This window comes from Strix uralensis, chromosome Z, assembly GCF_047716275.1.
Source record: "Strix uralensis isolate ZFMK-TIS-50842 chromosome Z, bStrUra1, whole genome shotgun sequence".
In the NCBI taxonomy this organism is placed as follows: Eukaryota; Metazoa; Chordata; class Aves; order Strigiformes; family Strigidae; genus Strix; species Strix uralensis.
Window position 1 is genome coordinate 11,359,810 of NC_134012.1, and position 124,123 is coordinate 11,483,932.

Consider the following 124,123-nt stretch of genomic DNA (forward strand, 5'->3'; position numbering starts at 1 on the left):
ACTTTCTGGACCTATTTCTGTAACCAGTTTGCCACTGCTCTTCTCAAATGGATGCAGTCAGATGTCCATGCAGCCCCAGCAATACCGCATTCACAGTTAGGTTTATCTTCTTGCTCCTATCTGATACTCCCATGCTTGCATATAAGGAACAGTTCACGGTAAGAGACCTCTTTTTGTGACTGTCCTGGCCACAGTTTTATTTATCACTAGTTATTTGCCTTCCACAAATTTTAGATCATTGTAATGCTACACTTACCTCTGGTTCACTGGGGAAAACATTCAATACATCAGGTATAATCCTGATTCTTGCATGATTATCCCAGAAACTTCCATGAAGGGAGGATCCAGAAACTTATAGAGATCTGCTTCTTTCTGAAATAGCCATGTCCTTAAGAGAGAACTGCTGTTTTTCAAAGCTGGTCTTAAACTAATAGATTTTTTAGTGATAAAGATCTTAGAAAAGATCCTTAAATTTGTGACCTCCAGTCTGGATGAATGTAATGCACTCATCCTTGGGCTTCAGGAGAATATTGTTTAGAAATATAAACTGAGACAAAATAGCCTGATTAGAGTTTTAATCCAGAGAAATCTTTCCTTCTCCATCAATACATTTTAGTTAATACATTTACTGGAACTGCTAATAGGGATCACATTAAGTCTTCCAGACCAATTAAAATTTGAAATTCTGGAAGATCTCTTTTCTAACCATGTCCTATCACAGCAGATTGTGATACCCTATAAGAGAGTCTAGATATTATTGTTATACATCTTTCTCAAGTGTGGGATGTAAAAGGCTGCATAAGTCATTATGAAATACTAGAAATTACTTAAATCCCTTAATATTTGACCTGGAATTTCTATTTCCCACTTGAGCTCTGGGGGCAGGCATGAGGACTTATATGGAGAGGAATGAGCCAAAATAGGAGGGAGTTATAATTTTTTTAAAACACAGGAAATGCTGTTAAGACTTCATAATCTTGGCAAGGACCATGACTCAGGAAGCCACTTCCCTGAGGATGTGACAAGTGCCAGTGCTGCTCGCTTTGGGGCAGTCCTCTCCAGCCACTCAGATTTTTGCTTCAGAGATCCTGGGCTTGTTTTTGTTCTTATTGAGAGCTTTAATCTCAGGTTGTCCACCAGTTTATGTTTTTGCAGCTTTCAGGAAAGCCACGTGTATTCTGTGAAACTGTTAATTGCTGGCTAGTTAATATTGATGTGTTTACTACATGCCAGCTGTTATAAATGTGAGAAAGAACAACTTTTTGCTAAACTACCTGTGTATAGGGATAGATTATACTTCATAAATTATCTATGGGAGTAAATTCCTTGAGGACTATAATTTTTAAATATTATATGGTATTTCCATAGGAGTGTGTTGCCCATTTCAAGTCTTTCTTTAAAAGCCATAATGCAGCTACCCCAAAAAGCCAGCCTAACTCCAGTGTATGTCCTAACCTTTGAAGAGAGCAGCATGACCTTAAAGGATTGAAATTATGCCTGCCTGCCATTAAACAGAACTTCATAAAAAAGCTGGTTTGATAAGGGCAAGCTACAAGAAAGAGTGCATTTCTATAAGCACAAAAGCAGCACAATACATAAAAAGAAATTTCAAAAACAGTCAAGCAGTTGAAGCAGAAGAGGGAGACCCTTTCAGTTAGCAACTCTGCCTCTCTGGTAAGTGCTACAGATTTATCTACATCCCAGTGTTTACTGCCTACCTTCACTGTAAGTGTAGTTGGTCATAAATTTTCCCCTTCACTTAACAACAGCACTAATTTGCAGAACACGGGTCTGTATTTGGATTACTCCCTCCAAATCACTCAGAATCAGTTACCCTCTGAAACACAGACTCTCCCCTCCCTCTCTACAGACTACATGTTATTTCTTCCAGATTACTAATATAAAAGGAAAAAAACATACTCTCATACTGTTGTAATAGAAACATCCAGTCACATTATTATTTTCTTAATATTTAAAATCTTTTTATATTTTCTGTCTTAAAGAATCGTTTATTGAGGTATGTACTTGTATTCCCCTGCAATATATTGACTTCGTGATGTAGTATACATTAAGTATTGGGAAAGATATATCCATTGCTTCCCCTTAAATAGCTTGCAAATAGCTAGTGAAGGATTCTGCTCTGTTCAGATTTTCATCCTCAGTACATCACCAACATACCATCTAGGAACTGATAAAGGAATGGAGCTAACTGCCCAACATCTGAGCGTCCTTTTTCCATTCTTGACTCGGAACACATTAGTTAGCCAAACTGTGACTTGCCTGATATACTATCATGATTGTTTAGATTAACTCCTATGTTCAGGCTCCCTGCCTATAACATTCCGTATATTCATTCATTTATTTAGATAATTTCCAGTCTTGTCTTTTCTGAGTCACTAACATCATTGCAGGCATCGCATCATTGAGTGGGGAGAAAGCCCTCAGGTTACAAAGACCATCTACTTCACCCCAGAAAAATCCATTTAGATTTTGCTAAAACACACACTGCCAGAAGTCACCATTTCCCTTTTCTGGCTCATTTGGTTCAGGAAATTTTTGACAGTCTGCCAGATGATACTGGAGCAGAAACACAGTAAAAGGGCATAACAGAGAGAGAAATGAGACTGGGCTACAAGGACCATCTCTCTTGGCCCAAGCACATGTTCCAAGCAGCCAGCCTCCCCCTTAAGGGACAGCCATCAGCTGGGAACAGCAGATCTGGTTGGTTTTGTAGAGTTCAAGGACTCTTTAAAAGCTCTTGAATTTTTATAAAGTGCCAGGAGGTCTTTGCTGAAAGCTTGTGGCTCAAGCCACATTGAGGAAATGTGGCAGTGGTCCTGGTGTATTTCACAGAATTTGTTTCCAGCCTCTTAAATAAAAAAGAAATTACAAACAAAATGAATATGATTTAGATTTGTCAAGTCTACTGGTTGAATGTAGTGCAACGTCTGACTTAAGGTAGTCATGAAGTTGTATCCTTTGAGATAGATCTTATGGAGAGGGGAGATGGTCAGTGCGTGGCTCCAGAGCAGGTGGTGTGTGCAGTGCTGGTGTGCCATGAGCAGTGTGCAGCGTTGCAGCGCGTGGTGTGCAGTGTGCGGTGCATGGTATGTGGTGTGCAGTGAGCATTCCTGGCAGTGGAGTGAAGTCTCAGGGAGCAGGTGGGGCTGGTGGGGCACCCTTCATCTGTCTCTACTCTCCTCCCTTGGAGCTGTGTGATACAGGTGCGATGGTGCCATATGAAGATTTTGATGCATGACCTGTAGGACCAAAATATGGGTGTTAAACCTATTCAGATGATTTAGGTCTTGTTGACCACTTTTATCAGCAGTTTAAATTGTATTCCCAGATATAATCTTTCTGTCAGCTTAAGCCCCATTCAGTGTACAGGATGGATATATAGGCAGGGGTTTAAAGATCTCAGTGCTCTGAATGTTGACGTTTCTATTTCTCGGTCAACTTTGCAAGCAAAGCAAACAGCACAGAAATGCAGAATAGGTGTGATGACAGTTTTCCTAGTAAATACAGGCTGCACCTTGCTTATGACTCCTTTGTATTAAGGACTGTGCAGACACAAAGATTGATGCAGACTCTGCTTATGAGGAACTGTTAAATATGACAATCTCAGAAGAAGGAGGATGTGTGAGCATGATTAAAAGCAAGAGAGGAGAAAGGGACTGAAGTAACACTAAAAAGCACAATGTTTTACTCATATCCATGCTGCTCTACCTTCAAATCTTTCCCTATGATTCACATAGCATGATGACCTTTAAATGCTTCTTGCTTATTCTGAGTTGGGCAGTAATAAACTAAAATACCTGTGTTTAATGTGTTCTTCTGTCTCTGCTAACAACATCACAAGAGCCCTTTATCTGGCATATACCACCAACCTTCCCAAAAACTGGCTGTGTGGCTACTGGAGACCTCCAGCTAGACATTACCCCCTGAGTCTCCTTTCATTTGTTTCAACTGCTGTATCTTCCTTTTTGTTAAGGTTATAAACCCTTTGGAGAAGGAGTTGTCTTTCCTTTTATGTCTGCATGTTGCCTCAGTATACTAGAAACTTGAAGAGACTGTATTAATGCAAATGAGATGGCTTATTTATTTGAATGTGTGTGTTCAGAAAATATTCATCATTGAGCTGTAATGTACTTGACACACCTTTAATCGTACATGAACAGGAGGGAGGCAAAATAAAAGTTAACTAAAGCAATAACACTTTATCTTCATCCCCCACCACTTGATTATTATCACAGTTTTAAAGGTCAGCCACAAATAGTGCCACCCCGTTTTAATTTTAACTTAAGAACCCACTTTCAAGAATATTAACTTCATCAATAGACTGTCACACAGCTGGGTGTTGCAAAATGTTTGGAAGTTACACAAGTCATGGCACATCAGAAAGTGGGAGAAGGCACAGATGTTGAAAGAACTGTAATAAAACCTGGTCTGCAACCTCATCATTCTGAATCATCTGAAAACTCTAAAGTAAACAAACCTTATATCCCACTCCTACTGCTTCCCATGCAGCCATTGCAGGTAGCTTTGTTGTTGTTACTTTTTTTGTTCTTGTTTTATGTGACTGAACTAGATCTTGATCCATATATTTGCTACACTTTCTTCTTTAATCTAAGGCAGCAGTTTGAGTGCAAGAAGCAGTAGGGAGGGAGAAAGTAAAGGTTTTTGTGAATTGGTGGGAAAGTGGACTTTCAAAGTAATCGTTACTGACACAATGAATATAAGGAAGATGTAAAACAAGAGCTGTCATGTGATGGTGAATAGGAGGGTAAAGAAAAGATTCATGACGGGTGGGGAAAATGAGTTCATCTGTTCTTTGAATGCTGAAGGATGATGCCATAATTTTAGGAAAGGCCAGAAGGAGGGTAATTTATCAAAGATGAATGCAGGTGATGATCTGGCTGGAATTGTTAAATAAGAAGAGCAGATAGGAAGGACAACAGTCTAGAAAGTACTGGGAATGTAAACATGGCAAAAGGTAGATATACAGAGCAAGACAGAAAGAAGTGTTAAAACTTGCAGTCAGACTGTGAACCAGAGTGGCAGAAAATATAGTGCTGGTGTAATCAATGATTGAAGAAGAGCATGGGAGTTGGTGAGGGATTGAAAGGAGCCAGTTTGGGCCAAGTTTAAGCTGATGATCAGATATCTGAAGAAAAGAAGAAAGAAATGCTGTATTTGATCAAAGGAGACTGGTGGGTAACAGAATATTTTAAAAGAATCGCGGGTTTGTTTCAGGTTAAATATAGTAGTTGAAGCATAGTAGGCAGATGATATCATGCAAAGAAAGGTCATAGAATGAGAGTAGTCAGGGACGAAGGACCATTCCCCAGAGGGGAAAGGGGGGGATACGTAAAAGAAATCTTAAAGTGGTGCTAGGGAGGGGAAAGAGACAAAAGAGAAGACAGCACCACAGAAAAGAGGGTCAGCAAGAGCTTCAGATGTGGAGCATATTCAGCAACATCAGAATGAACAGACAGATACAGGTAGAGGACAAAGTGTGCATCTTGAAGTGGTTGTTGCAGACCTTGGTCAGAGACAGGAAGGGAGCACATGTTCAGCAAGGTGGCAGCCAGTGGCTGGGCAGGGCAAAACACTGAACAAGCAGTTTCTAGAGCTAGCCTTCTGCTGACATCCTACACTTTACGCTTCTCAATTTTTAAGCACTAAGTACTGCACACAGGTGTTGTGCTCATACTTTTAAAGTGCCTTTATAAATGCATTTCCAGATGTATTTACTACCTGTAGTCTCCATGTTCTTGTTCCTGCTGGCAGAACCACAGACTGGAACCGCCTGGTCCAGAGACCTCAGGGTCTGACAGGTCCTCCATTGCCCAACATGGTTGTGTAGCAGTGTCTACCATTTTTGCCACTGACTTACTCTAAAAGTCACTCAAAGACAGAGGTTGTGTTTCGCTGCCTTCTTGACCATATTTTGAAACATGTTGGGATGCTCACTCAATCAGATCATTTAATTAGCTGTTCACAATTTGACAATTTGAATAAGAAATATTATTTGAGAAAGAAATATTGAAACATTCTTTTAATTTAGTTTGGTGGGAAGTGTCCTTATTCTTTTAACCTCAGTAATATATTTTCAGTGGTATGAAATAATTTTGGTTACCATATTTATACAGTAAGGAGTGTTTCTACAGAAGACATCCAACATATGACAGGGTCATCACATTGTCTATTTGCAAGGTTTTGCTCCACAGGTTTTCTCATGAGCTGTTAGTTGCAAACAGGGTTAATTTATTTTTAAACTCTTTCTGTTGTCTCGCAGTACCCTTTATTTCCTTATTGCCTCTGTCCTCAGCTAGTGCTCTGCCTCATGTTCCCCCCAATTTTGCCCTGCTGCAAAAGGGACCATCAAGTGAATCAGATGAACAACTTTGTGAACAGATTGCTGATGCAAAGCACAGTACATATAAAACACAAGATGACACGTTTGTCCATGGCTATAATCAGTGAATGAACAGCTAAAGCTGGCACTGAAGATATCCAGCCATACCATGAAGGGGACAAAGATAAAATTCAAACCAAGAAGTGTTTCTGAAATGCTCAGAAAACCCTGACACTGGGAGGCTTCAATTTTAACACTTCAGAAAACGCTTTATTAAAGCATTTTATTAAAGATTCCTCAGCTATGTGCACGTGGCTCTGCTTTCTGAGTAGTCCTCTGTTCAGAGCAATAATTCAGAATACGAGACACAGAAAATGCAGAGCTAAACAGTGGATCTGCTGAAATCAACAGCAAAACACCTGTTCAATTATGGAGAAGAGGAGCTGCATTTCCAGACAAATTTATTGCTGACGTCAGCAGTGGCATAAGAGAAAAAAATAATATATCTTGGAAACTGCTTTCCATTAATTTGTTATTCTGTGAATGGGAGCACTTGTATATCTTTATCCAAAAAGAAAAGAGGTGGTGACCTAGAAAGTAATTAGCAGGAAAAAGTAGGATATAGCAGAGTTTTCTTTACTCTTCATTGCTTCCTTCCTGCAATTTCTGCTTCTGTTCACTCAACAAATAAGTTGCAGAACAATGTGTATTTCAGATAAAAATTAAGCTGAAGAAGAAATTACAGGATAGTATCAATGCAAATGTGCCTTGCAGTGGAATAAGATTGGAGAAATAGGAAAGAAGTCAGAAAAAACAAGTATTTTGAAACCTGAATTTTGCCAAGAGATATTATTCTCTATAATAAGAAATATTAACATATAAATATTTTGTAAAGAAATAAAGTAATTTACTAATACTTACTTCTAAAATTTATTTTTAATATTTATAATGCTTCTGTGGAAACACAGGATCCACAGTATCAAAAGAATATATGAGATAGAGATCAAGCCTACATCTGAGTATTCAGATGACTTATGGCAGATTTCCTACTGCAAAACAAATTGCAAAATCACTTCCTCTGCTGTATAAAAACCATTACTATATGTCAGTTATCAGAATAATGATCAGGAAGAAAATTTCTAATTGGCTGAATTAGTTGCATTTGTTTGACCAAACTTTCATTGTTAATATTTATCTGAATTCAAGATATGTATTTCACAGACTAGAAGACTATGAAGTTGTTACTTTGATTCTCTTATACAGTAATCTCCAATTCATTTCAAAACATGAGTATTTTAAAATAAAGGAAGTGCCTAACATTGTGGAAGCTTTCATGCAACATTAAAATCACACCATGCTCTCAAATAAGCATTGATTTTTCTGCTACCAAGTTATTGTGTCTTACTGTGAGGGAGAGAAATATCTGTATTCTGTAGAAGGCACTGGAAGCATACAAATGGATTTGGAAAACCACTGGACATTCACTCCCACTCTGCTCCTTGGTATGCATGTGTTTAGTTGCCTGGAGGCTTTACATTGTCACCCACAACCTTTGTCTCCCAGTGCCTTCCAAAGCAAATTTTAAACAGTGAAATTCCTAAAGCAGAGTTTGGAAACCTCGGCTTCAGAAAGACAAGAGTTAAGTCAAGTGTCTGTTTCTGAATGTCTCGATCTTATTATGGTTCCACTGTGGTTTAGGAATACTTTTGTCCATGGCTGTTACTCTGTTGTGAGACAGTGTACGTTTGACCCCGGCTGAAGTTGATTAGAATTACTTGCACTTCTCACACATGAGGAAGAAAGTATGTTTCCTTTCTAATTTTTTTATATCTTGAGTTCTTTAACCTGTGCAAAAGAAACATGGAGTCAAATTCTCATTGGGTAAGAAATGGTGCATTCCCATAGCATTGTTTTCTATCTGCTGGATTAGCCAGAGATAGCTACATGAGCTGCCTGTGTCCTGATTCTAGAATTCAGCAACATTTCATTCAGTGCAATCAGCTTCTTTCAACTGTCTGCCCTGAAGGTCACTGCAAATTCCTTAAAAATAAGGCTTACCATTACTATCCAAGGTAAAATATTTATAGCAAGAAATACCTTGACTAAAGGCATTTCATCTTAGTTCAAACACCAGCTTATGAATTTACATTGAGGCTTCAGAGTTTTTTACATCCACCTCCTGTTATCCACCTTTTTAATATCAGGTGCTTACATTCTGAAAAATATTCTATTGATACAAACTTGCACTAGGACCCACAAAGGTACAAATAGCGTATTCTTTAACTGTCACCAGTGATCTTTATTATTTAATCCTACAGGAATACTGTGTTTTTACAGCTTATCTCTTTGCCAAACCAAATTAATGAAAAGATTACCCTAAACTCAGAATACCTGGAAGAAATTTCATTTCCTCAGCATTTCATTTCTAGTAAAATTGACTTGGTTGTACCATTCTGCAGCTGTGATTTGTGAAGTAAATGGCAAGGCTAAATGTGCTGAAAATCTGACATGTTCCCTGAGCAACAAAGGGACTGAAGGCAAATGTTACAGTCTTACTGACAACACCAGTAGTGCTTGTTTAAGCATTTGCCTCATAAACAGTAAAACGCAACATTAAAAAAAAAATCAAGCAGGCCTCTACTTTTTCTTTCTCCTTTGATTAGCTTTCTTCTGCTATTTCTCTTTATTCTCCTTTTAATTAAAAGCTCATCTGCAGTAGCTGCTTATGAAGCTTGATATTTTCTTCAGTTACACTTCCTTCCAGACACCCTTGCCCTTGAAGGTTTTCTCCTTGATAAGAGGGAGATTTTTATTATTACTTACCTTGCAATATCACCTCCAGCTCTCAGTAATTGAAAAAATGAACAAACCACAGGGAAGTTTCTGTCCTGAAGACCATACAGTCTGTCCTGTAACACCTCAGAAGAGGTACATTATTGTGAGAGGAGGGTGTTGGTTTGTTTTGTTTGCAGGGTTTTGTGTGGTTTTTTGTATTTTATCCAGTTCACTGGTGAACTCAGGCTATGAGACCTGCGAGACCTGAAGTCCCATGGCAAAAGGGATCTGACATACCGCTCTCCTGGCTTCAGAAAGTCTGGGAGGTACCTCAAATACCCAGAGCCTTTGTCTCCTGGTCTAACTCCAGGGTTTTCTTTTCAGATTAAATACTCTCTGGTTTCTCATTTTCCTCACTTTATATTTTCTACTTACTTGCATTGCTTCCACAAATAAAATCTTTTCACTTTAAGCACTATTTCTTCTTCCATATTTTGATAAGGAAGTGTTCTCCACTTCCAAATAAAATCGTTACCTGTAATCAGTCCCAAAGTTCCTGCTCTCCGGATCCCCACAGTGAAAGTACCAGGTACCACTCAGCCAAATCTTCTTGCAACTCCTTTGGTTCAAAATTAGATTTCCTCTCCTTCTTTTTATCTCTCATCTGTTGTCTTTCCTGCAATCCTTAATGGCAGCTAAATCAAGAGAAGCTATAACTGTAACTCAGATCCAGCACAAAAAAACCCTATCTTCCCATTTCTCTCCCATTCTGCCATTCTCTGCTTGCAGAGGCCAGGTGAAATCCTCAGGTTTCACGGTGATACTCTGGAGTAGTTCAATCAACACCAGTGAATTTACAGTGTTGTGTAATAAAATCGTAGTAAAGTGAGAGACTGATCAGTGTCAAGCATCCTCTGTTGGATTTTATCCTGCTTCCATTTCCCATTAGTTCTGTCAATATTCTGTCTTCAGTATCCTTATAGATTTTATCCAGCTGGGAGTCATGCAAGAGAACATGGAGGAAAGCCTGCTCTCTCATAAAGAGATGTAAGCCTGGCAAAATCTGGGGAGTTTTCCAAAGATAACTGACAGCAGGGTTTTGACCATTATTTGGAATGACAGAAGTAGACCTAGTCATTACAAAGTAGTTGTAGTGGCTAAAACTCAGACTGTCAACACTTCATAAAGAAAGTATAACTAATTTTTCCCGTGTGAGTTTTTAAAATTCGTAATCAAGAAAAAGCAGTGGCAGCCAAGCGTCCATTGGTGGCAACTGCTTACCTGCCTATTTGCACCCATGGGAATAATTAGAATAAGCTGGAAAGTTAATGTCAAGAGTGGGGAGAGATGTACAGAATTTCAGTTGGAAATCCTAAGGAAAAAAAATATGCTTATTACCATGAGATAGATCTCTAATTCCCTAGAGGCTTCATAACCACAATGTCCATTTGAAGTAGCTGAAGTACAAAAGAAATAAAGGCTTATGTTTTAAAGTGCAAGAATATAAGGTGAAGGATAAAATATATAATCCTTGAGATGTGCGGAGTCTCCAGGCTGAAAAGCTGCATTAAAAAAGTAACAACTGCTTGGGGTTGTAGCCATGGTCCTACAGAGGAGCTGATGTGGGGACACCCAGCGCCAGGCAGCGTGGCTCACCCCATGCAGCACTTTGCACTGTAGGCAGTCTCAACAGATCACAGCTGGCAGGAAAGTGGGTTTTTATTCTTTTTATATTTTTTTAAGAAAAAAAGTGAGGGCTTCTTTCCTTTTATAGTCACCGGGACGATGTTTGAGCAGAAGGTTTTGAAGGATGGCGTTAAAAAAGATAGGAGGAAGCAGAAAGCAAATTGTTGGCTTCTCCCATTCTGTAATGTCCTTCCATAGCATCTTTCTTATATTTCTCTACCAATGGAGAAGTAGTTACAGCACTAATGCAAAGAGTAATTGGAGTGGTAAGGAGAGCATAAACCTGACTAAATTAGATATTATCCCAAAAATGTTAAACCCTAGAATACCAGACATCCCACAAGTATTAAAGGGCTAAATCTCCACAGCAAATCACTACCAAATGTGCTGTGTGCACATCGGAATAGCAAGTGGCAAAGGAAGGAAGGGTTCCCAACACTCTCAGTTGCAGAACTCAAGAGGAAATTCAGAAGGAAAGAGAAGAAAGGTGGCTAGAAAGGTACCAGCTGCCATGTACCTCTGAGCAGGTACTGCAAGACCCTGTTGGTCCATCAGTTATTTGATTCAATATTTATTAGTGCCCAGAGGTACCAAAAGGCTATTCTGGTTTTGATATAGATGATAGTCCCTCCACCTCCAAAGGTGTGGCTGGTATGATGTTCAGGATGGCATACCGGCAACCCAGCAAGCATGGCACTAACTCTGGTGTGTGAGAGGAATTGTCTAATACCAGTAACAGGTAACATGTTCCATCAGCTTATACAACCTATAGACACAGTTTAGCTCCTGACTGGTGATGTTTATGTGCATGGCCTGACAGTCAACTGCAGCTCTCCTCTCTTCAAAATGGAGCCCTGGACTGTTATTCAGCAATTATGAACTAGAAATCCCAGAAATTATGAGAAAGGAAGGAGGACCAAACTGGAGGAATTCAGGTAGTCACCCAAGTGACAAGATGAAGTAAACAGGAGTCCTCTGTGAATCTCTAAATGTAGCATTTTTTTTCTTGTGTGCTTAGTGATCAAATATGATCTCGGTTTGAAGTGATCTTTATTTAAAGATACATGTATTAATTTAGACTAATCAGTGGAAAACCTACTGGCAATTACAGAATTTGTAAATAACATGACAGCAAAAGAAACAAACAAGTTTGGGGTTTTTTTTCATAGAATCTTAAAAGTTAGATAAAGATAATAGCTGTGTGCATTATCTTTTCCACTAACAGTGAAGATGGGATTGTTCCTTACTGAGGCATTGAAGGCCAACAGTAAAAGACTGGTTTATGTTGGGCTTCCAGTACATCCTGATGGAGACTACTTAATAATACTGCATGTTCACAAGGGCGGGGGTCTTTCTAATATTAGTCCAACTTCTAGTTCTGATTGCCACCATCAATCCCTGTTTACATGTGTGTAACGTGCAAAATTATTCTCACTATTCCCACTGACTACTTTTCACAGGTTTTCATTTGTAATGATTGCCTAAACAAACCATACATATTTAACTCTATTAATCTTGCCTGAAAAATCTTCACCACCTTTGCCTTCATTTCTTTGCTTCTCTGGTTAGCCCTAATGTTTTCAACTATTTGAAAGCATACAGTAATATTTTACAACACATTTCTGACTGTGAGAGTCCTAGTAGTATAAAATATCTGTACTGCCTCTGTTTTTGCATTGATTTCTACAGATTGAGAGATATTTGTCTCAATATATTTCTTTATGTGTGCCATGCAAAAGTGAAGGCTATAGTCCAGCTGAGGCCTTGCCAGAAGGGAAGGATTGTTTTACATGCCTGACATAGTCCTGGTTTTATATATCCCACCATGCGGTTTGTTTTTTCACAACATCATGACACTGTTAATTTGTGTTTCGTTTGTGACCTGCTAAAAGATGCAGATCCTTATCTGTGGTACTGCTGCCTGTGCCATTTCCCCCCCTCTCATAGCACTGCAGTTCATTTCTTCAGTCAGTGGGTAAAGACTTCCACTTATCCTCATTGAATAGCAGCCTATTTATTTCAGTCCATTTATCTCTATTCATTGAGATCTTTTTGAATGCTAGCCCTGACATCTAAAATATTTGCAATCCTTCCCAGCTTAGACTTATATGAAAATACAGCAGGCATCCTCCTCCTTTATCAACCAAGTCTTTACTCAATAGTAGCCAACATAAGACTGATGCCCATACAACCGCACTTGATACGTGTGGCCAATCTGATGGTAAATTGGTGATTGTTGTTCCCTAAGGATGGTTTTCTCAAGACCTGTGTTCTGGCTTTCAGCAGTTTCCCCTGGACAATATTGCACTACCCTGCCTATAAGCATACCATGGAGAGAGTGCAAAGACACACTAAAGTCAAGATATATCACATCTCCATTTTCTTCCTTTATCACAAAGCCACTTATAATGTCATTGAAGGAAATTAGACTGGTTTTACATGATCTGTTCTTAATGAATACATGGTGGCAGTTACTTACCACTTTGTGAACTTCTTGGCATTTTCTTAGAGCATGTACCTCAGCAAAATGCAGATAGTGCAATTTGACTGTTATCTCAGTGGTAGTGAGTCAGGGGAGGACTTCCATCATTCTTCTGTTTTCCTGCATTTATCTCCTCTATCAATATCATCACTCGTATCATAAAGGCCCTTTATTGCATCCCTACTGTTTGAAGAGGACCAGACAAAGTGGTGTGGCTGAAAATTGTAGTGTGACTCCTCACCTCTCTTAGCTGAACGTGCTCACCTTCATGAGGACATCGCTATTCTGTGTGGAGAGACCTTCGTGTGTCACTGCTTCAGAAAAATTGCAGCCCACATTCTGATTCTTTACATTAATAGTTTCACTGACAACTTTATTTCACTTCATGTATGTTGGGACTGAACCAGCTATGCAAACTCTTTTCTGGTGGCCCAGGGATACAGATGGGAATGAGGGAACATAAGGAGATAGGACAGAGTAATAAAATGTTTAGGCACATGATGAATGTTATGGCAAAACATGTGGGTAATGTCATGCGCCATTAACAGAGATATCACAAATGCCTGTGGAGTGCACATGAGAAAATAAAAATGGCCAGATCTGTATGTGAAATGCAGAAGTGCAGTGACTGCACACAGCCATAACTCACACTCACATACCTCTTTCCCTATTCAGAAAGAGTTGGCCCCAAATATCTGGCCTTTATCTTTCTGAAGAGAAGAGAAATTACTCCATCTGAATTTCTGTGGTCTTGTGTTTTAACTGTAATGGCACACCAACCAAAGTGGGTCTGGAGACGCTCATCTGCCTTCTTCATTAAACAGAGTTCTGATCCCAACAGTGTAAATGCCAACATGTCAATGGCAGATTATAGTCATGCTACAACTAGTCAGTGAAAGGCCATGGGCACAATTTGCAAGGTTGTGACCTTCTCAGGCAGACCCCGTGTCTTATTCTACTGAGCACAGCACCAGAGCCACTGTGAGTACCCGCACACCAACAAGAATAAACCAGCATTGCCTCCTCCCCACTGTCATTCCCCTAACACTTACTCTTGAAAGGGTCAACATAGTGCTGAGGGATATGGTGTAGTTGGGAACTGTCAGTGCTAGGTTAACGGTTGGACTAGATGATCTTCAAGGTCTTTTCCAACCTAGACGATTCTGTGATTCTGTGAAAGAGGTCATTTAAATGTGATCCTACTCCCTTAAATGAACTCTGTCTCTTTTTTTTTGTCATACTACAGTGTTTTCAACTTCTTCCCATCATTAAGCCATTTGCATGAAATACTGAACTGATTAATGTGGCATTTTCCACTAAACTGTTTCAGGAAATGCTACACCTTACCAGTGGGATGCTTTTGAATAATGTAATCTCCTTAGTATAATTAAAACTAAGTTCTGAAGTTAGTACCTTTTTTCCCTAGAGACACTCATCAAAATGTCAAGTGTTCCTTCTAGTGGAACTGCAATCCCGTAGTACAAACAAATATATTTATCTACCATTCCTTGCAAGCAGGAGACCTTTGCCTCTATTCTTTGTCACTTCATTTTTTAACATGAGTAAATAATGTATGAAATAATAAACAGTCTCTGTGTACAGAATGGCGGAGTATTTAAAAAAGCTTGAAGGAAAGACATGAGGTACCATAGTAAAAATAGTAAGAAGACCTTGTTTTGTTTTACTGATGATACCTTTCAAGTGTGACTCTTAAAATGAAGTTTAAATGTTTATTTACAAATAGAACAAATGATATGGAACAAAGCACTTGCTTCCTCTAGACTTCTCAGGGCACTTATTTTGCCTTAGAGAAAAACAGGGCTGGGGTGCCACCATCTGGAGAGCTGCAGCAATATTGTTTGGAGATTTCAAGTTGCTGGGACTCCACAGATTTACAGAAGAATTTTGGGCAAAACTGCAGTTAAAAGGGTGGAAAATTAGTTCAAATTATGTTTGAGAAATTCCACAGGTAGAAAGATACTTTTTAAAATTTGATCATGTGTATTGTTACACTCACCCCCAAAAATCCTGACTGTGTATGATATGCATAGCAGGTCAATCTATTCACTTGCTTTCCTCTCTTGCATTACTGAGATGCTCTGAAAGCGAGGACTGCCCTGTTGCTGTAACCCACAGCTCAGATCCACATGACTATAATAACCTGTCCTGAAATGAGAAATTACCAGCCACAATGTAAGTTCACAACCACACTACTTTGCACAGTCTGCCAGATTTTACAGAAACTATTTGAGATTGTACTTTTTTTATTTGCTTCTCTTAATTTAGATGAAAACCCAACCAGAAGTTTTATTATGCATTTAGGAAAATGAATAAATTCCACCTAAAAACCAGTTGTATATGTAGGACTGGCTTCTCTCCAGCATTTTATTATTATTTAGGAATGCTCTTTTTATTAAAGTTGGATGTACAGTACACTGTTAGATAAAGATAGGACAGTTAAATATCTCTTAATTAACTTCCTCCTCCTAAACTGTCATATATAAGTCATTGAAGTTATTATAGGAGACAGCGTATGCTTGTGCAATAAGCACAGCAAGATCAAAGCTTAATATTCTCCTATCTAACTTAGGTCATCTGGGAGGTAGACATCTAGTCTAATCTACTGAGGTAAGCTCCCTCCATGATCCCTGCGGGCAGGGAGACACTGCTTGGATCCTTCCCCCTGTAACAATTTCCTAAACCTGGAGCAACAAACTACTTTCCGGAAAAGCTCATCTCTCCCTACCAACGTAGAGACAGCCTGAACATCTATCTCACAGTAAATACCTCAGCTTGTAGGTGGCCACATGCTTGGAAGTTGTACCTCACCCTGTTTCTAACATCATAAAAGGACTCACATAAGCCTAGTGGAAGTAATGTCTGGCCTATACATTGTTTAACAGAAACTAGATGAATGAGAGCTATCAGATATATCTTTGGAGGAAAACACTTCTCCAACCAAATCCATAAACATGTTGCCTTTATCCCCAGTGGTGGCATTTACTTACGTATGTATTAGCCACAACTACTCTGCACTTTCTACAGCTAATCTTCCTGTTTATCACTTCACTTGAAATGCTCCTGTTATAAGATCACTAGATACTGGTGGAATGGATATCTGACAACACTGATTAGCTTAAAGCGTAACATAACTTCATTAATGTCTTGTAAGGACACTTGATGTTTAACAGTCCCATTTCCTAATGTACAAACATGTCAAACATAGCACATCAATGCCATACAAGGTTAATTGCTCTTACTAATCCACTGATGAAAACCTATTGCTTTTATATAAAATAGAAAACCACAATAAACTTCTTTCATTTATTGGACCATTATATCAAGTGTGCATAGTCTTCAATCTGTTAAGAATATTTTAAGCTGAGTCTTCTTAAACCCTAAATGCTTTTACTTTGTATATGTCCCTATCTATTAAGGCTAAAAGCCACAGCATTCAGCAGTTGCATATGCACAGGCAGACAGGCAGCAATGCAGCCACCCAGTCATCCCAAGGCTGTTTTTGGGAGACCACGCCATCAACATGCACAAGCTTTCTGTCTCCCAGGAAAGCCAAAACTGTCAACGATCAGTTTGCTGGGGCTTCTTTATACTTTCTCTATCTAGAAAATAAATTTCTATGTTTTTATTTGTTAGATAATCTCGAGGGTCTCAGTCACCATATCGTGAACCATTATGGTGTCCAAGTGCGTATAGATGGGACGGTTCTGAGGGGACAGTACATGGATACACCTGAATTCAGGACTACCAAGAAACATCCCCAAAAGTGGAACATGGTCATATGCAGTGATGAGCGGTTACAAGACCCACCAGTGTGCTTCTGTCTGGACCAGCCTGCGCCCTCCTAAAGTGCTCCTGGGCAGGTTCAAGAGTCCCTGCAGACACCCGGCTGAGCCCCTTGACTGTTCCTGGACACCTGCACGTGAGCCAGCCCAGGAAGACAGCCCTAGCTTGGGCATCACTGTCCCACACCTCCTCCCACCCAGAATGTAGGGGCTGCCTGGGCTGGTGTGGTCCTTCAGGAACAGCCATGCCAACCTGCCACCATGGGCAGATCATGAGACAACAGCCCATGTGGGGCAGTCCACTGAAATACAGACAAATGCAGAAGTAGAGGCTCTTAATAGTAACTCCTTTCATTACCCAGCTTCATCAGATGAGTAATTTAATCATTTGATAGTATTTTCTTTAGCTGTAGAATAAGGATTACAGTATGTCATACTTACACAGTTCATGTGGAGAGACGAGATGATTACATAGTGGGCATTTGTAAAGGTATGGTATGGAAAGGAGGAATCTGAATTCTAGGGTAGGGAACTAGCTACCAAGTGCAACATTTTCCTCTTTTTGTCTTTCAGTAGTTTGACAATAGTTGCTGGGAATACTACTCTGTAGCTGGAAGGTTGAAAATCCTTTGTCCCCCTTTAATATAAAATGAGTCTTAAGTTTAGAAAAGCACAAAATAACAATGTCACTGTCACTCCAAATTCATAAGGATGTCATTGAATGTGGTGATTTAATTGTGATAGAAAATAGCCATTTGCAGTGGGTAGGAACAGAAATATTAATCATCTGCAATAGTTGCAGTGCTTTCTCCAGCAGAAGAAACCTGCCTGTTTGTCTACCATACTAATCTGAATGAATCTCAACCTTGGGTCTGTGGTGGAGTTTGTAACAGCTGATCCTGCCTATTTTTTTACTGGACTGCATGGAAGTTATTAGACTTCTCACCAGGTCACACATACAGGCTCACAGTATGTGAAAAAAAAATTGCTAAAATTGCAAAACATAATACCAAAAATCAAGACAGAGGAAAGACATACCAAAATAAATTGATCATAATTAATTTAATAAATGGACAGTGTATAAAGTCCTCTGGGATGCTCTTAGAGCTATTGCTAGTATATATTTATAATCACTTAAGTTACAATATAAAAAAGGAGTAATATAGAAACAGAAGTTATAAGGTAAAAATGCTGAAGGTAAAAGTTATTGCTGTAGGTGCTGTGGCCAGTACACCTTTAGTTTTCATGTTGTAATCAACAAGCATGATACAATAATATTCCTCAGAAAGGACACAGAGGAAGAGCGAGTCTTGACCTTTTCCTTTTGAGGGAAACTAAAAAAGAATTAGAAATATTTTTATTAGGAGCACTGAAATATATTTCCTCTAGAATCAGGTGAGTGCCTATTCAGCATCATGAAGAATTAATTTTTCATATTTAAAGTGATGCTTAGCTTTCACCTGTTGGGTTTTGGTTTTCTTCCTTACTGGTATTATTAACTTCTAAGCTTTTAATCTCCTGAGGTTAATTAATGGCCAATTTGCACAGCCTGCTGGAATGAGCCATGCCGGGGAGCAGCAGAAGTGATGGCAGTGCTCCTGCAGCTGGGAAAAAGGAATGTCATTACGGACATAATCCCACCCATGGCTAGACCAAGGAGCTGGATTATCACAAAATATGTACTGGCCAGTTAGCGAGCCACTTTTTATAGATCTTTCTTCACCACTTTGGCACTTCAGCAGCTGATGTATGGTTTGGAGAGTGAGTATTTATAGCTCATCCAGTTTTGAAACCTCTCTAATGCAGCCATAGATGCTCTCATCTAAGGAAATACTGAATGCTTTTTAGCTATCACATTACTCTCTTCACTGCAGTGAATGTCTGTGTTAAACTACGCTCTTTTAAGTTGGATAGAGGGAAACAGACTTTTACCTCAAAAAGTTCACACATATAATATGAAATAGCACTGTACTTTTTTCAGCATTTTTCCCCCCTGGTTTCCTATCCTGACTGCTTTGAAAAAATGCTTCCTTTCACATAGTAGCAATGTCTGCCATGTTGTTTCCTCCACCCCAGAACATCCCCCTTGGCTTAGAGCTGAGCATAGATGAAGAAATCGGTATCCCCTGTCCAGAGGACACTAACTTGGACTGATTGAATCCCTCTCCCCATCACAGCACCTGCAGGTTTCTTGATCTGTCTAGACCTCCTCATGCTCTTCTTCCTGTCCTCAGCTGCTCTCGCTCACTCTGAGTCACCCACACAATTAGACTTTCACCTGTGCTTAATCATTGCTCAAAGTCCTTTAATTTGAACTGGCTGCCTTTTGAACTGCCAGGCATAGATTTACCTGGGCACAGCCAATACCAGGCAACCAGGCTCCTGCACTGGGCTCAGGCAGGGCTGCTTGTCTGCCTCTGTTTAAGACAGCATTTGCTTTTACATGCATGCGACAGTCTCCCTGTAATGCCTTGACCTCCCTAGGGAAGCCTGCAGTCTTCCCATGGTATTAGGTTCTGCCTAAGGCTGGTGGTATGGCTTTGGTTTGTCCCAGAATAATTTTTAGTGTGAAGTTCCATATGGTATAAATCAGTCCTTAGATACTGTGGGTGTGAACACCATGAAAAAATGATGAAATTAGCATTGAATTTGACCCATTATTTTTTGCACATGACCTGTTGGAGACTCAAATCTTAAATCTATTCTTTCATTAATGTAAACATCTGCAGCATGAAAAAGTTCTGGTTTGTTATAGCATTGCCCATGACTGTTTAGACTATTGACATGATACAAGGAAATGATCACCTACTTTGCAACTTATTTACTTATAGCAACTTATAAGGATTTCTGAATATTGCTTAATAATCCTGCTTGCCCTGACTGTTCTGTGGAAGCTTACCAAGGGCTACTGTCTTCATCAAAACAAAGCAGTTTTCTGTAGAAACTTACCAAGAATTAATATGTTTGGCAAAAATAAGAAACTTGTCCTTGGAAAGCAGATGGGTTCTAACAAGTTTAGTCTTTGTAATGGATAGATAGCCATATATGGATGGTAGAAACTGATATACTGGTGCTTTTAGGTAAGATAGAGGTGGTAAACCAGCAGGAACCTCTCTTGTTATTCAATAAATTGGCTAAGAGAATCTGCGCATGCTCCGAGGAAAAGTACAAGGTGAAGACTGTGAGCCTTCCTCCAAAAGATCCCTGAAGACGTCCACCAGGAGGCAATGCGCAGGTGCAAAGAGAACATAAACTGCTGACACCAGCCTTTCGAACTAACCCAGCCTTACTTATGCATATGGATATTTGTGCTATGTAATCCAATGAATATGTATATCCACACTATAAGTTTCTGGTAAAATGTGCTGTTGGTGTGCAAGTTTTGTGGAGAAATCCCCTTGCACCCTGGCACCAGAGTAAACATACCTGCTTTATAACTCTCTCTGAGTTGTAGAGTCCGTTTCCGCAAATCAGACATTTTAAAATATTTTAAAATTTATTTTGGAAAAAAACCTCTGAATTTGAGAAATGAACCTCTGAAAACTAAATTAATTTTGCACAAATGTATTCACATAAAAAATGTCTTTAGCTTTAACCAAGTTAGTTTAATAAGAACATGTATGATTAGGTCATGTATCAAGAAAAGAAAGCTGAATTACTTAATTGGCCTCTAAAGTTCAACAAATTGTAAGTATGATTCTGAAATACTTAAGTTCCCGCTGTGTTGCTTTTTTGAGATACAGCTAAAGAAATGCTTTCAACTGTCTATAAATCTAGTCTTCCAAATGTTGAATTTAGCTGTGAAAAATGGCTTTTCCTAAAAGGAACATGGAAGACTTCCTGAAAGTTGAAATGAGCACCTCTCTCAGCTCCAAGTATAGAATACCACAAGCAAGCACATATTTGCTTGAGTTCTTAACGACAGCCATCTCATTCCTAATATAAAGCCAAAGCGAGAGAGGTCTAACACATGTTTTGACACCTGGTCTGTATGAAGTGACTCAAATGGCTTTGAAATGCACCCGTTTCCACTCACGGGAGTTTTCACTGGTTCATCATGGCTGTGGACCAGCATAACCAAAAAAAAAATCTTAGCCTTATAAAGTCCATTTTGATTGCAAGTACCATCCTCTAAGAGGAAACAACTTGAAGTGCCTTTTGAACCAAGTCTTTTTTTCTACTTATGAAAAGATTGTCAGATCTTGAGTTTAATTTGTATCATTCAATCTTTTTATGGCCCTGTAACTCATTGGCTTAGAATATATTAACTGGGGAAAAAAATTGCTGAAAGGGCTTATACAACTAGTTCTTAGAAAATTTATTTAAAGAAACACAAGAGAAAAACTGTTTAACTTACCAAGCTAGGACTTGCAGAATTGGTTTGAGTCGGAAAGTAACACAGGATCAAAAAATCTTGGTATATTGTCTTTTTAACTATAAATAGGGGTTACCCTAATAAAGACTAACAATTTTCAGAAGAAAATACTAGAATTGAAAACTGAGGTGAATTCTGACATAGGGACTATTTTTAGCCTGGACCAGATAATGCCATCTTCCTTCTCATGAAGCGGAGCCTACATGGTGAGTGATACTACAGACCTGGTACCAGTATGGTGGTTTGCTCCTGCTTGCCTGATGCCAGCCCTCCTTTGGAGTGTGTCTCCAGGCACTCACACAGACACACAGAGCTAGAGACTGCCTGCCTGTCAGCATCCCTAGCACTGTGTGCATCATCAAAACCTCTTCTGTGCTGCACAATTTCTCTGATGTTGGTGAGAAATCCTGTCACGAGGAGAGACAACTCAGGACCTCATGAATCCATCTTGAAACCATCAATAAAGATGTCAGGGCTTCTGTGAGGGAAGACCACATATGCTTGGGACAAGCTGTATTTCCACTACCCGGTGGCAAAGTGCATGATTTCTGAGCCTATGTGGCACGAGCATTTTTCCTCTGGATGGGTCTGCTCAAGCCTGCATATGCTTCTCTCTCCCCTTCCCTCTCTTCCCACAGCCCGTCCTTTTCCCTAGCTGACTTTCAAAACTTGTGCAGTCTCACAAATCCACAGGCAGTTTCACTTCTTCCCCATATACCTCATGTCACCTATGTGCTTTCCTACTGTACATCCTGCCTCTGTGGTCCTTTTCTGTAGGGTGGTGTCATGGTTTGAACTCAGAGGGCAACTGAGCCACTCGCTCCCCCCATCCCCTCCACAGTGCTGAGAATGGGAGAACAAGCAAAGACACCATTCACTCCCCCCTTCCCCCCCAGCGCTGAGAAGGAGGAAAGCAAAAGACCCAGGAACTTGAGATAAGGACAGGGAGGGATGACCTTACCTTTTAAGGCAAGTCAAAAACCAGACTGTCCAGGGGAAGAGAAAAAGGACATAAATTAAATACACACACTAAGGACAACAGCACTTAACAGACAGAGCAGGACCATGAGAAGAATTACCAGATTTTGGAAACACCTTCCCATACCCCTCCCTTTTTCCTGGGCTCAGCTTTGCTCCTGATATCTCTACCTCCTCATGCCAGTGGCGCAGGGACAAGGAATGGGGGGTGCATCCAGTCCTGCCACTTCTTCCAGCTTGGGGAGGGAGAACTTCTGGCATTCCTCCCCTGTTCCAGCGCAGTCCCCCTCTCACAGGAAACAGTCCTCCACAAACTCTCCGACATGAGTCACTCCCACAGGCATGTGGGTCACCCCCACATGTTGCAATCTCCCAGTGCTGACCTACAACAGTGGGGCCTTCTTCCATGGGGTCCCAGCCTTCTTCGGGCACAGTCACCTAGCACAGGTGGGGTCCCCCACAGGCCGCAAATCAGCATCTGCTCCACCATAGACCCCATGGGTGGCAGGGGGTGGGAGGGCGACCCTGCCATCTCACCATGGGATACAGGGGAGTCTCTGCTCCAGTGAACCTCTGCCGCTTCTCCTCCTTTCTTCCACTGACCTTGGTGCTCACACAGATGTTCTCACAACTTCTCACAAATCCCACCACTCCTTCCAGGTTCCCCTTCTTAAATACTTAAATACAGAGGCACAGCTAATTGGCAGCAAAGGCGGGTCTAACTTGGAGCTGGGGAGCTTCGAGAAACTTCTCACAGGAGGCCACTGCTGTAGCCCCCTCCCCTGCTACCAAAAAACCCCTGCTACTCACTCAAACCAGAACAGATGGCAAGACTGATGGTGAGGATAATGGTAACGCTAAGGCCTCAGTAAGGTCTTGAGGGGCAAAAGGTCACAGATGATTCTGACAAGACCAATTTATTATTCTTTCAGGAACATTACAAAACTGACCATTTTTGGCCTACAGCAAGAGACAAGCAATAAAGAAACTTTAAGGCAACATGCACATTACAAGCCATCACGGAGAAGTAATAGCAACAGGATAAGGCCAGAAGAGGCCAATGCCATCCCCTTAGGAATCTAGGAAATAAATGTTTTCTATATTAACAGACCCCACCACCTTTCTCTGAGGAGTCCAAGATATAAAATGAAAAGTTTTCAGGGCTAGGAGAGGCTGCATATTGTCTACTACAGCAGAAGTCAGTAGCATGAACTTAGGTGAGTAGTGTCAAATTAACTTTAATAGGTCAGATAAAATCAAACAGAGGTTCCTCACCTTTACCTGGAACCAAATAAGTCAAATAAAGGGCTCTTAGCCCTTGTTTAAATCCAAAAAAAATCAAACAGAACAGGTTTCCAGCCTTTTTCAGTTTGCAGATCCCTCTACAAGTTTCCCATAGCTCTGTATACCACTGTAAGATGCCTGGCAGTAGCACTGCTTCACTTAGTTATCTATCAAAGACAAACAGAAGTTACCTGGGGACCATGGACCCTCATCATTGACAGATATCTCTCCTGTCCAAGTCCAGAGAAATAAAACAGAAGAGTCTCTAGTCCCAGATATTCCTTCAACTTTTTCTAACAGATGTAGCTGGCACAAAATTTCCCTTTTCCAGAGTGCTAGACCAGGCTGGAGCCAGGCTTTATGGCCTGATGTGATGCTGGGCATGGTTGGTACCTTGGTGGCAGCACCCTGGTGGTGTGCTGTCAGCCAGTTCCCTCTGCCCTGGAAGCCAGAGATGCCCGGACCCCATCAGAAAAAGGCCTGTGGACAGGGAGGACTGATTCAATTCTTCATCTTAGAGTATCCTCATGCTTTTTCAGTGTCTTCTTGCCCTGGTCAGCCATTGCTTCTAGCCACAACCCCTAAGATTTTACATCATGGAACCTGATCAAGTGGCTAACCCCCAAGTGTGCTTCTGCACAAAACCCCTCAAAACGCAAACTAACATGCCAGTCTCCCAAAACTGAAGGAGCCCCCCCCATACACCAGGCAAGGCAATGGAATTTCCCTCCTATGAGAAGACTGTTCCACACAATACTAAGGTTTTGAGACCTCAAGGGTGGTCAGTATAAGGGTATATGGGAGGGAGGAGGAGGCTAGAAAGCCAGCCCCCTTTTACAGCCAGGCTTCCTCATTAAGGGAGTCAGCTGGCTGATGATGAATGAGCTAAAATTGCAAACATATCAACCAGTTGGTAATTATGGACTAAAGCAGGCATCTGTCACAAAGATGTGTCAGTTAAAGATATTGACTAAAACTGTGACCTCTTCTGAGTGCAGCTCTGCAAGCCAGACATAGCAACATGAGCATTTCCCCAGAACCAAGAGGGCTATTTCACAGTCGAGCATTTAAGCAGGTCTTGTCACAGCCTCTGAGTACTCAGTCATGGACCTCTGGGTCAAAAATGGAAAAGCATCCAGTATTTATTCTCCTGTTTAGAAGGAGACAATTCACAGATAATTTTTTTTTCCCCAACAGCATTAGAGTGTGGACTTAAAGCACTAGGGTTTCTCTTCAAAGCAAAGAATCACAGAATCACAGAATTGTCTAAGTTGGAAAAGACCTTGAAGATCATCTAGTCCAACCATTAACCTAACATTGACAGTTCTGAACTACACCATGTCCCTAAAGCGCTATGTCAACCCTCCTCTTAAACACCTCCAGGGATGGGGACACCACCACCTCCCTGGGCAGCCCATTCCAACACCTAACAACCCATTCTGGAAAGAAATGCTTCCTAATATCCAGTCTAAACCTTCCCTGGCGCAACCTGAGGCCATTACCTCTTGTCCTATTGCTTGTTACTTGGTTAAAGAGACTCATCCCCAGCTCTCTGCAACCTCCTTTCAGGTAGTTGTAGGGGGCGATGAGGTCTCCCCTCAGCCTCCTCTTCTCCAGACTAAACAACCCCAGTTCCCTCAGCCGCTCCTCGTAAGACATGTGCTCCAGACCCTTCACCAGCTTTGTTGCATTCAGATGACACGATACATGCTATTTAAAAGTTTAAATCAAAATAGGATGGTACATTTTATTTTAAAGTGTATGACTTCGAGATATCTTAGTCTAGTAGGTGATTTTATTTGACTTTTTGTCCCATACAGAATGAATATATTTTGGAAATGTCTGCAGTTCCCACAAAATACAGACATTCCAGGGTCAGGCTCTCTGGTCCCAGAGCTGTTGTGGTCTTTGCTCACCATGAGATGGGAGTAGAGAGTCCCTGACACAGCATCAGTCTGAGAAGCTTATGTACTGAAGGCTTAAATGCAAGCAACATTTCTAAATCCGTTTCTAATCTCTCTCTGATGAATATGAGCAATAAAAATTCTAGCTCACCCAGTCCAGGCTTACAGATATTTTCTTCATGCTGAACAAGGAACATGACTTAAGAATGAGCCTGTTCCTATGTACTTTATTTAAGCAATTTCCCATTAAACCAGTTCAGTTGACAAGTGCAAAGTCTAACACTAAGTGACACTCAAATCAAAAATTTTGTTGTAATCACCAGCTCTTTTGAATGAATACATTGTCGGTGTTTTTCTACTGGAATGACCTTTCCTTGTTATTTTTAAATCTTTGCTTAAAACAAAAGACAAATTAATCCAGGATTTTCAGTCAGCAGCAGCCACCACTACAGGTCCCATCAAAACACCTGAAAAAGCAACAGAGAGCAGCAACAGAGATGATTGTTGTATTAACAGCTCAGTCAAATTACTAATGTTTACTTGTGAGAAGGAATACAAGCCTAGTAATAGAGTCAGTTATTTCTTGGAAGTAGGATTGTCCAAAACCCATTAGCCTGAATGTATCACTGAAAACAGAAACTGTTGCAGGAGTGATGGTCTCCTTCACAAACTAATTTTACAGAAGACACTATCAGCTTGAACTAACCAAGCTACCTATACCTGGACCCAAGATGAGAAGAAAGTCTTAGGTTCTAGGCTTTGCTGGTTTTAGATCCTTCAGATCAGTCATTTCCAATATCTCTCAAGCGATGGAGCACTGTCAACGTTCAACATTTCTCAGGGTGCTTCAAGATATTGACAGGAGTCTGCTGAACTTGCAAACTGAACTTCAGTTGTAGACCATTTTCTGTGACTTTCTTTTCTGTCACCCTGTAGCTGCCACTCTGAGCTCTTGGTATCCTTTATAAAAGTGGCAGAGAGGAGAGCACTGTTGGTTTTCTGTCAAGCTAGCCAAGATTACATCTGTCTCTGTAAGTGTTCACAAATGAACAAAGCATGAGGCTAAACAATAAAAAGACATTCTCACAGATGTATGAAAGGATAACATATGCTGGCTGAGATTGAAGACTTGATAAGCTGATATATTGTTTTCTGAAAAACTTCTTACTCTCATTAACTCACCCACATCTGGGATGTATCTCAGTGACAGTAGCAGAACAATTAATTTATTTTAAAAAATGATTTTTTTTTATTTAAAAAAATGGATATGGATCTATATTTGCCCCAGTGAGTGGACAAGGAAATGATGGGCACTTTTAAAAGCAGTGAAGAGGAAACTGGGCTTTTCCTGTTAGTCACACATCTGTTTTAAGCAATCCCATGATGTTTCCAGGTGTTTGGCTGAGCTTTTTGCTTGGCCATACAGATGCCTAACATATGTCAAGTGACCTGATTACACTTCTTTAAGGAATCCTGCCTGCAGAGCCTCGGCCACAGCTCTTCATTCCCTGCTGCTGCTGCTACGTGGGATTACAGACAGCTCTTTATTATCCATGACTCACGTCATGATGGGATAATTGTACAAATGCAGCCAGTGTATTGTGCAGCGCATGTGGATCCAGCTCAACACTCCTTTGTTCCATGCTCACTGCCAGGGCTGTTGTCCCATCTCTTGGGTGATCAGCTTTGCATACAAATACCTTGCTTTTTGCCACAAACTCTGCAGCTGAATTGCTAAATATGAGTGCTGAAATCCCAGTTCCTTAGAAGTCAATGGGAGTTTTGTTACTGCTTTCAATGGGGTCAGGTGCTTGTGCACTGCTGGATCTTGTTCCCTGTCACGTCTCGCTCAGACAAGGAAGACAAGTGACTTAGATTCGTAAATCCCCAGTGGAGTGAACGACGGTGAGACAAGTCTCAAAGTCCATGCACAGGCATTTATTAATTTCCCACAATGTACTAACTGGAGACACAATAATTGGCTAAATATATAATGAGTTATGGCAAGAGATATAGTATGCCTTGCATTACTTAATGGTAGTGAGGGAAAAGGGGATAAAGAAAAGAGGAGAGAGAGAGAGAGAAAGAATAGAACCAGTCCTGGTTCCTGCATTGGTCCTATCTGAGTTCATCAGGGATACATCCGTCATCTTCTTTCTTTCTATATATCACTCCTCATCCCTCAATTTACATACACTTTCCTTGGGCCCCTTAGGTCGACCCATATACCTACATATCCCATGTATGGGTAGGGGTAAGGTGCTTCATGGGATGATGTAATTAGCATGATCTGGTTACTCTTTATTAGCATATTCAGGGGTGTCAACTTTAATATGCATTTTGTGAATAATGAAGCAAAGGTCATTCACTAGACAGATGGCCCTTGAAACTTTAAAAGATGCACCAGAGCAGAACCATCCTGCCTTCAGCTGCATCCTGTGCTATCCAGGCAACATTATCAGCTTCAAACTCCACACTATCCAGCCCGTGACTATAGTTTTGTTACTTGCGAGTGTTTGAGACATTTCTCGGTTCGGAGGGCCTCCGCTCCCCCTCATCCCTTATCTCTCTCAGGCTGTTTTTTTCTCACAGGCTTGTTTTTCTCGGGCCCTGTTTCAGGGATTTACAAGTCATCTCTCACATTCCCTATCAGGCAATAGTAGATTTGTAAATGTTGCTGTTTGTCAGCTGTCATTTTCTGGAAGTATCAGTCTTGGTATTGGTGTAACTGTTATTAACACCTTAAGCATCATTTCTCCATTCCAGAGTCCTGCAGGTTGGTCACCAAGACTTCAGAGCATTTGAGAGAACAGGAATGGATTTTTACTAGCAGCAGAGCACTTGAGGGTCTTGGGAGGGAAAATGTGGCCAGAGGGAATGGGAACAGCCTTGATTTATTAGTGGATAATGTGTTTAGTCCACTGCCTGGTGGCCTTTAACAGAGTTCCTGGAGTCACAGACGGTCCCTGGAGTAAGTTATTTTTTAAAAAGGCACCATATATTTTCAGTAAAACTACAAAGCATTGCTGCAAGGCCTCTGGGTCCCTCTTTTCTAGTGTCAGTAGTGATGCTGTCCAATAAAGGTGGGCAAGTAGAGCACTTAAGAGAAATTTTAGGACCCTTTCTAACAAATTATTATATGCCCATATTAAAGATGATGCTACTTTCAAATCAAGCATATGCTTTACACACATAAAGCTGGAGCACCCCACTGTGGCTATCGGCCCATCCCCAGGGAGATGCCCAATGCCCAGAGAGGGGGCTGCCTCATTGACCCCCATCCTGCCTAGCTCCTTGGATCAGGGTGGGACAGCCCCCTGCTGGTCATGGGAAAGTCCCCCCCAGGGAGCCGCTGTACCCTGCAAGTGCCCTGCCACAGGCAGAGCACAAGAAAAAACCCCCTTCTGATAACCCACTGGCCATCACTGACCCATGCCCAGCACCTCCAGCCCAGCTTTCTAGCAGCTGAGGTATGATGAGGGCCACATGCAGCTCAGTGAGGCCAAGCAAATTACACTGAAAGGAGAGGAGGATCCACTGCTCCGGAATGGCTGATGTGCTATACAGAACGTCACATTCCCAGCACTGCTGCTCAATCCTGAAGGGCGACTAGACCCTCAATAGATCAAAGCAGCAAACAGGCATGGGGAAAATGCTGCTCAGGAAAGAGCAAAAAGTCACAGGACCCACCTTGTCCTCCACATACACTTGCTCAGCCCCTTCTCAAAGGAGATTTCACAGCACCCAGAGATGGCCCATGTTGGTCTTTCACTGCCATGACTGATGATCTGCAATGAGTTATCTAGTGCTAGGTGGTATTTACAGATGAATTAAAAAACTATGGGTTAATTAAACCACCTTGCTCACCTCTTTCTCCTCCCATAACTTGGATAACAAGGAAACAGAAAACAATTAGGCTTGGTCCTTTATTATTGCTTATCTTGAGCAGAGCCTTTTGCAAAGGACTCAGAAGGACATCCACACATCTTTCAGATGTATGACTATTGAACAATATTGTCCAATTTAGCTTCACAGGTTTTCAGCCTTGTTTAAATGGTGGTAGCACTCTGACAAAGCTTCTGTGAATGTTATAAAATATGGATTTGTTAGATGGGGAAATAAAATATTTAGCATTCCTTTCTCTTTGCTGACAAATCACAGTAAGAAGGAAAAAGTAAGCATTATATTCTCAAAACTCAGACAGAACTAAACCTCCGTGAGAAAGTATCAGAAAACTTCAAAAAGATTCCACTTGCGGCATTAAAAAATCTGACAACCTACAGTGAGTTGTAGTGCACATTTTATTTTTATGTTTCTGAAGAATACCTTTTGTTTAAGGTTTTATCGATGTACTAGACCCTTCTCAAAGGCATGGACAACCTCTGAAGGAGTGTTACGCAGCACACCAGAAAGGCTAGTGTCTGATATCAGTACAGAGGCATAAAAGGAAACTCAGTCACTGCCTCCTCAAGCCTTACATCTTACAGTATGACAATTTACCACTCGCAAAACAAGAGAGAGCCTCATTATGGCTTTTCACACAGAGTCAGCACTGGGGAGTGACGTAGGGGAACAGCCTTCTCGCTCAGCTGCTGATGTCAGTTCAAGGAAGGCAGATGTCATCCACCCTACAGCTGCTGAACTCGTGGTGACAGTAGTGATACAGTATGGCCCTGCTCTTGCACCTTTCTTCATTAGAAAGTAGACAGTAATGCTAATAGACAATGCAGTCCTGCTGTTCCATACAGCTGTTCTGGACCCTTGTAAGAAGGCATAACCCAACAGGCAGAGCTTTCCTCCCCAGACTCCCTGACCCAAAACCCAAGTTAATTAGGGAAAAGACTTCAGCTGACTACAGTGCATGCTGAATCACAGGCAGGTATGCTCAGACACAAGGATTTCAACTCTTCTGGGTAGGCCTGAACCTGGGAAAGATAAGCTGGACATCAGCCTTTCTTAATGACAAGTTCTCTCCCAGTAGATGTACAGAACAACCTCAGAGCCTTACACTGTTACTGCCAACAGAAGGAATACAGCAATGAATGGGGAAGGAATGAGTTAAATCTTTTGTCCACATAGGACTAAAAAGCCAAGTGGTAAACTCTTAGCTTAATCCTCTCTCTACCACAAAACCAGTCTGTCAGTCACAGTTTTGGAGTCCTTTTCCTTTTATGATAAAACAGCAGGGTTTTTTTGGCATTTGCCAAAAAAATATTTCTGCCCTCTATCCCCTCTTTGGAAATTAAGTCTTTATTTACAGCAAAAAAGACTCTGACTGCCTGTGGTAATAAATGGGGTTTCCTGCATCATTAATGTCTCCTTCTAACAGATTACCTCAACTATCAGGCCAGGAGAGGCAACAGTAGTACTCACATCGATTAAGCATCACAGATTTCATCTTCATTCCCTTATACTTATGATTTTGGAATTTTTCCATATTAATCCCAAATCTGTACATGTTTTACTTTGAACTTTGTCAGAAGAAAAGACAGCACATCAGAAAAAGAGAATAAAAGACATAAGCGAATAATCAGCTTCATCAAAAAATAAAAAAAGATAACTGAGGCAAGCTGGAAATAAAACTGTGTGCGGGACCACGTTATTTGAAAAGTCCTAAGAGAGCAAAAACTGTTAATTTGGCAGTAAATCTCAGTGAATCTGAATAGTAAATAAGCTTTAGATAACACTAATTACAAAGATGCTTCAAATGCTACTGCTGCAGCTGCCAAAACACCTCCTATAGCTCTATTCTGTGACATTTTTATCAAGCATTTGAAATGTGTAGCGTCATTTCAACAGGCTGACTTTAATGTTCGTGTGGCTATATTTAAACAGATTTTGTCAAACTTCATTCCTATAGAAAGTCAAGAATACTACAGACTTCTTGAGTGAAAAAATGGAATGTATAACAAAAATCATAATCACAGCAGAAAATAAAGATCTTTTTATTAAAAGATACTTGGTCAACAAAGATCCACTGAGATACATAGGCATATTTTTGAAATTCTTGGTCTGAAGAATATCTGCCAAGTTAAAATATTCTACTTGAATGCATGTGAAACAGAAAAGTCATTGCAAAAGTCCATCTGGGCAACTGGGGGCAATTCCAGCCATGGGATAAGCAGGTTCACAGTGCAATGGGCAAAGAACCAACTGAAGGCAGGGCTCAAAGGGTTGTAAGGAATGGGGCTATATCTGGCTGGTGACCAGTCACCAGTTGTGTTCCTCAGGGCTCAATCCTAGGGCCAGTCCTGTTCAATATATTTATCAATGATCTGGATGCAGGAGCTGAATGCATCATGAGCAAGTTTGCTGATGATACCAAACTGGAAGGTGCTGTTGACTCTCTTGAGGGACAAGAGGCCTTGCAGAGGGATCTAGATAGATTGCAGCATTGGGCAGTCATCAGTGGGATGACATTTAACAAGTCCAAATGTCCGACGCTGCACCCAAGATGGAGTAATGGCAGGCACAGGTATAAACTGGGAGAGGAGCTGCTGGAGAGCAGCCCTGCAGAAAGGGATCTGGGGGTGCTGGTGTGACACTAAGCTCAACATGAGTCAGCAGTGTGCCCTGGCAGCCAAGAGAGCAAACGGCATCTTGGGGTGCATCCAACACAGCGTAACCAGCCGGTCAAAAGAGGGGATTATCCTGCTGTATTCAGTGTTGGTGCAGCCTCACCTTGAGTGCTGTGGGCAGTGCTGGGCCCCAGGATTTAAGAAGGATGTGAAGGTCCTTGAATGTTGCCAGAGGAGGGCAACAACTCTGGTGAAAGGGCTGGAAGGCACGTCCTGTGAGGAGTGGCTGAGGACTCTGGGTTTGTCTAGTTTGGAGAGAAGGAGGCTGAAGGGTGACCTTGTTGCTCTCTACAGCTTGCTGAGGAGGGGAAGGGGAGAGGGAGGTGCTGAGCTCTTCTCCTGGGTATCCACTGATAAGAAGCATGGAAATAGTTCAAAGCTGTGCCAGGAGAGGCTTAGACTGAACACTAGGAAGCATTTCTTTAGCAAGATGGTGGCCAAACTCTGGAACAGCTTCCTAGAGAGGTGGTCAATGTCCCACGCCTGTCAGTGTTTAAGAGGCATTTGGACAATGCCCTTAATAACATGCTTTAACTTTTAGATAGCCCTAAAGTTGTCAGTCAGTTGGACTAGATGATCATGGTAGGTCCCTTCCAACTGAATTATTCTATTCTATTCTATTCTATTCTATTCTATTCTATTCTATTCTATTCTATTCTATTCTATTCTATTCTATTCTATTCTATTCTATTCTATTCTATTCTATTCTATTCTATTCTATTCTATTCTATTCTATTCTACTCTACTCTACTCTACTCTACTCTACTCTACTCTACTCTACTCTCCATCCATTCAGAGGTTAAATCACCTCTTTATGCAGGTGCTTAACAGCAAAGTATGTATACGAATCTGTATGTAGAATATAATGTCCTCTTAGAATACTAACATCTATAGTTTCTTGAGTATTCTTTTTCTTGCCATGTCCCGAATGGTTCAGAAATCACATGTATCAAGAAAAATGAAAGTGAATTCCAATTTATTCCTGTCTCAACAGTATTTCAGCAGCTACGGGAAGGTTCCACTTCCTTTGTGCATCAGGTTGGAAGGTTTTAGATTGGACCTGTTGGATCGAGTCGAGAAGCAGGTCACAGAGATGATCAGAGGGATGGAACACCTCTCTTATGAACACAGGCTGAGAGAGTTGGGGTTGTTCAGCCTGGAGAAGAGAAGGCTCTGGGGAGACATTAGAGCAGTCTTCCAGTACTTAAAGGGGGCTACAAGAAAGATGGGGAGGGACTCTTTATCAGGGAGTGTAGGGATAAGATGAGAAGTAATGGTTTTAAATGGAAATAGGGTAGATTCAGATCAGATATAAGGAATAAATTCTTTCCTGTGAGGGTGGTGAGACACTGGAATGCTTGCCCAGAGAAGCTGTGGTTGCCCCCTCCCTGGAAGTGTTCAAGACCAGGTTGGACGGGGCTTTGAGCAACCTGGTCTAGTGGAAGGTGTTTCTGCCCATGGCAGGGGGGTTAGAACTAGATGATCTTTAAGGTCCCTTCCAATCCAAACCATTCTATGGTTCTGTGATTAATAAAATAGCATTTCCAAACTTGAAAGTGACACAGTAGCATTTTTCCAAAAATTAATTAATTATCAAAAGTTATGCATTACTGACTCTAATCTGTCATTGTAGTTTCTTTCACTAAGCAGTTACTTGCATCAAAACGCATTGGAATAACTCAGTGGTCTCTACCATTTACTTCATGGAGTCCTGCCACGGTCTAAAGAGCACTCTCACTCTAAAAGGCTCCAGAATAATGGCAGCATGTCCACAAGAGTCTCTCTTTCTCAAGGCACTAATCCCTGCATGTTTCAAATTATGGACTGACATTGTGTAACTCCTAATTAGCTCTGACAAGGGTAACTGTTCGCATTTTTTTCATATCCTACAAAAAGATTAGGTTTTGACTAATATTAGATCTGTTATAACATAGGAAAACCAATTCAACCACAGTGACATTTTTATTAGACTGATACTTGGTTTGGTTATTTTTTCACTTGCTATGAAATTGCTGTGCCCACTGAGTTGTTATCTACAGAGCTTTAGAAAAGAAGTGATGGGGCAGCTTTCAAAGTGTTCTTCCTCTGCTTTTATAGGCTCCTTGTTCATTTTTCCTTGTTTACTCTAAACAAAGACAGTAATAAAATAAAGCTTCTCAAAAAATTCTTTATTATACTTAAACAAAATATAATTTCTGGAATGTAAATTCATGGTATATTAGTTATTTAGCCACAAGTTTTATTAATTATTATGAGACAGCTAACCAGGGGCAGAAAGCAGAAAATGGAACTTTCCAGGCTTCACTTTGAAGATTTTTTTCCTAATATTGTACAAAACAAATTAGCTTCATTCTAACAGAAACAGAAATAGACTCTTGACTATAGCAATCCCATTGTGCTGTGCTTTCAGGGAAGCTTGTCAGCAGCTGCCTGATCAACTCTGATCTTGCTTCCCACTGTAAACATCAAAGATGCTTTTTGTGGCTTACCATAAAAATAAGTGTCAGACTCCAGCATGGGCTCTTTTTGGTTGTTGTATTCTGGGGGACAACAAACTGCAGAAATGCTGTCTGCAGAAATGCTAGAAGAGATCCAAACAGTTTCTGTTCATCCTGTTCTAACAACTCTTCTTTGCCCCTCTGTTTCTCTTACCAAAGTTGTATCATTTAGCCTTTTACACAGGCAAATTTATCTCAAAACCTGTATACTGTGTGCCTTGAGTGCCAAACTTAAAAAAATTAATATTAAACATGTCAGCATCAGTCTGCCTTTCTTTTTACATGCACTAGACCAGATCTTCAACAAATCCCAACAATGCAATGGCTCTATGGATTCTGTGTCAAATTCTGTACTTAGTTACCTTGGTAATGTTCACAATGTTAATTCATCAACATTAGAGAGTAAGATTTACTCTGATAAGAACAGAATACTTTCCACAACAAAACACCATTTTTAGAATTTCTGAAAGCCTCACAGTTTCCTTGAGTGATTTTACTCCTACACTTGATTTAGGCAATAGTCCCAATCCCTACTGTTGACATTCGATCCAGCCCTCAGAGAAGTCAATTAGAAGTCTATTTTAGCTGCAGTAGTACCATATCTCTGTTGAAAGTTCTACCTGCAGATAATTGTCTAGGATGTGTCCTGCTCTCTCTCTAGTCACCATGAAGACATCAAGGCCCATTACTTATATGAACAATTAGAACAATACATAACTAAATATCATTAGATTGTTCTCAAAGTAATAAGAAAGCTGTCAGCATCACAGAACATCAAAAGTTTTTTAAAAAGATTCATGGTATGTGTACTTCACAGACCTGCCTCAAACATGATAAAGGCCAGTAAAAAGGAAGTTAAGGAGGGATTACTGCTTCTAAAAAAAAATTTAATGTGCACTTACATGTAATCAATTTATTATTGTGATATAATTGTCACTTGTATTAAAGATTCACATTCTGTTTTCAACAAATGAAATATTATATACTATGCATTTTTGTGCTAAATTGTTGAGAAAGTAGTGACTAGCACTTGGCTAATATTTGGTGAGTTGTGACAGTGACGTGCAAATATGAGTGCATTTTACATACACAACGAGTTTGTCAAGTTCATCTGTATTCTTATAAAGCATTTAAAAAGTAAAACCCATAAGTAAATGGCATAGATTTTAGGTACTAGTGAGCATAAAGATCTTTAAGATAGACAGAATTGTTTTGCTGATTAAGGATACCAATTAAACTCGGACACCAGAGTGAAAAGAGTAGGCATACTTTACTAGTGATAACCAAGTAATGTAACAGCGTAATACAGAGAACATGCAGTAAGAATAAGCAGAATAGTGCACTTAAAGCAACAAACAGAGTAATGCATCAAATCATTACTACACGAGAGAGAGAGAGAATAGTAATTAAGAGAAATACATCACCACTTGCATATATTATCATCATCACCCAGATCCGCAGGCGCTGGGCAGCCCCGGTTACAGCGAGGATTTGGAGAGCCTGTCCCGGCAAGTGGGAAATCCTACGCCGTGCGTCCACCCATAGGTGAGGCTTCCAAAGTCGCTGTGAACGGGCCCAGCCTTATATACCAGAGATCGACAAGCCAGAATAGCTGGCATCTTTATTTTGGGTGGAAAGTTTCTGGTTTCATTCTCCTGTTGGATTCCACCCAAAGCCTGGCCAGGGCTCGGGGGGGAGACCAAGGGAGTTTCTAACAAGGCCAAATACTTAGGTTCTCAGCCTTGAAGAAGGCTGCGAAAGGAAAGTCGGATACATTCTCTCCTCTCTTCTGATTATATTTTGTCTTTCACTAGCGAGTTTACATATTTTACTAACGACTACATGCTAAGTTAGCAGCTTCAGCTTGGGGCCTGTTGTTCAGGCTGCAGTATTTCAATACTTTAGCACTTTTTACACCAGCATAAGTGGGTTGTTATAACTTAGTACAATACCTAGTAGCACAATGGTTATCAGTTATAAAATATACAGGATTCATCTATAGGTCAACTCAGGCTTGGGCCTGTTGTCCAAGCCTTAGCACTTCAAGAATTCACACATAAAATGGACAGACTAGTCAGTGCTGGTTTTGGTGTCAATACACCTTTTTGGTACAGCGAGCACTTTAAATAATGTGATCCAGATAATCATGATGTCGCAAAAATATAGATGCTCTGAGGGATCCAATGGGTAAGTGTCTCCATGAAAAAGCTTGCACTGAGACCAATCTTGCACTACAGTGAAGGAGCAGTTTAAACATACTCCCTCTGTCCCAGAGAGGATGGCTGTGAGCCAGGGTCACTGCTAAACCCCAGAGTGATGGGATGCTCTCCAGTGTGCCTGCCAGAAACACCGCTGCTGTAACCACCTAGTCCAGAAGGCTCCCCACTCAGCATGCTGTCCTGAGCTGGAAAACTTATGATAAGCTTCTGAGGTAAGCAGTAAAAATGGGTGGCTAGCACAGGATTCTAGGTGTCACTGTTGGGCCAAGTCCCTCAAAGACTGATATGGCAATGACTAATTTCCAGGCACCAAAAATAATGCCTTCTATATGCTTCTAGGGAATTAAACTAAACAAAGACTGTACAGCCCATCAACAGGCAAAATAAGGCAAAATGCAAGGGGAAGAAAGGAATCTTCTTCTGTACACTTCATGGTATTTTTTCTTATGTTTTTTAATAGTTTTTGATGTTTGGAGCTCCAAAGTACTGCCAAAACTAGTACAATTACACTGTATGAAGCTACTGCAGTTACATTCATTATTCCTGATTATCAAAAATAACAACTTTAATCTCAAAACATGTACTGAGTGTTGAGGAAAAATCTAGGGCACAAGAATATTCAGAATAAGTTTAAGATACGAGGGAATGACAGTTTCTTCTTCATCTATGAAAGAAGATTTCTTTTCATGTATCCAAGATGATACCATACTGTTCAGCTTTAAAATTCAACATGTTTTTTCTTCTCAAAAAGTATAAAACTCTCAAATCCTTCCCTAAAATATTAACTAGCAAGTGGACTGTGTTAAGGTTCCCTGAATCATCTCTTGGAAGAAGCCATGTCTTCCTAAACCACACTGCTTCCAAATATATTTGCCAAGTGAAAGGGGAAGTGGCGCCCAGACTCAGTAGAGGCATTTCATCAAAATTTATTAGTGGTAGATGTTATCACTTTGGTCAAGCCAGTATATTGCAGTTTAAACATTTCAAACTTTTAAAATATTGAACATAGATAATTTTGAAGAGGCTGAATTTTTATTTATTTCCTTAAACTACTTAAAAATACATTCTATAAACTTTTCTTCTACATCTCTCACCTATTTAGGCTTCTTATATTAAAAGCATCACTATATCACCTCTCTACTAAACAAAATTTCCTGCTATAGATTGTATGAACAAGGACCCTAATTCTGCTGTACTTCTTACGAATTATTTTTCTTCCTCTTCTTGCCTGTTAATGACACCAAAATGGTATGCAACACAGACATAAATTGTCTTCAATGACTGCAATTACAGATTTTACAGTATTCAGAAGTCAAATCTAACAATTTTCAGTGTAAAAAGATGATGTTTAAGGAATGCTGATTATGAATATATTACTGTTTTAAACTGGGTATGTGGAGAACTGAACCAATTTATCCATCTTTCCTTATGTATGGAAATCACTGTTGATTTTAAACATGAAACTATTGGTATGGTTTGAGTTTAACTTTATACTGGAGTAAATAGTTGCTATTCAGCTTGACAAAATTCATCTTGTTTTTATATTAAGGGATATGTTTTCTTTTTTAAAATTCAGATAGTTTTTTGCTTTAATAGTGCTTAGACTTTGCCTTGCAAGTACTATCAAATTCTTTAAAAGACAGAATTAGCACACTTCAAGGATTAAGCTTGAATTTAAATATTTAGCACTTCTCATAAAAGTGACCCAGTTTCAAAAATACTATCAGTAAAATTCCACATATGGCCACAAAGCTGCAATCACTTTCTATGCATGATTACTTATATGATGAGCATTTTCAGATCCAATTTCAGAGAATCCATGAGAAAAGCTAGAAACATGTTTCTCCACATACAGCTTTTAGGAACCAATTTAGAGATTTTGAGAAATATGCAATCATACAGGAAACCTGTCTTTAAAAAGCTTATGAATTCTGAATGATCCTGGGGATTAGACATCTCTATGTGACTGTAATCTCCATTATCAGTGTGGTTTGTGATCCTTTCAATGACTTAAATTTCAGAGGACAGTGATACGTGGCTCATGTATCACTGTCATCACCATGTATCACTAGCTTGGTTAGCTGCTAACCAGGAAGACTCCCATTCCAAAAAAAGCATCTTTGATGATAGCCTGGCCGAAGCTAATAAAAACAATTTTCACTTTGAGTAGCTAGGTTTGAGATTGAAAAATTCTTGAATGACAGGAAACAGAAATCATTGCTCTACTCTTTAAAAATGAAGACACTGAAGAACATTACAAAACTGGAATTTTAAGGAAGTATGTATTATATTTACAATGGATTTTGACAAGCATTACTGCCAGGGTCTGGGAAATGAATGGAGGTGCATCACAAGACAGGACAGGATGCCATTCAGAGGAACCTTGACAAGCTCAAGAAGTGGGTCTATGTGAACCTCAGGAGGTTCAACAAGGCCAAGTGCAAGGTCCTGTACCTGTGCTGGGCCAACAGGCAACAATCAATACAGGCTGGGGGATGAAGGGATTGAGAGAAGCTCTGTGGAGAAGGACTTGGGGGTACTGGTGGATGAAAAACTGGACATGAGCCAGCAATGTGCATTCACAGCCCAGAAAGTCAACTGTATCCTGGGCTACACCAAAAGAAGTGTGGCCAGCAGGTCAAGGGAGGTGATTCTGTCCCTCTATTCTGCTCTGGTGAGACCCCACCAGGAGTACTGCATCCAGCTCTGCAGTACTCAGCACAGGAAAGGAGTGGGCCTGTTGGAGCAGGTCCAGAGGAGGGCCACGAAAACGATCAGCGGGATGGAACACCTCTGCTATGAAGAAAGACTACGAGAGTTGGGGTTGTTCAGCCTTGAGAAGAACAGGCTCCAGGGAGATCTTATAGCAGCCTTCCAGTACTTAAAGGGGGCTACAGGAAAGGCAGAGAGAGGCATTTTACCAGGGCCTGTAGTGACAGGACAGGGGGTAATGGTTTTGAACTGAAAGAGGGTAGATTTAGAGTAGATATAAGGAAGGAATTCTTTACTGTGAGTGTGGTGAGACAGTTTGCCCAGAGAAAATAGTGGTGCCCCCTCCCTGGAAGTGTTCAAGGCCAGGTTGGATGGGGCTTTAAGCAACCTGGTCTAGTTGAAGATATTCTTGCTCATGGCAGGCAGGGTTGGACTAGATGACCTTTAATGGTCCCTTCCAACCCAACCATCTATGATTCTATGAAGACAGGGGAATAGACAGTGCTACAGCCCCCCCAGAGCAAGCTTCAATATGCACAGGTCCAGCAAATGGGGACCCAAAGCCACCAGTCTGGTAAGTGATGGAAAGGGGAGATCAGCTGCAGGCGTGGAAATCTCTGATCTGGCCTACAACTTGTATGAGCAGTATGCACAACAGTCACCCCAGCAGGGTTCTTGGAAGAATCATGTTTGAGGATTTAGCAAATCACTGTGTTTCCTTAATTAATGCAAAATTGCCTGGACAGACCAATAACAAGGTGGTATGTTATTGAAAGGACAGGTTGCTGGATCTCAGTCACAATTTTTCAGAGAGGGAGAAGGCTCTAAATGTGCATGAAATAATGACAGACTACAAGGAGAGTAAAATGAGTGAAGAGTTGCTCCTGGTGGGAAGGAAAGGATTGGGGTGACTTCTTGACAGGGCATTTCAGGACACTTTAGGACAAGAGTGAGTCTGCCACACTTCACACTGCAGAGGGGCTTGTAAGCTGAAAGAAGTGGAGTTAAGACCTGAGAAGTAATATATACTGAATCTCTGATCATTTACGTTCATCTGTTAGGAGCATATCATTAACCTCTAAGTTTTCCAGTTTTATTACTGGTATCCCATAGATAATTTGTTCTCTTATCCAATACCAGTGGCTTTATAAGGGTTGATAAATGTTTGTACTGTACTTCGGATATACTTACGATCCTATGAAAATACTAAGTACTAGTACAAATATAAAAGCAGGGGAGCAACATGTGTTATTTTAAAATTATTTTTCCTTTAAATAGGTAAGTCCAAGAAATTAGTTTATAAGGAAAATGTTATATATGATAGCAGTCACAATGAAAAGAAGATCAAAAAGTTGAGAGCCCTGAAGTTATTAATTTACTTTTGAGACTGTTTCAACAGAAAGCGTAAAGAAAGATGTGAGAAGAGAGATAGAGTTCCTTTAAGACTGTTTTAGAATATTTCCTAGAAAAGGATACAGACCATTTTAGGAGTAAATCAGGTACATATAAAGATAGAGTAGTGGCAAAGATAATACCATTCTGATAATTCCCTTCCTTGGGGAAAAAAAATAAAACTTGTGATTCTTTATTCTTCAGATGACAATAGCTCCTTCTGTTATTATTTCTGCAGTGCTCTTACATACTTCTGTGCAATCTTCTCAGTGATTTTTCCAAATCTGTTTCTGAGCCAGTTGTGCAGGTAAGTTCCTGTCCTCTTCGTGCCTCCTGTTGTGTTGGTAACTAAGCTATGAGGTAAAGGAGAGGCTTGTAGAACAAAACTAGAGAGCTTCTTTCAAGGGAGGAGTCACGTTTTCTTTTTTTCTATTTGGTTGAAATCTACATTTTCTACAGGAAAGTGCCATCATTTGGAAATGCATTCCTGCTGATGCACCTTAGTAGCAGTGAGAGAAATGAAAGCCACAAAGTTCAGATGAGGATCAAGCTGTAGGTTTATATCTACAAAGAGACTGAGAAAGAATGTCAGAAAATGCAATTTGTCTGACAGAAATACATTTTTCAGAGAAAACTTTGAAATGTTGACAGAATTGCAATTAAAAGGAAGGATCCTGTCTTACCTAAATGATATAATGTGGCTGGCAATGCTCAGTACAAACTGCTGAGCTTTGAAAGTGCCAGCTCTTGATAAGGAAGAGATGCAAATTATGAAAAAGCTCTCAGGTATCACAGCCTTGAACCGACAGAGCTACTACGTTTATCAACTGGGACTAGTGAGATTCCTTAGTAAAACACAAGACTGTGATATGTGAGTATTTCTCTCAGCAAATAGTGCTGCAGTGTATTATTTCAGTTACTGACTGTGCAACAACAGTAGGTTATATCATCACTAGGACAATCACAGTCTTTAACATACAACTTTACATATAATAAGAATTCCACACCGAAAGGCGTATCAACTGGTAGATGAAATTCTGTGGTTGCTCAGTCCTTGGGACAAACCCACATACCACAAGGAATATGTGAAAATCTGGCCTTCTGCATGTACAAGTATTTTTCTTCTTACTTGGTGTATTTAGATTCCTGGGACTTTTCATCAGGATTTCTCATGCCTCAGGTTTCCTGGGATACAAGAAACAAATTTGGACCACAGAAACTAATTTAATAATTACTTCATTTTTCCAAATGCCAGTTTAGATTAGAAATTCAAGTTTCTTCTAGCAGAAATAGGACAGTAGAGATAACTAGCATTAATGGTCTTGTGTTATCTAGCTCCATGGAGGTCTTGTTGAATGGTGATGTTCTAGCTGGGGACCATAACTCTTCACAGTCCTGATGTCCTAACATCAGTTAGCATCTCTAGTCTAAGTGTCATTGGTCTAAGTAAAAATCAACTTGTTGATGATGTCTTAATTTCGTATTTTACCCAGGCCTAGTGAGCACTCTCTTTCCACACAGCAACAATATTTAACTAGGCTTATCTACCAGGCAGCTTCCTGCTTCTGGTGGTGCTGAGCCATCACCATAGTACAATTTGCTTCAAGATGTCATTTTGTCACTTACTGGAAATAAGATTTTCCCCTAGTCCTACACTGTTATTATCACAGTCCTTCAGCATGGCAGGTACTTTGCAGTGACCCAAGTATTCTTATTCTTTACAAATTATTCCAATGCCAGTGCTTTATACTTGTGTGTGCAGTGACAGGTCATTATAAAGGATTATTACAAATAAAATATATTTGTGTGAACACAGTGAAACTTCATGCAAAAAAGCTGTATGTTGTTGACCATGGATGGGTCTGTCATGGTCACCATCATCATCCAGCATCATTGTGTTTGCCTCTTGTTTGGTGAACCCTGGGACATTGTGGAAAGATGGCTTAATAAAGATGTGACAAGCTATAAGATAGTAACACAATGAAGTTATGAGATTTTTTTTAACTCTGGGGCACATAAAATTAAATATCTAACTACAACCCTCATTCTCACAGTGTTTAGTGCCCACAGTTGCCTTCATTAGACGTCTAAGAATTAAATACTTAAAAGACATTTCTTTAGTATATAATAATTAATGTAAAAATAATTTTAGTAACAGCTGAGAACAAAAAGTTAGAGTTCCTGTAAGATAACACATGGAAATTAAACACAATTCTCTAACACGTGTGCCGACTTCATGGGTTGCAACCTGCACAGTGGAAGCCCGTATGTCCCCCATTTCATTGTTTCTCACTGTGTTGGGTTTTTTCACTAACTCATTCTTCTCTGAGGATGACCAATTTGCAAAAAACTTCACCTCTTTGTGTAAACCTCTTTTAGAGGGAAGTTGATATAAATAATTTGTAAGTTACAAAGAGAGGAAAGTTACAGGATAGAGATTTTATTCTTGTCGTAACTGTTGTTTTCCTATTCGCTTTGTATTGATGGCCATTGTCCTGTGAGCAATAGAAAACAACTTGTCAGGAAAGTCTCGGATATAGGTGTACATGTACTGCATATCCTGGAATTGCCTGGGTTTGCCTGGTTTTGTCTCCTGTTTCTCGTTTCCTTAGTTGAGGTTATAACCTCAGAATTAGAAAAGAAAAATGATAGTAACCATAATAACCTCAGTAATTATCAAGTAACTTCATTTTAATGCCCCTGAAAGGCACTTCAGTGGTTTTGTATATAATTATTCAGAAAAAAGCCTCTGCCTCTTCTGCCAACATATTGAAAAGCAGGGATTCTTCCTTCAGATGCCTTAGTACAGTCACGCCCAGGTTACCAGGTAAACTGTATGAGTTGTGGTTGAACACACAGTATTAAACACATCACTAAAACTAGAACAGCCATGAAGTTCAAATCAAATCTCTTAATCCAGGTGGGAGAGAGGGTTTAAGCAGGAGGAAAAGGATTTGTCATAACTACAATAGAAATGTAATGGTGCGAGGATCTGAAAGAGGTCATCTAGCCCATCCACCTGCTCAGAGACAGGGTGTATACCATCTCTAAGAGATACTTAATCTCTTCTTGAATCACCTTCACTGGAGAATTACGACAAATGCCCTGTATAATCTGATCCAGTGCTTAACTATACTTAAACTATGCTTAAACAGAAAGTTTTTTTCTTATAATGTACTCCACAGTACTCTTCATGAACACATCCAGCCTCTGCAAGAGCATGACACCAGGTTGCATTCAGAGTGGTTACTGTATAAACTTGGGGAATTTTCAAAGCACTGTTATTGCATCCTAGAGTAGTACATTTGAATACCTGACCTCTCATCTTTGAGTCTAACATTGTCTTTATCACATTTAATCTTGCTGATGTATTAATTTTCAGGAATTGTAACTTACTTCCACACACCCAGTGTATCAACAGGCTGCTTGTGCTAGACCAGTCTGCCTGCCAGGCCAGCTGATGCTGTCCAAGTACCCTCATTTCAGATCCTGTAAGAAGCACTATAGAACAAAGTTCCTCAAATCAGGAAAAGCTGCTCTTTGAGGTTACATTTTTGAGGTAATCATAATACTATCACACTCGTATCTCTCTTTGAACTGCTCCCTCCTTTCAAACAGCATGTTAAGAAGAAGAAAGAATGTAACTTTTAAAATGAAACTTTGAAAGAAAAAGTCTTATGGATGAGCTCTTCAAGGCACTCTACAGAATATCTTTATGAGCAAGTCCAAAGGGAATAAAATGAAACTTGCTTATCTTTCACAAGCTTTTCTACCATTTGCCTGAATTTTCATCAATGCTTCACTAAAAAAGAAAAATTTAGTTGTACCTTTGCCAGAGGAAATAAGAAAAGGAATTAGGTTTCTTAGGAAAGTCTTTGGGACTCAGATGACAGTCTACAGCACTCCACAAGTATAGATCCAGAAGTTCAGTAACCAGAAATTAATATGAACGCATTTCTTTAAGCTGAAAGAAGAGAACAACCTCAAAACATTGCCTACCCACTTCCAGAGCTAAAATTAAAAAGCAGGGTTTTTTCCCAATATACTCTCACTCTGTGTGTACTGCTTAATACAAGTGTAAAATTTTAAATATATTTAAATATATTCCAGTAGTTGGATCCAAAATATTCTAGTCTCATTTCTTCCTTCATGCACTTGATCCAGTGAGCTTGGAAACATTATGAACATTAAGGTGAAAGAACTGTACACTAGATTCACAGTGTATTGAGGCATGCTGGTATTTCCAAATAATTCCTCTCCTCTCCAGCTGTCTTTGACCATAGCCATGCCATGCCTTTGAGCCAGGCACCACATCTTCTTCGAAGGTGCCTCTGTCCACAACTCAATATGAGAGCTTTTGTGACTCCAGCTTCAGAGAGACCCAGGACTCCTGCCACCTCCTCTGAGCAGGAAAGGACTTGCCCAAGCACTGATGCCTGCTGGAGCCCTTCCACATCAAAGTGCAATCTCACTCCATTTGTATTTTGACCCCAACAGATGTCTGTGCCACAGAATCCATTCCAATGCCACTTATTACTTAGAAATAGGTAGGATTTCGGTGTTTATCCATGTCAACTGTCATAAAGAGCCCAGGTTCTTTCAGTGGCCTTCGTACTCATCAAATGTAAAGGAATCATTGATTTCAAATAAACTTGAGCAGTTCAGCTGTAACTGTACTGAGGTTAACATCTACTTTGACAGGGAACTTACAGCAGTAATTTCTGTCAATCATAGTATTTCTTTCTCCTTCCTTTGGCCACATAAGAGGTGTAAGACATTTGCCTAGGGACTGGAAGACAGTGGGGTTATTCAGTTTTATAAGCTTCACCATTTCTGAAATCCAGGAAAAGGGAACACAGTTTGACTATACCCCTTATTAACTGTATAAAAAAATAACATATGGGCTAGCTTAGAATAGAAGACAGGACATTAATAACTTTTAGCTTTTCTGGTTATTACAAAAGTAATTACGATGTCTGGGATTTTTTTTTTTTTTTTACTTTAAGCAGAAAACATTAGGTTTGCTGTGCTCATAACTCATAAGAGCTCCGTAAATATAAATAGCCTTTGTTATGACACTTTTAAAAATCTTTATTATGATAAACGCAAGCAACTTAATTTGTCAAATGCACAACTGCTCAGAATAATCTGCATACACCACTTCTGTCTAGTTTCCAAGGTGAATGGATAGGAAATGCAGCCAGATTTGCAAAGGTATAAAAACTGATAAATCTTTTCAACTTTTTTTGTTCTCTGATGTTAATGGACATAAAAACATGCATTAATCCATTTGTTAGCAAATTCCTTAATTTTTCCAAGGAATCTATCAAGCAAGAGTAAATGTTTAACGTAATCAAATTACTAGACACAATTACATTTTAAGAAAATAATTCTATTTAGTAGCAATTTTTTTAATAAAACAACTTTTATTATCTCTTTTTGTTTGAGAAGATTTGATGGAAGTTTGCTATATGGAAAAACACAAGAAGAAACATGCACCTGACTGCACCAACTTCTCTCTTGTAGGACGGTAGGGATGAATAGTACAGTTTTAATGACTTTGATTAAAAAAATTGCCTCTCTATTTTTACTTCTAAATGTATGAATCGTTATAGTTAGAAATGTGCTCCAGTTGTGTATGCAGAAGGATGTCTACTCTCAGAGGTCTTAGAAGGAAGCTTGGGATTGCTGCATCATCATACCTATTTCAAATGTTATCTTCCAGCATATGTCAAATCAAATCCACTGACTGTCTTCTTTTAGAATACCCTTTTACCTTGAATTTAGGTCCTGACTGCCTCATGACAGAAACAGTAAAAAGTTCTTTTTGCAATTTTTTCACCTCTCTGTTGTATGTTGATGAACAGGCATATTCAGTACTGAGTTCCATGTCATCTGGGTGCACTAGCAAGTCCAGTGCCTGCTTGGGTGTTGCCATAGTGCTGTGCAATGTAGTTCTAGCTAATTACACAAAGGTTACACTGGATTTATGAAAGGGCATTAAAAAGGAGTAAAATCATAAACAAACACATTGACAATCTATATTAATTCAAATTTCAACATAAAATTTGCTAAAACATTGTGTGTTAAGACAAAAATACCTCAGGGATGACTATCTGGTTTTGCTAATACTGTGTACTAATGATGAAGAAATATATAGGAAGCTACAGGATAACTTCTAAGAACAAGTAAAGAAACCATTTAATTTTTACGAGGCAGATTAGGTCTACATGACTTGCTGCAGAAGCCTCACTGATGGGGTATGGAGAGGATGCAATTATTAGATGAAGCTAGAAGACAGATGCATTCCTACTAAAGTTATTTTCACAGGTAATATGATACAGGATATTTCCTTCTGACAGAGAAGTTACACTGGATAGCAGAAGCATGTAGGAAATGTCTATTTATCACTCAGCTGAACAGCCTGACACTGTTTTACCACAAACCCTCTGAGATTTTCCTTGAAGATTTGGAAAGGGGAGAGAAGGGAAAAAAGAAAGAGGAAAGAGGAGAATGAAGACTAAATATAAATATCCACAGTATATAGTTCTGGTTTTACCACTAGGCAGCAAGTGGCTTGGACAGAGATCGAAGTTCATCTGCTTTTGCTCATGTTTTTTTCTGAAGCAGTTTGCTATCTAGCAGGAATTCTGCCTGTGTTTCATACAATCAATAGGAAAGCATAATAAAATGTGACCCCAGATACATAATTGCCTTGGGCCAGACACTCAGCAGCAGCATATGGAATGAATAAGAGCATATGTAATGTATGTGCCAGAGCCATAACGACCATACCACTGTCTACTGCAATAAGCACATCCAGCTTTGCTGTTCTTCAGTGATTCTATCATTTTGTGACTTTTGAACTAGTGAGGTTCTTCTGGCCTGTCATTTTAACTTTAGCTACGTGTTATGACTAATCCAGCCAATGGGCACAAGTAGCTATGAATACAGGGAAAAGCAAAAGATGTTGTTACCGTGGCTACAAATGTAGCTCTGGAGTGAAGGACATGGTAAGAGAAGGAGGTGTGCTTTTCCCTAATGCACTTTGTTTCTCTCATGTCTTCTGCTTTGAAGAAGCTGGAATACATTCACACCCTTCTTCACTGTTTGATTCTTTAATTAGTATCTAGCAATGCTCCACTTTTCTGCATGCAAAAGTTCTTTAGAAGCGCAGCTTATTCTGGAATAAGAAAGCAATAAGTGAAATAACAATTTTGTTTGCATACTTGCATTTGCTTTAGGGGAAAATTTGCTCAATAACTACTTTTCTCCATATTTTTGGCTGACCATCCAAACCAGCAGAAGTGTACCAAAACAGCTGTATGTGGAGGGATGTTCTTCACAACAGCAGAGGTCAGTGAGCCTCACATTTTCTTACTATCTTTGGCTTGATCATGCTGGCTTTATGCCAGCCCTCATGCATGCTGCTCAAAGGATTCTTGTAAGACAAGATCTAGAATTACCTTGAGAAGCTGCATGGAAATACACTAATAAAAGAAAAGTAGCTAGAATGGCAAAACCGATACAAACAGCCTTGTTCATGCAGATGAGAGGCTTTTAGAAAACCTGACCTTCTTAGGAAGCATAAATACAAGTGACCAGAAAAACCATGTTAGGAGTTATCAGAGTGCTGTGGGATGACACTAGTGACCAACAGAGAGCAATTACAAACTTTTGCTCAAATTTGCTCTGTTAGCAAAACACTGCTGAAGAACAACTTAATGCTTCCAGTTGTCATGATGGCATGAATAACGGTAGCACACTGACAGCTCTATTAAGGTGGACATATGACAGGTGTGTTTGAGTTTTACAGCAACAAGTTTCAGTACTTGCATTCTCTAATACAGAGAAGGAGAAGCCTATTATGCTTAGACATATTTGTTTAAACCTAACCATCCATGTTGTTTCTAATATATAATTATTTAATTATAATCCCAAAAGCATTGTTACTCAAATGAGTCATCAGTTCACTTCCTGCAGGTAATGAGCAGAATTTGTAGACATTTAATGTAATGGAATCCAGAATACATTTGTGGAAAACAAAAGGTTAGTTATGAAGCTTTGAGTGCCTGTTTTAAAACATTTTGACTCTCAGATAAGGCAGCTATGCAAATTTATGAATATCACAAGAATTTATTATTCAGAGGTAGCTACATGAAAAATCAGATTTTTATATCTAATAAAGCAGTGGGAAATACATTAAAATATTTAATCTCTATAAGTAAGGTGGTTCTCCTATTTTTATCACTGATGGCATTGTGTAGGGCTATTACTCATGAAGTGCTGTGTCCAGCAGGGGGTAGTTTTAAATAGCGATACAATACAGCTGAAGAGATCTTTAAAAGGAAAAAAGAGCAGGAAGGGATCTGTGAGACAGCTCAGCTGTTACTGTTTTCGCAAAAGAATCTATCAGTCTAAGTGGGCAACTGGGATCTCAAACTACTTCAGCCACTTTTTGAATATTTACCGTTTCTTCAGTGGAAGAAATCATTTATTATTAATTTTGCGGTTCTTTTATGTGCTATGTGCTGCAACAGGTTCTCATGATGACTTGAGAAGCTACAGTACTATGGTGGTTCCTTTTTAAAATTGTTTCTATGTAATAAATACGTTGATGATTTTTTTAATCTTACAACCACATGTTCCTTTAACCTCACTGTTGACTGCCCTGCATACCTATTTAATACCGGTTGCATTCATGCAACTAGAAAAATATTTTCCAAGTTGAGTTTTAAAAAGAAAACATTTCATATCAGTATGATTACAAACATGTTCTGGGATTAATCATATTTGTTCACTAGTGCTGTGAAATAGTTCAAAACCTTAATAATCAATGACTTTTAAGTTATCGAAGAGGTATTCATAAGTTGGTTTTGACATCAAAATATAGTGAATTAAGAATTTTAGTTAATATGATTGTGTCTGTAGGAAATGCAAGCAGATGCTAGTGTTTGTTGAAAACTGAAGAATTCCTGCCAATAGTTGAAACATAACTGGTGTATGATCATTTTCCACTATTTTTCATATCTTACTAATCCAAAAGCAGCCAAAGTTTTGAACTGAATTCCAAAGCCTCAGTAACTTTAGTATTTGTCTGTATTGTCAAGAGCACCACGTACAGACACATAAAAAGTACATATGTACTGCTCTTGGAATTTTGCAGACATTATTTTAGAAACCGTGAATATACTTTCTAAAAAATGGTCAGCGAAAGTCTATGTTAGTGGACCAATAAAATGGAATACTGCATATAATAAAATTTTCCAGTACCTCAATTAAAAAATATATAACTAAACTGTGGACCTCAAAGCTTTTGTTCTTCTATTTAATGCTGAACTGAGTATTGTTAACGAAAACTGTGAAAAGAGACATATATTTAGAATATCAGGTTAGACAGACCTGGTACTCAGGAGCACAGTTTTGCATGCTTTTTCTCCAAAACAAAGCAGCACTTGCTTAAAAACCCCCAACTATTAAGGATCTTTATTTGTGTAAGAAAATTTCCTATAATGCTTTGCCATATTTTAAAAATATTTCAATTCATTTACTACTACTGCTGTTCATTTTCTAGAGACACAAGAGATTTTCTGGTCATTGTTGACTTGCTCTATGAAAGCCTCCATATGTGCTTTATGACAACAACAAAAATCACACAGCATAAACCAAAATAATAATTTTGGATCTTATTTTCATGAGTCAACTTCAAATTTGTATTTAAAGTTTAGAACATTCTTAAACATTCTTAAAGGGCCAAAGTATGTCAAAGATTTCAGGATTTAAGTCCAGATTGATAAGTGTTTATGTTCTATTTTATTTTAGAGTAGCACCTGATTTTGTAAATTCTTATGGTTGAGTATATATTTCTAAGATACACCTTTACCTCAGTGAGATCATTTGTGTGTAAAAGTAATTATCTATTTCTGCAGCAACAGGACTCAAATAATTTTCCAGAATATTATATATCCTTTGTGTCTCAAATTTTTCAGTTTAACCTTTATGGAATAGACAGAGAAAATAGTATGAAAAATAATTAATCACTTCTTATTTAACTATTTCAAATTATATGCTTTTCAATTACTCTGCATCTAATCTTAGAATCTGAATGTTTTTATTTTTACATTACATAAAAACATCAGAAAAGGTTTAATCAAATTGATCATAACAGTTAAACAGAGACCAAGCAATGGCTATCCAAGTCTAGCACAAGTACTTCTCCAAAACAAAGCTGAACTATGAAAGGTATGTCTATGACTAGAATTTGTGTAAAAAGAACATTATAAAGTGTTCAGTTCAAGTCATTGAAATGCTGTAGAATTTTAGTGGATATAAAAAACTTTTTTTTTAATTCAGAGTTACTCCCGGCCTAATTCTTATGTAAGTCTGAAACATTTATTTCATTTTGCTTTTATTGCAAAAACATTTATAGGTTAAAAAAGCGTATCTTTAATTCTGCTATAATTAGAAAAGACCTTTTAAAGGCACCAGACTCTGCACGCCATTAATTGCATCAGATCATTTTCAAAGAGATATTTCTTCCCAGAATTTGTCAGTAGTCTAAACCGACAGTGACTAAACTAGAAACCAAAAGTAGTTTTGCTGGACATACCTTGATACCTTTAATATTATAATTCCACCATAACCATAGTAAGCAATGCTTTCCATGAATAATGTGATTCAGACATAAATTTCTCATGAAAAAATTGTTGGGCAAGGATAAGAAAGTAAGACCCAGTTTTTAAAAGCATTAAACTTTCACTTGTTTAATTTTTCCTTAGCGCTTCATTACAAGGGTGATTTATACCAGTTAGAGCCAATACAAGTAGCAACCAAGCCATGCAAGATGGTTGTTGCTGTTTGTTTTAACTTTCTGTCAGTTCCCCCCTTCCGATTATTTTGTGTGTGTGTATATAGAATCGTAGACTGGTTTGGATCAGAAGGGACCTTAAAGACCATTTAGTTCCAGCCCCCCTGCCATGGGCAGGGACACCTTCCACTAGACCAGGTTGCTCAAAGCCCCGTCCAACCTGGCCTTGGACACTGCCAGGGAGGGGGCAGCCACAGCTTCTCTGGGCAACCTGTTCCAGTGTCTCACCACACACATCATAAAACATTTCTTCCTTATATCCAGTCTAAACTTACCCTCCTTCAGTTTAAAACCATTGCCCCTTGTGTATTGGGTTTGCATGGAAAGGTTTGGGGGGGGGGGGGGGGGGGGCGGGGGCACAGGGGTGGTTTCTGTGAGAAGCTGCTAGAAGCTTCCTCCATGTCTGATAGAGTCAATGCCAGTCGGCTCTAAGACAGCTGGACAAGACCGAGCCCATCAGCAATGTTGGCACTGGTTCTGTGATAACATATTTAAGAAGGGGGAAAAAAACCAGTGCAATTGCAGCTGGAGACAGGAGTGAGAATATGTGAGAGGAACAACTCTGCAGACACCAAGGTTAGTGAAGAAGGAGGGGCAGGAGGTGCTCCAGGCACCAGAGCAGATTCCCCTGCAGCCCCTGGTGCAGCCCATGGTGGGGCAGGCTGTGCCCCTGCAGCCCATGGAGGTCCACGGGGGAGCAGATCTCCACCTGCAGCCCCTGGAGGACCCCACTCAGAGCAGGTGGATGCACCTGAAGGAGGCTGTGACCCTGTGGGAAGCCCACGCTGGAGCAGGCTCCTGGCAGGACCTGTGGACCCGTGGAGAGAGGAACCCACACTGGAGCAGGTTTGCTGGCAGGACTTATGACCCCATGGGGGACCCACGCTGGAGCAGTCTGTTCCTGAAGGACTGCAGCCCGTGGAAGGGACCCACACTGGAGCAGCTCATGAAAAACTGCAGCCCATAGGAAGGACTTGCGCTGGAGAAGTTTATAGAGAACTGTCTCCCATGGGAGGGAGCCCATGCTGGAGCAGGGAAGAGTGAGAGGAGGAAGGAGCAGCAGAGACAATGGGTGATGAACTGACTGCAACGCCCATTCCCCGTTCCCCTGTGCTGCTCAGAGGGAGGAGGTAGAGAAATAGGGAGTGAAGTTAAGCCCAGGAAGAAGGGAGAGGTGGGAGGAAAGTGTTTTAAGATTTGGTTTTATTTCTCATTATCCTATTTTGATTTGATTGGTAATAAACTAAACTGATTTTCCTAAGTCAAGTCTGTTTCGCCTGTGATCTCTCCCTGTCTTTATCTTGACCCACGAGTCTTTTGTTATATTTGCTCTCCCCTGTCCAGCTGAGGAGGGGAGAGATAGAGCTGTTTTGGTGGGCACCTGGTGTCCAGCCTGGGTCAACCCACCACACCTAGTCCTGTCACTACAGGCCCTGGTAAAAATTCTGTCTCTGCCTTTCCTAGAAGCTCCCTTTAAGCACTGAAAGGTTGCAATAAGGTCTACCTGGAGTCTTGTCTTTTCTAGGCTGAACAACCCCAACTCTCTCAGCATTTCTTCACAGCAGAGGTGCTCCAGCCCCCGATCATCTTTGTGGCCTCCTCTGGACCTGCTCAAGCAGGTCCATCTCTTTCCTATGCTAAGGACTCCAGAGCTGGATGCAGTACTCCAGGTGGGGTCTGAGCAGAGCAGAGTAGAGGGGGAGAACCACTTCCCTCAACCTGCTGCCCATGCTTCCCTTGATGCAGCCCAGGATACTGTTGGCTTCCTGGGCTGTGAGTGCACATTGCCAGCTCATGTCCCATTTTTCATCCATCACTACCCCAAGTCCTTCTTCACAGGGCTGCACTCTTGCTCATTCTCTCTGTCTGTCTGTCTCTCCTCCATAGGAATTGGCAGCCATAATTTCTGGACTCTGACTTGCTGGGTATCGGACTGATTTCAGTATGAAACTGACAGTGGAGGCAGGGAGAAGACTTGAGGCAAGGAGGGTGACAGGCTGGGTGGGAGGGTGCAGGTCTCGGGGGAGGGGTGTGGCACGGTGTCAGCTGTCGTTACGTATTACCTGTTGAAGCATGGATTGGGAGATTATTGTTAATAGATTGGTTTTGCTGGGCAAGAAGAAGCTCTGTGTTTAGGGTATTTATCGTGATGCCGCTCAAGGTGACTAGGAAGCTGTCCAAGAAAGGAGAATTTTGAACCAGTGGTGGCTTCATCGTGTCAGGAACTGCCCTTGGAAGAGAAACCCAAGTGACAGCGTTTAATGAAGTGGCTTGACTGAGGTACAGGAGTCATTATAGGGAAATTAGGAACATGAAGCGTGTTTTGATTTTTATTGAAGCTGTACAAATGCACGGGCCAGTTGTGTGGCAAAGATGGATGGCTGCTGTTGACAGCACGGCCTTCCCTGGACCTGAGGGCTGCTGGCAGGTTGGGGAGCATGAGGAGTGCTTCTAAGCTGCTCTACTTGGTCCACGGCAGCCGTATGAGCAGACAGTAGGTAGATAAAGCCATTGCATTAAAACTGCAGAGCACCTCAGTGGTGCCAAACGGGCCCACCTGTGCGTCTCAGTCGGGGACAGGACCAGAGATAGAGGCTCGCCCAGGCGGCCCGCGGCTGGGACGAGCCTCTCCCGGCCCGGGCCCGGGCCCTAGCGAGCGGGGAGTAGGCAGGGCTGCCAGGAGCGGGGCTTTCCCGCGGGGCGCCGGCTCCCCGGCAGCGGGGCCACCCATCTTGTACCAGCCTGGCGGAGGTGCCGCGAAGGGCGGCCGTGCGGACACAGCCTCGGGCAAGGCCACCAGGGGCGAGGGCGGGGCGGGGCTCCCAGATGCCGCGGGGGGGGGCACACCGGACGCCGCCGCAACGGCGGCGGGGGGGGGTGTGTGGGGCTGGGGACCCGCCCGGGCCGAGCGCCCCGCTCCGCCGAGGCAGGCGGGGTCGGAGGCGGCGGCGGTGACCGCGGGCGGCCGGCAACAGTCGCGGCGCCTCCGCTCCCCCACTCCCCGCCCTGGGCCGGCCCTGCCGTGACGCCGCGGCGAGACGCGCAGGCGCAGGAGCCGCCAGCGCCTGTTGTATCCGGCCGGCGCCTTTTCTCTCTTCCCCCTCCTCCCTCTCCCCTCCGTCCCTCCCTCCCTCCTCCTCCCCTCCCTCCCGCACTGCCAGAGCCGCCGCGGTCGGTACCGGTGCCGCCGCCACCGCGCGACCCCCCCGCCGCCCCCCTGCGCCCGGCCGGCAGCGCCTGCGGTCTCCCCGGCAGCCCCATGAAGCGATGGCAGCGGCCAACTTCGGCAAGATCCAGATAGGGATCTACGTGGAGATCAAGCGCAGCGATGGTCAGTGGGGCCGGCGCGACGGGAGGGGCCGGCCCCGCGGAGCGGCCGCGGACCCCGGCCGGGCGCCGCCGCCGCCCCGGTGCGCGGCGCGCGGGGGGAGGGGGGGGCTGCGCGCGGGGCCCATTGTGTGCGCGGGGCCGGGGAGTGGCCGGGCCTGGCGCGCGCTGCGGTTGTCGGGGGAGCGCTCGCGCTGGGCGGCGCAGGGCGGTTGCGCGGGGCGCGAGCGGCGGCGGCCGCTGGGGCCGGGGAGGCTGCGGCAGGGCGGCGGCGGCGGGCGGGGGCGGCGGCGGCGGCGGGGGGAGAGCGGGAGCGGTGTGCGGGCGGCAGTGGGTGTGAGGGGGTTCGGGGGGAGAGGGGCGTGGGTAGGGAGGAGAGCCCGGGCGGCTTTTGGCAGGGGGTGGGGATGAGGCGATGGAGGGAGGAAAGGCCTTTAACGTAAAGAAACAACTTCTGATTGCTCTGGCATACGAGCACGACACGACAGTATGGCTTGACAGAAATGCCTTTGGACACTTACGTCCCTTGACAAAAAGCTTGGTGGTGTTATTTCACATGCTCTTTATGACTAAAACCTGAGAAGAGCGCTTGCTGTTTATGCCTGTGGGTTGTTATTTCTCCGTTGGGGATCCAGTGTTTCACATCGTGCCCAGCATCTCCTGGTGGGAGGAGCTTTGGTGCTGTCTAGAAATACATGTGAATAAAGGGGGTGTGTGTGTGACAGGTTTAGGGTGCTAACTCTTCAGATTTGTCTGGTAGGAGAGAGCTGAAACGGGAAGTTCACTGGCTGAATCAATAGCAGGTCACTCATGACTTCAGCTCTTTAATTTGAGTGAGAATATGTCATCTGTTCTTGGCCTCTGTGAGGTCTGTGAAGCCTGCTAAACCAGGGTGGGGTTCTGCTGGGATTTTCTGGAAATTTTTTTTTTTTTTTTCTCTCCAGGTTTCGGGAACTTGCTAAGGAATAAGCAGATGTTTCTAAGGGAAGAAAGATCTGGAGGTCAAAGGCACTGAAGTTAGCGTGGTTTTGTCATGAGGCAGGAAACAAGCAGCCAACAAGCTCTATGCAGCTTGGCTTTCTTGTGTCCCATACTGTAGTTCAACCCTACAATAAAATAATGGTTGATGTTGGCTGGACACTGTGCTAAACCTAAGCCCTCAATTTGTGCTTAATGGCTTGTGTGTCATTTGAAGAATCTGATAGGTCTGGCAGTTATTTGCATAACTCCTGCAGATCTCTGTCTGGGGTTTCAGAAAACCTCACTGTAGCAACTTGTAAAACTGTTTTGCTGAGGTCTTTGTGAACTTGTAATAAATGTTACTGTTTGGTTTGTATGCCTTTGGAAAACAAGCTATGAGAATGCTTTGCTGGGTTTTTTTGCCCCCTCTGCAGGGTTCTGCTCACTTTTAATGTCAGGAGTGAGGACAGTAACTCTTGACTGTAACAATACTTACTTTTGCTACTGTTAGTTGTTTACGTATTTTGCTGTATCACACATGCTATGCAGCACATTAAATATATTACACATGAGTAATAGACTGGGGAGGGGGGGATGCCTTCACAGCAGTTCCTCAAACTATAAGGTTTTGCGTATTTGTGTTTGCTTGGTCCTTGTGTGAGCAACCAGATTGCAGTGTCATACCAATTAGTGGGTGCTGGTTACTGTGAGGTTTGCTTGGTTTTTATTGGGACAGGTGGAGGAGATGCCCCATTCTGGCTCAGGCTACTGCAGCTTTGTGTCATTCTCTTCCTATGAAACTGTAGGAGAAACTGTCCTAGGTGTGTGTCAGGGAGCATTTTGAGAAAGGTGTTAAAGGACAGCCAGCACTAGATTGCATTGTCTTTCAGAAGATAGGTTTCCAACCTGAGCTGTGGTTGCACAGGCAATCGAAATTGATCTAGCTGCTTCTAACAAGGGGAGGGTCTTGCTGTCTGTGCCTCTGTCAGCTGTGTTGTTCCTACAAACTCTTTCTCCCATCCAGTGTGGCCAGTGATTTTTTTTTTCTTTTGATGTTTTAATACATTAATTAATAATTTGGTTCACTAAACATGATAGAAAACTTTTGGATGTGATAGTTTACTACACAGTTAGTGAGTTCCAATAGTTCACAGAGGGATCTGTGACCCAAACAATATTGGTATGTAGGAAATGTGTGGCCAGGATGAAGTGGAAGTCTTTACATATGATCTTCTGGTTCAGTAACAGGGAGCTACCTGGATCTGCTCTACCCAGAACTGTATCCTAGGTAGAATCAGGGCTGTGTATCATACCAGCTACCCTTGCACAATTAAAACTGTTTAAGAAACTTTTGGAGAAAGTGGTGTGTTGGTCTGGGCTTTTTTTTACATGTTGTTGGATCTATAGGGAGTCTTTTTTTAAAACTAAATATTATTTTGAGAGGGAGGTATAGTAATTCTTTAAAATGTCCTTATTTACCTATTTGTCAAATCCAGAAAGAATAAAGTTTTACTTTGTTAATGGGTTGATTTGGAAAAGTATGCATTTTTTCCCCATCTGTCTACCAGTTACGTTAAACGCTTTTCTGAATACAGAGTTTTATTAATTCCAGATAACTCTGTTTTCCTTTAAATAAAACGAAAACCTGACTGAAAAGCATTCTTTTTATGAAACATCAATGTTAACAAGTCATACTTGTTCACTACAACAAAATTGCAAAGACATGCAAAACACAATAAATGTGAGAATGAGATGAGAACATTCTGGAAAGAAAAGTTACATATTCTTTTGTTTTGATGAGTTCTAATTAGTCTTAAATGTTTCATGAGAGATTTCTTATAGGACTGAATAGAAAATAGATGTTGTACAAATGAAAGGCATTGTTAGAAATCATGGCCAAAACCACATGAAAATCAGTGTTTGGATAAAACCCAACATTTTCGAGGACTGACGCTGCAGAGATGCTTGCTGTGTATCTGTTTTTTCTCAGTGGGTAAACATTGGTATAAATGTTATCTAGAGTTGCAAATATTATCTCCAGTTATAACTGGAATAACAAGTTATGTTCATGTAAGAGCATACTAAGTGGTCAGCTAGTTTGGCTTTTTATAATAATTTCTGTTACTGAAATTTACTACTTATTTCTACCTTGGAGATGGGAAAGAACTACTTCATTTTGGTTGCAAATGGCTAAGAATGGGCTGCATTTCCAATCTTGAAAAATGTGCCTTATCACATGGAAGCTTAGGGAGGTGGGGAAGGAGTCAGAAGGTACTTGCAAGACCTGCAGTAATGCTCCTGTCCAGAAGATGCTCCCTATTGAGGTCTAAATACGGTCATTTGTCTGCTGACAAATTCCTTTTAATCAAATAATAATAATAGCCCACTGCTTTATGCGTAAACTTATACCTGTATCTGCACTTCCTGTGCATTATCCCATTAATGATGACAGAGACCTATATAACTACTTGGAGAAAGACTATCTCACATTTTTTTCCCCATAAATTCATTTTTTGCTGAAATAGGATAAATCTCTTATGCCTTGCAGCCCTTTAGTAGGCTGATTGGTGTTTTTCCTTTACTTTTTCAGTCCAATTGGGTTCTGTCCGTTTCATCCTCAGGCTGTTACTATTCTCTCTGTCTTTGCAGATCTGAAATACTACCTAGAAATTAATTATATATTTGCTCATTTTGAAAGCGGGGGCAGGGAATATGATTCTGATCTCACTGTGTCAGAAATAATGTAACAGGCATGAGGAGAAGGGACATTCTTGTAATTGGAAGGGTGACTGAAGATTTGACTGAACTAGGAAAGGAAAAATGCTGAATTTTTAGGGATTAACAATCAAATGGTGTAAAAAAGAAAGATCGTAATACAAGACCAGGAGAGCTGTTAGTGAAGGAGGAAACTTAAAACTCATAAAGGAGAATAGACTAGGTACAATTGTCATGTGAAGCTTGTTACCAGAGGAAACGGAGGCTAGAAGCATAGCAGAATTTTAAGAAGGATGGTAGGAATATCTAATTTTACACTAAAAATTAAAAAAAAACACACCAGCAACTGTAAAAGGTAGTTTCTGTTCTTCCTGAGTCTGTAGTTTAAATAACCTCTAACTGACGGGAGGTAGGAAGAAATCTTCCCTGTGGCTGTGTTATTTTTAATTGCCTACTTAAGAATTTTCTTCACTTGTCTCTGAAGCATCTGGAACAGGTCACGGTTGAAGATAATCCACCTAGTCCAAAAACCTACTGGCAGCTCCTCCTCTCCTTAGGCTTGCCAAAACATCATGGTAACTGTTTCACTTTCAAACACAAGTGAGACTAAATTTTTGTAATGATCAGGGCTGTAATTTTTTTCTTTAAAGCCCAGCTTCTGTGAAATTAATGTTTCTCAGAGTTGAAAGGTCTGTAGCACCCTCTGTCCTCTAGGTAATCCTGTATGATGATCTTGGTTTTTATGTACAACTGTCAATAGCAGCAATGATTTTATAGCAGGTTAGAAAGCATAATGACACTGTAAAAATTCTGTTCAGGTTTGAATAGTCACCCTATTTTACAACCTCTTGAGGATATATTTAAATGGCAAAGTGCCTTTATTCTTTCCTTTGGCGACATATCCGTTAGTTCCCTGTGATTAAGACTTTTTTGTTACCCCATTTAAGTCATTTGACTCAATTACCAAATCCCTATGTAAGCCATATGGACACAGTGTGTCTTTGTCCTTCCATAGTGGCAGATCACACACAGGGTTTCAAGTCTGCTAATGCTGATCAAGCTAATGGGTCCAATGCTTAGGCTACTTATCTGGTGTAGGTTCTCGTACTGTTACGTCGTGAGTTTCTGGGGATTGTTCCTAGAGAAGTGTTGACCAGGAGGATGTGTGAAATTTTCTGTGTCCTTTTTGAAATCACTTTTAAAGCGTTCAGCTTTTGTTTTGCAGTAAGTGGATTTTTACTGCAAGTCACAGATTCTCATATATTTATGTAGGCCTTCTGTATTTTGTATAAATAGCTTTTGAATGACAAGAGTTGAGTCCTAATCTTCCTAGAATCTTCTCTTTGTTCCATAAGTGTGTTTAATGCAGCATTACATACTGGCAATAATGTCTTATGTGGCTGCTAGGATTACACAGCTTGTATTGCATGTTTTTTCCCCTCTAATCATGTTGGGGAGGTGGGGAATCTATCCTTTGTTTCTGTTTGATAGGTAAAGTTATTGCTCTTTCCACCCACTCTCTCGATGGCCTGTTGCCTGGGCCCAGTTTCATTTGTCTTTTGTTCTTACGCCTTTATGAACTGAAGACTTTGCCACGCTGCTAGGGCACCAAGCATGGTTTCCCACCTTGTCAAGGTGGGAAGAGATGATGAATCGTCAGGAAGAGGTCATGCCTGACAATAGTAATTCATTGCAAAAGTATCTCTTTCTATTTGCTCTAGAAAATAAATGAGCCTTTTGAGTTCTAATACATTTACTTACCATAGGACAATGTTGAGAAATGAGTATTTACCAGGTGAGCTCCTTTCCTGGAGCACAAAATCTGTAGTATATGTGTTGGCTTGACCTGTGGGATGTGCCACTGTGATTTTTTTGAGCTTGAGGCATAAGTAGCAGAACGGAGTAAACTTGCTTCATTCTTTTGTTCTTAAGTTCTTCCTCTGTAAGTGTGTACTGCTTATATAATAAAGTGTGTTTGTTCTTTTCAAAATTTTTTTTCCCATCTTACTGTCTGTTGGGTTATCTTGTCTTCCTCACTGTACTGTATGACCAGACTCGGGATCAGGAAGAGAATGCTGTGGTGAACCCATGGTGAACTCCAGTATGTTGTGTTCACTGTAATTGTTCTCAGTATGTTTAGCTCATAGAGGAAGAGAATTCAGTGACTTTTGAGATGTTAAAGGTTTATGCTAGCTTTTCGGAGTTAAGCTAAATTTCTAATGTAATGCCAAAAGTAGGATACAGAAGTCTACAGTAAGGACTACCAAGCAGTCTTGATTTTGTCCAGTAGGGAGAACGTGTAGTAAACAAAATATATGGCCAAGCATGATGGTGTTTGTAGTTTAAAACTGAGGAGTTCTTAAGAAGACATTGTCTTTTAATAGCCAGTTTCTCATTGTGCCTCTGTAGGATAGTTAAAGTTATTTGGAAGTGTACATACTTTCAGCTGTAGGGTAGAAGTTTTTTATGGAGCTGTAATACCTTCTTTGTTGTATCTGATGATCTATTTCAAAAACATGAACAAGCTCTCAGGTGTATGAACAATTCTTTTTGCTTGCTTGAAAGCTTATGTATGTTTTCCAGTTTTACCACATGTGTCTTTTCAGAAGTATTTAGGTTTTTGGAGGAAACAGTTATGGTTCCTTCCAATGTAATTTTAAACCATTTGCTTGCATTTATATATTCCAAACTTTTATTGTGACTTGGTATTTGGGGCTTTATTTAAATTGTTCTCAATACTGAACAGAACATAGACACTAAAAGAAATGTTTCTGGCTATACTGTTTGGATCAATTTTTCCTGGGTCTTGGTAGAAATTTTTATACTTATGCAAGACTGTTAGACAGTCATCATAATTAAGTTGGCTACAGTTAATTTTGACTATCAGTGTGATTTCACAGCTGTTAAACATCTTAAACTCTGGGCTGCTTTTTGTGTGTATTGGTGTTAGTTTCTAGTTAGATGTTGTAGGGAAGTGAGGAAGGGAGGGAGGACAGGAACCAAAACAATTGCAATCCAGATGTAGATTGTTTTAAACTGCTGTTAGCTACATCCTCAAAGCTGTTCATATTGTGTATGTACAGGTATGTGTGCTCTCCCTTCTTTTTGTGTCATTGTTCCTTTCCTTAAAACATTCATAGTTTTATATTGCTGTTAGAGTATTATTTTTTATTTCCACTGAAGAATTAAAAAGCCTAGAGTTTCCTATAGTGTTCCCATATATAGTCAGGTGATTGACATGTTTTTCCTACACCTTTGACCTCTGTAAAGGGACGCTTTGAATTCTGTCGTCAGTTTAGCTATAAGACAGTACTGACTGTGTCTTAGACCCTGGAAATTTGTTTTGTTCATGTCCTGAGAAGGTATCATGATAAACAGGTCAGTTGTGGCTTTGAACATTCATAAACCATTGATTTACTTGGAGTCAGCGAAGTACACCTGCCATGTTACATGCTTTTTTTCCAAGTGGAGCCACCATTGGAGGTAGAACAGGGAGCTAGATGTTCTTTTCTTGTGCCACTCTTCTCCAGGCCTGGTAATTGCTCCTGGGAAACAGAGCAGCCACAGGTAGTAGTTCTCTGGGAGGGTGTTACAAAGATGGCATTGCCATTTCGCTGTTACAAAGTGTTCCGTGGAGTTAATTTTGCTGTCTTTGAATTTGGTCATTGCTAAATATGTAAAACTAGATTTTGCATGTTAGACAAAAGGTAATAAAGCTGTGTGAAAATTTACATTAAAATTCCTTTCCTGGAAAAGAGGATTAATTTATCAAGCTTATGCTTATCAGGTTTTTTTTTTTTTTAATGTGTGTATTGCACTGAATCATTTACATGAGTAGAACATGCCTAGAAGACTTTTGATAACTACTATTACAGTCCAAATTCAGTTGTTTCATGTTGCTAGGAACCCAAGTTAATTTTAGAATTGCTTAGTTAAAAGGAGTAGGTAGAGGTTCTTGAAGATAACTCTAAAACTGTGTGTTGTGTGTGCAGCCAAAACTTCAAGTGACATTTTAAATAATGTGAATTAACAGTTAGATTTAGTAATTACGCCACCTGGGGTTTTTTTGGGTCTTTTTGGGTTTTTTTGGAACTGCGTCTTGTTTAGCAACACTGAGTCTGATCTTATCTTTGACTCTGGAGAAAGAAGAATTAAGATTTTGCTGCTTAAAGGCTTGAGTATGGTAGTAGAGGTTTTTTTTATTTTGCTTTATTTGAATAATATCCTTTTAGTATAGCTTGTTGTTTTTACCTAGTGGCAGTTCTGGTTGCATCAGGCATAAGATGCTTTTAAGTTTCCCAGACTTGTAAAGGGAACAGTCTGCTGCATTCCTTGCCACTTCTGCAACAACAACACTGTAAAACTAATTGTCTGATCCCAAGCAGTAACAAGTGGCTTCAGGTAACTTGCAGATAACAAAAAATCTTTTACCTTGGTTTCATTTTTATGGGTGGGTGGTCATGCTTTTCACATGTGGAACGGTTATCCTGCTTACAAGTTATCAGTAATCCTACTGAAACTTTGTCAAGTGCAAGTTTGAGTTTCTCATGGGTCTCGTCAGGCACTGACAGCTCTGTGTAATCCCAGGTATCAGAAGTGTGAGTATTTTCGGTCTTTTGTTACTTACCCGATAGCATGTTAGGAGTTGCCTTCGATGGATGAACACACTGAATGTGTGATTGGAGGGAGGTGGGCTTTGTTTAAAACTTTTTCTTTAGAAGCAAGGTGGTTACATACTTGTGCCTTTCCAGAGCTTGGCTTTAGAGTTTTTGTTGCACAGTGCTGCACATTTTGCAGTCACTAAAATGCGTTACTTTATCCTTAGTGGCTGAGCTACATATGGAGTTTGAGGTGTGTTTCCGGCCGATCTATAGAAGTGCTTGCTAGAGATGCAGGCATGCATAGTGATGCAGTGATGAGGATCTCTGGCTCTAGGAGGAGGGCAGTGGAGATGAATTCAGTCTGAAAAGCACATGCACACTTAGGTTTTGGAATACTCCAGGTTTGTGCTTTGATTTTGGGTTGTGTTTGTATGTTGTTCTATACTTCTATGAATTGAACTTCTTGGTTCATTTTGACATTTTAATAGGATAGAATTTCAGGTGGTGATGAATGATGTGACTATAAATCACAGCCTGATGTTTTTTTAAGTTACAATAAGCTTTCATCAAACACAGAGAAGAATTAAAATATTATTTAAAGTTTTCTTGCTGCTTTGTGCTTTTAGAACGTTGTTAAGATAAGGGAAAAATACAAGCTTTAAACTTGTGTGAGAGTAAAGGCTTCTGACTATTAGTTAGGAGCAACAGTTAGCAGTTCTGTAATAAATTATTGGTAAATATTATTACTAAACATAATATAGTAAAGTAAGGGAAGTGGAAAAAAAAAAAAAACAAACAGCAAAACACTATTTGACAGGGTGGGTCATGAAGGGCAAATGGGTACCATTTGAAAACATGCTGGTAGAAGGTGCTGGTAGAAATTTTGTGTGTGGTGCAGGAAGCTATTGTTTCTAGGCAGCTACTGTCAGCTTCAGAGAAGAGTAGAGAAAATCATGAAAAGGAGGTCTCTGCCATTTATTCAAGCAAGAAACAAAATGAGAAAGGGGGAAGGGAGGGAGGAGACTGGCCAAGTCATCTCAATCTTTTGGCAGAGGGTATTCACCACGCTACTGGAATCCAGCACAATCTTAAATCCTGTTGCTAAAAGAATTTCAACAACCACTAAATGCCAATGCTGTTTGAAAGATATAGTGGACTGAATCTAGTTTTGCTCCTACATACCATAACTGTATTGAAATTTATACTGAACACAGAAGACTTTGATCTGCAAAAGTATATAGCAAAGTATTCTGGAGAGGGACTTTCAGAAACATTTTAAAAAGATGTTCCAGAAGCTGCCTGCAAAATTGTCTTAAAGGACTCCAAGGAATTGCTGACTAAATGTGCAAAAAGGTGTCAAATTATGCTCAGTTTTACAAAGCTAAAAAAATACATGTAAGAAGACATTGGACTATTCCTGCAACTTGTTTACAAGTTGTCAACTCATAGGGAAGATGCGAATGTCATTACCAGGAATTGAATGAAAACCTTCACTTATGCAGTGGCAGTAAAAGAAAAAAGTTATAGAGGACAGAAAATACTATCACGGCATACGTTAACATCTTGTTCTAATTTGAATAAAGTTTGCAGCTCTGATTCTTAATCTTCCTTAAATCTGAGATCTGGAGTGGGTTCATATGGGCCATGAAAGGGACCGGTGGGCAAGGATATTGAACCAAACCCCCATTATGAAGAAAATGATAGAAAATTTATTAGCAATTTGGGGGCAAAGGAGCAGAAAAACAGCTCACAAGAATTTTGAAAATGGGTAGATTATTGTTGTTTTGGTTTGGGCTTTTTTTACACTTTGGAAGGTAGATTGCTATGTGAATATATGACAAAACGAAATTTACTTTATGAAAAGCCAATGAAAACTTTTTTTCCTCCTCTCTTTATAAGACTTTTATTGAAATTGGGGAAGGTGATTTTTTTCTTTAAAAGCTTATTGTTTCTGCCCATTTGGAGGTTCCTTGAAGTATGCTCACCACTACCATAAGAAGTACCCTGGTAGATCACACTGATGGTTCATCTAGCCCAACAGTCGTAGCAGAGGCTATTTAGGGAAAGCAGGTCAGCCCTGCCACAGTCCATAGTCTTTGTCTTCCCCTAGTATGCAGAATTGTATCTGGGATATTAGAAGTACAGCTCTGCCTAGTCCTACTAAATATCCATTTATAGACCTATTGTCAGTGAATTTATTGAATACCTTTCTGATCCAACTTACACTGTCTGCCTCCAAACCTCTTGTGGAATGGAAGCAAGATCGGGAAGTTCTCTGCTTGCTGCATAGAAAAGTACATTGCTACTTTTATGTGCCTGAAGAAACCATTCCCAGCTTCAGTGTTGCAGGGTTTGGTGAATAACAGTTTCCACTTACTTTGTCCTTTATGGTTGTGAAGTGCAACTAAATCCACCCGCAGCCTTTTCCTCAAAGCGAGCAGTTTCACCCACCTTAATATCTTCGTTCTCTTTGTCGTCTTAGTTGTCCTTTTCTTTACCTGCTCTAATTCTGCTACATCTTTTTTGAGGTGTGAAGACTAGTACCACAGTACTTGAGATGTGGGTGTACCAGCGTTCTATTTATAGTTTGAAAATTACTCTTGCTTTTATGTTTTACTGGCTTTTTTTGTTGTTGCAGCTGCATGTTGAGTTGAAGTCTTTAGAGAGCTGTAAGTGTTAACCTAAGGATCTTTCTCACTTGAGTTGCAACTTCTAGTTCCAGTTTTAGCATTGTGTGCCCTTAATTTAGATTATTTTTCTCTGGATGCATTATCTTTCATCTGAGTTGAAGATCACTGGCCACCTTTTCGTGTACTCCCTTATTTTTGAGAGGCCCTTTTGAAGTCATGGCATCTGACTACTGTTCTGCTGATCGAGGATGCCAGTTAAACTTAGCACCAGAGTGAAAAGAGTAGGCTTATTTTACTGTTAATAATTAAAGGATATAACCAAGTAATACAGAAAATAGGCAATAAGAAAAATACAGAATAGTACACTTAATTATTACTACATACAGTTAATGCACCTAATCATTACTACACAAAGGGGAGAATAGTGATTAAGAAGATACCTCACCAGTTGCATACGCTACCATCATCCATATCCACAGTCGCTGGGCAGCCCCGGTTGCAGGGAGGATTTGGAGAGCCTGTCCCGGCAAGTGGGAAATCCTACGCGGTGCGTCCACCCATAGGTGAGGCTTCCAAAGTTGCTGTGAGCGGGCCCAGCCTTATATACCAAAAATCAGCAAGCCAGAATAACTTGCACCTTTGTTTTGAGGGGAAACATCTGGTTTCACCCTCCTGTTGGATTCCACCCAAAGCCTGGCCAGGGCTCGGGGCGGGGGAGAACCAAGGGAGTTTCCAACAGGCCAAACAAGAGAAGCTGGATACATACTCTCACAGCATCTCATCCTCACTACTGGTTACATTTTGTCTAAGATACATCTTTCAGTAGTGAGCATACATACTTTGTTAATGATCAGATACTAATAATTAACGCTAATGGTGATACAGATTTTACTAATTAACAGATGCTAATAATGGGTAACTTAGTTGTGAGGTTCATCTAGAGGTCAACTTTGTTTCAGGGCCTGTTATTGAGGCCCTAGCACTACAACTACTCAAAAAGCTGTCTTGTCAAAGGATCAGACCCCAAATTTAGTGTAATTCAGAGTGTAACTGAACACCAAGCTGGAAGATGATGTGTAAGTTTCTAGCTAATGCTTTGAAAAGCCTATATCATAAAAGAAAACAGTGCTTCCCTTTCCCAGTCCCCTCCTTCATTAGCACTTGTATACATGTAATCTTCATGTACAAGGGATTAAAGGGTTTCATGGTTTGGATGGTTGTGATTGTGAATTTATTGTATACCTCATTTTAGTCTAGTGTCCTGGTACCATGATCATTTTCATTGCATATGTGCCAGTTCACTTCCAGGCTCCCGTCTGGAGTGAACCAGGTGACCTACCCCCAAGGAAACCTAAACTTTCTTGACTGGTTCTTGAGAAGAGACCTGAACTGCATAATTTGGGCAATCACTGCTTGGACAGAGCTTCTGCTTTTTAGTAATCCTCACACTTTCATAGTTGCGTGCATGTCCCTGGGCATGCAGCACATGCTCCTTTTCATGCTCTGAAAGCATCATAGTGGGAGACTGCAATGCAGTCTTCTCACTTTTGTGTAGGTGTGCCAGCACAGGCCACGGGTGAAATGCAAAGAGCAAATTTATTCTCGTTACCTCGTGACCTGGGGGATCTCCACAGCAACACTTGGGTAGAGGCATGCAAGTGGGGACGCAGGCACCACGGAGCTCAATGCTTTCTAGCCAGAAAGAGACAAAGAAAGAGATCTCAGGCCTGCTGCTTTTGCCTGTATATATCCAGGATTTTGGAAGCGTACTTTTCCGCTGTACTTTGATCTTTCCCACAGCAGGGAAGAAATCTTAAGGATGTTGAGTAAGGTGCCTCTGAGTCTCTCACAGGCCTGTGTAATCTAAGTGCAGACATTCTACATGTCAAGCATACAGAGCTAAGCAACAATTGGTGTGATAGATGTGTTTTTCGGCACCCTAGCCGCAAGTCACTTGAGCGTGTTTACAATCCTCCTCGCCAATCTTCTGTTGTATTCCCACAGTAAGTCAAGGTGAATAACCATTAAAAAAAAAATAATAATTGAGAGGTCTTAGGGCTGTAGGCATCCCACTTGGGATCACAGGGGTGCACCTGTACAAGGATTTTAGTTCAGATCAAAAATGGACTTTGGACAGGTATCTTCTGGTCATCCCTTATGCCCTCATGCTATGCTTTAGCTTAGTTTGAAAGTGGCCTTGGAGCACCCTAAGTTCCTTTTGGATGAAATTATGTACATGATGCACTCCAACAAGGGATGTTCAGTTTGTAGCACTAGACCCCCCACAGTCCCCTCCAAAACACGCGATATAAATGTCTGATCCCCAGCACCACCTGCTTTGCTCTGCAGGGCTGCTCCTGTTGCAGTATGCTGCTTGCTACCATAGGCACAGCTGAGGGGTCTGGGTTGAACACTAAGTGCTGTAGTTGTGAGTAATGTGCCAGCTGTCTCAGGGATGTCGTGAACATGAACCAACTCATACCAGTTGTCTTAGGGTTTCTGTCCATGGTGTAGTCTGGAAAAAAGACACGGAGGTGATCTCCAGGACTTGAGGTTTTTCTATTGCAGCATAATACTTGCTGCCTGCTGTTTGAGAATGAGAAGGTTGGCCGTGGGTTATGCCATGTTTCAGTAAGAACATGACACAATCTAACTTGACAGCAAGTGGTAGATACTTTAGAAGTTGCCTCCCCTCCCCATCAAAAAAAAAAAGACTGTTGCAGTACCCCAGTGACAAAACCAGCATAACTGAATAAAAGGATTTTAGGTCCTGGAGCAATTTGTCATCACATTAACATCAATTTCGGAAGTGATTACAGCTCATCCTGCTTGATTTTGCACTAAAACAACGGAAAATTACAAATCTAATGGAAGCATTCTAGGAACACACAGTGCCTCAACTAAAAGTGGTGGCAAACAGTGGAAGACTGTGCTTCTAGTCTCTGTGTCCCAAATTATTGTCCTAGAGGTGGAGCAGGTAAATGAGGCGCTGAATCCTGGAGCTGAGTGTCGGGTGCCCTGACCTGAGCTTGGCCCTGATGGGGTGTCAGGATGGGAGAGGCTTTGTGCAGCATTGCCAGTATCAACCTGTTACGAAGGTTAGCCATAAGTTTCTCTGAATTTCAGTAAAATGTTTCATGGAAATGTATGAAAAATTATTCAGATGAAGTTTAATACAGGAATGGTTATGTATTTAAGACAGGTGATGATAGCATACCTAATAATTTCTACCTAATAGTGTGCCTTCTGGGATCACTTTTGGGACGGGCTGGCTGTTTTTTCCTATCCATTACAGTTATTCATTCCTGGTCATAACATGGAAAGTAACACTGTTCTCAGGGAAACTTCATTACTATGCTGAGTGGGAGTATCATCTCTGTGGAGATGTGTATCTTGCAGGAAGATTAGGAAGTATGGAGTGAAACAACCGCGGTAAAATGTGACACAAAGTAAATGTGCTTTTGCTATAGATTGGGAGATCATAAACTCTAAATGACAGGATAAAAACCTTGATATTCTAGTTAATGACAAAGTAACTGTAGACTACCAGGGTGAAGTGACAATGGGAAAAGTGAGTGCAGTTTCAGAATTACTGTTATTTGGCGGTGAGTGCTCCTGTGGAAAGCAGTCCTGGAGCTCCTGTGGGGATATTGCACGTCATCCTGATTGACAGTGTTGAAAAAGGAGATACTCCTAAAGACTGCAACAGGTAGGAATAGGCTCACTGCTGTTGTACAGGTGTGTTTGTACAAACCATAAAAGAAAGCAGGGAGTGCTAAATGACTGTGAACGCATGTAATCTGTAAAAAAGTTTGTATCTGTTGACAGTGGGGTGCTAGTGCAGCTTTCTGGGGTGAATAACGGAGGCAAACTACTTAATAACATAAAGGTAAAATGTGTTCAGTTTTTTGAAGAGTTTCTAGGGGATTTATGGTATTATGTATTAGATATGTTTGGACAGGTGTTTCCTTACAAATATCTCTTTCTGTGGCTACCTTATGTGTGAAGAACTTACCCCTCCTAAAAATGATAGGATGACTGGCATGGTACAGCTGAGATAACTTGCTGATAAATACCTAAATATCAGTGCATCTGTTGCCTATAGTGCTGTGATACTTCTTTGTGAATTGAGCTGCTTTAGAAACAAGTCTCCTCTCTCGCTCTGACACTGACACCTACAGAGGGAATACGTAGCTGTAGCTTTCGAATGCTATGGTGATGAGATGTTCTTGACAACCTTTTGTGAAGCCAGTGGGATGATTGCCATTGATGTCGCTAGCAATTGAAGCTTCTGAATAAAGGGAAGATGTTTTAGGAGGAGATCACTAATGTTAAATAATGCCCTTTGAAATGTGCTTAAAAGAGTATTAGCTCCCCACGCCCAAAAGGAACTGGACCTGCCTTGAAGGGAAGTGAAAAACCGAAGTGTTCCTCTAACTGGGGAAACCACAGGAAACTTGTTTTGAATGTAAAGGGAAAATTTAGAGATCAGCTTACAAAATGAAAGGTCTGCAGAAAAATCCAGTGAATGACAATGTGAAAAGGTTGGAGATTTGACAATTATTAGAGAAGAAAAAACCACGACAGCAGAGCTTATATGCAGCTCTAAGCAACTGCTTTAGAGAAGATGCATCAGTATGGGTAGTTAACAGGTTCAACTAGAGTGAGCACAGTGAATTATAATTTAATGGTTTGGAGTGGAGGGGCTTGTTGGTGTTGAATGCAAGGGGAACCAAAAAGTCGCTTGTGTCCTGTTTGCTGTATGAGGGATGTTAAATGTGCTGTTTGTATTCTGAAGTTAAATACTACACACAGTTCAGGGGCATGTCCATATGTTGTTTTTTTTCCCTCTCATCATTTGTTAGTGGACTGTCAGTAGGATCTGTGAACTTCGTTTTTTCTAAAGCTCTATGTTTGATTGGTTTCTGCACAGAAATTAGATACCCATCTTAGTTGGGGGTTTTTCCGAGTTTGGTAGCTGTCTAGATGGGTACAAGAGTATTTTAAGTTGGATTTTAATTCAAAGCTGAAATATATAGGCAGATATGGGAAACTTGATTTGATACTACTTTATGTTCTCAAAAACTCTGTTACATTGTAGAGGTTTACAGAGATCACGAAATGTGGTTGTAACATGCTTCTCATTTGAAGGACTTGGGTATTGGTGTGATAATTTAGAGAATAAAACAAAATGAGTTGGTAGCCAGGGATAATTCACAAAAATAAATATTAAAATTTATCTTTACATATTAAAAAATAATTTTAATTAAAAACTTGCTTTAGAAAGATGGCAGGTACTGTGTATGTTTAATGACCCATTTGACAGTGTGATAACACTCTTAACTAAGATAACAGACAAGACAATAAGGAGGACTGTTGAAACCAAAATAAATCTTTATGATTAAGTAAACCAAAACTAAAATGTAACTGTGGTACATACAAAGAAAATGAAAGGCCACTTGTTTGTGGATAAATGAAACTTTGAAACAAAATAACATCAAGCTTGTTTAACGTTGTGGAGAAAGAAACATCTGTCACTAGTAACTGCTGTTTTTTCCTTGGGGGATTAGCAGCAGGACTGTCTGTGTAGTGCAGGGAGGACCATGATAAGTGCTGGTCGCCTGAAGAGGGATGTCAACACAGTTGATGGTGCTGGAGACAACGAGCCTGGAATTATCTTTTTCTTTGGAATTTTCCTTGAAATTTGGTATAGGCATTGTTCGGTAAATAGAGGATTATTTTTCACCTCCCCGAGCAATGTGAGAGCAGGAAAGCCTTTGCACCAGAGTCGCCAGGATTGGAGCCTGTAGCGCAGGAGAAAATTTTCTGGACCACGATAAAGCTGGTATATGATACTTCTGGATTTGCAGCCTCATGTTTCTCCTAAACATACTTTTTTTTTGTCTATGTGACTTGGGGTTTGTATTATTTTTAAAAGAGAGTGAAGAAGAGTCTACTTTTCGCAATTTTAATTTTTGAATATCAAGTGGCAGAGGGTGCAGGTCCCTCATGAATGTGATTAGGAAAATCATGGCTATTTCACAAATGCCTCTCATAATCCTTTAAGGGATGGATAGCTTCTGTTATGTTGGTTATCCTCAGCAAGACTCTGTAGCAGATGTTAAGTTGTAGTATAGTTTGCATTCATCTATGAAACCTCTACTGTTGATGCACTTAGAAAAGCCAAGTGCTCAGCTGATGGACCACTTCCTGAGATAAAATAACACTCCTAAAGGAGTGGCAAATTCAGAGGATGTAACATAAGCTGTGAGTTTCCTTTACTGAATGTTGAGTCCGTTAGCATTGCCATAGCCTGGTCCTGCTAAAAATCATTGCCTGGGTTTGAGCTGACAGGGCTTAAACTGTATGATGATCATAGCATAACACTGCTGGGCAGGGTCCTGCTACTGCTTTTGGGGATGGAATGAGAGGGTCATAGTGGAAATGACGAACCTTTCTAAACCCAGAGCCTGTGTGTAAATTTTTAATTATTATGGCTCAAAGATACTTCTAAGACGTCACAAAACTTTTGCATGAGATGTACGAGTACAGTGTTTCGGGGCGAGTGCACTTCAATTATGTGGAAGGGTGAGGAAGGCTGTGGTCTTCTCCCAGCCTTACTTCTTGAGTCACTTGGGAGAGCACAAAGGGGTTTGAGTCACGTATCAGCCAGTGCTGTACCCAGACTGTAATTTAGAAAGCACCGACCCATCTTTAATCTGATAACTTATGTTTCTGAAAAGTATTAGGAAGATGAAAAGGTCATGGTTTTAGTACTGTGATCACTGCTTCGAAATTGTGGTGGTTTGGAGAAGTTTTGCAGGTAGAAAATGTTCGGGTTGCTTAGAAGTATGTATCTAAGTACAGCTTGGTATTTGCGATCAGCTGGCACTGCTACCTAGGTTGAGGGTTAATTAAAATGCTTGGTTTATTCCTGGTTATTTGCTTTTACTGCTGATTCCTGAACCTTTTTCTACACCAACCCTAAGAACTCCTACGATAGAGAGGCTTTATCTGATATTTCTGCAGATGTTTATACTTGCTTTCTTCTGTTTGCCAAATGTTCGTCAGATGACTAGGAAGAGAGGGAATGGTGAGCTGATGTTATTTACTTGTATTGATTAGGGTGAGAATATTATAAGGTGTATTTAAAGTATTTGTAAAGTGTTGGCTTCATGTATGTTTGTGTTGTATTGCTGTATTTGCAGCAGTATTTTCTGCATGGTCTAGTCAGTAGGAGATAAGCCAGATGCCACATGCTGTATGGCAGAATATATTTACACAAATAATAGCCTTTTCAAACAACTTCTCCATTAGTTTTGAGCCCTATAGCAATGTAATGACTTCCCAGAAAAAGTTTTGCCTGTGATGTGAATTCTAATCATGTGAGGAGAGGCCAAGTGAAGAGCCGCTGTATCAGCACTGTGTCTCTACCTTCTTTTGTTGTTGAGATGTATGTGAAGGTAATCTTTCCTGAATCAGTTGTACCTTTTTGTTTGTCATAATGCACATTTGTGTTTACATGGACATGTTTACATTTCAGATTTTGATACCAACGCTAGAAAGTGCACCAGAAAGGAGGGACATTGCTTTTAACCACTCTGCAGATTGATTTGGCTCTTATGCTTTAGCATTTGCAGCTTGGTCTTGCTTTATATGCTAGACGAGGTTTATGCCAGCCTAATTGGTTGCTGGCATTCCTGAATTTCACAGCTGCTGTATTCAGCTGTGTACTAGAAAAATATAATGGAATACTGTTTGCGGAGAGCAAGAGGCAATTGTAAAGATGTAAATGTGCTTTCTGGCACTTCAATAACATGTAAACTTTTAGTAACACAAAGAATTTTTAGGAACAAATTGTATGGGTATACTGCCAGTTTAAACATTATAGTATACATTTTCTATTTAAGTTGAGAATATTTGGAAGATGGACGTAAGTGGAGTTTTTTTCAGTATTTTTTTTTTTTATTCAGCCCTGACTTTCTTGGCCAGGGAACAGATGAAATCTGGCACAGAGATGGAAGATTTATTGTGATTCTTTTGTTATGGCATGCTGGCTTACTGTGTTTGTGAGAGTGTTCAGTATTTTCTATTCATTCACCAACCTGCTTTGATCTCCTTTCACTTGTTATGGCAAAGATTAAAACTTTAAAAGTTATTATTCTTTCTCTGTCAAGAGTAATAGAACACAGGAGCAGGTAATAGGACTTAGATGATGGCTCTGTGACTAATACAGTGTCACAGGTTTCAGCTGTGAATAGTGCTCTTCAAAATTTATAAAATTTGGTAACATACTAAACATTGTTATAGTATTGTATAGAATATGTTTCACTAAACTTAGGTTTTTTCATGTATCATTTTTCTCTTGATTGTGGATTGACAGCTGGGCCAAGCCTTAAAGCAGTAGCAGAAGATTATGCCAACATAAGATTGAGGAGTCTTCCAGTTCCCACAGTTTTTGTGTCCTTGTGGTCCCAGCATGCTCTTTGTAGAAGTGGCAGGAGTGGCACTGCTAAAGGAAGACAGTGGCTTCTGTTGCTAATTTGCTGATGGACCAGATAGCTAGTTGAAATAGTTTTACCACAGGGTGTTCTTGCACAAAATTAAGTCCCTAGAGGTTATTAAATGCAGAGAAATTAATGAAGGGGTGTACTGAGGACCTTGTGCAAAAAAAACTTGTGCAAAAACACTTGTCCAATGAAATAAGGTGTAAGATACATTGTGCTCTATGAGTCTGCTTCAGCCCTGCCACCAGCAGAATTTGGGCAAGGTCCTGAGGGCAGAACACATGCCTGCTCAATGTCCTTTGTCTGAGGGGAAAGGGTGCAGAGGGGAGGGCACGGCGGTAGTCCCTGCCCGTGCAGTGCCTCGGTGGGGAATGAAGGCCAGACAGTCCCTGCAGAGCACACAGCTGGGGCGCCTGGGAGAATAGTGAGCAGGAGGCACAAATGGAAGGGCTTGTTCAAGCCAAAACACAAGTCAGGGAAATAAAAACCAGTGAATGCTAGAGGAAAGGAACCAAGTGAAGCAAAGGGAGAGGCTTTTTTTTTTTTTATTTTAAAAAGTAAAAAAAAAAAAACCACCCTACTTGACCTGTAGTGGTGGAGTGAATCTTAGGCTTTGGGCAAGGACAAGCACAGAGGTTATAAATGCATATGTAATGTACATTGCCAGTGTTGCAGATGTGAAAACAGTGCTGTCCAGGGATGCAGGCTGCTCTGTGAGTGCCCCGAGCTCTATGCTTTGCCTGAATTTCAGTTAGTCTCTTCCTCTGCACATTTCCCTAGAGTACACAGATTTGCTGTTACCTTCCATGACGCTTCCCTGTAGTCTCTCTTCTTGCCTAATTTCAACTAGGTGTGTATGCGTTTGTTACTTGCAGTGTTACTTGCACAGTGTACTTTGTTACTTGCACTGTTAGGTGAGATAATTTGTGATATCAGTCAAGGTTTTTCTTCTTTTCTGTCCCTCAGCAAGCCCTAGGAGGCTTAGAATGTATAGAAACAGTAACTTTGGAAAACTGTCAAATTAGGACTGAAATGGCTAAAAGAAGTCTGAAACCATCAACAGAGGGGAAAACTGAGTGGATTTGGGGGCCTGGGAGCTTTAGGAAAGGAGAAGGGAAGGTGCAAGGTGGAGGAGACCCAGACCAGAGCAGATTCGTAAGGACCATGTGGTGTTTCAACCCGAGTGGGTGCCAGGCAGCAGCACATCCACGGGCTGCTCATGGTTGCTCCTGCCTTGGGAGCTGCACGTGGCCCTTGGGCAGGTGGAGCAAGAGATTGCTTGTTAGTGCTATGACTTGTTAAAGGAGGGTGTTAGAGAAGCAATTGCATTGGACTCGTGTTTTCTTGGTACTCTTAGGGCAAAACACAGATGTGAAATCAATGTGACACCTGGGTGTTGATCCTTTTGTGTTGGTGCATGGCTGCTCTGCTCTTCCAGTTGCTCCTTGCTACTGTGTATTGGAAATAGGACATAAAAAAACTGTGGTACACTACATGTTTAAGAAGAAAAATCCTTTTTCCTGCTGAAAGTTTACTAGTTTTATTGTACTTTATGGGGGCTTGCTGGCTTTGGGTCTTTCACTGGAGAAGTCAAAGCAACGGCACCTTAACTCTTCAGCTCATCAGTCAGTGTAAGCAGCTGTTTTTAAAATGATGATTTGTATTATTGTTGCAGGCAGTTTAATTTTAGTTGAATTACCAACTGATTGGATGCCTATAAGAAATGGGTATCAGAATACAATTTCAGAGGCCTTCACTCCTGTGTTGGGACATAAAATGTATCAGCCTAGAAGGCGACAAACAAGCCTTTGTGAAGCACACCTTAGGAGACTTTACCACCTATGGGAGACTTGTGGTATTGGAGTTTTCTCCTCTCAAGATAAGAGAGTCTAAGTGGTGTGGCTTTCACATGGTGTTTTGTTTACTTACCACTCAATTATCTGTTCACTGAGCTTTTCACATGTATGCCAGCTGTCCATTAGAGCCTCCACTGGTGAATCAGGTCTGAGCTGCTTTCCAGGAATCATCTTCTTATCACCTCAATTTTATTTTTTTAACCCTCTTCTTCCTGCCTCTCTCTGCATATCTCAATGCAGGAGTGAAAATAACCACTGGAAAATTTTCCCACCAGTTAATAAAGGATCATTTGTGTTTGCTTTCTAGGTCGAATTCACCAAGCTATGGTAACATCCCTGAACGAAGATAATGAAAGTGTAACTGTTGAATGGATTGAAAATGGAGATACTAAAGGCAAAGAGGTAAACTTAATTATTTTAAAACTTTTATCTTTTTAAAAAATATGTAATCTACATTAATGTTACTTTGGAATTTGCACTGGAAACAAAAAGAAGATATAAATCTTAATTTACTTGATGATTCTTTGGTTACAGCCTGTTTCGCATGGGAGCTGTTGGGCAAATGCTGGTTTCTGTTATATTAGATTTGACTTGCTGATCTCTGTGTCATAGCTTTTAAATAGTTCTTTTCATCTGTCGATTTTGAACCAGATTACAAAGGCTGACCTTGTTATCCTCTTTTTACAAGTAGAAAAATCAAATTTTTGAGACGGAGAATGACTTGCAGTTCAGACAGGAAACTAGTGGGAGAGCTAGATTAGAAATCTTTTTGTGTTTGTATTATTGAAGAATTGAAACGCTAGTTTGTTTGCTTATTTATTGCTGGCAATAACTTTCCAGCCTTGCTTTCTTTGAGAAACTCTGTCTTTGTGTGTAACACTTTGCTGTTCCTTCTTGTTTAAATTTTGGACCATGTTAGCCAGTTTCAGCTGAGATTTAGAGAAGCATCTCAAAAATAATTACACTTCACTGGTTTTGTGAAAGCACAGGAAAAAAAAAGAAAAAAAAAAAAAAAAAAACCCAAACCCTGTGAAAAAGGCCTTGTGACCTCATTGGCTGAGCTCATCCCTGTGGACATGCAGAATCCATATAGGAGTGAGGTCTTTGAAAGGTCCAGCCAGGGGAAATGGCAGTCAATAGAGACAAAAGCTGTTTAAGATTTTTAGGAAAACAAGTTTCAATAGATCTGAAGCCAGCTATTTTACATTTTACAGCATTTTGAATGAGGAACACTTAGAAGAAGAAAAATAGCATGATAAATTTAACTGGTTTCAACTTTGCTTTTATTTTTTGGGTGGTTATAATTTGTCTGTTTCTCTTGCACTGTCTGGGAAATTTCAAATAATTGAGATCTCTTTATTTTTATGTTACAGAATGTCTTTCATATTTTGCAGTGATTGTCAAATTACCACAGTAACACTAACTACTTCTGTTTTCATTTAATCACTTGGCAAAATTATGAATATCTATTGGTCATTTTTAATTCATCCCTTTTCTGAAGAGTCTGTTTTCAACTCCTACAAAGACCAAAGCTTATGCTGTTTTTAGTGAACATAAACCAAGATAATTTAGATTTTAGAATTAACAAATTGTGGGGTAAAACCACTAAGTGTATTTACTGTTTATTCTCAAACATAACAGGCTAAGGGGAGAGGGTAAATATTGTTTTAAGACTCATAAATGCGTTTTATATTCTCTTACACAGATTGATTTGGAGAGCATATTTTCACTTAACCCAGATCTTGCACCTGATGAAGATATTGAACCTAGTCCAGAAACACCACCACCACCTACTCCATCAGCCAAAGTAAACAAAATTGTGAAGGTTGGTAATAGCTATGCAACGTGTTCATGTTAAGCTTGCAGTACTGCTATACATGTTGTTATGCTTGAATTTTTAACTTTAGCTTTTGTGTCTGTGGAGCTATTTGATAACTGTGTTCCTTTCTTTTTCCTACGGTGAGTAGGGGTTTCTAAAAATTTTTTAAGAACAGGTTAAGCAGAGAAGGAGTTGGGAACTAATATTTATGTAACTAAATATATCTCAAGGGAAAACAGAGAAAAGGTTTTGGAGGTTGTTTTGAAACAGTGTGTATAATTCAAGTAGTCTTCACCCTAGGCTCTTCAGGGAGGGATTTGGCAGCAATCGCCTTTTTGTATTGCTGATGGTGTGTTATTTTCATTCACTGGAAAGAAGTAGGGGTGGGGCTGCAGTTTAGGTTTTCAATAATATGGTAATCAAATAACAGAGATTTCTTTCCTTATAGAGTCGACGATCTACAGCAGCTGTTAAGAATGATGTCCCTGCCAGAGATAACAGAGGTAAATGTTATCTCTTTCCATTTCAAGGAAGTAAAAAACATGGGAACATTTTAACCTCCTGTTCATCTAACATTCCTTAATAGTTCTGCATTTCTCAGTCAGTATGTATGCATGTGACATGTAAAAGACATACTAGTACACCATTCCTAGAATTAGTTCTATGTATGTTTAGGAATCAATACTATACAAATAGTATTTATATGCAAGTTTAGGCAATATAGCATTAGGAAAGTTAAGCTGAATGAACTGAAGGTACAAAAAATTGAAGTTAATTATGCTACATTAAACCATGTGTGGACTTTTCCAAGTAAAAGCATCCTCAATTTGCTTCAGCTTAATTGAGTGTTTCAATATACACTAAGTAGTGCACTTAAATTTCTTAGACTTTCAGTTTTTTAACTTAGTTTTGTAACAGTCTGTGTGTAAACACTCATTGAAAGAGTACTTAAGCCCTATGGGTTATTTCTCACTCTACAGTTAACAGCGAAAAATGTACAAAAAATGCTGAAATACCACAGGAGGATAGTTGAAAAGCATGTATTGGATGAATAGAGATGTAATGCATCTATAACATGGGAAAGAATAGTTACTGCTTATTGTTTCATTTTCTCTCCTGTGTTAAATTTAACTAACTTGTACTGATAATGGTGATGATTCTTCTTGCAAACATTAATCTATCGTCATTAATGCAGACTAGATTCTAGTCCATCTGTTTAAACTTGAAAAACAAGTGGGCTTGTGTATCTTTGCAAGTACTCTTCAGGCTCTTCTGGTGGATGATTGGGACCACTTTTGCCTTTCTGCCATTTGCCTCTGGGGGTGTTAAACAAATTGAAAATCTCATGAGGAGAGGATAATTTTTTTTTAAACTAATATGGTTTAAATTTGAGCCATCTTACTGATGGGCTCTCCTCACATCCATACATGCTGTTGGTTCTAGTTAATGGTCTGTTTGATATGGAATAACCCTGTTACTTGTATTTTGCATCTTACTATTCACAGCCTAAGTATTTGTTCTTTGTTGGCCTTGTAATTCAGCTTTTCTCAGCACACTGTCTTATTTCCTGTAGTCCATTTGTGCTATAAACTAGATCTCCTATCATATTTGGAATGATCTGGGCATTTGTCTTGTCTGTCCCGTTCAATACCTGTTTACATAGCTGTCTCCATGTTGCACGGTGAGCTGGCCTTTCATTTGGAGTGTCATCTCTGGTTGATAATCAAAGCTGATACCTTCACTTTCATACTCTTCTGGTAGACTGTGTTAGGAGCGTGTGCAGGAAATGGGCCAGCTGAAGCAGAGCTGCTTGAAGCAACTCTTTGAAAAAACAGTTTAAAGCATTCAGCTCTACCAGAGCTGCTTGCATCTCACCAATCCCACTGCATTCACTGGGAACAGACGTCACTGCATCTTCGGAAATTGGATCATTAGCATGTATAGAATCAATGCATAAGTTTAGACATACTGATTGTATCTCTATCCCTTCCAGTATAGTGTCAACAAGGTTGTTTCTTCCACTCACAGATTGAGTTGCACTTTGCTGCCTTTCATTTGTATCCCTTTGCTTCTCCAGAGATTGTAGGCTCAATGGGATGGGACCATTTCATAACATCTAGAGAATGTGAAACAGCAGGGCTTCTTTTCTTACTTGTTTTTTGGGTATAATCACAAAAGAAATAAAATTTCAGCACTTTTAAGCTTCAGGACTGCATATCTCCCAAGTACACGCTTCATTCTGTACACATAATAAGTTGTACTAATTCTTCAGTAGACTGTTTAAAAATATGCGCATGCAGCACCAGTACTTAATGATGTTGTGTTGGTGTATAACACTGGGAAAGAAAAGGCTTCATACCAAATGTCTTTAATGATAGACTTCCTACAGTACATTCTTGTGTCTGGAAAGGGACCTCATTTTATCTCATCATAACAAAGCATTTCAGAGTTACGTAGTAACGTTACTCTTCCACGTCCGGATGAACTTTGTGCTTTTCCTTTACAGTGGTTGGTTCTGCACGTGCGCGACCTACTCAGCTTCCCGAGCAGCCTTCCTCCTCTCAACAGAATGGTATTGTTTCAGATATATCTCCAGTTCAAGCTGCAAAAAAGGAATTTGGACCCCCTTGTATGTAAAACATGTATCAAGGATTCATCCATTCTGGGCGTTACATGTACATTCTCTTGGATTATGTTGTCCATAAATGACAAATGGTCTACATGCGCAGTTGTTTGTGGGCTTCCTTGAGGAGCTTTTTCAGAGTTGTGGCTAAACAAATGTTCACTTTCATCTTACTTGTGCTAGTATTTGAAATTAGTTTTTCCTTTATCATTTTCTAACCATGGCAGTGTGGTTTGGTTTTGTGTTTTTTTGTTTGGTTTTTTTTTTTTAATTTGCCTGGACTTTCTTTTAATTCAAACCAAGAGATCACATGTATCTGTCCAACTATTTTTTGAGGGTCATTGTCCTTATATTTTTGGTCATGTAATTATTGTCCCATTCCCATGACTTTTTCCTAATTCATTATTTTATGAATTTTAGAAATTAAATTGCCGTAATTATTCTGTACTAATACTGATTTGCTTGAAAAGGTAGTTGATGTAAATGCATTCTCATAAATTAATATAATCAATATGTTACAGTGTATATACTAAATCCGTGCAGCACTGAAAATATTTTAAAATTATATCATTTTCTTTAAGCACGTAGGAAATCTAACTGTGTAAAAGAGGTTGAAAAACTGCAAGAGAAACGTGAAAAAAGAAGGTTACAGCAGCAGGAACTTAGAGAAAAAAGAGCTCAGGTTAGTATTTTTAGCTCGAATGGAAAATGTATGTCAGCAAGAGAAGTTTGCAAAATCCTTGTGCTTTTGTCAGTCTTTAATAATTTTTATGAACTGTAATAATGTTGAAGTTAAATGTTTTCATCCTGTATACAAGTTTGATAAATATTTTGGTGGTTGGGTGTATTGCTTTCATAACTGTTACTTTAGACAGTGACAGTTTTCCCCCTCTTTTTCTTCCTACAGAAATAATAGTTTACAACTGCTTATCTTGCCATGTGTTCTTTAATGATCAAGTACTGATGATAGCTATTTCTTAGGAAAAATCAATTGTTGAAAATAATCAAACTTCTGGCTTTTAGATAGGTCTGTTATTCTAGAGGAGATATTACAACATTATGATAAATTGTTCTTTATGATCTTTGATGCTTTGTAGGAGATCTGTTTGAGGCTCAAGTTTGAACATTATTTTTTTTTTCTTTAAATCAATCTATGTATTTATAATTTAGCTATGCATCATGCAAGCAGCTTGACAACAAGTTGTTAGAAATTTGTATGAAAGAAATTAAGTTGTTAATCCTGTGAGAAAAATCTCTTAATATTAAATGACTTTCTGTCACAGTGGTGTAAAAGCTTTTCCAAACTAGTAGTGTAATCTTGTTGGCAGCCCTGTGTGTATGTGTTAGTCTCTAAAGAGAGTCCACTACTGACATGACAAGTACCAGCACCAAGTAAATAATTCAGGCAATTTTCTTTATGGTTTAATGATGTTTTCAAGTTGACCTAAAATCAGCTATGTTTAATTCATGTTCTCTAATTTCCATCGATCTACACAAACACAAAACATTAATATGCTTTTATGTGTGAGGAACGACCTTTTTTTGGCTTTATATATTAAAATACTGCGATGTGGTACTACACCTAAAATTTTCTTTTTATCACTTATGTGAAGACTCCCTTTGCATCTGAGTCTTAAACTTCTATTTGAGTAAGCTGTGTTTGTCTTAGTGACCTGTATGTAGCTGTGTCTCATGTTGGTTTGTGTATTCTGTTGTCATTCTTGTGAAATGCAGCAATAATTAGCTAAGCACTGTCTTCTAGTGGGCAAGATCTTTAAAAAGGCTTTGAAGAATATTATGCAAACACTTTTTCCACAATAAGTGGTACTCCTTTCTGAATGTTAGAAGGAAATATTTCACCAGGTATATATTTTGTGTGGACCTACTGTCAGCAGTTTTTAGTTCACTGTAGGCAGGGTGAACACCACCAAGGTACAGTCAACTTCTGATTACCAGGACACAGTTTTGGCTGTGTCACAGGTGCAGAGACATGAGCTGGCTCCCTTTCAGCTTGTTAACCCCAGTGCGGTGCTTTCTGAGAGTGCCTATGCTGTTTCCACAACCAGCTGTGATCCAGAAGGAGTTTTACATCATCTGGGGGTATCTATGCAAAACTTAGTAAGATCTGAGTACCAGAGATGGCTATGTATGGCATCAAGAGCAATGAAATGGTGTGAAAACTGACAGCTGCAGGGACAAGTGGCAGGAAGGACGTTGACGTTTGACATTTGACCGATTCTGCAGAGAACCATGAGACTTAAGCTTAGCAAGGCTTGGAGGGGCTCCATGCATGGCCACTTATGTGTCCATTCACTCTGGGACTGATAGCTCCAGGTTTAGGGACAGGAGGTCTTCTGAGCCTGGATGTAGCCTGCTGTGTATCCTTGAGATTGCTTCTGCTTTTTCGGGGAGGGGTGGATGGGTGGTCTAGGAGCATTAGAAGAGTTTCCATGGCATCCAAGTAACTGAAGGAGTTAACTCAGGACCAGTAGTAGGATCAAGCTCCTTCAGCCATCTTGGATCCAGTAGGGTTGTGTTTAGAGTAGCTGGGGTGCCTGTCCTGTCCTCTGCAGTGTGTGTTGTACCTGTGTGATGGAGCATATCCATTTGTCCGTTCAACTGCCTTATCTCAGATTAAGAAGCATTGACTGTGTATGTTATCTGGTGTTCTGCAGCCGTTTGAAGGTGTTTCTTTGGTGTGAAGATTCTGGCAAAGAAGGGAGTAATTTCTCTTTCTTGAGTAGACTGTTAATGAGTCCTCAATTAAAAAGTGTTTTCTATTACATGCCAACCAAAACCATGAAATAGGAAGCATATAATTGTTTTGCTTTATGATCAGTAAATTAGCTACATCAGAATGGGAAAAGGCATTAAGCTTGCATTTGAGACATATCTGGCATTTTGGAGGAAAAATACGGTTTCAGTTAATGTGCATTTTTCTTATCAATAAATACAGAAGATACTGAAGTTAGTCCATTTCAGGAAAACATGTATATTAGAAATTCTACTTGTTTACTTCCCTAGGATGTTGATGCTACAAACCCAAATTATGAAATTATGTGTATGATAAGAGATTTCAGGGGAAGTTTGGATTATAGACCACTGACAACTGCAGATCCTGTAAGTACCACAGCAACATGGAAATTTTTTATCCTTCTGTATTTTTGCTATATGTTTTCAATTTTTTCAATGTATACTTCTGTCTGTAAACATGAAAAATAAGTACTTTAATATATATTAGTATTCATTATATCATGGGGTTATTTTTTTCAGTAATTGGATGATACTGAAATTAGTAGGTATTGAAAGTCCTAGGTTATGAAATCATTAATTATATTATGTCACTTAAATATCTTTTTAGTATTGAATAATACCAGTATGTACTAAGTAGTCACTCAGCCTCTGTATTGTAAATTCTCCTGGGATGCTAGGGGATGTGCACACAAAACCATTAAGATTCTCTGAAAAACCCTGTTGAGTGTAAAGATTAATATTTGATCTCTGAAGGTGATAAGGGCCTTTGGTTTGCAGGGAAGTCAGAGGAGCAGAATCCTTAAATGATGGCGGTTGTCAGATCTCTGTAGAAATCAGAGATTGTGACAATTTCTGTCAACAGCGTTTCTACCCTGTTAGAGCTGGATTTGCTTGCAGTATTCCAAGATGTACCTGGTTAGTCTACGGGATTATATCACTGTCTGCAAGGAGTTTTGTTAATGTATGGTTGGTTCTCCCTTTTAGGTTCTTGGCTATTGTGCAGACACAAGGGGCTTTTACACGTCCAGATGACTTGCTGTCTTGGAAATTTCTCTTTGTTTAAATGATTGGTTAATTAATTCAAGAACAGAACTAAAATAAAGTAAAATATTATATAACTGGAATTGGGGTATAGTTCACTGAAAGATTGTTTCCTTTGCAGATTGATGAGCACAGGATATGTGTTTGTGTACGAAAACGACCACTCAATAGAAAAGGTATGACTATCGAAGATTTTGCTGAATTTTTTCTCTGACAAGTTGCTTCTGATAGTAATATTATTTGTGTTAAAGATGTCTAGAAATACTGATCAAAGGTGAGACTGTTATACTAGACAATATGTGTGACAGACCCAGAAAATTCCTAGACTTGTCATAACCTGGATGAGGATGGGGAGAAAAGTAGTTTAAGTGTCACCATTTTATGCATTGGGAGCTGAGGTACAGAGAGACTGCAGTTTTTTTGCAAGGTCGTCTAGGATGTATTTAGTTGATCTAGAAATTAATTCTACTGTAACTTCTTCAGTATTCTTACATTGCGTTAGGATCACCATTCTTTTAAACTGTTCTTCAATTGATCTGAGCAGAGATCTACCCAGTGAAAACTTCCATTACACATTTTTTGTCCTGTATTTTTATATTTTCAAGTGGTCTTGAATCAGACATCAAGGTAGCAATTCAGATGACTAAACGCTGATGTCTTATGGCATGTCAGGTGCCCCGTGGCATCCTCACAGGGCTAGTGGATTACATACAAACTGGAGACTTGTATGCCCTGGAGCTGCTGCTCAGGGCTGGGCAAGATACCCTAGGGCCCATGAAATGCCACTTAAAAACCATTAGGTACTGAAATGACTCCCTAGTCACTTTTTTGTATGTGATTACTATTACAACTTTTTTTCTTACTGCCTGCTCATCAGACTGGAGTCTGTATTCAAAAAAAACCTTTAAGGTTTTCAACTCCAGTTGAATCCCAATCTTCCCTTGAAGTTCATTACTTTCAGCAGGAAATTAAGAGTGCAAATGCTTCTGGATTGCAGCCTGTCTGAATCCAGCACTTAAGTAAGCTGACTTTTGTTTTGAAAGATGTTTCTTTCCTTCTCTTTTTATTATATTTTGTTTAGGTAAAGGACTCAAAGAGCATAGCTCTGACTCTGAAACAACATGAGATACATTTCTTGTTTTTGTATTGTCAGAACTACCCACTGAGGATTATCTGGAGCATATCCAGAGGAAAATGGGAGAATTGTATGGGAAAGAGAATGGGAAAGAGAAAACATATGTTGATACCAATACATAGTTAGTTTTTTTCTTGTTTTTTTTCTTCCACATTGCTGCTTCCCCTACTTTATTATTTTTTAATTGTTACTTTTATTGTTCTCTTATTCCCCATATTTTTTTCTTTTGTTGATCTTGAAATGAATGCATAATCTAGATGTCAGTTAATTGAAACTATTTTGCACAACCTATTTTATAAGGTCATTCAACATACAAATCTGGTAGCAGTTGAATTTCTGTTTCAGTATTGGAGGTTATCTTTAATAAAATATGAAATAGAAGTCTGATACATCTGGGGGAAACGTCACCTTCTACCTGCGCTGAAGGTGGACAAAGTGAAATTACAGTAAATGAAAGCAAGTTGTCCTGGGGCATGAGTTGGGATTCAGAAGTAGAATTTGATTTTGTGAAAGTTGCATATCTTAGGTATTAGTGGTTTGGAGCTGTTTAAAAAAATAGTTCAGAGGTGTTCATAAGAAGATGAGTGTCTAAGTAAAAATGAGGTTGACACTAAATTTATTTTGCATTTTTAAGAATAACCTAAAGTAAAAAGGTATTAATGAAATAATCTATGCAGGGGATGAGCCACCGAGGTAGTCTAGTACCCACATGGTACAATCTTCTGAAAACACACACTTCATAAGAAACAGTATTTCCTAAGCCACATTTAAAATTGAAGAGTATAAAAGAATCAACGATATTAGTGTTTAGCCCCCTGAAAAGAAAAAATTAAATTAGTTTGTTCTGTCAGTCTCGCAAACACAGAACTATCACCAAAATCTTTAGGTGTTCTCAGCACCAATTGTTCTGTGGGTTGACTTTGCAGGAAGTAGGTGTTCAGATTGACATTTTAAGATGTTATTTCAGTGACATATAATTGATAAATGTATGGTGGGTTTCAGAGACAGTATTCCAAATTCTCATCAGCAAGGAGTACAGGTTGTCATAACAAATAGCTGGGAGCAGGTACATGTCTTATTCCAAACAATTGTTTAAGAAAAGTCAGCTTTTGACTACTTAAACTAAAAAAGCTTTTGCTGCACAGGGTTGACTGTCATACATCTCTCTTCATCACTGTTTCTTATTTCTTCTCTGTGATTACTGCAGAACACTTACCTTTTATTTTATTGCAGTGCAGTTGGAAAATTGATTATATAGTGACTTGAATGCATATTTCTGTTGGTGTGTAATGTCATGCAATGGTAACTATTGTACTGTTTGATCAGTATGTTAACTGATGAAAAGATTTCTATCTGGTTGTATAAAGCCACATCAAGTTCTTGAACTGCGTGCCTTAAGAAGTTTTACGTAGAAATGTAAGTAGGACACATTAGTGATCCTGACTGGACACACAAAAGATCTTTATTTTTGTGCATATCATGGATCGCTGGGTTCTCTGTTTTGCTGACTCATATCTAATACAACAATTAGCAGTAAATTGTAGTGCTGTGTAGTAATTATAACCTGGGATTTCACTGCTGAAATTGCATCTAGATGACTGCTGTGGTTTAACCCCAGCCAGCAACTAAGCACCATGCAGCCGCTCGCTCAGTACTCCCCCGTCCCAGTGGGATAGGGAGAAGAACTCAAAAAAGAATAAAACTTCTTGAGTTAGGAACAGTTTAATAAATAAAAAAATAATTTAAAAATATCCTAACAGTAATGAAAAGGAATATAATAAAAGAAGGAGAAAGAAAATAAAACCCAAGAAAAGACAAGTGTTGCACAGTGCAGTTGCTTACCACCTACAGTTCAATGCCTGAGCAGTGATGTGCCCCCCTGCCCACTCCCCCCAGTTCATGTACTGAGCATGACACTCTATGGTACAGAATATCCCTTTGGTTAGTTCAGGTCACCTGTCCTGGCCGTGGTCCCTCCCAGCTTCTTGTGCACCTGCTTGCTGGCCGAGCATGAGAAACTGAAACATCCTTAACTTAGGACAAACTCTACATAGCAACAGCTAAAACACCAGTGTGTTACCAGCATGATTCTCACACTAAATCCAAAACACAGCACTGTACCAGGAACTAGGAAGAAAATAAACTCTATCACAGCTGAAACCAGGACAATAGCTTTTGTTCATTCCTAGTGATAGGAAGGATCATTAGCTTTTTCAGCTTTTTCTGCTTACAAGGTAATTTTTAGTAAGGATTATAATTTAGATAAATGCTATATTAAAGATGTATACTTTAGGTTCCAGGAGGAATACACAAATGAAGAAGTCTGAGTAAATTAAAAGCAAAATTGAAAGCTGCGAACATTTGACTGTAATGTTAAGGATTTAGGGAAAATAAAAAGATAAAATTTTAAAATAAAGCTGATTATCATAAGGATATTAATTTCTTCATGTTTTCAAGTTTGACAGTCCAAGAAGTATAGGCCTTTCAGCATCCAGTTTCTCCATTAGAGATGTTATTTATGAAAACTCAACGGATATGGCAGTATTCTGTAAAACAGTATAGAAACCATGGGGAAAAAGAACTCAAATCCATGGAAAGTGTTATTACAGAATACATGACAAGCTACAATGCTAATGCTATAATTAATGATCTTAGTTTTCCTTATCAGCTTTGTACAACCTCTCATTTCTAGCAATTGGTAGTATAGGATGACTAGACTTCCAAAATGAAGTCTTTTACTTAGCAGATTACTATCTAGTCATCGGAAGCCCAGATCCATTGCAGTGTTGTTACTTGGAGGAGCTGTGTTATCTGAGATGTTATAAGAGTGTGAACAATGAAAAAATGTAAAAAATAATGATGTGTTGCTAGTTAAATATATATTTCACTTATTTTGTAGAAACTTTAATGAAAGACCTTGATGTAATAACAATTCCTAGTAAAGATGTTGTGATGGTACACGAACCAAAACAAAAGGTGGATTTAACAAGGTACCTAGAAAACCAAACTTTTCGTTTTGATTATGCCTTTGATGACACGGCTCCTAATGAAATGGTTTACAGGTATGTGTATATGCTTTATTTTTTTTTTAATGTTTTCTCTCATGTATCTCCTGTGTCAATACACGTGGGCTCACTTTGGTCATGGACTTTGTTCCTTTTCTCTCTGTTACTAGATAAGTATATGGCTACCTCAATTTTTTTTTTTGCCTGTTTACTTTTGTTTTAACATCCTGAATTCTTCACCTGCAATGTCATCTCCACCACCCTTGACCTTAGTCTTCCTCCAAGCCCTGCTGCTTTCCAGGCTCTAGTGTTTATTGCCTGCTTCCTCAGCTACTGAATATTTGAACAACTTCACGAGCTCTCCATTTGCCTCCGGGTTATTGTCTTACTAATTATTGTATGTGCGGCACCTGAGGAACCCGACTTATGGCTTCTGGTTTTCAGGAAACTTGGAAGAAAAGGACAGCCTAACCTCAAAGAGCTTGCAGTTTGAATATAAGATAATTAAGAGATGGAAACAAAGCAGGAGAGGGTGGGGAAATAGTACAAATAAGCAAGAGAGGTTATCTTGCTGTGTTGTTGAGATAACTGAGCTAGCTTGGCTGCTGGAAGCAATCTGCAATAACATGGAGGAGCATGGAGCTAAGTTACCTTGCTCAAAATGCTGAATCTTTCTGATTTAAAACCAACAGCAACAAAGACACACATCCATTTTCAGCCCCAAGGTATTTCAATCTCCATTTTCTCCTTTATTCTTCTGTTTCACTTCCACTTCCACAGCTGGAATAATTCACACAGCACTTTTAGAAACGTGTTTAGAAGTAGCTCTTTACCTTGTATAAGTCAATAAATGGAGTAGATACAGTGTCAGGCAAGGTTAGACACCATGACAGGTCATAATCTTGGTACACAGTCTAAATACTGTGAAGCTTTTTTCAGGGAGTATTGGTATTAGAAAATAATTTGATGAAGATAATGCTTCGAAAGTGCTTCCTGTAGCCTGAAGGAGTAGTGACAGAGAAATACCTGAATTCTTGTTTTTGATACCACTAGGAAGTGCAAGTTAGGATCGTGCCCTGATAGATGTTGGACGCCAACATCCTGTTGGTGGATAACAAAATTCATAGTAAAATAATTACTAAAAAGCCTTGAAAATTAAAATTTCTGTCTTATGCTTGATATAATTAGGAGGAGAAGTGTGACGAAAGGAAAATCTATAGGCTGTTAGTTTACGCTCACAAGACTTCTAAACAGCAAAGCTGTGCTCTTGGAGATTTCTGTCTCTAAAGACTGTCTACTGGTAGCATCTTGCCTTTCTTGATACTGAAGAGCTGCAGGAGAGCAATCTAGCTGGTGAAGTGTGCCTCTTGCAGTAGTTCTCCTCCCACTTAACAATCAGTTCTTCTAATCTCCCTCCTTCCTGTTACTGAGCTTTGTGAGTGTAGTGTTTAAATGTGAGGGGTATTTTTGGCATACAGTCTTGTCATATTTTTGTATTGAGTTTTCTGCAAACAATTTTTATTAGTTACATAATAGATTAATGGTAATACAGGAAAATCTTGAAAGATGATTGTACTTATACTGACATGGTAATTCTGTAGTCTGTGTAGCAGTACAGACTTTCTCCTTCTCCCTTATATGGCACAGTACTGATTATTACTTGAAGGGCAATCTGCTTCAAGGCCAACTGCAACAGCAGAAGTAAGAGCAAGATGGCTATCGTCATCTGCTCTCACCAGAACTTCAGGGTCACTGTGGGGAAAAAAAACAGTGTGGCAAGTTACTCCAGTTTTCTCTAATATGCTAAAATGACTCACTGTGTTTCTATACTGAAAAATGTTCTTCAGTTTGAGGGAGAAAAGTACATCATCATCATTATTATTATTGTTATTACTACTGCTATTATTAATACTATTATTATTATGCCTAAGCTGTATTTTAAGTATTTTTTAATCTGTGAGTCACAACATTGAGTTGCAAGTTTTTGTTAATATTAAAAAGCATGCACTGGTTTGAATGGGTGTGCCTTTTGAGTTTTAAAGGAGAATCAGAGTTTACGTTTCTGAAAGATCAAGATTGCAAATAAAGGTTCTAGTAAAGTTGGACTGTTCTGGCATGGTACCATCTGGAGTTGTATAATGCTTTATGAAAACCTTTCTATATACGTTTGTATTTTGCCTTACTTTAAAATAGATATATTAAATCCCTTTTTTATAAATCAGCAAAATAAGGCATTTCAAACTCAATTAAACAGAGATAATGCAGAGTGCTCCTTAGGTGGATGGACTTTGTGAAATTTTGTATTTTATATATGAAAAGAACAAACATCAAAATATGGGAATATCCTCTTGAGGACAAGGGAGCTATATGTTTAGAAACAACAAAAAGAAAGACTAAGGCTTATCAGGAATTGTCTGGTATGTTTTTGATGAAAATTCATGATTCAGTTAAACTTAGATTTTTGCATAACCCTTGGTTGCTGAATGGCTCAGTCTTGCCTGTATTATTTTTGTAAGTGATCTTGTGTTTGTTTGAAAGTAGAATGAAAGAAAGTTGTAACACCTCCGTGTTTGTGTAAACAATTGTTCCTGTTTCTGTCACTTAAAGGCACTTTATGTGTAAACACCTGGAAAAAGTTTCGAAAGAGAGATTTTTGCAGAGAGTCTCTTACCTCCATTGGTAACCCTCCATTAATTTACCCTTAGCTTTTGGAGCTTTTAATGAAATAATGGTGACAAGCAGCTGCAGTAGGAACAATAACTATGTTTTTTAAAATAAAAATTAATTCTCTAAAATAGAAAAATGATACTTTGGATAATATTTTTTTAACACATCAAGTAATACTTCAGGGATAACTAGATACTTCCGTTCTGAAGAGCTTGGGTATCCATTTTCTTGAGCCTTTTTTCAGTGTATGTATGTTCTCAAAATACTAATGTGCAGTGAGTGTTGTTTTGGCCATTTGTCTTCTAAATTTAATCTTGGAAGCTGATTTGGGGAGGGGAAAAAAACCAAACCCAAAACTATAGCAGAATTTTAGTATTGGCAAAACCTAAGTATTTATCTGCTCCACTGCTCTACTTTGATGTCTTCTAATTCTGTGTTCTTTAGGGAGCTCCATGTACTAAGCTGTGCTTTTCCCATTAAAACAAGGAAATTTTTTTCTTAGGGTTTAAAGGGCAATAATATTGCAAACTAAATGAAGGAAACTTTGTAGCTTTTCTGTGATTATTTGGATTGTTTTAATGCCTTAAAGCTGGTAGTCTCTTCAATTCAGCAATTAATGTAGAGATGTCCTTTGGCCTCTCAAAGTACAGGAGCAGTTTTGTCACTTCTGGCCTTAAAATTTATAGCAACCTTGTGGTAGTGGCAACTTAAAGTAGTTCAGTGTCTTAAGTACTGTTGTTTTTTGCATTTAAGGTTTACAGCTCGACCGTTAGTGGAGACCATATTTGAAAGGGGAATGGCCACTTGTTTTGCATATGGGCAAACAGGCAGTGGAAAAACCCATGTAAGTATTTCTTCTACATGTCAGCAATACACTTCTTCTTATGTATGATACACTTACATAAGTTTTAATAAGGAACAAATACAAAAGTTACAGTTCTGTGATTTTTATTGTGTATTTTTGACATTTTTTGTGGTTTTTTAAATTTAGACTATGGGTGGTGACTTTTCAGGAAAGAACCAGGATTGTTCTAAAGGAATATATGCACTTGCAGGTGAGACTTTATTGGTTTGTTGTCTTTTTGCAGACTAGTTGAGATCAATAAATTTTCTGCTCCCTGCCATACAAGCATCAGGGTCTACATATTTTGCATTACAGTGGAGCTTTGGTAACATCAAAAGTAGTTCCTAGATGTGTAGTCTTTGCATAGTAAAGTAAATGTATATATAGGTAACTTCAAAAAATGTAATAAACTTAATTAACCCTCTGTTATATTTATAATTTTGGGGTCTTTTGCATCTTTGGATGTAATGTGGCAGTTTAAACTGCAGTGTTTTAGACTTGGTTCACTGACCCTATCTGTTATACATGCAAAATACGAGAGATGCTGTAAAATAGACTGTTATGCATTAATGAGTCTTCATTAAATGCAGATACATAACGAGATTTCTTTTTATTATGGAAATGTGTTCACAGCTCGAGATGTCTTTTTAATGCTAAAGAAACCAAACTATAAGAAGTTAGAACTTCAAGTATATGCAACATTTTTTGAGATCTACAGTGGTAAGGTAAGTACCTGATCTTTCTCTGAGGAAGGGGGAATTTCTCTTTCACAAACAAGATTTTGAGCTTTGAGCTAGAAGAATTTTTTCCTCTTTGTACTAAAAGCTTTATTTCAAAGAATTCTTTACACTTCCCTTCCAATCCTGTTTTTCCATGGAATGCATTGCGTATTTTGATATGGGATTTGAAACAAAACTATCTTTTAAAGCTCCTCTTTAACTGTTCTGTTTTCCCCCCTTCCTTAAGGTTTTTGACTTGTTGAACAGGAAGACAAAATTAAGAGTGTTAGAAGATGGTAAACAGCAAGTCCAGGTGGTGGGACTACAGGAACGGGAAGTCAAATGTGTTGAAGATGTTCTTAAGCTTATTGAAATAGGCAACAGCTGCAGGTACCTCCCACAGCTTACAGCAGTTTTTCATTGTATATTAAAGAATCAGAACAAGATTTTTTGGGGGGGTCTTTTCATAGTGATGGCTTTTTAATAAGCAGTGGTTTTATTGACAATGTTGGTTGCAAGTAAGGAATCCACCTACCTTTTAAATAAAGATGTTTAGAGTTTCTCTGTCTCCTAGAGAGAGATAACTGATTTTTCTACAGGATGTGAACTGCATGCATTATGTAAGCAGTTTACTGACTTAAATTCACATCATTTGTAATCTGGAATACTGCCAGATTCTTCAGCTCTGAAAGGCCTTGATATGTAGTGACAGAGGTTAAGCATAAAATTATTTTTTTTTTTTAAGAATCCAGCTTCATTGTTTTTAAAATTAGCCTTGTGCATAGACTGCTGCCTGATCAGATAAAAATGCCATCAGCATTTTACATGTAATCTCTGATAATCTGAAGTCTTTGAAGATCTGATTATTCTTGCTTTTAGAAGGGAGGTAAAATTTTACTAATCTTCCATTTCTCCTTGAAGACATGGAAAAAGAGGTACATCCAATTATTAGGGTTGTATCTCTAGTGTTCACAAGAATGTTAGATATGCTGTCAACACATGTAAGAAAATGCAAGTCTCTGCCCTGCAAAAACTAATGTTCTGAGGGTAGTGTGTTTAACATGTATAGTCCTTTGCCTGTTCATATGTTCTTCTCTTCTCTGCTTTTGTTTAAAGGACATCTGGCCAGACATCTGCAAATGCACACTCATCTCGAAGCCATGCAGTGTTTCAGATTATTCTCAGAAGGAAGGGGAAATTGCATGGTAAATTTTCTCTGATTGATTTGGCTGGCAATGAAAGAGGAGCAGACACTTCCAGCGCAGACAGGCAGACACGACTGGAAGGTGCGGAAATTAACAAGAGCCTTTTAGCACTCAAGGTAACTGAAATTTTTCCATTGTCTTTGAGGAGGTGGAAGCCTTCTACACACAATAGCAATGACTATTAAAATGAGTGTTTTTGCAGGCTTTGCTTGTCTACATTGTCTTCTGATGTGACAGGTAAAATAAGGTATTGATTTTTCCTCTAAATGCCTGAAGGAACACTTGGTAACTACCAAGTAGAAACATTGCAGAAACATTGTGCTATCAACTTGCATGAATTTAAAAAAAACAAAACAAACGTCAACAAAAAGTTCTTAGTGGTTGAATTTTTGAGGACTTCTCTGATATATATCTAAAATGGGAGGACAGATGACTGACTTTGGTACTCAAGGTCTGAAATACTAACTGGAAATACTCTTACTGATCTCAGTATTTTTTTGTTTTCTAATAAAAAATAAAATTACTTTTATGACATTTATTTACTGCTTTTAATTCAGTAAAGCAACACAACAGCAACATATACAGAAAGAACTAACAGTAAAAAGTTGGAATCCATTTTTGACTACTCTGTAGCAAATTGTCTGATACAGTCACTTTACAGTTTGTCGTCGTTTTGGTGAGGATAGAGGTAATTCTTCTTCTTAGTAGTTAGAATAGTGCTGTGTTTTGGATTCAGTGTGGGATTTGTTATGAGAAGACTGTTGATAATACACTGATGTTTTCAGTTGTTGCTAAGAGATCAAGGACTTTCCAACTTCCCATGTCCTGCTGGTGTGCAGGTGTACAAGAATCTGGGAGGGAACAGAGCCAGAGCACCGGACCCAAATTGACAAATGGAATAATCCATGTCATACAACAATGTACTCAGAGGAGAGTGGGCCAGGAAGTTGGGGGTGGGGTCTCTTCTGGGATCTTCTCTCCTCCAGAACTGTTAGCCGGGAATGGCCTGGGCATCAGTAGGTGCGTGGTAAGCAATTGAATTGTGCATTGCTTGTTTGTGTATTCTATTATTACTATTATTACCATTATTATTTTAATTTTACTTCAGTTATTGAATTGTTTTCATCTCAACCTACGAGTCTCCTTACCTTTACCCCTCCAATCCTTTCTGCCACCCCCTGGGGCGGGGGAGGGTGAGCGAGCAGCTGAGTTGTGTTTGTCCGCCAGCCGGGTTTAAACCACGACACAGATTTTCATACATTAAGCCAGGACACATCAGGAGAGCTAAGAAATATTACTTAAATATTCATATGCCTTTTTTTTGTTTGTTTTATAACGCTCGGAAGGGATTCAGTCTAAACGGGAAAAGTAAGTTTTTGGTCTCAACTGGGCAAACTGTAGTTTTGAATGTCTCGGAACTTATCTCTGTTGTTGGTTAGTTTTGCTTGGGTTTACTACTCCACCAGCACTGTGGTTTTATATAAAGAATCTGAACCCCAAAATCACTGTGCTTACTTTTTCATTCTCTGTATAAACTTGAGAGGAGACTTTTATCTGTCTATAAGCAGATCTCACAAAACACCACAAAATTGTAATTTACAATGCATCATTACAGAATTGTATGTCATGTTGAAAAATTGCAAGCAACAGTTCCAAAACTGTGGCCTGTTTTGATTTATCATCAAAGTAAATAATGCAGGCAACATTGTGTTGACATTATCGTTTGTTTCGAAATGTAACTGAATAAAGCTGGTTTGTTCTTGGGGTTTTTTTTTTCCATATGCTTGTTGATTTTGTACTGCCTGGTGCCTTCAATGCAATCCTCATATGACATACTCAGTTCATTTTCATACAACTTGTCTTTTTAATTATAGTGAGAGGTTCTGCCTGCCGAACTAGTGGTTGTGATCTAAATTATATGGGTGTCCTGGTTTCAGCTGGGATAGAGTTAATTTTCTTCCTAGTAGCTGGTGTTTTGAATTTAGTGTGAGACTCATGTTGGTAACACACTGTTGTTTTAGCTGTTGCTGTGTAGAGTTTGTCCTAAGTTAGGGATGTTTCAGTTTCCCATGCTTGGCCAGCAAGCAGGTGCACAAGAAGCTGAGAGGGTGCATGGCCAGGACAGGTGACCCAAACTAGTCAAAGGGGTATTCTATACCACAGAACATCATGCTCAGTATAGAAACTGGGGGGAGTGGACTGGGGGAAGTGGATCACTGCTCGAGCATCGGTCAGCAAGTGATGAGAAATTGCATTGTGCAACACTTGGGTTTTTGGGGGTTTTATATTCTCTCTCTTTCTTATTATATTCCTTTCATTGCAATTATTAATAGTAATAAAAATACAGTAGTGTTATTATTGTATTTTATTTCATTTTAGTTATGGAGAAAGGGATGCCATTCAGAGGGACCTGGATGGGCTGGAGGGGTGGTCCCGTTCAAACCTCATAAAGGCTTCAACAAGGCCAAGTGCAAGGTCCTGCACCTGGGTCGGGGCAATCCCAAGCACAAATACAGGCTGAGTGATCCGTGGATTGAGAGCAGCCCTGTGGAGAAGGACTTGGGAGTAGTAGTGGATGGAAAACTGACTATGAGCCAGGAATGTGTACTCACAGCCCAGGAAGCCAACAGTATCCTGGGCTGCATCAAGAGAACTGTGGCCAGCAGGTCGAGGGAAGTGATTCTCCCCCTCCAATCCTCTCTTGTGAGACCCCACCTGCAGTGCTGTGTCCAGCTCTGGGGCCCCCAGCACAAGAAGGACATGGACCTGCTCAAGTGGGTCCAGAGGAGGCCACGAAGATGATGGTGGGGCTGGAGCACCTCCCCTATGAGGACAGGCTGAGAGAGTTGGGGTTGTTCAGCCTGGGGAAGAGAAGGCTCCAGGGAGACCTTAGAGCGGCCTTCCAGTACTTAAAGGGGGCTACAGGAAAGATGGGGAGGGACTCTTGATCAGGGAGTGTAGGGATAGGACAAGGGGTAATGGTTTTAAACTGACAGAGGGCAGATTCAGATATAGATAGATATAGATTCTTTCCTGTGAGGGTGGTGAGACACAGGAATAACTTGCCCGTAGAAGCTGTAGATGCCCCCTCCCTGGAAGTGTCCAAGGCCAGGTTGGACGGGGCTTTGAGCAACCTGGTCTAGTGGAAGGTGTCCCTGCCCATGGCAGGGGGGTTGGAACTAGATGATCTTTAAGGTCCCTTCCAGCTCAAACCATTCTATGGTTCTATGATTAAACTGTTCTTATCTCAACCCAGAGATTTTACTTTTTTCCAGTTCTTCTCCCCATTCTACTGGGGGGGGGTAGGAGTGAGCAAGCAGCTGTGTGGTGCTTAGCTTCTGGTTGGGATTAAGCCACGCAGTGGGGAAGGGGAAATAAAAATAGGTGTAGGTCTTGCAGAGGTGTAAACAGCAGTACAAGAAGCTACAAGTTTCTCAATGGTATGTTAGTTTTCCATTTTTCATTTATGCCCAAAAACATTACACAGCTTTTTCCATTTGTATTCAAGACCCTTGAAATTATTGTCAAGTTCAAATTAAACTCATATGTTTAGAGGACTGGTCTTCGGTGATAATCCAAGATTTGCTAATTGCATCTGTATATCAGTTCTGTCTGAACCCGTTCAGATTTTTGGTACAGAAAGTTATTTCTGTAATGTCTCTACATGGAAGTAGTGTTGTCATTTCATTACCTTGTTTTCTGAGCTGTGATGAAAAGCAAAAGTAGTTAAAAACTACATTAACTTAGAACCTGGCAGTGTCCTCCTATTTTTACTTAAAGAGATAATCCAATTCTAATTTTTCAGGAGTAAGCAAACTAAGAATCGTTATAGTAACTTAAAATATCTTAATTAAACTTGGTTGCCATATCAGTAATTGAACATACACATTTGTTACTGTTTTTAGTTTCTAATGTCACTTGCTGAAAACCTCTTGCCCCTCTTCCTGTCTAATCTGTTTTTCTCCTTATGTAAGTATAGTATTAATGTACAAATTCAAAAAATTCAAGGAATGCACTGCCTTGCTTACGTATAAGTATTGAGTCCTTTTTAGCATTTGCATGTGAAATTCACATTCAACAAGCTTCAGTCTTTCTGTTTATCTGAGTTGTGTCCATTCTATAAAAGCCACCTGGTAAGTTTTGTAAATAATCACTTTAGTTAAGGCCAACTTGCCCTTGTGTTTTTTCTGTTCTGTATTATGGCAGTCTTATGCTGAACTCAGTTTTAGTTATGGTTTACGGTGTCTCACAGTTGCAGTGCTTTCTTGGATTATCATCCCACATTTTCTATCCTGGCTTTTGGAAGAAGCTGTTTCTAGGAAATTTCAAAAGGCCACAAGGATATGGCTGCAGCTGTAGGATTAGCTGAACTACTGCAGAACCATTCATGTAACACAAAAGCCATTCCATCTGTTAGTGGTGCTAAAAGCAAAGCTCTAATGTGAAAAGCTTTTGAAGTATGGTTGTTTGAAGAATTTCTGTGTGTAGATGTGTTAAAACTGTACCCAAGGAAGCCATGAATCTGAAGAGGTGCCTGTACACAAAGTATTAAGGCAAAGCCAGAAACTGGAATTAATGATCAAAATATGACGACGACAATGACAACACCACATAAATTTAAATTTAAACTTCCTTTGTGTAAGAAGTAATTTATTAGCTGAGCTTAGAGCTCCGAGTTGGCAGAAGTGATGTTCAGATTAGTGTGATCTTGGTTTGCACTGTTGTGCTTAGTTGCTGCTGAAACTTCTGTAATAATTTCATAATATTTACATCTGTACAGCATTTCTCACTGGAACTCTCCAACCAATTGCAAATATTAGTTTAGCCCCATACCCTTGTGAGTGAAAGAGGAGACCTTTTCCCTGTTTCTCCACGTGAAGAATATTTTAAAACAGGGAATGACGTACATTTTCAAGTGTCTTCCAATACTGAGTACATCAATAGAGAGCTATGATTCCTAGGTTTGTGACCTCCAAGTGGAAGCTTTCAGAAAGTTTGTTTTCTTCTGAGCTGTAAAGAATGTCAGTGGTAGAGCCAGAATCAAGGCTACTGCTTTTAACTGATAGAGTTAACATGTGTCCCTGTCCCCGCTGCTTCTGCTGGCGGAGGTTATAGATCATTCAGGCTTTTGCACCTGATAATCAGAAATAATTGCTAGTCTGGACATTTAACATCAACACTGATTTTTTTTGTTTGTTTGTTTTGTTGTTGTTATTGGATACAACAGATGTAAACATTTTGGATGAGATTCAGAAGGTTTTTAGGCTCCTAAATCCTTTCTAAGTTCTTACCTCTCAACTGAATTTAATGAGAGGTAAAAGCCTAACACTTCTCAAATCCAAACTTTAATGGTAAATTTTAATGATATTTTAGAGGACAGCAGCATAACTAAGGCATGTATTTTCTGGTTTTGAATTGCATTTATATTATATTTATTCAACCCATGTTAAAGAAAAATGCAGAAACCTGTTTGTTCTTTCAGGAGTGCATTAGAGCCTTAGGCCGAAATAAACCTCATACACCCTTCAGAGCAAGTAAACTTACTCAGGTGCTAAGAGATTCATTCATAGGAGAAAACTCCCGTACCTGTATGGTAAGTTGATTTGGTTAACTGTTTGTTGTAACAATTACAAGAAGAAAAGACACTGGGAATTTAGGCTTTTATGTTTAAAACTAGTCGCTTGCTACTGGCAGTGTGTTGGACTTAAGTTTATCCACTACCTGACACTGTATGTGGAGTGAGAGTTTCAGCAGAGGTATTTCAATTAACTTGCTCCCTTCTCAGTTTTTACTGGCCTTTCTTATTCTAGTTTTCTAGCTAGGCACCTAACTAGAAACACTCTAGCTTGAGAAGTTTGTTTGTTTGTTTTTAATAATGTCTTAATTATATGAGAGTATTGCTTGTTGGCTAAGAAGTTTGGAAAAGGTGGTGTAGACTGGAAGTACAGTGATGAGTTACAATCTCAAAATCACAAAGACAAATTTAAAGTTGGTATCAAAGGCATCAGAATATTCTCTAGGCTGTTGAGGAGGGAAGTAGTTTGGATAGATAAGATGAATAGTTGTACAAATGTGCATTTGCATCAGTCTGAAAAACAGATAAAAGCACTGATGTCCAGTCATTTTATTTGTGCATCCTTAACATTTCTCTGTATAGAAACGCAGACTCTCTGCAGTAGACACTGATTACTAGGCTTGTTTGTGTTGGTTACTTTTCACAGACTCCTTGGAATTATTTATTTTAGAGGCCAGAGAAGTCTGCAGACCACAACATGAAACCTATGGTGTTAGGACAGCCTAGTCTTCCCTTTAGTTGTTAGGTATGGTTCTGATTTGAAAATGGTGGTGAAATAGTATATTTTTATTGATCTTTTTATTTTATTTAGCTTTCTGATGAAGAGATAGGGTTGTTTTCTTTCCCACTGAGACTTACCTGATCTAGTTGAAGATGTTCATGCTCACTGCAGGGGTGTTGGACTAGGTGACCTTTAAAGGTCCCTTCCAACCCAAACTATTCTGTGATTCTGTAACTTCATAAATCTTATGCAGGATCAAAAACCTAAATTGTGCATCTCTAGCTAGTGTATCCACACTGCTGAAGGAAGTTTGAAAAGTTAGCCTCTTGGAAATTAACTCTCTGTACATAGAATATTGTGAATATTTCATGAAGTTCTCACCATCGCCCTTACCTCCTTGAAGTGCTAACAAGCTGTCTTTGTTTTGGTGAAGCTTTTTTATTTAATTTTTACTCTTCTCATAGAGTTGTAACATTTTTTAGCTTTTAAATGTATGAGAATGCCATAATAAGTTAGTTATCAAGTATTGTTTACAGATAACTTCTAATTGAGAAAAAAAAATCTTTTCTTAGGAAAATAGTTAAACACATGCTTATCCTTAATATTATTAAGCACAGTTTTGGACTGTGACCAAAATAGATCTCTCAAATCAGTATACAGTCTGCTTGAACAGAGAACAGCCTACAAAAATATATATAAAAAAACCTCCCAGGTAATTGTTTGCAGGCTACATTAGATTTACTTTCTACTGAGTTGCATATTTCCCTTTTCAAGAAGTCTTTATTTTCTATAGTTTTGCATTTACATACGGTGTTACCAAGACAGTAAGATGGGGGAAATTGACCGAATTTCTATGAATTCTTAATGTTCCAGGTGTGGTTAAAAAAATTAAATTGAAGTTTGCACTTGACATCTGTTTCCTTGAGATGTCATTGTAAAAGGACAGCTGTACGTAGTAGACAGTTTTTGTGGAAGATCTCAAATGAAGCTGGAGATGAAAAAAAATTAAAGTTAATTTGAATTCATCTACCCTTTCGTCTGTACAAAGTGATTTATTAATGTGTGGCTTGTTTTTTTTCTAGATCGCTACAATTTCTCCAGGGATGGCATCATGTGAAAACACTCTAAATACACTGAGATACGCAAATAGGTATGGAAAATATTATTGCTTATAGCCATACCAGCTGTTGATCACTGACGTTTGCCAGTGTTGTTCCATGATGTATAATTACTTGAGCTAATTGAATAATTTTATCATACTTGCATTTCTCAATAAGATGAAAACCAAATTACTGATCCAGGCTCACATTTAATGTAAATTGTCACTTTTTACAACTGTTACAATAGAATCTACATTTAAGCCATTATCCAGAGATGTATAATATGGATTGTGAGGAATGTGGGAGATGCCACTTAGTTTTGCCCCTGCGCTGGAGGCACCATCTCTTGCATTTGGGGTAGTCAGTATTTGTGGTGATTCCCTGGGGTGTTAGCTGTAATACCTTTCTGCAATATGATTTTTCCCCCCCCTCCCCCCCCATCCCTTGGTGGAATTGCATGCAGTTGCCAGTCTGTTTCACACATATATATGAAATTTTTTTACTTCCCAACTTCAGGCCAATATCTGAGATCCCTAAGTAAAGAGTCAGTTAATCCAACAGTGACTTTATGATCAGTATAGAGAAATTAGCACCTCCAGAGGTTGATGCAGCACCTCTGAGACCTGTACTGCTCTCTGAAAGTGTTTGTCTCTCTTCAGTGAGTGTGAAAGGAGCCTTCTGCTTCTGCAGTTCTGCTTCTGCAGTTCTGCTTCTGCAGTTCTGCTTCTGCAGTTCTGCTTCTGCAGTTCTGCTTCTGCAGTTCTGCTTCTGCAGTTCTGCTTCTGCAGTTCTGCTTCTGCAGTTCTGCTTCGTTTAATGTCTTTGGAGACGGGATCATTGGATCCTGCCTGTCCCTGCAGTCAGATCTGTGACTCAGAGAACCCTCTACACTTTGCTGCAGAGAACAAAGGAGGCAGACACGCCTCTGGGCCATCAGAAACCTTAGTTTTGCCAGAAGAGGCTACCATCTAGTGGTCTGCTTGCCCCAGTGAAAGATAGGGCAGAACCCTGTCTGCTCCTGCTTGGCTGGGCACTCCGGCCAGTCACTAATTGGGCACAAAGGACTGCAAGGAAGGCTTACCGCCCACTCCTCTTGATATCCATATGTCTCTGTGTCTGGATCAAGGGAGCTAGTAGCATATCTGCCTGTCTTGGACCAGTCTGTGTGATTTCCTTCCTGGTAAGAAGGAGGCATCTACTCCCATGCTTACAGTAGCATAACGAATGATCTTGCACGTTCATCAAGACTCGTTAGGTCTTTTACCCCTTATATAGAATATGCGTTGCTGAAGTCACTCCAGAAAAAGACACTATGAAACTAATTAAACAACTATTTCTAGTATACTAAATAGTTGGACTGAAACTGTTTCTTCCCCTTGGTGTTAAATTTGTATGTTGTTGATGGAGTAAATGCCTGTCACTGTAAAGATGCTTTGTGTGTTTTGTGTAGTATTTTAGTTTTTTCTAGCAACAGATCATTTTCATAGTACAATTAGTTTCTAGGTGCTGGACACCTGCATGCGTGCAGTGTAGGACAGGGGGAAGAACAGAATTTAACATTTTGTAGCTGTAGTGGTTTGATATTTTAAAAGAAGCCATTTAGTGGAATTTTGAATGTAGACCAAATTTCATTAACTGCATGAACTGAAATCTGGAATTACTCTTCTGAAAACACTGCTATTACAGACCCCTGCAAATTAGCAGCACTGGTTGTATTCAGTCTTGTTAGTGATCTGTAACTGATTGCAGAAGGTTTAAATATGTTGGCACACTTATGTTTTAATATAAAAATAATTTTATAGTTAAACTATTAAAGAAGTTCACTAAACAAAAAGTTGTCATTTTAACCATGTTTATGAAAACATTTTCTTTTAATTTGCTGCTGTATTTTGCTGCTGCAGAGTAAAGGAATTTGGAATTAGTCCTTCGGACATTCCCTTCTCACAGGGTAGTGGCAGTCGCTCTGATCTCTCTCCTTCCTATGAGTATGACGACTTTTCTCCTTCAATCACCAGGTCTACTTCATTCTATACATGGAATCTTTATTTTTAAGTTTTCTTTTTGGCTATGTAATTTTACAGACCAACCTTTCATTAGTCCCCTTGCCTTGAGTCACACATAGTTTGTTTTTATTTTGTTTGGCAGGTGATGGTTCTGCATGATCTGCAATCATCTTCCCAGTATTCTGTTCACCCTCCTTAAATATCCACACTCCGTATCCAGGCTTGCTAGTTTCCTTCATACATTTTTTTTAAAAATGGTGATGTCACCTTTGTACATTTAGTGGACCAAATCTGGCAAGTCTGTGTTTAGGGTAATTTGAATATCTCTAATTAAAAAAGAAACAATTTTCATCACTCTGAAGATAATGAAAAACAGTTTCCTTTGTAGTAAATAAGTGCTACTTGAAGAAACATTTTTCCCTTTAAAAAATGAAGAATATGTTCTAAAACTTGCTATACTTGCAGACTTGGGTGTGTCTGTTTCATAAACTTGCTTTTAAATGGGCTTTTTTTTTTTTTAACAGAAGCATTATCAATCTTTTAAACTATTTGCATGCTGCAAGAGCTTAACATTTTAATAAGATATTTTCACCTTTGAAATTAACTTAATTAAAGGATCTATTAATTCTCTGAGATATTTGGTTGCAAATGATTATTTTCTACAGAATGGAGGATTTGCTTATAGCAGCTAATGGGGTACTGATTGGCTAACTTCTTTAAAGCACAATTGAGTGCATAGAAAAAGAAAGATGGTCAGATTTAGGGTGCAGAGTGAACTTTTCTCTCAAATACTACTCACTGTTAAGGAGTTGATATTGAGCGTTTGGAGATTTTTGCCCTCATAACTGTTAATTAGTAAGATTTCAATCAGAAAATGTTTCTTGCTAGAAGATGGACTGTGATCCACCTGCAAGTAGTTGAAATTCAATGGTCCATGCTTTTTAGGAGTTGGACTAACATCTTTTTGCCACTGAAAGTACATTAAATTTTTGAAGCTGACATTATCATCTTTATTAAATGAATTAATTGCATATAAATCCATGGAGCTTTATTTTTGGTTGTGACTCTTTTGCACAGGAGTCTACTGATTTACAAATGACATATTTTCTGCTTGTAGGGTGAAGGAGCTGACGGTCGATCCTAGTGCTGCAGGAGATATCCGTCCCATTGTACACCATGCTTCCAATCAGATAGATGATCTGGAGACACAGTGGGGTGTGGGGAGCTCTCCTCAGAGAGATGATCTCAAACTGCTTTGTGAACAAAACGTGAGTGTTTTATAGCATTACATGGAAAGAGTTGATGATAAATACAGTGGCAGAACAAATCCAGAGTAATGTATATTTATAGCCTGTTAGCAAGATCATTAAGTAAATACAGCATGCCTCTTCATTTTTTCACTTCATGGTATTGTGTTCGTTTCCATAAAAAAAAAAAAAACAAAACCAAAAACATTTCTTGAAGGGTTGAGAGGAGAATGTTTTACTTGTCTTTTATCTTCCTTACTGATTAGGGCTTTTAATGTCTAGGCAGGGTCTGCTCTAGGCTCTGGCTTTCTTTAGTGTGCATTTTTTTCCAGTATCGCTTTGTGTATTTTTAGGCAGTTAGAAGTATCCTGGGACACTCATCTGTTTTACTTAACACTCTTGTGCTATTGAGCATTATTTTCCCTGCATGCAACACCCATTTCAAGTGAGTTTGCCTTTCTTTGCATTTAGAAATATGGCTTCCCATCGTTCCTCTTCCCAACATCCTGATTCTCATGGGGTGGAACCCCAGTGCATTGTTTGGGAGAGAGCCGCATCATGTTCCCAGCATGTCTCCCTGGGCTGCAGGAGTGGGGAGCTGAGAAACATCTTCTAAAGGGCATTTTCCCCTCATTGCTTATTTTTGGCTCTAGTCCTGGTTCCTCAAATGTACAACAGGGATTGAAACTGGATTTGTGAAAATGCTGATGAAAGACAAGAGAAGACTCCTTACTATCCTAACTTATTTTTTGCAAGACTGGCTGCCTTCTCAGACACCTCTTCATGGTGGCTGCTGTATTTCTCACCTGAGTGACTCCAGTACTATTTTATAAGAATATGCTACTGATTCCTAGAGCTTCCACTGGACAGTTCTTCCAGCCAGATATCCTTTTGTATCATATTTTTTTATTGTTCATGTGAAATTAAATTAAGCTTTACAGTACATTTTTAAGAAGATTTCAAAGGCATTGTATAAGGAACTATACTGTCTTGCTAAAACATTAATTGCAGCCTACCTAGTGCTTTTGATTGTTAACTATTCATTTCTAAAGAAGCCCTATTTGCCCCAGTTTGTAAATCCATGCTGTGCATTCTTCCAATGTATTAATTGCTATGTACATTTTAGATTTCTCACTTTACTTTTATTCCGCTTTTTTCCAAAGGTTTAATTTCATTTTGGTTTCCTGAAATCTATTGAATGTAACTGCTGTTGTCTTTTTTTGAAAATAGTTGTCTGTCTATTGTGATATGCACAACAAAAAGCCCTGACAGAAAACCAGAGTTTTCTGTAGGCATTCAAACCTGCTGGAAATTAGCATTCTTCCCTTGTGACTTCCTCTTCCCACTATTTTAACTTTTTTTTTTTTTTTTTAATGTGGAATATTCCATTTTCCAGTATTCACTAGGATTAGAGGCTGGAAATTTTTAGTGAATATGAATTAAATTTAACTCTGTGAAGTTTTTGAATTTATTGCCCTCTCCACTCATTTCTGGAGATTTTCTTCTTAGAAGTACTAAATTCTATTTTTGACAGGTTCTGCCTTATGCATATTTCTTTTTGTGTTCTGTGATGAGATGGATCACATTCAATATATTTTCTGTAGCCACAGTTCTTTCCAGACTAACAAGTGTAACTATTGTTTTTAGGAAGAGGAAGTTTCTCCGCAGTTGTTTACTTTCCATGAAGCTGTGTCACAAATGGTAGAAATGGAAGAGCAAGTAGTAGAAGGCCACAGGGCTGTCTTCCAGGTAAAAGATGGAGCTCTACTTTGTTTTATCCTAATCTAGGAATTCAGGTTTTCCCAATGAAAGTGCATGTTGAAGATGCAGGATATGATTGGTCATTCTGCTGCTGTTGGAGATTTCTAAATTGGTTTTTTATGCAAAGCCTATTGTAGCAAACAAATAGGGACAGACCCCATAACCACTAATCTTTGTCCCCATGATGAAAGAGAAGCATATTGTGATATCATCCCAGGCATTTAGTAAAATTTTCCTTCTCAACAAACATTACTAAATAGACAGTGTTCATTCTAAGAAGAGTAGTTGTTCTCTTACTATTCTTACTGTATTTTCTGTTGTATTCCTTTTCCAGCATTAGTGGTTTTTTTCTAGTTGTAGGGAGTTTGTTCAGATGGGTCTTGAAATTTTCAATTTCACTGTCTAACCTATACCAATATACCTACGTCAGAGCTGGCAATTAATAGTAACGTCTTTATCAGCACCGTTTCTGTTTGGTCACCTCCCTCTAAGGTACTGCAGTACTCCTTCCAAGTATCTCATCAGAGTACCCTTTTGTGACATCTCCCTCTGAGATACCAAGATCCAGAAGAGACACATATATTTCTAACTGCCTGTTTACTTCCTTTATACAGATACATAAAGGTTTTCAATTGCTATTAGTCAGGGTCTTTGACAGTTATTGCTGGTCAGTGCCATGGAGCCTTCTACATTCATGAAATAAATTGTAGTAATTAGTATGAGTTACTAGTTTTCAGATGGAAATGTGAGTTGCTTCTGTTCATAACCTCCAGGCAGGCTGTCTGTTTGGCACATCTGCTGGAAGAGAACAGCAGAGCGTTAAACCTCTAGGGAGTACACACATCTCCTCAATTTAGGTATTTATCTTATGGAACACTGATGTGTGTTTGTAATACAGTAGGATGCTAAATAACACATTTTACAACAGATGTATAGAGATTCAGTTCTTATGAAAAACATTAGCCCTGAAGTAAAACATGCAGAAGTGTAGTCATATGCTATACGCCATAGCTATGTCCTAATGCTTGCAACTTCTGGAGAGACAAGCTGCATTAGTTTAAGCTGTTACTGCCTCTGTGTGTCTGTCTGGCCTTCTGCTGGAGATTACTGCTCCTCCCAGCAGTCACTAGAAGGAAATGTGGCTGAGCCTCAGCTCCCTTCATTTGCAGCATGGCTTATTAGCCGTGGGTGAAGGTGGGCTGCACCAGTACAAAATCTACCAGCTGTACCAGGCAGAAGTTGTCTTCTATCAGCTCTCTCCTGGAACCTGCTGATACAAAACATCCTTTCCTAACAAAAATGTCTGAAATAGATCAAGAGAATGAATCGTGCTCTAGAGGATTGGTCTTCCTTTGTGTCTTGGATGTACAAGTTTATATAGAATCACAGAATCATCTAGGTTGGAAAGGACCTTGAAGATCATCTAGTCCAACCGTTAACCTAGAACTGACAGATCCCAACTACACCATATCCCTCAGCACTATGTCAACCCGACTCTTAAACATGTCCAGGGATGGGGACTCCACCACCTCCCTGGGCAGCCCATTCCAAAGCCTAACAACCTGTTCTGTAAAGAAATACTTCCTAATATCCAGTCTAAACCTTCCCTGGCACAACTTGAGGCCATTCCCTCTTGTCCTATCGCTTGTTACTTGGTTAAAGAGACTCATCCCCAGCTCTCTGCAACCTCCTTTCAGGTAGTTGTAGAGGGCGATGAGGTCTCCCCTCAGCCTCCTCTTCTCCAGACTAAACAACCCCAGTTCCCTCAGCCGCTCCTCGTACGACCTGTGCTCCAGACCCTTCACCAGCTTCGTTGCCCTTCTCTGGACACGCTCGAGTAATTCAATGGCCTTTTTGTAGTGAGGGGCCCAAAACTGAACACAGTCATTGAGGTGTGGCCTCACCAGTGCCAAGTACAGGGGTAAGATCCCTTCCCTGTCCCTGCTGGCCACGCTATTTCTGATACAAGCCAGGATGCCATTGGCCTTCTTGGCCACCTGGGCACACTGCTGGCTCATGTTCAGCTGGCTGTCAATCAGCACCCCCAGGAATAGTAGATGAGATTAACCCTATCCCAGTGTGAGCTCCATCTGTCCTGACCAAACCCCCCATACATGGGGTTTGAACTATATTTTCAATATTACTTGGGCTACTGAACACAGAGGGAAAGACTTAATTTTAGTACTTCAGGCCCAGCATGCCTAGAACTGTCAGCTGCTTTCTTTTTCTAAATCAAAGCATTTCCAATGGGATCAGTTCTCCTGATCACAGCTTCGCATGGTTCTGTAAGCTTTATGCTTTGGTTGCATTCTTCTTTGCTGCAAAATTTTTTTTTTTCCTCTTTGTTTTTGGTAATTGGAGTGCAAAGATGCTTAAAAGGCTGCTTTAACCAACCTTTACTGTACTCTTATCTATCTGAGGAGTTAGCTCATGCAATAGTGAGCTTAAAATAGCTCTTCTTTTACACAGCTTCTCTCAAAACTGGTTTTCATTATGGACAGAATTATATTGGCTCCTTGACTGTACTAATGACGCTATGATTATAGTCAGTGGCAACCAGCCCATGCTTAAAATTGAAGCCTAACTTCAAAGTTTGATACTCGCCTAGGGGGACATAACTGTGAGATAAAATTCTGTTTTCTGAGTTTCGTAGCTTTACAACCACCTAATGTTCTGAACTTGAAGAGAACTGGGGTAGCTGGAGTTTACCTGTTGCTGGTATGACCACTGGAATTAAGAAACAATGTAGACAACATACAATTTTGCTGACTTAGGAATAAGGTTTCATTTTAGGATTGCAATGTTATATTGAGGTGATAAGACAGTAAAAGTGTGGTCATCTTGAGAAAAGGTCAAATTCAGCTCTTTGTCTTGAAACTTTGCTAATGTATTTATTTGGGTTTTTTTAACTTCTACCTAGGAAACTATTAGATGGCTGGAAGATGAGAAAGCTCTTATTGAGATGACAGAAGAAGTAGACTATGATGTGGATTCTTACGCTACCCAACTTGAAGCAATTCTAGAGCAAAAACTTGACATTCTGACTGAACTTAGAGGTAGATTGCTTTTAATCACTTTTGTATGCATTATTAGCAGTGTGTTTTCATATGTCATGGAGACTTGCTGTAATAATGGGGAGAAAAAAAGATTGTGGTTATGTTCTAGGGTCTTTATTTTCCCTTATGCTGCCCTGCAATGTCCTGTGAAGGGAACATTTATTCTGCTGCCTAAGAACAAGTTCACATCTGTGCTCAGTTTAACCTAGTTTACAGGAAGAACCTCTTCTTTACCGCCAGGAAGCATAAACTCTATCCTGCAATTTTCCTTTTGTTTTCCTTTGCTCTGAAACAATAAAGGAGGGAAAAAGAAAATCTAAAGAATCTATACAAAAAAAGAAGACAATGCAATGAGGAGAAAGTAACAGGACCTCTGAGTTCTTGCTTTGTTGCATTCTGTAGTGTAGCAGGGAGCCTACTGCTATTTTTGACTGTGCTTAAGAGTGGCATTGAGCTCCGAGTAGCTTGGTTGGTAGCTTAGTTTTTTCTTCAGCAGCCTTTCTGTCTGAATTTTGTCAGCCTCTCTTTGTTGAAAAACAAACTGCAGATAATTCTTAGTGGCCAAATTTGACTCCTCCACCTCTCTAGTAAAATCAGTGTCAGCTTGGTACCGCATGGAGATGAATTTTTCATTTTAGTTTCTGTAACTATTTGGACTCCAGGTAGACATGCTATACTGGTAAAAATTCAAGTGTGGGGTTGGGGGCTGAGGGGTGGGGTGTTTTTCATCTGTGTTGGAAGATTCTTAAGATAAAATCTTACTTTTTATTGTCTATGTACCTGCTGTAAGTTAGAATACATTAAGTAAATCAGATGTGGCCTGCTTGCCTTGTAAACATGCATGGCACCAGTATATTTTAGCAAAGAATTGAAGGTACATTCCTTTGCTTTTTATGAATGATTGCTTCCTCTTCAGAACAATACAATCTGAGACACCAGCAGTGAAAAAACACATTTTAGGTGAAACCCGGTTCTTTGAAAACTTCCTAGATACTGCTTTTGAAACAAGGTACTGGAGGTAAAGGCTATTTAAGAGATCCTTGCATCTTTACAGGCAGCATGAGACATGTATAGTTTTACAGGAGGGAAAAACTGTTAAGTCAAAAATTCTTTCTCCCAGCACCTTCTGTGTTCTGCTCATGGCACGTAATGGTCACTGAATATTTCAGCTTTTATTCCTGTCACTCTGGGAGTGACATCTTCATGCTGCCATTTTGGTTTCTTTCTTCCCATTCTTGGGCATACTACCGGGGAATGGAGAGGAATAGAAAAATGAAAGGATGCCACACTTCCTTTCTCAGGCTTCTCCCATTCTTAGTGTAGTTATGATAAAACCAAATGAATGATGCATTTATCTATTTATAGTGAGTAACTTACAAAATTTAATCACAAATGCTTTTCATATTCATAGAGAAACAGGGGCGAGTAGAATTTACTCTGCGGGTTTTAGAATGTACAGAAGTGACTGATTGCCTCTAAGGATTGTATTTAGTGTACATACAAAATTGTTTGGAAGGCACTGGAAAGGAAAAGGATATATGTGGTGTGTATCTCCCTATACTCTGTAAGTTAGAAGCAGAATTGAAGTGTGAACAGGTTACATGCTGGGAATGCAATTGTGCAGTTTCCAAACCTACCCTGCCTAGAGACAGGGGCAGCATCTGAGAAGGGACTAAGTTGCTAAGCAACTTGTTTGTATGGTGAGTATTGAATTTAAGCTTATTTCTATCCTCTGTAGTTTCTAGTGTCAGCTATTTTTGTTCATTGTGCGTTAGGGCTGGGATGTGGAGCATCAGGGCTCAGTTTCAAGATCTGTGTTGAGCACAGACAGGCATATCAGCACTCATTCTCTCTTTTTCATTAAAGATAAAGTGAAGTCTTTCCGGGCAGCTCTACAAGAGGAGGAACAGGCCAGTAAACAGATCAACCCGAAAAGACCACGTGCCCTTTGAAATGGGTCTTTGCTGCTAAAGGAATCCATGAACCCATACTGCTGTAGCACACATTTGTTACAAAACCCAGTGGCCGTAAGAACTCAACTACTTGAAAGTGTAAAAATGTTAGAAATGTCTGTGGAAATGTCCTGTTTCTTATTCCTGAATGGCATTTTCAGTTTTGTGTGAAATGCTCCTATGATGTCTACAAAATGCTTCTAGACCAGACAGCACAACCATGCAGGTTTGGCAATAGTTGCCATGTTTTCCATAATGAAGTAAAACTGTGGCCATTAAAAGGTCACAGTATTTCCTTTTGACTCTGTTCAGTTTTTATTACAAAGACCAGCCGTGCTGTTTTAAATTGTGTTTGCGTGCATGCACACCTCACTAGTGGTTGTACATAACTTCTCCTCTACAGACAGCTGTGCTTACCTCTTCCCATTCTGTGCCTTGATGAAGGCTACGTAACCCTAAACATCCTCTTTCTGAAGCACAGCGTTAATAAACAACATTCCTTATTTGTCAGTATAAATTACTTTTAGTACGTGTACATTTTTAATGTGTTGAGACTTCATTTTTGGTGGCTAGTTTCATCTCACAAGGATGTGCCATATCATTTGAACAGGAATTGCAAGAGCTGTTAAGAATGGACAAACAGCTGGACATTGCATCCTCCTTATCTAGATTTATTTGACTACCATGAGGAATGGTTATATAATTTTAACATTTTCTCTGTAATAAAAAAAAAAAAAAAAACAAAAAAACCAAAAAATACAGATTAGTTGATGTATAATAAAGGGTAATGTTTAAGTACTGAGGAGAATTGTATCTTAGGATAATGCAGATATACAGTATGTGGTATGGTGTGATAATGCTGTCAGAGTAAAGGTACGATCTGACCTCTGCATATGTATAGGATAACTGTCAAAGTTTGGGGATACAGCTAAATACATATGTATTGGCTTTTCATATACTGTTAAAACTTGGCTTTTGATGCATGACACACTTACATGTACATTAACAGTAGTTTGCAGGTAGTTTGAGTAGCTCTGTTGCTTTAAAAAAAAAGTAGCTAATACCTATTTTTCCCTTTGTACAGTGCCAGCACCTGAAAAGTGGGTGAAATTGCATCATTTGAGGATTTTGCACAATACTTCTACCTAACATTAATAGAAATCCCAGAAATACCTGAATTCTCACAAATGGTGCCACGTATATCAGCACTTTTTAGGTGGTGGCACTCAAGTTATTTTTACAAGTCAGTATCCAGAAAAGATTGACCTTTCATGTAAGAACTTACTGTCAAATGAAGAACTGTAGACCTCTCTAGGAGTTCTCCCTGTTTCCAGGAGTTCCTATCAGCAGACTTTCCCTTGGAACTGTTCAAAAATTACTTTTAGAATACAAGCCTGTTTGTTTGTGCCAGGCCTGGAGGGAAATAAAGGGAAGGCAATGAAAAGAGAGTTAAATGAGCCCAGAATTCTTGTAGTGTTTAATGTTTGTTTCTCCCATAGGAAGGTAGGCTATGGGAAGCTGTTGTCGCATCATGGTTAAAAATAAAAATCCTCCTGTGTGTAAACATGAAAACTGAAACAACAATGTAGATTTTACATAATGTGTTTAATAAATAAAGCTATTAAATGAATTACAGATGAGAACTTATGTCTGTGAAAGCTCTGTTGTGCTTTGGGAAGGGTTTCACTTTGTAAGCACACCAGAGTTACGCTTTTGAAAAGGTTCCTGTTTTCCAAATGAGTATTTACTTCTGGAGCTAACTCTTACATACAAATTTGTCACGTAGGAAGAAGTTCCCCAGAGCACTTGTCCTGACTTCAGTTTTGCAGCAGGTCTTTAAAGAAACGTGACATCTTTCTGAGCCTTTGTTCCAGACTGTCATCCGTCACAGTTAAAAGAAAAAATGAATGAAACAGAGCACAGCAGCTTTTGTTAGCAGGTGGTAGTACAGGTTAGTGTAGAATACCAGAGGATTTCTCTGAAGCTGCTCTAGAGAAATCTTTCTTTCTAAAACGCCTCTGATGACTGAGACATCCTACATGAGAAACAGTGGCTTTCCTACTCTTCCTACATAAAAGCCTAGAGCAACAACCAGGCTGTGGTTTACAGCGGGTGCCAGAGAGGACAGAAGCATTAGTATTTCAGCAGCTTTTTACTAAGCCTTGTAAATGATGTGTCTGTCAGGTAGCAGATGCAAACTGAAATAGTGTCTACTGTGGGGGGACTGTTCAAAGAGTCTTTATGACAGAGACCCCTCTAAAGGTCAGGTCTACAGATAGTGAAGGAGTGAGAATCAAAATAAACTGCTACAGCTGGCTACAGCACTGGAATTCCTGTAGCTCATTGTTGTGATGGACTGGAATTACTTGAACAGGACTCAAGACAAGCTTCTCCTGATTCCCATCTGGTAAAACAAAAGCATTGAGGAAGTGTGACACAGAACTCCAGCACTTGTTCCTTCTGTATTAGTCTGAGCATATTGCTGTGGCTACTCACCTCACTCATAAATTGGTTCTATATACAGTGAAGCAGGACTGGAATCATTAAATTACAAAATAACTGAGCAATCCAGTTTTTCAAACAACCTCTCAGAATGCCTGCAAATTCAAGTGCATATTTCTGTACATGCTTATAAATCAATGACTCTTAGAAGAATTGACATTGGATACGTATAAAATGAAGTTACAGAGAAGTTGTTTTTTCTTATTTGCCATCGTCTCCATTTACTGTGGTCTTACCGAAAGAAATATGCTATACATGAAAAAACGACTTACGGTAGTTAATACAGAGTCATGCTTTCACCCCTACATGATGCTACAGAGTTAATAGTTACTGTTTTCCTGAATCAGAAAACAGACCAAAGTGGATTTTTCTTTTGACAGCTGCTAGGCAGAGTTAATGCAAACCTCCTTGGGAAAACTCTGCCTTGTCCTTAGTAACAAACATACATAATCCAAACTATATTAAGACACTTCAGTAAGTCTGTCAGGACACAGGCATGCAGTGCTCTAAAACTCACTGAAAGCTTTGATCTATGCTGAAATTCATCCTTGCCTTGAAGGGTGACGTAGTTTTCTTGTAAAAACAGCTGCCTGAATTTACAGTTGACAGAAACTGTCTCTGCTTATGAGGAGTGGCCCTTTGGGAATTTTCTGCTGGTTCCCTCAGTGGTTTGATGACAGTAAGGAGCAGGTAAAGGAGATTACACTGGTAGTTTCAGGTGCTTCAGTGTTTTTTTATGTTATACCAAGCCCTCAAGATAAGTGCTCTTGTTTCTGAGAAACGGTTACTGGGATTTCTCCAAGAGCAGCAGATTACTAACAGACATGGAATGCGGGTAGCTACCAGAGGACAAATGGAAGAGACAGGCAATTCAAATCAAAAGCATTTAAATACTCTTTCAAACAAACAAAAAATCCCAGACAAATGGAATGACTACAACTTTTGTTGCCCAGATCTAACTCCTGGGTTGTACTGAATATATGTATAAGAATATACTGAGGTGGAGTCTATGATCAGAGAACACAGATTTCAATTATGGCCACATCAAGTTATTGGATATATTTAAAAATACGCTGACATGTGGAAGTCCGGCACTTGAGTTGTGAAAGAATTTATCACTCTTAAAATACAGAGCAGCAGCTTCTTGCCTACTATCTGTGATAAAATTGCATGTAAGGTTTCAGTAAGAACCAGAGTGCGTATGCTGCATTCTGCTCATTGCTTTTGTGAGAACTTGTCCCATTGCAGCCACTCTGGCTTAGGTAAGACTTTGGTGACAAAATACAGAACACCTTTCATTCTTCTAGTAGAATCTATGAGAAATGGATGCCTTCTGAATTGAAGCCGTGCAGCAGTCTGAAAGAGTGAAATATTTGTGTTACAATTTCTACTAATTTATACTTCAGCTTAAGGCATTTCTGAGACATGCTGGCTGGCAAAGAACATAGGAAAATAGCATGAAAGCAGCCATCACTGTTCAACTGCCATAAAGAATTGTTACAGATCTTAAAGTAGAAGTTAGCAAATTTGCCATTTTAGAGATGCAGCTGTATTTTCAGCACAGTTAGTTACATTGCATCCTACCAGGTTTACTACATTTCTGTAAAAAGCTGTAACTGTATAAATTGTCACACTGACAAACAGCTAGGAATTTTTATCTTAAATTGGGAGAGAATTCATGTTGCCACTCAAATTAACTGACCAAGAGCAGAATAGAGTAGTTAATTACTCAAATTCCCAAATCATGCTATAGACTACAGTCTAATCCTCAAGACAAAGAAGGGCTGTATAAATCTCGAGGGAAATTACAATAACCAATTTGATTACTAAAGCCATTTTTAGAGGAGAGATAGAAGGGTCTAGTACACAAATACCAGAAATAGGGATCTTTAGCTAGTTGTTTCTCAATATTGTAAGCAGCAGTTAAAATATAAAGAGTTTAAGTGTTTGTTCATGTTCAGGACTAGAAGCAAGGAGTGCCTGCTTTTGAGAGGAAAACAGTTAGTACTATTCCTGTGTAACCCAGTATTAATTTGTGCTGTACAGATGCAGATAGAATATGAAAAGCTTAAAGGAAGATAAAGAGAAAAAAATTACCTAATGAAATCATCTATATCCATTGAACGGGCTCGTTTTTCAGAGTAACCTGTATTTTTTAGGACTGTCTGTATTTTCTCTGCAATTCTGAAGTTTTCAGGTATTTCCTGTCAATAGAAATAAGATACAAATTAATTTTCTATTCATAGCATAGAGAAAGGTTCATTTAAATCATTTATTCTTTTCCTGCTTTTAGAATAGTTCTTGTTTCACATAAAGTAAGTTGTCTTTTTTTCTTGTATGGATTACTGTATTCTTCTATTCTTGCATCTGAATCTTTGTACCTGAGCTCATTCACTGTAAATGAATCACAAGAGCATTGCTAAGCAGACACAAGTTTTCTTACTAGATTGTCAGATGTTCTAGTAGAAGTCCTTGAGACACGTACTGCCAATATATTACTAATATACTCAGCTTTCAGGTTTTTCACTGTAATTTAGTGACGCTTTTAAAATTTTCTCTAAGAGGGAAGTTCCTTCCTCCCTCAAACTCTCTCAGAAAAACTTTAACATGTTAAGCTTTTCTATGTTGATTTTTTACTCTTAGAAGAAAGTCAGTATGCAGGTCAATACACAGAAACAGAATTTAGTATATTAAAAATGAACTTACTGTATTATGTAAGGAACAATGAATTCGGTAATTATGGTCCAGCAACTGCTCTACAGCACTTGACCTGAAAGAAATACAAGTTTAGAATGAAGACTGAGCTTTCACTCATTTTTTTGACTGGACTGCTTGTTCACCTTTACTATAAGAAACTTAACATCTACACAGAGCTGTTCTTTTTAAACAATTGTCTAGTTTTCTTCTAAAAGAAAAAACTTGTGACCTCAGCGTAAATCTTCCATCATCGTTTATCCCAGACTGTGCTGGCATGCATGTAACACTGCTACGCATTTGCACAAAAGAAATGGCTAACTCTCAAACTTGGAAAATATTACCTTTAATAGAAGTTACTTACTTAAATGCTGCAGAGAGTGTCTTGTTTTTCCTAACAAAGGCTATCCTTACCAGACCATCCCACTCCTGAAATGAAAAATTTGAGAATTTACAGAAAGGAACACACACAGCTACTATGAACAAGAACAATCACTACTGACAATTTCACAATATTGAACACAAAGAAAAATGTGTCAGGAAAATACCTTTCTCAACAATACAAAACCAGTCCCCTCTTGGACAAAGCAATACAAATGGAGGAGAAAATACTTCACCCACAAAAACCTTTGAATTGTTCTTTTTCCTGCCTAGACACTACTGTACAGATCTTATGTGCTGAGAAGGCAGGCACTTGAAGAAAATCCAGCTAACCTTGGGCAAGGCTGAAAGGGTCTTGAAGATCAAAGTGGTTTAAAAATTAAGAATACTATTCTGTAACATCTGTCTTCTGAGATGATACACACTCATTTGAAAATAAGGCTTCTCATAGATAATCCTTTAATCATAACCCAAAAAGTCATCAGCCAGAACAGCCTCTGGGCGATATAAACCATGATGAAAAGGACGTTATTACTAGCAACTCTCCCACTGAGATTGGAGATGGTACCTCTGTCTTGTCACAAATACTGCAAGCAAAGCTGCACCCCAACTGATGGTGGCACATTCAGGTAACGTCCTAACACAAGGTGGATCAATTAAGGGGTAAGTACTTTGGAATTACGTAAATGCCAATGAATAGCTGGTACTTACGAGTGAAAACAGCACACAGAACTGAGTAATAAGTGAAAAGAAAAATGAAATTAGGCATTATTGCTAGTATGTTACATTGTTATTAGCGTATATGATGCTCACCTGAAAGTTGATAGGTGGTGGTGGGTTCTTTGGCTCTATTCTGACAACACTGGATTCAACTTTGGGAGGAGGCCTGAAGTTGTTCTTTCCAACCTGTTAATCAGAAGTCAGGCAGCTGTATGAGTAAGCAGCAAATCCTCACATTCCTAGAAACATTCTTCTATCTTTGATAGCTCTGTCAGCTAACGCAGAATAACATACCTTCATCAGATGGTCGACTCGAGCTAGTAACTGAGTATTAATAGAGAGCCTGCAGTATAGTTTAGTTCCTGGTTTTGCAACCAGACGAAGTGCAAATTCCCTTTGAAACATAAGTATTGCACACCTGAGAAAAACAGAAATGAGAAAATGAATTCTAAGTAATCAATTTTTACATCAAAAGCCAACCAACACACTTGGAAAACACAGGATTTGCCTCAGTGCTCAGAAACTATGTTTGTCATAAACAAACTCTGCCTTAATTAGCTCGGAGTGTTGTTACAAAAAAAAACCCCACAAAACTCGGTGAAACCATCTAAATCTCCTTAAAGCTACAACAGAATTTGATTCTTTACACTGCTAACTGGATCAGGATCAAAGAGACAGAAGCTAGTCTGAGTTAGGTGCCTAACAAATCATTTTGAGTAATTCTATGAGTCGTCCTTCAAATCCAAACTCTCTAGCTCCAAAAACTGACCAGTAAGGTCACTAACATTAGCACTTCAGTGACAGAAATAAAGAACTGCTGACATACTGAACACCACGCAGAAGTACCTGGGCAGTTAATATTTTTAGACCGGACAACAGGAATCGCCTTGGCTTCGATCCTACCCTTGCCACCATTCCTTTCTCAGGTAGGAAGGCATTTGAAATGCTATGATGCCCTACTTATCCCTGGAATAACCATTACGTTATAAAACGAGTGTGAAGAGGTGCAACTCCTTTTTTCATCAGCTGGACACTCACTGATGCCAAGACTAAACTTTCTTCTCATGCTTAATAGATTGACATAAACTAATTTCCAGGCTCTGGCAGGTTTCAGATTACAGAAAAATTTTGGTCTGGCTCTGATCCATCAAACTGATATTTTAAGAACTAAAAAAAAACTGGTTTGGGAATATTTTTAAAACTATTTTTTTTTTCTATCAGGTCATACAGAGCTCTGTTCTTCCACATACCTGAAAAAAGGTCTATGAAGCAACAACTTGAAAACAAAAGGTGAAGAAATCTGAGGAAAAGAGTACTAGTGTTAGTAAGATTTCTGGGCAATTATAATTTAAAAAGAAAAAGGTTTTTGCCATGCTGTTTAGCCCATACCTGGTAAGGCAAGTTAGCCACACACGCATCAAAGAATGGTAAGTCTGTTTTCAAGATATCTCCAACCTTGATTTCCAGTTTGTTTGCCAGACACCTGGGGGAAAATACTCTGTGGTTATCCTCAGAGAAGCATGTTGCCCAAGTTTTCGCCAAAATGGCTCCACTGCTTTAAGCGCTTGCAATTTCCGCAGTTGATACTCACGTGCCCTGGACTCTCTTCTGAAGCTCACCAACAAGTCTAGGGTCAATTTCACAAGCAATAACCTGAAAACAAAATATATATTTGCAATTTTGTACAACTTCTCCTAACTGAGATTATAATTTCAATTATAAAAAACCCATCTCTATTGCTACAGATTTAAATAACTCTTAAAAATTCCCCATTAGGCTATGCACCTTCCTTCCTCCTCCAAAACATGCAAGCTTTACCATATAAATGGATAACAGCAATATAGCTTGACAAAACCACACAAGATTTACACAAACAGCTAAAAACTCATTGGAATTATGAAAATGTTAAGAAAAATATGCACAGAGTAATTCTGCTTACTGGAATCAAGCAGATGAAGATCCTTCTGTTAGCTTTAGCCTAAGCCACAATGTGGATAGAGCTTGGGAAGCTGCAGGGGAAACGTGCACTTACTTTTTTTACTTTCTCTAACATCTTTACTGTCAGGTTACCAGTTCCCGGGCCTACTTCCAGAATGACATCTGTGCGTCGCAGGGCAGCCTAAGAACAAATGGTTATTTTTCTAGAACCAATTTTAAGTTAATTTAAATTAATTTTAATTAATTAATTTTAAAGCAAAACGTATGTGCACCTCAGTAAAAAGCTGAAATCAGCCAGCAGAGGCATGTGACTGCCGCTTAGAAAGGGATGAGAGGGAAATGCTGAGATCAGGGATGTCTTAAAGCTAATTTATGAAAGATATTTGGCCAAGTATTGAAAAATAGGCAAGCGGCCACATTCTTAAAAAAGAAAAAAAAACAACATCAAGGCAGTAACTGCTCTACAGAAGGAAGGAAGGTCCCTCCTCAACCAGAGAACGGCGACAGTCAAGAAAGAGGACCGTGCATGGGGGCACGCTTTCCCAGAGAACTTTCAGCCAGCTCTGCCAGGTGCAGCGGGGCCGATGCTGCGGCGCAGGGCCCCGCCGCCGCTCCCGCTCAGCCGCCGCCGCCCGCCGCCTCCCCAGCGGCGCTCCCCGCTCCGCCAACCACCTTCTCCACGATGCTGTTGACGACGAGGGGGTTCTTCAAGATGTGCTGGCCGGCCCCGGTGTTGAAGAGGATGCCTAGGGCAGAGAGCGCGGCGTTACAACAGCAGCGAGAGCACGCCGCGGACTAGCACTGCGGCCTTCCTCTGCCGCCGGCATTCGCGCTTCTCCCGGCTCAAACCGCGCTCCCCGCCGGGACCTGCCCTCACCCGGGCCGCCGCTCCCAGCACCGAGGCGTGCCCCAACCCCGGGAGAGCGCGGGCCGCGCCCGGGAGGCAGGCCCGGCCCCAGTCTCCGTTCCGCCGCTCAACGCGGCCCGCACTCACCCGTAGCGCGGCCCTCCCGGCGCTCCTGCCGCGGCCGCTTCCCTGCCCGCGCCTTGGGCATGGCGGCGACCGGCCCGACCCGGTCCCGTTCCCCACGCACGTGCCCGGGCCGGCGCGGGCGGAACGCGTCACGGGCGGGACGCGTCACGAGCGGCGCGCGGGGCGGGGCGGGGCGGGGCGCCGCGGCGGACAGCGCCTCCCCGCGGGACGGCGGAGTGCCCGGGCCGCCCCCCCGCGGCGCCGGGCTGTAAGTGTCGAGCGCCGCGCGGCGCTGGCGTCGGTTCGTCACCTGTAGGCGCGGGGTATGACGCAATCAATCATCCGCGGGGACAGGGACGCGGGCGGTGTTTGCGGCCGCCAGCTCCCGGTGCTGCGGCAGGGGAGGAGCCGGCGCCGCGGCGGGGCCGCGCTTGGGCGCGGTAACATCACTCCGTTGTGGGCGCACGGATCGCCGGCTCCAGCCTGCGGGTGCCATCAGGTGCGTTTTCAGTATTTTTTACTCACCAAAATAAAGAAACATCGAGTTACTGAACATTAGACACCTGACAGCATAAAATTATATATGAATATTGATGTAATACATTTCATGGGTGTGAGAGATGACTTGTAAAAACAGGTCCTGAAAGAAACAGGCCTGTGAGAAACGAAGACTGAGAAAAACAGCCTGAGAAAGAGCTAAAGGATAGTGGGGGGAGTAGAGGCCCTCTGAGCTAAGGAATGTCTCAAACACTCACAGAATTACAGAATCATTCAGGTTGGAAAAGACCCTTGGGATCATCAAGTCCAACCATCAGCCCTACTCTACAAAGTTCTCCCCTACACCATATCCCCCAGCATCTCATCTAAACGACCCTTAAACACATCCAGGGATGGTGACTCCACCACCTCCCTAGGCAGCCTGTTCCACTGTCTGACCACTCTTTCTGGGAAACATTTTTTCCTAATGTCCAGTCTAAACCTCCCCTGTTGCAGTTTAAAGCCATTCCCTCTTGTTCTGTCTCTAATTACTTGTGAGAAGAGACCAGCACCAACCTCTCTACAATGTCCTTTCAGGTAGTTGTAGAGAGTGATGAGGTCTCCCCTCAGCCTTCTCTTCCTCAAACTAAACAGTCCCAGCTCCTTAATCGCTCCTCATAGGATTTGTTCTCCAGGCCCTTCACCAGCTTCGTTGCCCTCCTCTGCACTCGCTCCAGCACCTCGAGATCTCTCTCGTATTGAGGTGCCCAAAACTGGACCCAATACTCCAGGTGTGGCCTCACGAGTGCAGAGTACAGGGGGACTATCACCTCCCTACTTCTGCTGGTCACACTATTTCTAATACAAGCCAGGATGCCATTGGCTTTCTTGGCCACCTGGGCACACTGCTGGCTCATGTTCAGCTGCTTGTCAATTAGAACCCCGAGATCCCTTTTCTTCCAGACAGCTCTCCAGCCACACCTCCCCAAGCCTGTAGCCATGCAGGGGGTTGTTGTGGCCCAAGTGCAGGACCTGGCACTTGGCCTTGTTGAAGCTCATCCTGTTTACGTTGGCCCACTGATCCAATCTATCCAAGTCTCTCTGTAGAGCCTCCCTATCTTCATGCAGATCGACACTCCTGCTTAACGTGGTGTCATCTGTGAACTTACTGATGATACACTCTATGTCCTTATCAAGATCATCAGTAAAAATGTTGAACAGAAATGGTCCCAACACCAAGCCCTGAGGAACACCACTTGTGACCGGCCACCAGCTGGATTTAGCTCCACTGACCACCACTCTCTGGGACCGTCCATCCAGCCAGTGGTTGACCCAGCAGATCATTCGCTCATCCAGGCCATGAGCAGTCAGTTTTTCTATGAGAATTCTATGGGGAACTGTGTCAAATGCTTTTCAAAAACCCAGGTAGACAATATCCACAGCTTTTCCCTCGTCCAATAGTTGGGTCATCTTGTCATAGAAGGAGATCAGGTTTGTCAGGCAGGACCTGTCTTTCATAAACCCATGCTGACTAGGCCTGATCCCCCGGTTGTCCATTATATGACTTGTGATGGCACTCAAGATGATCTGCTCCATGACCTTCCCTGGCACTGAGGTCAGACTGAGAGGTCTATAGTTTCCCGGATCCTCCTTTCTGCCTCTCTTGTAGATGGGTGTCACATTTGCCACCCTCCAGTCCAGTGGGACCTCCCCAGTTAGCCATGACTTCAGGTAGATCATGGACAGCAGCTTGGCGAGCAGATCTGCCAACTCTTTCAGCACCCTTGGGTGTAACCCATCCGGTCCCACAGACTTGTGTGCATCCAAGTGGTGTGGCAGGTCTCTGACCACCTCCTCTTTAATGGTGATGACCAAAAATAATGAAACAACAGTCACAGGGTGCATTCTGTGGGGGTCGAAGCTGATAAGGCTGCCCCAATAACACAGCATGCAGCTGGAGGGGGGAGCCCTGTGGAGACAGGACAGTTCTGCTCTGGTGCACCTGGTCAAGTTTCAAGGGCCATCTGTCCAGTGAATGACCTTTGCTTCATTATGCACAAAATGCATATTAAAGTTAATACCCTGATTATACTAATGAAGATTAACAAGATCATGCTAATTACATCATCCCATGAAACACCTTACCCCTCCCCGTACATGGGATACATAGGTACGTGGATCAACCTAGGGGACGGACCCAAGGAAAGTGTGTATAAATTGAGGGGGGACAAGAAGGGGGTGGGTTGGAGAGTGAAGTGAAGTGAAGTGAAGTGAAGTGAAGTGAAGTGAAGTGAAGTGAAGTGAAGTGAAGTGAAGTGAAGTGAAGTGAAGAAGATGGATGCCTCCTTGAACCCTTGCTGGTGGGATCGACGCAGGAACCCAGACCAGTGATTTCTATTTCTCTATTCTATCTTCCTCCTTTCCTTTTTCCCCTTTTTCTTCACTACCATTAAGTAATGCAAGGCATACTGTATTGCTTGCCATAACTCTTTATATACTTAGCCAATTATAGTATATCCAATTAGTACATTGTGCGAAGTTAATAAATGTCAGGACTTAGAGACTTGTCTCACCATTGTCCACTCCGTTGGGGATTTATGAATCTAAGTCACTTGTCTCTCTCGTCTGAACAGGGCATGACAGTGGGGTGGTGATTCTGACCCTCTGCTCTGCTCTGGTGAGACCCCACCTGCAGTCCTGT

General features: G+C 40.0%; 2 protein-coding genes across 8 annotated transcripts; one reads left to right on the forward strand and one right to left on the reverse strand.

The window, feature by feature from the left end:
- Window positions 1-55,018: 55,018 nt before the first annotated feature.
- KIF2A (kinesin family member 2A) lies at window positions 55,019-113,380 on the forward strand. 5 transcript variants are annotated; one of them, XM_074857192.1, is made up of 21 exons: window positions 55,019-55,245; window positions 76,818-76,912; window positions 78,216-78,335; window positions 78,778-78,832; window positions 80,836-80,958; window positions 81,534-81,634; window positions 83,977-84,072; window positions 84,869-84,923; window positions 88,782-88,944; window positions 92,308-92,398; window positions 92,546-92,609; window positions 93,032-93,123; window positions 93,365-93,507; window positions 94,234-94,438; window positions 99,805-99,915; window positions 101,701-101,768; window positions 103,620-103,733; window positions 104,839-104,989; window positions 106,616-106,717; window positions 109,650-109,785; window positions 111,652-113,380. In XM_074857192.1, the coding sequence occupies exons 1-21, from the start codon at window positions 55,182-55,184 to the stop codon at window positions 111,735-111,737; spliced, it is 2,235 nt and encodes a 744-aa protein (XP_074713293.1). In that variant the 5' UTR covers window positions 55,019-55,181; the 3' UTR covers window positions 111,738-113,380. The 5 variants fall into 5 exon arrangements, with proteins under 5 accessions (XP_074713293.1, XP_074713294.1, XP_074713295.1 ...); XM_074857193.1 differs by having other exon boundaries at window positions 103,620-103,703; XM_074857194.1 differs by having other exon boundaries at window positions 80,836-80,901.
- DIMT1 (DIM1 rRNA methyltransferase and ribosome maturation factor) lies at window positions 113,324-121,082 on the reverse strand. Of its 3 annotated transcripts, XR_012627250.1 has the most exons (13): window positions 120,967-121,082; window positions 120,645-120,718; window positions 120,067-120,153; window positions 119,626-119,687; window positions 119,424-119,517; window positions 119,285-119,334; window positions 118,329-118,452; window positions 118,128-118,220; window positions 117,298-117,362; window positions 116,946-117,009; window positions 116,337-116,443; window positions 114,234-115,595; window positions 113,324-114,141 (listed from the first exon to the last, which is right to left on the reverse strand). XR_012627250.1 is itself a non-coding variant. In XM_074857197.1 (12 exons), exons 1-12 carry the CDS (start codon window positions 121,025-121,027, stop codon window positions 115,553-115,555), a joined length of 924 nt encoding a protein of 307 aa, XP_074713298.1. In that variant the 5' UTR covers window positions 121,028-121,082; the 3' UTR covers window positions 113,324-115,552. The 3 variants fall into 3 exon arrangements, 2 of the variants coding, with proteins under 2 accessions (XP_074713298.1, XP_074713301.1); XM_074857197.1 differs by having other exon boundaries at window positions 113,324-115,595; XM_074857200.1 differs by lacking the exons at window positions 120,645-120,718; window positions 120,967-121,082 and adding an exon at window positions 120,245-120,633 and having other exon boundaries at window positions 113,324-115,595.
- Between the last annotated feature and the right edge of the window lie 3,041 nt (window positions 121,083-124,123).

Excerpts from the sequence above, each read along its gene's own strand:
- DIMT1 (XM_074857197.1), bottom strand. The coding sequence starts at position 121,027 with ATGCCCAAGGCGCGGGCAGGGAAGCGGCCGCGGCAGGAGCGCCGGGAG. Across the intron at positions 120,154-120,644 it reads TCAACAGCATCGTGGAGAAG|GCTGCCCTGCGACGCACAGA; the intron begins GTGGTTGGCGGA and ends ATTTGTTCTTAG. Across the intron at positions 117,010-117,297 it reads ACACTCTCTGCAGCATTTAA|GTCAAGTGCTGTAGAGCAGT; the intron begins GTAAGTAACTTC and ends TATTTCTTTCAG.
- KIF2A (XM_074857192.1), top strand. The coding sequence starts at position 55,182 with ATGGCAGCGGCCAACTTCGGCAAGATCCAGATAGGGATCTACGTGGAG. Across the intron at positions 78,833-80,835 it reads CCCTGCCAGAGATAACAGAG|TGGTTGGTTCTGCACGTGCG; the intron begins GTAAATGTTATC and ends TTTCCTTTACAG. Across the intron at positions 84,073-84,868 it reads CACTGACAACTGCAGATCCT|ATTGATGAGCACAGGATATG; the intron begins GTAAGTACCACA and ends TTTCCTTTGCAG.